At 42.9% G+C, this 144179-nt stretch overlaps 4 protein-coding genes across 4 annotated transcripts; 1 reads left to right on the forward strand and 3 right to left on the reverse strand.

The window, feature by feature from the left end:
• Positions 1-15465: 15465 nt before the first annotated feature.
• On the reverse strand, positions 15466-17386 carry LOC142203814 (E3 ubiquitin/ISG15 ligase TRIM25-like). Its single transcript, XM_075274877.1, has one exon. It carries the CDS (start codon positions 17216-17218, stop codon positions 15512-15514), a length of 1707 nt encoding a protein of 568 aa, XP_075130978.1. The 5' UTR covers positions 17219-17386; the 3' UTR covers positions 15466-15511.
• Positions 17387-30335: 12949 nt separating this feature from the next.
• Positions 30336-32132, reverse strand: LOC142204579 (E3 ubiquitin/ISG15 ligase TRIM25-like). Its single transcript, XM_075275894.1, has 2 exons — positions 31097-32132; positions 30336-30931 (listed from the first exon to the last, which is right to left on the reverse strand). The coding sequence occupies exons 1-2, from the start codon at positions 32130-32132 to the stop codon at positions 30336-30338; spliced, it is 1632 nt and encodes a 543-aa protein (XP_075131995.1).
• Positions 32133-40824: 8692 nt separating this feature from the next.
• On the reverse strand, positions 40825-42690 carry LOC142205055 (E3 ubiquitin/ISG15 ligase TRIM25-like). Its single transcript, XM_075276404.1, has one exon. The coding sequence runs from the start codon at positions 42670-42672 to the stop codon at positions 40858-40860; it is 1815 nt and encodes a 604-aa protein (XP_075132505.1). The 5' UTR covers positions 42673-42690; the 3' UTR covers positions 40825-40857.
• A 14433-nt stretch (positions 42691-57123) lies between these two features.
• LOC142204580 (uncharacterized) lies at positions 57124-81076 on the forward strand. Its single transcript, XM_075275895.1, has 9 exons — positions 57124-57179; positions 62680-62760; positions 64744-64867; positions 71910-71950; positions 74655-74755; positions 74871-74973; positions 76564-76613; positions 76905-76980; positions 80864-81076. The coding sequence occupies exons 2-9, from the start codon at positions 62701-62703 to the stop codon at positions 81074-81076; spliced, it is 768 nt and encodes a 255-aa protein (XP_075131996.1). The 5' UTR covers positions 57124-57179; positions 62680-62700.
• The last annotated feature ends 63103 nt before the right edge of the window (positions 81077-144179 follow it).

Below are 144179 nucleotides of genomic sequence, written 5' to 3' on the forward strand. Positions count from 1 at the left end.
CAATTCTGGAACTATCTGATGCATCTTGGAAGTGGTGATTCTACCCAAGAGTGCTTTCAGAATAGTGTCAATTCTGGAAATAATAAGGACCACTTACAGTGTCACGGAAATAACTTGTTATGTGCAAAACTACCAAAAAGCAGAGAAACTAGTTAAGATGTCTGTGTTAGCTTAGGTTGTTGTTCTGAGGTCTGGGGGTCTCATTTTTGGAGATTTGCAGTTACACTGGAGTCTGTATTTATTTAGGGGCTTGGTCTGGTGATTGTAGCTATTATTGATCTTTATTTGTTGATAGCAATGGTTCACAAACTTTCTGAAAGTGGGACTCCTTTTGGGGCCAGAAGCCCCCACCCCACTACCTACTTAGTGCCGTTTGATAAATTGCCTATATTCTGCTGCTTCTTCTGAGCTGTATTAGTTTAGTGGGCCTAGTCCCTGTGTTATGCTGTGTCTTGAAATCTGAGTGTATTAAACAATAAAAATTTTTGGCTGACAACTTCATGAAGAAATGAATAAAATTCTCAAACCTTCCTCCCCCTCCCAAAACATTGGGTGTGATTCATATTTATCAGAAAGGTGGCAGCTGATCCCATCAACCTGAGCCTCGGACTCCGTGTCATAGAAGAACTTCTGTGAAAATACCTTGAGGGTTATTGTGTAGAAAATTGTATGTTACGATTAGTAGACATTTTGTAACTTGTTCTACTGCAGTCTTGCTTAAAGTAATATCCAAATGTCACACGTACAGTTGTTTTTTTGCCCATTGTTTGGCTCAAACAGGTCCATAAAGGTCAATGGGTCCATAAAATTATGCATGTCTTCTGTGTATGGACCATTTTCATGGATGGTTGCTAGAAGACACCCTGAATACTGCAGCTCTGATATTTTGGGTTAGACCTCCTTCTGTTTTATGTACGGAGGTAAAGACTCTTGACATATCCATTGACAATCACGGAGAAATTGAAAGATAATAGTCATTGTTACAGACTACAATGAACACGGGTCTATGAATAATGTAGGAAAGTGTGACCCATTGGTCATTATCTCCTCAGTAAACTTCATTCAACGAAACAAAAAAAAAAGCAAACTATATTTGTACTTTTATTGACCCAACAGTCTGTAAAAATTGTCATCGCCAATGATATGATGTTTAGGGCAGGTTGGTAGGGAGAACAGCATGACAACTTTCTTGCTTTGTGGACTGAAAATTGCTCATGTACTTAGTCTTCTGTTGCCGTACAAAGCAGGTCAAGTGTCATGGAGAAGTTAACGAAATAACTGATGTGGGCCAACGTATACACTATGTGATCTAAAGTATCCAGACACCCCCAAAAACATACGTTTTTCATATTAGGTGTATTGTGCTGCCACCTACTGCCAGGTACTCCATATCAGCGACCTTAGTAGACGTTAGACATTGTGAGAGAGCAGAATGTGGCACTCCGCGGAACTCATGGACTTCGAACATGGTCAGGTGATTGGGTGCCACACATCACGCAGGTCAATGCCAAACGACGCCTCGCTTGGTGTAAGGAGCGTAAACATTGGACAATTGAACAGTGGAAAAACATTGTGTGGAGTGACGAATCATGGTACACAATGTGGCAATCCGATGGCAGGGTGTGGGTATGGCGAATGCCTGGTGATTGTCATCTGCCAGTGTGTGTAGTGTCAACAATAAAATTCGGAGGCGGTGGTGTTAAGGTGTGGTTGTGTTTTTCATGGAGGGGGCTTGCACCCTTGTTGTTTTGCATGGCAATATCACAGCACAGGCCTACATTGATGTTTTAAACACCTTCTTGCTTCCCACTGTTGAAGAGCAATTCAGGGATGGCGATTGCATCTTTCAACACGATCGAGCACCTGTTCATACTGCACGGCCTGTGGCGGACTGGTTACACGACAATAACATCTCTGTAATGGACTGGCCTGCACAGACTCCTGACTTGAATCCTATAGAACACCTTTGGGATGTTTTGGAACGCCGACTTCGTGCCAGGCCTCACCGACCTACATCGATACCTCTCCTCAGTGCAGCACTCCGTGAAGAATGGGCTGCCATTCCCCAAGAAACCTTCCAGCACCTGATTGAACGTCTGCCTGCGAGACTGGAAGCTGTCATCAAGGCTAAGGGTGGGCCAACACCATATTGACTTCCAGCATTACCGATGGAGGGCGCCACAAACTTGTAAGTCATTTTCAGCCAGGTGTCCAGATACTTTTGATCACATAGTGTATATAAGCAACAGATCAATATGCAACAATAAGTTTTTGAGACTGATGCGGCTTGTTTAGAGAGAATAGTAGAAAAGTCTCCTACATGTTTTGGCTGAATCAGAAAGTTTCACAGCCATTAAGTAGTTGGAAGTTCTTGTATTTTGAAGAATGGACCTCAGAAAACCAATGATGATTTCAGTGAACGTGATATCAAAAAGCATGCAAAGCTGTAAGACAATAACCTTTCATGTCTTGAAGTAACAACTTCAAATTGTGCCTGGAGGGTCCATAATTGGAATTACAGCATGGACAAGCCCATAGAGTGGGTTGCAAAACCTGTTTGTGATACAACCCTAGGAATAGAAAGACTGATCCTCAGGCACGCAACATAGTGGTTAGTGTCATGTAATGTTGGTTCTCTGAAAGAAGTGAGAAAATTATTAAGCATAGGGTGAATTTATTAAGACCAACGCCAGTCTGAATCCATTCCTCTGTTAGAATTAGAATAGAATTATTAAGAGGCTTCCACTCGATAGTGCAGAGGGATCTCTTATTTCTCTGATGTCTCTATGCTTTAGGAGCTCCCCTCTCTGTAGACTTCTATTGTACAGATTTGTTCAGTGGCAGGAGGCGAAAAACAAGTGAAGAAACAGCCGACAGTGTGCTGAATTGAGCACACTGTTGGTTTTCCCATTATGTTCCCTGGGGGAGAGCTATCGGTGTATTTACCTAGTCTATGGATGAGTACAGCCAGGAGGGGGCGTTACTCACCACTCAGTGTCAAGGCTGCACGGTAAGGAATGCCCCCTCACAGTACAGCTCTGTGGACAGGCTGTCAGGAGGGGCATTCCCAGTTACACTGTCAGGAATACCCTTCTGACAGTGAAGACTCCTGGTATATGCACCGATAACTAGTATTTTTCAATGCCACTATTTTGGTGCATTTAGAACTTACTGATAATTTTTTAATTAACAAAAAAAAAGAGAGAAATTTTCCACCATTCACTGTGCAGCATAAAGAACATTTTACCTTTGTTCTGTGGTTTATTATAAATACAAGCAAACCATAGTTGTTACCATTTTGGGAGTACATTTGACTATTTGATTAATCAATTTTGATTAATTTTATGGAGGCAAGGTGATCAACAAAACAGAAGTCCTGTTATCGTATTTTTCAATTTTTATTTTGTGTTCAGCATTTGGATAAAAACTGCATTAGTTTTATACTAGGGACAGGGGTGAACCTCTCTGGGCACCACAGGGTACACAACCCCCTTTTTTTGGTCCCCACACAGTATAAGACCAACTTTTTATGCCCCCCACAGTATATGACTCCTTTTTTATGGCCCCACACAGTATATTACCCCCTTTTTTGGCCTCCACACAGTAAATGACCCCATTTTATGGCCTCAAGCAATATATGGCCCACTTTTTTGGCCCCCACACAGTGTTAGTGGAATAATCTTAGTGGAATAATTTATTTTTACTTTTTTTAGTCCTACTATAGGATTTGGTAATCAGAGATGTATTGCAGTGTATAATACATAAGGAAAAGGTATGTTTCTGTACGGTGTTAGCCAGTGGATATAAGTTTTTTGTTTTTTATATTGTATAATACATGTCACTCTAACACTGGCCAGGCATTCAATAGGCGTCGTCAAAGATGGAAGACAAGGTGCTATAACAACCCATCAGTACTCTAATCTTGTTGCAAGGGTGTTAATGCGGGGTGACAGTTCTGGATGGTCTTCTCTTTTATAGCACCCTTTCTGAGCTTTCTCCTCCTCTCTCCAATATATCTACCTATGCATTCCTAGAGTAAAGCATAAGACTAAGATTATGCCAAGTCTATACTATACATGTTGATAACCACCCATACATTGGATTAAATATGGCTAGTCGAGCAGTCACATCTAATACCTTATTACAGCACATCTCTAACACATATTGTTGCATCAGTATTTGGCAGTCTGCTTTCAGGTCCTCTTCCTGTGAAACCTATAGGCCATCCTGTATGTAATGAAGGGTCAGTATGGACTATTACATAGTAACACTGAACTCTGGACAACCATTATAATTACATCAAACAGAGCAAGGAGTAACACTGGTATATCTAATATCAGTTCAGACTCCCTGTAATACCTGGGATATCCTGATTTTTATGGACTACTATGCTGTTACAGCAGGGGTATTGCTGAAGTAATGATTCTTGTTCATATTGTATCATTCATGCTTGATTGTTTGACTTTCATACAGTGTGTTTCATATCTTGTGCAATGCTGGTGCATAGACATTGATATTGTGTGCAGGGCTCTTTAAGTAGTTTTCCCCCATAATTCTCTGTTTCTGTTACTCCTCCCTTCTTGTTGCATCTTCTTCCTGGATATGTGTTATTCAGTCTGTTACCACTGAGCAACCATCTTGTATAGCTCAGAAAGGAATTGTGTTTTGACCGTATGGCATATCATCTCTCAAGGTAAAGACAAATAAACTACCTGAAGCAACTCCATTGCATCTCTCCACATGCAACCTGGGAACGCAGGGAATGAAATGTCAGCGCGTTCTGCTATCTGCCATTAGTTTACATACGGGAATTACAATCTCACATCTTCAGAGATTTCTCTAACATGCATCTGTGGCAGAATAGTCAAAACACAGCTTTCTAGTTAAAACAAGCTATATCTGCAGCTCCTGCAGGATCTACAGACAGCCTGCAAGCAAGCACAGTCAGAATACAGCATAATCTGCAGCACGCCACACAGCCTGCAGGAGAGCTCACAGCTGTCCTCCATCTTGAGCACATGTTCTCCTCACCACAGTGAAATAAGGGGCAGTGCCATCTTTATTGACATTTTCCACACAAAGACACCATGTCCACAAGGAGCTATGTGGATTCCCCTGTCACTGCATCTTGGACAGTGCATCCTGCTATCAGGGACTCAGATGTGCAGGAAACAGACTCCATGTTTCAGGATGTACAAATTGAGCGATTAAAACGTGTCAGTAAACCCACGCAAAAGATTAGAGAGAACTTTGAAATAACTAAAGAAGAGTTCTGTGATAATCTTGATGAATTATGGCGAAGAACTGAACACTATATAGCAGCGCTCTCACGCCATGACAGTGACACAGCAAAATTGGTCACTACACTAAACCGCTTATCTGCCGCCTATAAACGCTATCAGCGACTGTCCGGAAAATACGTCACATTCCTGAGTAACGCTGATTTTGATGATGCTATAGCAGAGCTAACTGAGAGGGAGAACCTATTCCAAACGAAAGATGCCGCAGTGAAAAACGCCAGAGATAAGGCAGAACTCCGCATCGCACACCTACAAGAAGTAAGGTCCCATCGGTCTACTTCATCCAAACATACGCTGTCATCCTCCAGATCCTCTCGTTCCAGAAGGTCAGCATTACACGATAAGCTTATTCAGATCCGTGCTGATGCAGAGGAGGCCAGTGTCAGACGGTCCTTTGCTGAGAAGGAAGCAGAAATGGCGCAAAGGCAAGCAGAGGCAAAAGCTGAAATGGCAAAGAAGGAATCAGAGGCAAAAGCTGAAATGGCGAAGAAGGAAGCAGAGACAGAAGCTCAACTAAAAATTCTCCAAATGGAAAGCGAGGAAGCAGCTGCCTTAGCCAAGCTAAAGGTTCTTGAACAAGCATTAGATCAAGACGCCGACCTAGACTGCTCCATCCCTGCAGAAGTGGAAGACCCAGCTGACCGCACTGCCAATTATGTGCTGAAGCAATCATCTCCTGCACCGCCTGCTAAGTTACATGCAACAGCACTACTCCAAACTGACTACATGGCTGTACCTGTGAAGCATCAGATGATGCCACCTATCCAGAGCAAGGTAATTTCCAGCATCACACATGCAGATCCTCCAGAAACTAAACCACAGCTTAACCCTTATGCTACATCATTTCACCCTGATTCATGTCGGCCCCATATGCCAGAGAATTTATACGTCCCAGGGATATCACAAGGTAATCTGGTGACACGAGGTGGGAGATCAGACATGTCGAACTTTGCCAGATATATGATACGCAGGGAGCTGATAAACAATAGTCTCTCAAAGTTCGATGACCATGCTGAGAATTATAGAGCCTGGAAATCCACCTTTGAAGCAGTGATCAGTGATCTTAACCTCACTGCCAAAGAAAAACTTGACTTGCTTGTTAACTGGTTAGGCCCAGATTCTGCAGAACGTATAAAGACATTGAGAGCAGTTCATGCGGGCCACTCAGAGGAAGGTCTTGCTGCGGCATGGGAGAGACTTGAACAGACTTATGGCAGTTCTGAAGCTATAGAAAGTGCCTTATTTAAGAGACTTCATATGTTCCCAAAAATCACCAGCAAGGACAACCGCAAGCTTCAAGATCTGAGTGATCTACTAAAGGAATTAGAGTTAGCCAAAATGGACCCACGTCTGTCAGGTCTGAGTTACCTTGACACATCTCATGGTGTTAATCCAGTGGTATCCAAACTACCATATGGCATGCAAGAAAAATGGGCCGACCTAGGTTCCAGATATAAAAGAGACCACAATGTGTCCTTCCCTCCTTTCTCTTATTTTTCCAGATTTATCAGTGACCAAGCTTGGAAAAAGAATGATCCCAGCTTTGACTTCACAGAATCCTCTCTACCAGCTTCATCATCATGTTCAAGGTATGAAACAAGTAAACGTAGAGACTTAAGGGGAACAGTATCTGTTAGGAAGACAGACGTCCCAATCGCTGCACCCTGCACCACCAAACAGGACACTCCTGTCCTTAAAGATAAAGACCCTAATAGTATGTGCCCTATCCACAAAAGGCCTCATCCCCTGAAAGAGTGTAGAGGACTTAGGGCAAAGACTTTGCAAGAACGCAGAGACATGCTCAAGGAGCTAGGAGTGTGTTACAAGTGTTGTGCTTCTTCAAAACATTTTGCTAAGGACTGTAAGGCTGTCATCAAGTGTACTGAATGCAGTAGCGACAAACATGTCGCAGCCATGCATCCTACCTCTTCATCTGACAACTCACAACCTCAAGCAGCATCTAAAGCCGTCACTGCGCATGGCGGGGAGCCATCGGCTCAAGTTTCAGCTACTACCACTGTCTCCTCCTCCTGCATGGAAGTATGTGGCAAGGACAATGGTCCCAAGTGCTGTGCCAAGGTGTGCTTGGTGAATGTCTACCCAGAAGGGCAATCTGAAAAGGCCATCAGGATGTATGCCATAATAGACGAACAAAGCAACAGGTCTCTAGCAAAGCCTAAGTTCTTCGAGATCTTCGATATAGAAGGAGAAGCAATACCATACACTCTTAACACTTGTTCTGGTCGCATAGAGACTTCTGGCAGGAGAGCCACTGGATACGTTATCTCTCCAATTAACAGGAATATTCACATATCCCTACCAACGTTAATTGAATGTGACCAGATGCCTGATGATAGGGAAGAAATTCCTACGCCGGAAGCTGCATATCATCATTCCCACTTGAGACACCTGGCTAAGGAGGTTCCTCCTATGGACGTGAATGCTGACATCCTGCTCTTGCTCGGAAGAGATATTCTCAGAGTACATAAGGTACGTCAACAATGCAATGGTCCACATGATGCCCCATATGCACAAAGACTTGACTTAGGTTGGGTAATCATTGGCAATGTATGTCAGGATAAGAGTCTCATGTCATCTCAAGTGAACTCCTTTAAAACCTTTGTGCTCAACAATGGACGCACAACCTACTTCAAGCCATGCCTTCATCACTATGAGGCAAAGGAGCATCTTCCTAACTTAAAAAGGGCACCAGACATCGTCCCTACACCTTATGACGACTTAGGAGCCACAGTGTTTCACACAACACAAGACGACAACAGAGTAGCTTTATCCATGGAAGATAAAGACTTTATCAAAATAATGGACAGTGAATGCTTCAAAGATCAATCTAACCATTGGGTTGCACCCTTACCCTTTCGGACTGGGAGGGCCAGACTTCCTGACAACCGGGAACAAGCATTATCGAGATTCATCTCCTTGCAACGTACGCTGAGAAACAAGCCTGAGATGAAAGATCACTTTGTGGCATTCATGGAAAGGATATTCTGTAACAATCACGCAGAGCCAGCTCCACCTCTGCAAGAGCATGAAGAATGCTGGTATCTTCCTTCTTTTGGAGTATATCACCCACGAAAACCCAAGCAGATCAGGGTGGTATTCGACTCAAGTGCCAAACATCATGGCGTATCTCTGAATGACGTTCTCCTCACGGGTCCAAACCTGACCAACAACCTGGTAGGGGTGCTAATGAGATTCAGAAAGGAGCCAGTTGCCATTACAGCTGACATTGAGCAAATGTTCCATTGTTTTATTGTACGAGAAGACCACCGGAATTACCTGAGGTTTTTGTGGCACAGAGACAGTGATACCAACAAGGAAATGATTGAGTACCGCATGAGAGTGCACGTGTTCGGCAACAGTCCTTCACCTGCGGTTGCAACATATGGCCTACGAAGGACTGCTTCTGATGGTGAATCAGAATTTGGAAAGGATGCTCGTCACTTTGTCGAAAAAGACTTCTACGTGGACGACGCACTCAAGTCCTTGCCCACTGCTGAGGAAGCCATAGACTTGCTGAGAAGGACTCAAGGTTTGCTGTCTAGAGCCTGTCTGAGGTTGCATAAAATAGCCTCCAACAGTATTGCTGTCATGAAAGCTTTCCAGCCCAGCGATCATGCCACAGAATTCAGAGACTTAAACCTAGGCATAGACGATCCTCCGGTGCAGAGAAGTCTGGGTTTGAGATGGGACTTGTTAAACGATTCTCTTGGCTTCCAGGTTAATTGTGCAGACAAGCCGTTCACTAAGCGTGGAGTTCTCTCAATGGTGAATAGCCTATATGATCCACTGGGATTTGTAGCACCATTGACTGTACAGGGCAAATTCCTACTTAGGCAGCTCTCAGAGACGATTCAGGACTGGGATGCTCCACTGCCACATGACAAGCAGCCAAAGTGGGAGTCCTGGAAAGAATCCCTACATGCCTTGGACAGAACTCACATACCACGTTGCTACACTCCAGCTTCTCTCACCACAAGCCAGAGAAGGGAAGTCCACATATTCTCGGATGCATCGATGGAGGCCATCACAGCTGTTGCCTACTTGAAGGTAATTGACAACCGCACTAAAGCTCACGTTGGATTTCTGTTTGGGAAAGCTAAACTAGCCCCTAAACCTGAACATACGATCCCGAGGCTTGAACTTTGTGGCGCTGTACTGGCTGTAGAGATCGCAGACTTTATACAGTATGAGCTGGACATTCATGTGGATGATGTTCAATTCTACACAGACAGCAAGGTTGTTCTGGGTTACATAAACAACCAGACAAAACGCTTCTACGTCTATGTTAGTAACCGCGTTGAAAGGATTAGGAAATCCTCTAAACCTGAGCAGTGGCACTATGTTCCATCTCATCTCAACCCGGCAGATTGTGCCACCAGACCATCATTGGTCAGTGCCTTTGCTAAATCCTCTTGGTTAACAGGTCCAGAATTCTTGCTGAACGAAGGAAAAGAAACATCTGGTCAAGACGTCTTCAATCTTCAAGATCCTGACAACGATCCCGAGATTCGTCCTGAAGTGAGTACCCTCATCACCAGGTCTGTAAGGAGGTCCGGCCTGGACTGTCACCGCTTTGAGCGCTTTTCTAGATGGCTGAAGCTTGTACGCACCATCGCAAGGTTAGTTCACATTGCACAGTGTTTTCACACCAAGAACGATAACTCTGAATGTCATGGTTGGCACATCTGTCACAAGCCCCTCTCTGCAGAAGACATTACACTAAGTGAGAAGTTAGTGATACGTAATGTACAGCAGAGGGCCTTTCACATGGAACTGAAATGTCTCCGTGACAAACTGGACATTCCTAAAAGCAGCCCTATTGTCAACTTGAAGCCAGTGATTGACAAACATGGTATGCTAAGGGTAGGTGGTCGCCTGAACAAGGCCGAGTTAGAGACATTTGAAAAGAATCCTCTCATTATTCCTGCCCACCACCATGTTACTACATTGCTCATACGGCATTATCATGAGAAAGTCAAGCAAAGAACATTTCAAGTACATTGACTCAGTTGACTCGTCCCAGGACTATCTCAGGAACAGCGATACCGTGCATTTGACGCATTCAATTTTTTGAACTGTTCCTGAATACATGTTCACAGTTATTGTTATTTTTCCTTGTTTTTGCATTTTGTCTTTCAGGGTTCCAGAATATACCAGATGGACATTTATGTTTAGTAGTGAAATCCAAGGATTTCAGACGGGGAGTATGCTGTTACAGCAGGGGTATTGCTGAAGTAATGATTCTTGTTCATATTGTATCATTCATGCTTGATTGTTTGACTTTCATACAGTGTGCTTCATATCTTGTGCAATGCTGGTTCATAGACATTGATATTGTGTGCAGGGCTCTTTAAGTAGTTTTCCCCCATAATTCTCTGTTTCTGTTACTCCTCCCTTCTTGTTGCATCTTCTTCCTGGATATGTGTTATTCAGTCTGTTACCACTGAGCAACCATCTTGTATAGCTCAGAAAGGAATTGTGTTTTGACCGTATGGCATATCATCTCTCAAGGTAAAGACAAATAAACTACCTGAAGCAACTCCATTGCATCTCTCCACATGCAACCTGGGAACGCAGGGAATGAAATGTCAGCGCGTTCTGCTATCTGCCATTAGTTTACATACGGGAATTACAATCTCACATCTTCAGAGATTTCTCTAACATGCATCTGTGGCAGAATAACTACTGTACGTATGATATTATGCCTTGGCACAGTTATCGTCTGTTACAATCGATTTTAGATAGTCCTAATTACTTAAGATGTACTTTGGCCAACTTATCCATACTCTCACTAGCAGAAACATGTCAGGTAGTCGGAGACCCCAAGAATGACTTAATAAATAATGTCATTATTTGCTAGCTGTAGCTTATTATTAGGGCGATAATAATATTATATATCTCTCCTCTCTGCTAATATACTACAGGGTGAGATTTGGTGGCCCAAATAACAGGATAACCCTTCATAGTCTCAGTTTAGTAGAACAAAACCAATATAATCTTATTGCATGTGAGAATTATTAATAGCTATTACTAGATGAAAGGCATGTCTGTTTTCAGTTTTCACAAGATATATAGAGGTTTTATTTCAGTCTGTTTACTTGGCGCTATTTATTTATATTGGTCACACCTTATATGACACATTTCAATGGAACAAAAGAAAGCAAATCAGACTGGGTACAAAGTCTAAGCCTTTGGACTCCATTTACCTTATTAAAGTAAATGGATCTGTCCAGGTGTATAGAAGCATGCTGTTTTCAGCTTACAACATAGCAACATATAACCCATACAGAAACCTTAGTTGTGGTCACTGCCTCACAGTGGTCATAGCTGCAATTGGGTCCAGGAGCCCATAGGTCACCTTCATAACTTATCTAATAACTGGCAATCTGTGCTTTGTAAATTTATTCAGGACCTGATCAATAGAGACCCGGCGTAGATCCACATTTATCAGAAAGGGTGCAGTTGTCCTTATCTATGTGGGTGTAGATACAGGCAGGCAGTGAATTTTGTTATCACCAAGTTCTATGTTTGTATTGCAATCCATGTTGAAATGTATCTTTTTCTATTTTCTTGTAGGGCCAATACAAAAATGGTAGAACCTGTAGGGGGAATTTATCAAGACTGGAGTTTCCTAAGCCAGTTAAAATTCATTCCCCTGCTGGTGCGAGAGGCGCCCAAATTCGGAATATATTTTTTAAAGGGATTCTATCATTAAAATCAAATTTTTTCTGACTAACATGTAGGAATAGCTTTAAGAAAGGTTATTCTTCTCCTACCTTTAGATGTCTTCTCCACGCCGCCGTTCCGTAGAAATTCCTGTTTTCTTTGGTATGCAAATGAGTTCTCTCGCAGCACTGGGGGCGGTCCCCAGTGCTCAAACAGCACTGGGGGTGTCCCCAATGCTGTGAGAGAACTCTCCAGCGTCGCCTCCATCTTCTTCAGGAACGGCCTCTCTGTGTGTCTTCTTCAGGAGCTGGGTTCAAACTTCTAGGCCTTGGGCAGAGCCAACTGGGCATGTCCACAGGCCACAAGAAAATGGCCGCTTACTTACTGTGTAAGCGGCCATTTTCTTGTGGCCGGTGGGCATGTGCAGTCGGCTCTGCCCAAGGCCTACATGTTTCACCGCCTGCACCGGAAGAAGATTCGTGAAGAGGACGTTCATGAAGAAGATGGAGGCGTCACTGGAGATTTCTCTCACAGCATTGGGGACGCCCCCAGTGCTGTTTGAGCACTGGGGACTGCCCCCAGTGCTGCAAGAGAACTCATTTGCATACCGACAAAAAAATGGAATTTCTATGGAACGGCGGCATGGAAAAGACATCTAAAGGTAGGAGAAGAATAGCCTTTCTTAAGGCTTATATATATATATATGATGTACTGAGGAGTCAAGAGTAATAATGTATAGGCTGTGTGCGTTGTATATGTTTCTTCTGTGATGATGTTTATTGCAGAGGGCAGATTTCTCTTATTTTCTTGTTATAGTTTTATCTAGTATATGTTTAAAAATGATCTGCAAATACATCGACAGCAGTGCTAAATCCTCACTGTTCCCTTGTGTACCCTTTTCTTGGCTTTTACTTGAGACTTCTTGTATCGCTGTTATTTACATGCAGTAAATCTGTGAACAAACTGTTTCCCATGATGCATCTCCCTGCTCTCCCCTCCAATGAAATCAAAAGTAATAAATCACTCCCACATCTGAGGTCACATGATGCTGAGATGTTTTGTTTGGATGCTCACTCCCCCCTTCCCCCTGTGAGCAGCAAACATAGAGGCGGAGAGCAGGCAGATGAATCATGTATATATAAGTGTATGCCAACAACCTGCAGATCTGTTTTATAAAGAAGCTTATTGGACACATGCCAAGGTATACTCTTATGGTACTGTAAACATTTTTTTTTTTTATTTAAACACCATATAAACATCAAGAATATCAATTTATGATCAGAGTGTATGGAAAGATAATTGAGAATGTTCTATGTGGTTATATTGACTGCTCCACTTGCCCGCACCTATGACCTGTTCACTGGTCACAAACTAACTCAGCCTGCCCTGACCTCAGTTTGTGCACTGTGAAGTTTGTGGAATTTTGAGATAAAAGGGTGTCTATGAATAGTATGCGCTGTAATACATTGAAACGGGTCTGACTACTTGGACTCTTACCAATCCAAAAAATGAGCTTATTCTATTCCTATGCTCCAATGGAAGAACAGGACGGCCATTATGGTTTTTCAGAAGAAATTCTAGGGACATACAGTATAACAATTAACATTTGCCTTTGTCACATTTTTCTGCTTCCGTTTTCACTTTGGAGCAGAATTACGTCAGATGCAGATCGCTCAGACTTCATGTATTTGTATCATTCGTATCATTTTTTAAAATTGTTTATATATAACAATAAATCAGTTATTGATCTGTAAGGATTGATATAATAATTGTTCATAACATGGCAGATTAAATATAATAATGTTGTCATACACAATTATCATATTGCCCCAGAACAACAGCATCATATATTGGTGTACATAAGCAATGCAGGTGACACATACAACATACGTTTTTAGATCTCAACCCAGTCGAAGACCTACGAAATGTGCTGAAAAATAAGTCAAGTCCCTGATGACCTTTTATCACATTTACAGGTTATGGACACAAATTTTTTAAATTTAATTTTATGTATTTTTACTTAAAATAACTTTTGCAATGGATTTTCTTAAGTATTTTAGATGATTGCATACAATACAGTATATCACAATACATAGGAGTCTGTCCTAGATCTGCCTCCAGGAGCCAGGAGGATTAGCTACACAATGTTAGGTAGTTATGGATGAAGAGTGTATATATGGATATATGTATATGCCACATGACAGTTACACAAACCATCGCTACCTAGTCTTCAGCCCCAATAAAATGACTAAATAACACCACCATCCCATGAATGGATAAAACCAACACTAGACATTAGACAACACTAACAACCCAAGACTGGATAACACAACCGTTCATTGTCTAACACTACCATCCCATGACTGGATACCACTAAAGATGACCAAACCTGTGCATAATGTGCTGGGTACATTACTAATTCTCTAAAACTCTCGGGCTCGCCTGAACTTGAGATTTTTAGGATTTGCTACCCACGAATCACTATTACACTCTTGTGTCTGAAGAGATAATAAGAAGAAGCATGGGCGAGGTGCAGTAAAAAAAATAGACACTGATACTCTCCTTCCCTCACCTCTCCTAGGTTTCCTGGGAAGCTTTGCTCCTTTTCTGGACTCTTCTGTAACTTTATGGTCCCCAGGGGGTTAGTGTTAGTGTGTCCTACACGACTGCTGAACATGTAGGTCCTAATCACAGGCCTCAGTGGTCCCCCAGAGCCTGTGATGTAACAAAAGAAGCCAGCCCGAATAGGACAGGGAACATATATTGGATATCATGATGGCGCCGACGAGAATTATTTTACAATTCCTCTGGGCCTACACTTTTTTGGTTTGGACTAGTAAAGTTCGGTCCGAAAATAAAACTGACAGGCAGATCTTGTGAAAATTCATGAAGCTCGCAAGCTTGGCGACACCACCACACCATGACTAGATAAGGCCTGTTTTACATCTACGTAATCCGTTTGGGGAGTCTGCATTGGGATTCCCCTGAACGGACTACCAAATGCATTGTCAAGCGGTGAGCTAATATAAGCACATGGACCCCGTAGACTATAATGGGCTTTCCACGTGGTGTCCTCACGAGTCATGCGGACAGAAAAGTACTTCATGAACTACTTTCATGTCCGTATGACTCATGCGGAGACCGTGCGGAAACCCTATTATAGTCTATGGGTCTGTGTGCTTTTATTAGCTCACTGCTTGTCAATGTGTTAGGTAGTCCGTTCGGGGGGAGGGGGGGGAAGGATTATTGAACGCAGATGTGAACCAGGCCTGACACTTCTACGCCTTTATTGGATCATTCCACTAAACATAAATAAATAACATCATCATGTGTATTGTGACTAAATGACAACACCAGAGACTAAATAATACCCCCATACTGTGTATAAATAATACTACACACATTAATAAGTTGTTTACACCATAAAATTGCCACAAAGATAGATGGGACTAAGACAAAGGAACTCTGTGCTTAATAACATATAAAGCCTTATCCCTGATGTCACCGATCTCAGAATATTTCTACTATGATGATGGTTTTTCCAATCCCCTGTTATCCCCTAAAATTTGTATAGAACCTTCATTTACACCTACTATGGCATGAAGGGGCTCGGTGAAGGTGGCAGAGAAGGTGTGTAAGTGTCTGATGGGGTCACACAGCTCATAAAAGGACAACTGCCCAGCCTCATAATCCAGACAGATCCTGAATCTATTACTGGAGATCTGGTGAGGTAACTGGATCACTTTACTATCATGTGACACCGACAACCGCTGTCCTCCATATAAAGCCCAGGACTTGTTGTTATACCCAATGTGTGACTGATCTCCCCTCCTGTTTATACTGGGATAACACATCCCCACCCTACACTGCACAGATCCATGGATCTCCACATCCCAGTAATGTCGCCCTGTGGTAAATCTCCTGATGCTCATCACTTGAGAATCCAGGAATCTCTCTGCTGTATTTGAATGCTTTTGAGTCATTTCTGTCCAGGTTGCAGTTTTTAGATCGTCTGATATAAGGAGATTATTAGCAGCCGTGTTTACATCCAGTAATATGTCTGCAGGACCCTGCCCATAGATCCCTCCCTCTCCTGCATCCGTTACCTTCCCCCTAACACCCCCAGTCCCAAAATCTGGTGTTTGACTGGGTAGAGATTGGGTTCTGGGGAGTAGTGACCTCTTTTCTTCTGTTTTTCCAGGTAAAATGGTATGTAGATATGTCATTATATAAGAGAAACCTGCATGTAACATCCCTGTAATGACATCTACATCTACATCATGTGTCTTATCATGTCCCCCTGTGTCCTCATCACCTTCCCCCTCCTCAGGATCACACAAGTCACCTGTGTCTGGGTCCTGTAAGACAGTCAGTGGATCAGTCAGGTTACACAGCTCCTCAATGTGCCTCATCTTCCTGGACAGCTCGTCCTTCTTTATCTCCAGCTTCTGGATCACATCAGACAGTGACAGTGCCACCTTCTCTTCTTGCCTGGAGATCTCATTGAGGACCCTCTTCTCCAGGTGGTCCATCCGTCTCTTGATGTCTGTAAAAAGCGAAGTTACTTTTTTGGCTTCTCCAGATGCTTTTTCTTGAGCTTTTCTCCACTGCTCCTCCCATCCCAAGGCTCTTTCCTCAGTCTTCTTTCTTTTTGTGATCAGTTTCTGCAGAACATTTCTCAGTTTCTTCTTCTTGTTCTCAGAGGCCTCATCCAGCATCTCCACCCAATGTTCTTTATGTTCTCCATCCAAACTACAGCACACACAGATACAAGCAGAGTCCTCAGTGCAGTAACTTTCCAGGATCTTCTTATGGATAGAACATTTTCTCTTCTCCAGGTTAGTGCTGGGATCAGTGAGGACGTGTTCTGGTCCCTTATTGTGGACTCTCAGGTGGTTTTCACACAGAGAAGCTTCACAGTGTAGGCAGGATTTAACAGCAGGTACAGGAGAGTCAATACAGTAAGTGCAGCAGATCGCGGTGACCTTTTTTGGTTTAGGCTGAGTTACCTTCCTCTGTAGTACAGGCCACTCCTGGAACTTTGTTTTGCATGTAGGACAGAAATAAAATCCAGACTTGTCCTGTGTATTCAGGACCTGATCAATACAGACCCGGCAGAAGTTGTGTCCACATCTCAGGGTTACAGGATCTGTATAAAGGTTTAGACAGATGGAACACTCCAGCTCCCTTCTTAGACCAGCAGACGCCATCACTGACAGCAGAGAAGACATAAAAGTAAAATTCTTCAACAAACACCCCGTGGGGAGATCTGCTTTAAAAGAAAAAAAAAACAAAAAAAAAAACAGCAGCTGAACTTGTCTTTCTGGTTGTATCTGCAGGGTCAATGACACTGAGTGTCCCAGCAAATGCTTTACATTGTAGGCTGTCACTTTCACCAAGTTCTATGTGCAGCACAGAAGTATTGAGTAGTCTTCTGAGAGGCTCTACCCCCTGGCTTATGTGAAAGGTTACCATATCAGGAACAACCTTTGTCAAATAAAAGATAAAACAGGAATAGGAAACTGATGGCTCAAAAATTAGCACCAAGTTAATCAATGTAGAACTGGTGTAAGGCTCCCTCCAGCCCTTAAAGAGGCTCTATCATTGTACATGTCTAGAGTACAGGATCGTGATGTCAACCAGAGAACATGTACAATCCATTTTCCAAAATAGATGTGAATTACATAATTTTTTTTTCCATGAAACCAAAAAGGCTAAACGAGGGTTTCACCATTTTCTCGTGAGCTGATGTGCATAGCAACAACAGTGACATTGTGTGATCAGATGTTTTTACTACAGTTTCGTCTAGTTACAAAGAACCAGAAAAGATGGACAAAAACAAAAATATTCTTAACCTTCTCAGACTTCTGTATTTTGGCTTCTATATTGAATTGTCTACATCGGACAATGAATATTGTAAGTTTAGAAATTCTCCGATCACCGGACTACTGTGTACTCCATTTATATTCTGATTTTGAGACTGTTTCTTTCTATCACTGTTTGTGTACAATCTTGTTCCTGGATCCTGTATACTGTAGCATGTTAATATACTTTAGCTCGTTAATACTTTTTGATATACTTTTACTATTTTATTATTTAATCCCGGTTGGATAAACTCTTTAAAATACCTTAAATCTATTGGTGTTCTAATACACATATATATATATATATATATATATATATATATATATATATATATATATATATATAATTTAACAATTAAATTATCCACAAGGAAACTTTCATATATGTTTAACTCCCGATGAATAACTTCACGGGGGTGAAAAAACTTGATGAGTATTCAGAAAACAAATATCACAAGGTCTGTCCTAGAAACTTTGCCATAGAAACTGTAACATCCCTGGGCAACCTCCTATAGCTAAGGCTGGGGGACTGGACATTGTGGTACTATGACTCCCATTTGGAAGCTGCCGTTTGTACCTGTTCTAGTTGTTATAATAAAACAGTTTACTGTTGAACTGCAACCTCTGGCTTCCTGAGTCATGCCTGCCATAACACTAGGGTTCATTGCATTGGCTCAGAGAGGAGAGGCCCCCTCTCCAACTGGTAGCACCCTAAGGAAGATTACTACTAACACCATCTGGTAGTGCTGCAGGACCCCCCTCAATGGGGTCTGGCCCAGGAGCGGGGTAGTGTTTGGTTGAGTGTGCTTGGACTAGCAGGTGGCACATCATCCACCACTACAACTCCCATCTTTCGGTTTCCTCCATCTGGGTTGCGGCATGATAACCCAGATTTTTTGTATATGGAACTGTGTGGCCACATACAGGTTAGAATATTCATGCTGACCCACCCACAAATGGGAATATTGCTGGGTGCCACAATTGTTAGTGTACTCTGTTATTCCTCCGTTGCAAAGTCAGGGACTGGGTACACCAGACCTTGACTGCCTCCTAGTGTCTGACACTGGGATTGCTGCTACATGCTGTCAAGGCCACATATTGGTTCCTGGTATTATGTAGGTATTACTATGAAATGTACCAGTTATGTAAACAATGCACAGACCAAATAACACCCTTCATGGCACCAGTGCCCATAAAAGTAGAGGCCTGTGTCAGAAAGAAAATACCCCTATCAAACTTTACAGGAATAATTAAGGAACATGACAATGGGATCAAGCATCACAATCCTCGGCATCAAAATCCTCTAGATCTCAATCTAATTGAGCATCTTTGGGATTTGCTGGGAATTATGACCCATTGCAGCAATTTATTTTTTCATTTAATGTCAAGCATTTTGGCTAAATCAAAACTTCTCTATAAATTGTCCGTAGCCTTTAGATCATTCTTAGGTCATTATAGCCTGCACCAAAATCCACATGTACACTCATGAAAAATTCACTCTATTTCATTTTGCTTTGGATGTTCCTCCAAGTACATTTTGGTGCAGAAAATGATTTTCTTCGTCCAAATGAGAAATAGAGTTTCTTGTTGACTTTAAAGCAAATCAATACGATATGGATCTTCTACACTGAAATCCGTGCAAAAAAGTTGCATGCCATCCTGATCATGTGCATGCACCCTATAGATTTCTAAAATGTGGGGCCTTGACCTTAAATTATGGAACATACAGGATTTGGCAATGGCAGACTGTGTGATGAGCTTTATAATAGTATAGACAGTATAAATATAATATGGCACCTGAATTCAGCAACCTAAATATATAACCTGCGACTGTGTTTGGACGTTCATCTTCTAGAAGGTTCACTAGCAGCGAGCACTGGCAGTACACAAGTCATAATAGTGACTGTGAGCAGATAACACTAGTGCACACGTTCGATAGTGTACAATCACGAGTAATAGCTACATTCACTGACCATTCACACCTGATTTCACATCTACTCCAGTCAAGAACTACACCAGAAAACTATTGTTCTAATAAACTTCTTGGACCCATTTGACCTTTAACAAAACTTTCGTGACTGCATTAGAGCTAGTTCCCACTGAGTTAAATGAACTCCGCGTATACACATTCCATCGTGGCTAGCCGTGATGGGATGTCGGTGCAGTGCACTGGCATCCCGACGCGGCATTCCGCAATGGATTAGGCCCGAATGAATGGGCCGGAGCCTCACACCGCGAGATAGGACAGCTCGCTACTGATTAGCGGAAAAAAGAAGAGAGCATCTCCCATTGAAGTCAGAGGGAGCCATTTTGGCAGCAGATTTTGAGGCGGATTCTGTGTCAAAATCCGCTGCCAACTTGCCCCGTGTGAACTAGCTAACTATTGAAACCTCTTGAAAGGAATACCATAAACACCATCTTCTGGAATATGTGGGATAGGCCACAGCTTAATTTACAAATAAGCAAACCAAAACTCTAAACATGTCCATGCCCATCCTCTTCAACTTCCTCTTCCTCCCGGATGCCCCGCTGTGGGACAGTGGGGCACGTAGGTGCTTTATATTATGCATATACCCTGGCATGGACTCTCGTCAAGCTGTGACAACGAATTCCTGCAAAACAGAGAAAGAAAGCCAAAACAACAAACAAAACCAATCCATGGGCATAAAAACCCAAACCAAAAGGTGGGCGGGTGTTCCTCTCACCGCCATTGGCAAAAGGTAAGACACGCCTACGTGCCCCCTATTATATGGACCCACTTATGAATATATCATACAGTAATTTCTTACATACTGAACCTACAGGAAGTGAAGTTTTGACACAACAGGAAGTCTGTGTCTAAGACTCTGTAAACAGCAAGTAGGTCGGAGTTTTTATAGTTTAAAAAAAAATAGTCAATGCATGTTTCATTATAAAGTTACAATAATCAGAACATATATATATATATATATATATATATATATATATATATATATATATTAGCATTACCTGCGACTTCGTCCGCAGCCCCCTCACCCACTGCGCGACCCACCTGCAGCGCGGCCACGGCCCCCCCCTTTGCCTTGCGGGCCCCTCCCACACCATTGCACCCATGGAACCCCAGCCCCGCTTGGTCAAAAATCTGGCACATTTTACTTATGACACCACACGTAACATGAATTTGATGAAGTTTTCATATAGAATTACATGAAATGTTGCAAACTGTTAATACTTCCTATAAATAACCACTTAGCATGTTGTGCCATAAACCGCCGCAGCGTTCAGGAAATGTGCCAATGGAAACTATAACCCATGCTTCAAAAAAAGAAGCCCTTATTCAGCTGCATCAAAGGTTAAACAATAAAGGCACTCATATGCACCAAGGCAAAGCATTATTTAAAAAAAAGTTCTGCAAAAATCATAACATAAAAAAATTATATATATTTTATATAACCCACAGAATAAGATGAACGTGTAATCTATTCTGTAGCCATAACTTTCTGGCCCCAATGAAATAGATAATATTGGAAATTTGGTTGGAGGCTGAATACATTAGGCAGCAAGTGATTAGTCCATTCTTCAAGATGAGGTGCTGAAAGCAGGAAAATGAGCAAGCAATAGTTTGTGCTCCAACCAAAGACAACTTGTCAACCAAGGATATTGGTCTTGCAGGTGGAGAGTGGAGGCTAAGCCATGTGGTCTGATCCCTCAGAAAAGGTGTCAGAACCTAAAGGGCATTGTGTATGGTAACCACATGAAGGTCACAGTGTTGATGCTGAATAGAGATGAGCGAGTACTGTTCGGATCAGCCGATCCGAACAGCACGCTCGCATAGAAATCAATGGACGTAGCCAGCACGCGGGGGGTGAAGCGGCTGGCCGCCGTCAAAGCGGAAGTACCAGGTGCATCCATTCATTTCTATGGAGCGTGCTGTTGGGATCGGCTGATCCCAACAGTACTCGCTCATCTCTAACAGGCTCAGACTGGCCCACCGGTGTACCGGGGAATCCCCCGGTGGGCCCCCGAGCCCTGACTTAAAGTTTTGATTTTTACCAATGCAGATGCATTGGTCGGGGCCCGATCGGGATGGCCAGGGGCCCCAACCGGGCACCTGGCCAATGCATCTGCCTCCACACACAGGGGCCCCCATTAGCTGATGCTGAAGAAGTACACATCGGAGGACAACGTGTCTTTCTTCAGCATCAGCTAACGGCCTCTCCCTTCCCTTACCTGCAGCTGCTTTGCTTCTCTCCTGTGAGGTCTCCCCCTGCTGCCCGCACGCACTTCCTTCCCCTCCCCCTCCTCCTCACACTGAGTCCTCTTACATCGCAGCGTGTGGGGAGGACAGGGAGCCGACTGCTGCTGGAATAGGTGAGTAAACTCTGTAAAATCTGTATGTTTAATATGTATATATGTACATTTGTGTAAAGTATGTGTCTTGTATACTGTGTGAGTACTGTATGTTTGTATACAGGTATGTGTGAGTATATACTGTATGCTATAATAATGTGTATGTATATATGTGTGTGTGTGTGTGTGTGTGTATATAGTATTCATACAAGTATATATATGACTTATATGGTATATGAATGTATATAAATGTATATGTGCTATAGTATTGTATGTGTATATTGTATTGTATATGTGTGAGTATATATGGTATATGTTTAAGGCCTGGTTCACATCTGCGTTCGGTGATCTGTTTGGGGAGTCTGCATGGGAACCCCCTCCCCCCCGAACGGATTACCAAACGCATTAGCAAGCGGTGTGCAGTGAAAGTACGCGGACCGCATAGACTATAATGGGGTCCGTGTGCTTTCCACGCGGTGTCCGCCTGAGTCATGTGGACAGGAAAGTAGATTGTAAAGTACTTTTCTGTCCGCATGTTGTATGCAGACACCGCACGGAAAGCACATGGACCCCATTATAGTCTATGTGTGCTTTCACTGCACACCGCTTGCTAATGCGTTTGGTAGTCTGTTTGGGAGGGTCCCCATGCGGACTCCCGAATGCATTACTGAACGCAGTGAGTGCAATCCCATCCACACATTGCAGAAAAACACACACGGCGGACACACTGCAATTTCCAAAACTGTTGCGGTTTTGGAAATTGCAGCATGTCGCTTATATCTACAGAAACACCTGCAGTTTCCCTATAGGTATAAGGCTAAGTTCACACGGGGTTTTTTGGTCCGGAACCTGAGGCGGAGGCCGCCTCAGGTTCCGGACCAAAAATCGGGTAGCCGCGACTGGATGCACCGGCATCCAGTCACGCACTCTGCTCCAGATTAGGCCCAATAAATGGGCCTAGATGGGAGGAGGGAGTGTCTTCAGGCTGAATCGCGAGGCGAAACGACCTGAAGAATGAGCACCTCGCTTCTTTTTCTGGGAGTTGGAACAAACCGGCTCCCGGAAAAAAAAGAACTGACCGGCTCCCATTGATTTCAATGGGAGCCATCTTTTTGGTCAGGATTTTGAGGCAGATACGGCCTCAAAATCCTGACCAAAAATCCCTGCGTGAACTTACCCTAAAGGAAACAAAGTCCTCAGAGGAAACCTCTGCGGAGTTTCTGCAATAAGCGCTGCAGGAAAAACTGATGTGTTGCCACCGGGGTTTTTCCCGCAGCGCTTTTTGCTTTGTCTTGCTACATGGGGCTTTAGGCTGACGCTAGGTTCACACTAGTGTTCGGCAGTCCGTTCTCAGCTTTCCGTCTTCTGCATGTAGAAGACAGAAAGCTGTCAGACCGGGTGCGGTGGTGAGCGTTTTATGCTCTCCGCCGCAAAACCGTTTTTTTTTTAAATCGGACACAGAGTACTGCGTGTTCGACTCTGTGTCCGATTTTAAAAAATCGGTTTAATGGCGGAGAGCATAAAACGCTCACCGACGCTCACAGCCGGACATCTTTCTCACCCATTCAAATGAAGGAGTCCTGCAGGTTTCCATCTCCTGCCTCTGTTTTGTGCAGGAAATGGAAACCTGCAGAACGGAGACTGGGCGCAGATGTGAACGAGCCCTAAGGCTGAGTTCACACGGAGTTATTTGGTCAGGAATCCACCTCAAAATCATCCTCCAAAAAAGCCTCCCAATAGAACTCTAACCCAATAGAACCAAATTCCTGACCAGAAAACTCTGTGTGAACTCAGCCTTATAGTATAATGCTCAGTCTATTGAGATAATAAGGATGAGGCCCAACAGTGAGACGCGGCTAAAAAAATAGCTGTGGAAAAAAATAGCAGCGAATCTCAATGTATTTTTTCCACAGTGTTTTTTTCCCTGCACTTTCTCCCAATTGCGCAGCTGAAAGTAACCGGCCATGTTTTTAGAAGCGCTCACATTTTAGAGTTTGTGGCTGTTCCACATCTTTTTTCCTGCAGTGTGTGGATGAGGTAAATTTGATTATATTTCATTCACTTTGCTGGTTTTTTCTGTAGTAGCCGCAGACGTTGTGTTTCTGCAATGTGAGGTTTGAGGTATTTATGGCCTATCCAGAGTATAGGCCATAAAAAAAGTTTAACCCTGGAAACCCCTTTAATATGCCCCACACGTTTTAACATCCCCCTTCCGCACAATGTTAGCCCCATCACTGCTCCCACACAGTATAATGGCCCCATCACTGTATCCCATACATTATGGGGGACCAGTGAAGTGGCCATAAAATATTTGGCCCAGACAACCCCTTAAAACAGGTTGTCTATAAACTGGAGTGATCACTGTGGTGGCCGCCAGGGAGGTGTAAAAAAAAAAATATATATTTTTTAAAAAGAGCCTTCTCACCTGTCCCCAGCACCCCGTTGTCCCCACCTGTGTTTGGTCTCATGGCCTCATTTCTGGAGTTCCTGTACCTAATTGGTCTCAGCGATCACATGAGGTGCAGGACTCCCAGCAAGTAGTGCCAGTACGAGACTGAATGGACACTGGCGGCAGACAACGGAGCGCCAAGGACAGATGAGTATTCTTTTTTTATTTATTTGTTTTTTATTTTACACCTCCCTCCCACCACATGAGTTGCTCCAATTCCTGGACAACCACTTTAAAGGATTTATCCATCTTTCTAATATTGATGGTCTGTCCTTAGGATAGGCCATCAATATTACATCTGCGATGATACAACAGCCAGGACCTCTGCAGATCAGCTTTTCCAGGACACTTCAGCTACGGGTAATGGTAACATTTCTAGGAGCCATGCTGTTCACTTGCCATACAGGCTGTAGCAGTAGGTATATGTAGTGCGCATGGTATAGTGCGTGAGTAGCATGGCTCCCAACATGTTATTACCTTTAACCGCCCTGTCTCGGTACCGCTGATCTGCAGGGTCCTGGCGGTGGGCCCCTAGAAACAATTCCACTGGTGGGCCCTAGACATCCCAGTCCGACCCTGATCTCTAATGCTGAACTCTGTCCACCAAAGTGCTTACAATGTGTCTGGGAGTATCAGAACTGGATCATGGAATAAATATGGAAGGAGGACTGTTTTGACAAATCACATTTTTTCTAATTATGTAGGTGACCAAGGGCATGTGCATTGCTTATTGGAGAAGAAGATCCACCAAGATGTACTTTGAGATCTAATAAAGACACTAGAGACAGTGTGATGCTTTGGGCAATGTTCTGCTGAGAAACCTACTGCATTCAAGTGAATGATACTGTAAAACCTACCTAAACATTGTGTAGTCTAAGTAACTCCCTTCACGGTAATAACACCTCCTAAGGGCAAGTTCACAGGGGGTTTTTGGATCGGAACCTGAGGCGGAGACTGCCTCAGTTTCCAATCCAAGAACCGGGTAGCCGTGACTTCCAGCCGCGCACTCTGCTCCAGATTAGACCCAATGAATGGAAGGGAGGGAGTTCCTTCAGGCCGAATCGTGAGGCAACTCAGTCTGAAGAATGAACATTTTGCTTCTTTCACATCAGACAATGACTGTTGCTCCTCCTGCCTGGAGTTCTCACTGAGGACCCTCTTCTCCAGGTCGTCTAACCGTCTCATGATGTCTATAAACAGGGCAGTAACTCTCTTAGCTTCTCTAGATGGTTTTTGTTGAGCTCTTCTTATATGCTCCTCCAAACTTTGGACTCGTTTCTCGATCTTCTTTCTCTTTGTGATCAGTTTCTGGAGAACATTTCTCAGTTTTTTCTTCTTCTTCTCAGAGGCTTCATCTAGTGTCTCCACCCGGTGCCCCTAATGTTCTCCAGCCAAACTACAGGTCAAACAGATACAAATAGCTTCCTTAGTACAATAGTACTTTAAAAAGTCCTTATGTACAGAACATTTCCCTTTCTCCAGGTTAGTGCTGGGATCAGTGAGGATGTGTCCTGGTCCCTTGCTATGGACTCTCAGTTGGTTATCACATAGAGAAGCTTCACAGTGTAGACAGGATTTAATAGCAGGTACAGGAGACTGAATCCAGTAAGTGCAGCAGATCCCGGTGATCTCTTTTGGCTCAGTAGACAGGATATGCTCTGCTACATTACATAGCGTTATGTTCCTCTGCAGTACAGGACGCTCTTGAAACTCTGCTCTACATTCAGGACAGGAATAATCTCTGAACCCGTCTTGCGAATTTAGGACCTGAACAATACAGTCCCAGCAGAAGTTGTGTCCACATCTCAGGGTTACAGGATCTGTATAAAGGTTTAGACAGATGGAACACTCTAGCTCCCTTCTTAGACCAGCAGACGCCATCGCTGAAAGCAGAAGGAGAAGAAGTAACAGTAAAATTCTCTAACAGACACCCTATAAGTGTTCTTAAGGCTGTCCTTCTAATTATACACCATCTACGGGCTCAGTGACATTGAACATTTTAGCAAATATGTCTATCATATGCTATCTATAAATTCTGTTTGTTGTATAGAAATATTGAGTGTTTATTGCTTGTATCTACATTATGTACACACAGCCCTACATTACAAACACACTTTGCACACACAGCCCTACAGTACACACATTATATATGCGCATACGGGTTTGAAGCATGTACAGGGTATGCACACGCTTTAATTATACTTAACCCTGCTGTACACACATAACATAAACACACAGTACACACACTTATTGAAAAAAACAAATACCGCCCCAGATAGAAATGTCGGATTGCTGCAAAACTTGTCCTGCAGTTATGTCAGATATGTAAATGATTACAGTTATGGTCTGATTAGACCGTACTGTCGGTCTTACCACAAGAAGGTGTAAAAGTGCTTCCACCACTGCCCTATTAAAAGTCTTTTAGGGGCTCCTTTTGGGTAGTGTACCTCTTGGTGAGAGATCACTGACATGCCTTTACAACTGCTACAATGCATTCAAAGATATTTTTCCCAGCTGACAGGAGTTTAGACAGGGTGAAGTATTAGACTGAGAGACCTAGGCTGTCCTGGTGTCCTAAACTTTAACAGACGTTTGGTTGCAATGGTTGAGAGCATGCACATGTGGTAAACAGTCTGTGAAGGCTCAGATAGACCATCAGTAGAGAGGATGGTTTGATCTGCCGACAAGTACCAGCAACTACCACAGTTTCCTTGAACACCATTATGGTTTTTATCATTCATTATTGTAGTTAGAAGTTCGGCTTAATGTGTTAGTTCATCTGGTTGAGTACAGCTCCTGTCTTTGTTAATTCTGTCACACAGTTTAGGATGCAGGTAATTCATTATGGCGTTTGTAGACAAACTAATTTATAGGTCAGTGTACAAAAACCAAGCCATCATGTGTGACTTGTAGACCACATGCCAGGTCAAAACTCTATAGAAGACAAAGGGGAAATGTGACAAAGTCATGGGTGTCATAATTCATGTTTCATAACAATCTGTATACCGAAATATGGTCAGGAAACCCAGCCTCCAAAAAAAGCCTCCCAATAGAACTCTATTGGGAGTCTTTTTTTGGATTCTGATTTTGAGGTGGATTCCTGACCAAATTCCTGAACAAAAAACTCCATGGAACCTCAGCCTTATACTGGGATCAGAAGTAACCTTAGAGTATAATAACAGCATTTCCAATTCTGTTGGACCTCGAAAAAGTTTGCAAAACAAATTTTGTGAGGTTCGCCCAGCACTACTGCTCAATAGAGATGAGCGAACCAGTCAATAATAAAGTGAATTTGTTATTAATTTTCAAAAAAATGTTGGGTTCACAAACCATAAATCTTCTCAGATCTCAGAGTATAATAAGTGGAGGTGCAAGGAAGATGGATATAGATAATAAACACTTCCACCTCTCATGGACTTCCTCATAGTTATTTATAGTCCTCTTCTGGCCTTTTCCAACCTCTGGGTGACATCATGGACACCGGCTAGAATACAAATGAATAGGACCCCGAAGGAACACTGGACGCTACAAGTGATCCCTAGAGAGGTGACAAGAGAACACAAGAGAGAACCGCGCGGCACCTTGTGCATTACCCTTTTAAAGCGATTCCACAAAGTATTGCTCAATATATAATCACCTTTAAGCGCTGTGAAATGATCACAGCACTCAGATATCACTTCATGGACAAAAATGGCTAGTAGCTGGCAGATCTTAACCGTGAAAGCACGTATACATGGTACTATACAGAAAAGGATGTATCCAACCAACTTCCACAGAAGTATCAAATGGATAAAAGGATCCGCGCTTACCAACTGTAGTTCTTGTTTCATTCGTTTATTAAAGCCTCACACACAACGCGTTTCGAAACTGAAAGCTGGTTTCTTCTTCAGGTGTACAAAGGACAATATAATATTTTTAATTTTAAATTAATTTTAACATTGATTTTTCAGAATTCAAAAGTTAAAAATTTTGAAAACTTTATAAATTTGAAACAATGTGCAGAATGAAATTGACATGTCATTCGTGGAACATCAACAGGAAACAAATTATGGCTCATGGAATATGTTGATGAATAAATTAAAACAAAATTATGCTTCCTTAGGCTAAGACCCCACGGGCCGTAATCGGAGCGCTAAAGCGCTGCGGAAAGAACCGCTGCGTGAACGTATTGCAGTTCTTTCCGCAGCGCTTTTAAGCGAAAGTTCACAGAGTTTTCCTCTGCGGACTTTCTCTTAACATTATATCTACAGGAAAGCCGCCAGCGTTTCCGTAGATATAATTGACATTCTGTGATTTGCAAAGCCTCAACGTGTTTTTTTCTGCAAAGTGGGCATGGGATTGACATGAATCCCATCCCCTTTGCTTGCACTGTAAAACGCTGCGATTTTTCCAGCAGCATCTCCGCTGCTGGCAAATCACAGCGTTTACGTCCCGTGGGGCCCCAGCCTTATAGGGGTTTTACCATCTCAGCAATTTATCCTCTATCCAGAGTCACAGATCGGTAGGAGTTTTCCGAAGATGGGGGTGCTTTGCTTTGCTGGTCAGACAAATATGCCCCCTCTGTTAATTTCAATAGAACCACTGGAGATGAAGTACAACGTTCGGTTATCTCATTGAAATGAATGGAATAAGCACTTGTTTGACCAACACTCCTAACAGAATGAGGAGCAAAACACCCCCATTTTCTCTGACCACTGGCGTCCTCACTGATATGCAACTTATCCTCCATCCCTTTGGATAGGGGATAAGTTGGTGAGAAGGGAAAACACCTGCGGGGTTAGGGTGTAGTGTAGTACAGTGTGAATTTATCCTTTACATTTGGAGACCTGGTGAGAACAACAAGAACTTCTATGATGATGATGATCGGGAAAGACCAAAAAATCCAAATCCGTTCACAGACCAGTAGAAGCAGGATCCACAAGAAAGGCACAGGCTCATCCTGTAACTGCAAACCAATCCACGATATATTCGTTGGAAGTCCAAACAAACCAAAAACATACACCACTTGGGAGTTTTGGGGTCATACACCCCTTTCTCTTGCGTAGTAGGTTTAGGAATGAAACTGCCTCAGACTTCATCACTTATATGTAGTGTTCCTTATTTCCACTTCCTGTCTTTCTAAAAACTTCACATCCAAAGTAAGCAATTATATCATCCTTGACGTTATATATATATATATATATATCTCATACCATTGAATGGTATTTTCGATTTATTTTCTATGCACTGTTTAATTTGGGAACCTCTGAGCATATGCGAGTCTGTACTCCCCCGCGAATGCTCAGTTTCATCCTTAAGATGCCACACGTGCTGGCGATCTCAGCAAGAGACGCGCTAACTTTGAATCATTCAATGGACAAACTTTTATGAATATGACTATTCAGCTGTACAATCTCCAAATGGATTCTCTTCATAAATGGGTACATTAATGGTTTTTAATTACTGGGTGAGCACTGCGCCTTTCTTCTGGATTCTGATTCCACTGGTTTGTGAATGGATTTGGATTGTTTGGTCTTTCCCGAATTACCTGGCATCCATTAACTTGAGATGTTCTTGGGCTGCAGCTGCTACCATTTACCTTGACTGAAGGAGACTGAATGTGCATAAGGTTGTTGTGTCTGACACACATTCTTAGAAGGTGAGCCCCATCATATTTTCTTATTGACAACACAGTATCACGCTATGCGCTGTTCAGAGCTTCTGCTTTTAAGTATGATGATGTCTTCTATGATGTCTTCTGTTATGATGAATCCTCATAAATGCAGATCCTGATATTTTTATATGACCATAGCATATATATAACGCAGCATGAAGGGGCTCGGTGAAGGTGGCAGTGAAGGTGTGTAAGTGTCTGATGGGGTCACACAGCTCATAAAAGGACAAGTGCCCGGCCTCATAATCCAGACAGATCCTGAATCTATTACTGGAGATCTGGTGAGGTAACCACAACAATTTCCTATCATGCATCACGAAACACTGATTCTTATACCCCTGCCCTCCATATAAACTCCAGGACTTGTTATTGTCTCCAATGTGTGACTGCAACCCCCTCCTGTCTATACTGGGATAACACATTCCTACCATCCATAATGCGGATCCATGGATCTCCACATCCCAGTAATGACGTCCTGAGGTAAATCTCCTGCTACTTATCACCTGACTGTCCAGGAATCTCTCCGCTGTTTCTGAACGTTTCTGCCTTATTTTTGTCCAGGTTGCAGTTTTCAGGTCACCTGAGATAACAATATTATTAGCAGCAGTGTTTACATCCAGTAATATGTCTGCAGGACCCTGCCCATAGATTCTTCCCTCTCCTACAGCCGTTACCTTCCTCCCAACACCCCCAGTCCTGACTATTACATCATCACCCCCATATTTTGTACCTGACACAGGTAAACCTTGTATGTGTCTGGACAGAGATCGGGAACTTGGCGGTTGTGCCCTCAATTCTTCTGGTTTTGTGGGTGAGATGGTCTGTAGATATGTCACTATATCAGAGAAACCTGCATGTAACATGCCCGTAATTCCATCCACATCTACATCATGTGTCTTATCATGTCCCCCTGTGTCCTCATCATCTCCCCCCACCTCAGGATCACACAAGTCACCTGTGTCTGGATCCTGCAAGACAGTCAGCGGATCAGTCATGTTGCACAACTCCTCAATGTGCCTCATCTTCTTGGACAGCTTTGCCTTCTTCATTTCCAGTTTCTGGATCACATCAGACAATGACAGTGACCGCTGCTCCTCCTGTCTGGAGATCTCACACAGGATCCTTTTCTCCAGGTCGTCCAGCTGTTTTCTGATGTCTGTAAATAGGGCAGTGACTCTCTCGGCTTCTCCAGATACCTTTTCTTGAGCTATTCTCCAGCGCTCCTCCAGACTTAGGACTCTTTTCTCAAACTCCTTTCTTTTTGTTTTCAGTTTTTGTAAAACATCTATCATGTTTTGTTTTTTTTTCCTAGATGCCTTTTCTAGTTTCTCTAATTGGTGTCCTCTGTGTCCTTCTTCTGAACAATAGACACAGATACAAGCAGCATCCTCAGTGCAGTAATATTCCAGGATCTTCTTATGGACAGAACATTTCCTCATCTCCAGGTTAGTGTTGGGATCGGTGAGGACATGTTCTGGTCCTCTACTGTGGACTCTCAGGTGGTTGTCACACAGAGACGCTTCACAGTGTAGACAGGATTTAATAGCAGGTACAGGAGAGTCAATACAGTAAGTGCAGCAGATCCCGGTGATCTCCTCCTGATGTGGACTTGTAGACAGGATACATTCTACCACGTTACATAGCGTTATGTTCCTCTGCAGTACAGGCCGCTCCTGAAACTCTGCTCTACATTCAGGACAGGAATAAACTCCAGACTCATCTTGTGTATTCAGGTGCTGATCAATACAGACACGGCAGAAGTTGTGTCCACATCTCAAGGTTACAGGACCTGTATAAAGATTTAGACAGATTGAGCAGAAAAGTTCCCTTCTTAGATCATGAGATGCCATCACTAACAGTAGAAGGAAGAAATGACAGTAAAATTCTCCAACAAACACAAGTTTATGTGATGTATATTTACAAGGAGGAGCTTGGCTGAACTTGTTCTTCTGGTTGTATCTATAGTGTTGAAGATCACTAAAGATCTTAGCAATTACTTTAATGTCACTAGCACTAATTTCTAGGTGCTGTGCAGATTTTTTCTGAAGTGTGACTTCTTCTATTTTCTCTGTTGGTGTCAAACCATAAAAATCTAGTCTTTTTGTCCTTCTGGTCATTTGCTTTTGGTTATTATTAGCAGTTCTGAGGTGTCACAAGACTTGATTGTAGGATCATCATTACTATCAGCTTCACTTTTATTTCAACTACATAAAAATATCATCTTAAAGGGAACCTATTAGGTCGATTTGGGAGACTAAACCTCCCACAGGACAGTATAGGGGTTAGTGCCCCAAATCACCCTGTTTTTTATACTTACCCAGAAATGAGTTTTGTAGAACTCATCTCTGGTGCTTCCGAAGCCTGCACAGTTCCTCAATGAGGTCGGGGACATAAACCCTGAAACCAAGGTATACTCTGCCGACTTCAATGAAGAACTGCATAGGCATTGGGAGAACAGCTACAGGGTGAACATTTATTTTATTTTTAGTGTAGCTTTACAACAGGATATTTCTGAGTGGTTTAGTCTTCCAGATTACCCTGATTGGTCCCTTTAAATGGGTTTATCTCACGAAGACTACCCATGTCCATATACATTATTTTGGTGGTTCCCCATTCAGAATACCCCTCTATGAGTCAGAACAAACCTAAAAATGATTATATCTTTAGATCTTTTGTGCTAGAAGTTTTCAGCAATAGCAATACATTATTCCATTTGTTACCAAATATTTCCAATGAATATAGTTCACTTATACTTACACAGCAATTTTTGTCAAGGTTTACTTATATAGGGTTAAACATAATTGTATAATAATTGTATACTTAAATTAGCCCTACTACCAAATTTGAAAGAAAATGAACATTCATGTTAAAAATACTAGAAAAGCCTTCTCTATGTGCCATCAGCATGTGTACAAGGATATTTATAAAATATATGCATCTTATGACTTATATTTATATAAGTCATAAGGCGCAAAGTCATATTTCAGCAATAAAGTGTACAGGAATAGTTTATATGAATGAAGGTCATAAAGTATATTCTTGGAGCTTAGTCATATTTCACCAATGAAGTCTGAGAACAGTCTATATTATCTTGCATTGGACAGTGTCTGGGGAATGAAATTGGCACAGGGCAATAGTGTCCATCACAACGTACTGTATTTGAGCCATACTTGGTTAATAATAATTATTACAAGACTTGTGATGTACATTATGAAGCCCCCGTGTGTACAGAGGTTACACAACTGTTTGTGAATTATCAGATTTATCTACCGTAGAAAGTAATAACCCGCTTCTGACCTCTTGTCACAACACTCTCTCAATGTTTTTCTTTCTATCTGTACTCATCAGAGGGGAAATTAGGATTTCAGATTGAGTGCAAACATGTCTGATGGCAACATGGCCACTGGTGGACTGCTTGTTTGTCAACCAATTGGGGCTATATTTACCAGGCCTTGTGACCAATATATGTGACATCACTAGAAGATGCCCCTTTGAACACCAGATCAGTGGGGGTGCAAGGTTTTGGACCCTTACCGATGTGACAATGCTGATCTATACTAGGGATAGTTCATTAATGCTTTGGATAGGTCATCATAAATGTTTAAATAGCTTATCTGGAAATGTAATTACATCCGGCCCAGATTCTGAATATTTGGAACCTCAAGGTTACGTAATTGGCACCTAACTTGCCCTTTCTTCTCCTTCCCCTTCCTTGTATTATGTACATCGTGAGGACTGAATGACTCGCTGATTGTTATAGCAAATGCATTTAGGTTCATAACTTGGAGGCCATCATGTAACGCTCTCATAGTTCTCTTCAGTGCCTGAGAAGATACTGCGATATTGGGGGTTTTGTACTAAAAAATCAGGATTGGGGCCAGATCTACCACTTTGTCTCCTAGATCTAGAACCCCCGTGATTTGTATCTGACTGGACATTCTGGTTATTGAGCATTGTGTAGCAACACTGTCTCTAAGGGTGCGTTCGCACGATGTAAAATGGAGCGCAAGCTGGCATGTATATGCATGTCAGCATTTTGCGCGCTCAAAAAGATCCCATTGATTTACAAGCGTATACGCCGCGTTATTTTGCGCCCATAATTTTGCGTAATTTTATATTAGGTATATGGTCCTGGCCTGATTATGAAGGGGCAGTGAACATACACACTGTGGTGGTGGTCTACATCTACCCCAAGTATACATAACCTCCATTTATAACCAATATATAGATGTGGTATATTTGGTTTGAATCGTGTTTTTATTTTAAGGTATATAAGTTTTAATAGTTTATCTTCCTGCATTTTCTCAGTGGATTGTGATGTCACGCAAGGAGGCATTTATCCACTTTAGGTTTGGTCCACATCTGTGTCAGAGTCAACTCAGCCACAGATTCCGCCGAAAATTGGTGGAGGACTTTTCTTCCTGCCAGTTTAGGTATAAAAATGGCGGCAATCCTACGGACACCAGGTGGACCCCATTATAGTCTATGGCATCTGCAGGTATCCACTGTTTTAGAGGATGGGACGGAGAGTCTAGCACAAGTGTGAACCTAGCCTTAGGTTAAAGCCCCACAGGCTCAATCCTAGGCGTTGTAGTCCCTAATGGGCCACTGATGTAGTTCAGGAAGCCGGAGTAGTCTCAAAGAGGAGAGCTGCATATGAATATTTGTTACTTTTATGTGCCTTCAGTTATTAAACTCATGTGTCTAAAGAGCCACCGGAGTGCAATACTGACATGTAGCTTGTGAACCCCCAAAATTTCAGGTTTGGCTTAATTCAAAAGTTTAGAAAAATTTGTAATGAACCCAACAAACTATTTCAAACATCATTATATGTGCTGAATTGATTTCAAGAGGAATTGAACTCCTTAACCAAATTGGAGATCAGGTGTGAACATGTCTATAGAACCTGAGTATAATAATAACATCCGATTCTGCAGGACCAGCCTTGCGAATATTCTCAAAATGAATCTTGGCGAGGTTCGTGGGAGGTTCTGATAATAGAGGATGTTAGTCAGGTCATTGAGTGAATGAAGAGCACGGGTTAGGTAGTAGACAGAGATGAGGGAGGAAATGTAGGGAGGTGCAGTATTATGGAGAGCCTTGTGGATGAGGATGATGACTTTATATTTTATTCTATAATGAATAGGCAGCCAATGTAGTAACTGGCACAGACCAGAGGCATCACTGTATTGTCTAGACTGATACATGAGCCTGGCCGCTGCAATAGATTGTAGAGAGAAGAGTTTAGTAAAGGGAAGACTGATTAAAAGGAAGATGCAGTGGTCAAGGTGAGAGTGAATCATGCTTTATAGAATTTTTTTTTTTTTTTTGCCTTCCCTGGAAAGACACAGCTTACGCTACGTTCACACATACGTCGGTGTTTCCATTCCTCTATTCTATCACAGGACCAGATTTATCACAGTGGCTGATGCTGGTTAGATTTGTAAATATTTGCCAGAGTTTTGAGGCATTGTTTATTATTTATATTTGTTATTGATACATTGTTTATCCTTAAAGAGTTTTTTTTTAGGAATAATATTGATTAAAAAGTCTTAGTTTGAACTGTCTAAAATATACCATTATGAAATACTATTTTTGTCTGCAAAAAAAAAAGAAAAAAGGATCTTCTAAACCTACATTGACAGAAAAATAAAAAAAAGTTATGGCTTTTATGACGTGTTTCTCTAATTTCTGTTCCCCTATGTCCTCAACACATCTGCCCTCCTCAGGATCACACAAGTCGTCTATGTTTGAATCCTGTAAGACAGTCAGTGGATCAGTCAGGTTACACAGCTCCTCAATGTGCCTCATCTTCCTGGACAGCTTTGCCTTCTTTATTTCCATCTTCTGGATCAGATCAGACAGTGACAATGACTGCTGCTCCTGCTAGGGAATCTCACTCAGGACCTTCTTCTCCAGGTTGTCCAGTTGTCACTTGATGTCTTTAATCAGGCAGTGACTCACTCAGCTTCTCCAAATTCTTGAGCTTTCCACCAGCAGTCCTACAGACTAGACTTTTTCCACAGTTTTCTCTTTTTGATCAGTTTCTTAAGAACATTTTTCAGATTTTTTTTTTCTTCTCAGAGGCCTCATCCAGCATCTCCATCAGGTGTCCCCGATGTCATTCAGTCACACTACAGGACACACAGATACAAGTAACGTCCTCATTGCAGTAATACTCCGGGATCAACATATGGACAAGACATTTCCTCTCCTCCAGGTTAGTGCTGAGATGTGTTCTGGCCCCTTGCTGCGGACATCACATAGAGATGCTTCACGGTGTAGATAGCAGATACAGGAGAATGAATACAGTAGATCCTCGGGACCTCCTCCTCATGTAGCTCAGTAGGCAGGATACATTCTACATTACATAATGTTATGTTCCTCTGCATTACAAGCTGCTCTTGAAACTCTACGACTAAGGTACACACGGTACCGAAACGCGTCAGTTCCAGCGCTCCTCTACGCCTTATGTGAGTCATACTATGCTGTGTGTGTCATGCGTTTTTTGAAGCACTAGAAAAAAAATAATAATTTTTGTACGTGTTTTTTTAAAAAAACAATCTGTAAAGAATAAAGCAATGCTGATTTTTATATAACTGAAGATTGCTGGTTTTCCTTGGAAGAAATTCCTTTTAAGTGGCTCTTGAAACTCTGCCCTGCATTCAGAACAGGAATAAACTCTGGACTCGTCCTGTATATTCAGAACCTGATCAATACAACCCCGGCAGAACTTGTGTGCACATATCAGGGGTACAAGATTGGAATAAATGTTCACACAGCTGGAACATTCCAATTCTTTCTCAGACCAGCAGATCCCATTGCTGACAGCAGAAGGAAGAAATTAATGTAAATGTCCAACTAAACAACCAGTTGGTTTGATCCACATTTACTGGAAAAGTCTCAAGTGAAGTTGTTTTTCTTGTTGTGTTACAAATTGTATGACTTGGAATCTTAGCAACTACCTTTTGTGTAATCTGTCTCTACCACCAAGTTCTCTATGAAAAACATTTAGTGGTTTTGCTTATTTCATTCCTGTCAATCAGCTCTGAAGTGTGCCTCAGCAAAAATCCTATCTTATCATTTGTGTTTGTGTATTATTAAGGGTGTAGTGACATTACCATTGTAGACTTTTATCAGATTTGGGCAAACCTCATGAGATTCATTTTGCTAATATTCATAAGACTCATCTGACAGCTTTATTTCACTCTGAGCTAGAACTGCTATTATTATACTCTGGGGATCTTTAAGTGGAGACTCAGAGGAGATACACAAACATGACAGTCATAGTCAATTATCCTAGGCCAGGGTTTGATTGGCCCACCGGGGAACTGGTGAATCCCTCAGTGGGCCCCGACTGTTAATTCCTCATTTAGCCACGGCAGATGCATTGTTCATGTTCATGTATATGTGTCTTGTATACTGTGTGAGTATTGTGTGTTTGTATACAGGTATGTGTGAGGATATACAGTATGCTATAATAATGTGTATGGGTGAGTGTATGTATATATGTGAGTATATATAGTATTCATATACATTCATAGAAGTATGTATATGATATATCTGGTATATCAATGTATATAAATGAATATGTGTGAGTATATATGCTATAATGTATATGTGAAAGTATATATAGTATATGTATAAGGCCTGGTTCACATCTGCGTTTGGTAATCCGTTTGGGGAGTCCGTATGAAGACCCCCCCTGAATGGATTACCAAAATCATTAGCAAACATTGTGCAGTGATAGCACACCGACCCCATAGACTATAATGGGGTCCGTGTTGTGTCCGCACTAATCATGCGGACAAGAAAGTAGATCGTGAAGTACTTTTCTGTCCGCATGTTCTCTGCAGACACCGCACAGAAAGCACACGGATCCCATTATAGTCTATGGGGTCCATGTGCTTTCACTGCACATCGTTTGCTAATGTGAACCAGGCCTGAGTGTGTAGGTATATAGTGTGTGTGCAGTCCCATCCACACATTGCAGTAAAATACACGCAGCGGACACATTGCAATTTCTAAAACTGTTGTGGTTTTGGAAATCGCAGCATGTCACTTATACCCACAGACACACCGGCAACTTCCCTATAGGCATAAAGGAAGCAGAAAATCCTCAGAGGAAACCTCTGTGGAGTTTCTGCAATAAGCGGTGTGGGAAAAACTGCTGTGTTCCCGCCAGGGTTTTTCCTGCAGCGTTTTTTTTTACTGTGGGATGCTACATGGGGCCTTAGCCTTAGTGTTCATTCACACAGAGGAAAATGGCGGTGAATTTGGTGCTGAATTTCAGCGCTGAAAAAAGCCTTCCATTAACTTCAATGCCTTTTTCTGCTAGCAGATAAAGGAACCCATTGGAATCAATGGGAGGCTTTTTTTTCCGGCGCTGAAATTCCACACCAAATTCAGCGCCATTTTCCTCCATGTGAATGCACCCTTACAGTGTAGTACACAGTATACTGAGATGATAAGGATGAGGCCCAACAGCGACACTCAGTTAAAAACCCTGTGGAAAAAAAATAGCAGTGAATCACAATGTATTTTTTTCCACAGTGTTTTTCATTGCGCTTTTGATACATTTTCCCTGTACTTTCTCCCGGACATTTAGTACTCTGTTTCCGGTTTTAAAAAAATGGTTTCGCCGCGGAGAGTATAAAACGCTCCAAGGTGCTCACGGCCGGACTCGGTAAGACAGGTTTCCGTCTTCTGCATACAGAATAAGGAAACCTGATAACAGAGACCCGAACGCTGGTGTGAACCCAGCTAAGCTGTTCCCCAGGGCATCTGACATCACTCAAGAAGACCAAAGTGGACCTGCACCAGGTGCCATAATGTGAGGTGATTGTGACTGTTAAGTTTACTCACCTCCCCTGGGCCTCCATCTTTTATACTCTGGGGTCTGTTAATCCTTTACTTATCAGTTGAAGGATGCAAAGAGGTGAAGGTGGCGGAAGAGGTAATAGGTCCCCTTTAACAGAAGCAGAAGCATACCTTCATGGCCACCATCCAACTGAGCAATCATCACTTTATGAATATTCAAATCATGCTTCAAAGTGCAATGGGGGCAGGCTTGGTTTGCTTGATTTGCATACAGACAGTTACAAGTGCTCCTGTTCTTCTGTGGAATCACTGGCTAATGTTGCCCATTTAGATGTAATTGACATGTGAAGGTTTTGTCTATTTATTGGAAAATCTGTCAAATCAGGCCCGCCCCCAGTGCACTTGCTGGATAACATCCATATCCATAAAACATGATTATCTCTGCATCACTTCATCAGTTTGTGACCACAACGGTAGGTCTCTGCTCCTATTAAACGCCCCTACACAGCGATATCATTGGTCTGGGAGGCATTTTGGACCTGACAGAATCCCTTTAATGATGCAACACGTTGACAGATTGATAAATTTACTGGAAATTCCACATGATAAATTCCTTACAAAGTTTGCCAGAAAATGGCAGAAATTCTTATTCCGCCATGATTAAGATGATTTCACATAAAAACCCCGATTCCAGATTTATGTGCTCAACCCTCCACTCATCACAACGTTCAGACGCCATGTTTTCTTGTCATTAGTTTTTATTACACATAAATGGTCTGTTGATTTGGAAATCTCTCGGAGTAACGTTATCTAGGAGGTGTGTGTAAAATATATACTATCTTTGTTGCCCATAGCGACCAATCACAGCTCAGCTTTCATTTTCCCATAGCAGAGTATGAAATTTAAGCTGTGCTGTGATTGGTCGGTATTGGCAACAATGCAACCAATAGGAAATGCGGACACACAGATAAACTCTGAAAGCTGTATGTATTTTAGATGAAAAAAAGTAAATTATATTATTGAATAAAAAATATATATTAAATATATATAAAAATCAGTCAGACAAAAATATAATAATGGGTTAATCACACAAGAATATAATACAAGAATATATTTAATATATATAATAATAGGTGAAATACAGACTTAGGGAGGGTTCACACGGAGTTACGTGCCGCGTGATGTGGCACGTAGACGCTGCGTGAGCTTTAGGCTGGGTTCACACGTTGTCTTTTGGCTCGTAATTTGGCACATAGCCAGGACCGTATACACGGCGTATACTAAATCACGGCCGCAAAATAGCATCGCGTATATGGTCCAGCTCCCATTGAAATCAATGGGAGCGTATACGGCCCGCAAAAGCTCCCACGGAGTCTACGTGCCAAATTACGAGCCAATAGACATCGTGTGAATCCAGCCTTTGCGGGCCGTTCCCGCTCCCATTGATTTCAATAGCGCCGCGTATACGATCCACGCTACCATTGAAATCAGTGGGAGTGTGAACGGCCCGCAAAAGCTCCCGTGGCGTCTACGTGCCACGTCACGCAGCACGTAACTCTGTGTGAACCCTCCCTTAGACCAAGCTGAAATGAACATGCAATTTTTTTTTCTTTATTGGAAAAACATAGCTTTATCGCAGCTTTTTTTCCACAGCAGCAAAAATGGCGGAGCCTCGGCCTATATCTGACTTCAGTGCAAGTACAATAAATAAGAAGTGTCCTGCCCTACCTAGCCATGGCTTCAATGCTAAAAGCGTCACCAGATGGGGCCAATCAGAGAGCAAACAGCCGGCAGTGCAAGGCAGCCATGATTCCTCCCAGCTACTGCTCCCCCTGATATCTTAATAGAACCTTCCCCAACCCATACCGCAGCATGAAGGGACTCGGTGAAGGTGGCAGTGAAGGTGTGTAAGTGTCTGATGTGGTCACACAGCTCATAAAAGGACAACTGCCCGGCCTCATAATCCAGACAGATCCTGAATCTATTGCTGGAGATCTTGGGAGGTAACTGGATCACTCTACTGTTATGTATCACTGAATACTGATTCATATTATTGCTCAACAACCTTCCATATAAACACCAGGACTTCCTATTATCTCCAATAAATGACTGGCGCCCCCTTCTGTCTATACTGGGATAACACATCCCCACCTTCCACCAATGGGATCCACTGATCTCCACGTCCCAGTAATGTCGTCCTGCTGTAAATCTCCTGCTACTTATCACCTGATTATACTGGAACCTCTCCGCTGTCACCGGACGATTCTGTCTTATTTTTATCCAGGTTGCAGTTTTTTGATCGTCTGATATAAGGATATTATTACCAGAGGTGTTTACATCCAGTAATATGTCTGCAGGACCCTGCCCATAGATCCCTCCCTCTCCTGCAGCCATTACCTTCCCCCCAACACTCTCAGTCCTGACTATTACATCATCACCTGTACCTGACCTGTACCTTGTACCTGACACAGGTAAATCCTCTATGTGACTGGGCAGTGATCGAGCATTGGGGGGTTGCGGCCTCAATTCCTCTGGTTTTGAGATGGTCTGTAGATATGTCATTAGATCAGCGAATCCTGCATGTAACATCCCTGTAATTCCATTTACATCATGCGTCTTATCAGATCCTCCTGTGTCCTCATCACCTTCCCCCTCCTCAGGGTCACACAAGTCACCTGTGTTTGGGTCCTGTAAGACAGTCAGTGGATCAGTCAGGTTACACAGCTCCTCAATGTGCCTCATCTTCCTGGACAGCTCGTCCTTCTTTATTTCCAGCTTCTGGATCAAATCAGACAGTGATAGTGACTGTTGCTCCTCCTGTCTGGAGATCTCACTCAGGACTTTCTTCTCCAGATCATTAAACCGTCTCCTGATGTCTGTAAACAGGGCAGTGACTCTCTCGGCTTCTCCAGATGCTTTTTCTTGAGCTTTGCTCCAGTACTCTTCCAGACTCTGGACTCTCTCCTCAGTCTTCTTTCTCTTTGTTATCAGTTTCTGGAGAACACTTCTCAGCTTCTTCTTATTCTTCTCAAAGACCTCATCCAGTATCTCTATCCGGTGTCCCCGATGTTCTGCTTCCAAACTGCAGGAAAGGCATATACAAGCAGCGTCTTCAGTGCAATAATATTCCAGGATTTTCTTATGGACAGAACATTTCCTCTTCTCCAGGTTAGTGCTGGGATCAGTGAGGACGTGTTCTGGTCCCTTGCTGTGGACTCTCAGATGGTTATCGCACAGAGAAGCTTCACACAACAGACAGGATTTAACAGCCGGTACAGGAGAGTCAATACAGTAAGTGCAGAAGATCCCAGAGACATCCTGATGTTTCTGAGTAGCGAGGTAATTCTCTACTATATTACACAGTGTTATGTTCTTCTGCAGTGCCGGTCGCCTCTGATCCTTCGCTCTACATTCAGGACAGGAATAAACTCCAGTCTCATCCTGTGTATTTAGATGCTGATCAATACAGACCCGGCAGAAGTTGTGTCCACATCGCAGGGTCACAGGATCTGTATAAACGTTCAGACAGATGGAACACTCCAGCTCCTGTCTTAGAGCAGCAGACGCCATCGCTGACAGCAGAAAGAGGAAATGGACATAAACTTCTCTGACAAACATTGAGTGGGCGTTCTCATTTATCACAAAGGGTGTGGCTGAATTATTCTTTATTTGTATCTAGAGGCTCAGTAATACAGAAAATTTCTAGAAATACAGACCTCTGCATTTATACAAGGGTCCCCAGAGTAAAATAATTTCTCTTTCAGTTCACAGGTGGTGAACCCCCAACGTTTCAAGTCGAAAACCATGTTTCGACAGGTGTAATACACTCCATGTGATGGCAAGGAATATTCAATTTGGCAATTCATTACATGCCGGACAGTAAGTGTTATATATGCAGTGCAAGGTACTTGTCCAAAAATCTTTGTAGGAAAAACAACTCAACAACTACACAGACATATCTCTCAGCATTTAAGCAGGACCTTTCACCACCTCCAGCAGTTCTAGTTCTTAGCATCTGTTAACAGGTATCGCTACACTGATTCCAGTGCACTTGAAATTTTTCCCCACCATTCCTGAGCAACAAGCACAGTTAGTTTAAAAGGCGCCTGATGTGCTATTTAACCCTAAGGCACACCAGGACGTATAGTAACGTCTTGGTGCGCTGAAAAATCATGGTGGACGCTCTGAAACAGAGTTGCCACACTAGCTGCCGGGTCTGCCATGCTTCATACAGCAGGGACCCAGCAGCATTGCCCGTGATCAGAGATGACTCTGATCACGGGCATTTAACCACTCAGATGCCGTTGTCAAATGCGACCATGGCATCTGTGTGGTTACTTTCGCTTTCTCTTTCTTCCAGTTAACAGGATGGCAACACGATCGCGGGAGGCGTCCTTTTACCATGGCAGCCTGAAGCCTTCTGAAGGCTCTTAGCACTGCAATAGTATTGCAACTACTGAAGCTTGTGTGCAGCAAGCTTCAATAGTTGCCTAGGAAATCTGCCATAGATTGCGAAACAGTGATATCGCAGTCTATGGCACAAGTGATCTAAAGATTCCATTTTCAAGCCCCCTAGGGGGACGTAAAAAAAGTTTTACATTTTTTAAAAAAACTTAAAGTTTAAATCCCCCCCATTTCCCTAAATCACATTTAATTATAAATAAATAAATGTAAACATTAACACATTTGGTATCCCCAAGTTGAAAAACACCCAAATTATTAAAATATAAAAACAATTGCCCCATATGGTAAAACAACATACATTCCCCATCATTGTACCAATAAAAATTACATATTGTCTCGCAAAAAAACAAGCCTTACACAGCCTCATACGGTTATTCAAATATTTTTTTTTCTTTAAAATTTTGAATGATTGTACAGTTATTAAAATGAAAACATAAAAAAACTATATAAGGGCTAGTTCACACGGGGCCAAAGGGGCGGATTTTGACAGCAGAATCCACCCCTTACAATTATTATTATGCTTACTTGTATAGCGCCATCATATTCCGCAGCGCTTTACAGACATTGACAGTCACTGTCCCATATAAGGCTCACAACCTAAATTCCCTATCAGTATGTCTTTTTGATGTGTGGGAGGAAACCGGAGTACCCAGAGGAAACCCATGCAAACGCGGGGAGAACATACAAACTCCTTGCAGATGCTTTCCTGGACGGGATTTGAACCCAGGACTCCAGCGCTGCAAGGCTGCAGTGCTAACCACTGAGCCACCGTGCTGCCCCTACAATGGTGGTCTGTGGAGACCACTAGCATTCTTTTTTCCTCTATCAGCAACTGCCGATAGCGGAAAAAAAGAAGCGAGCTGCCCTTTCTTCAGGCGGATTCAGCGGCTAGCTGAGCTGCGGCTTCCACCTGGCAGCCGCAACCTCCGGCGTCGGCCCATTCATTTGAGCCGTCTCCGGGGTGGGGGAAGCCACAATTGCGACATCGTGGCAGGCGGGTTTTGACCATATTTTGACTTAGCTCCCCGAGTCAAAATATGGTCAAAATCCGCCCCATCGTCCCCCGTGTGAACGAGCCCTTAATTTGGTATCCACGTGATTGTACCGACCTGAAGAATAAAGCCATGGAAGCCAGTGGAAGCCATGAAAACAAAACCCATAAGAAAACGTCAAGCACTGCATTTTTTTCTCAATTGCACCTCATTCTGAATTTTTTTCCAGCTTCCCAGTACATTGTACAAAATAATAAATGGTACCATTTTAAAGTACAACTTGTCATGCAGAAATCAGGCCCTCACCAGACTACGTAGACAGAAAAATTAAAAAAGCTATTATGCTATTATTAATTATGTTTTTTGGAAGATAAGGAGTAAAAACCAAAAACACAAAAATGTCTGCGTCTCTTAAGGATTAAAGGGGCTCTATCATTGGGAAAAGCCATTTTTAATTAAACATATACTTGCATAGCCTTCAGAAAGGCTATTCCACACCTACCTTTTGTATGTAAATCCCCTCAGTAGTTTTTGAATGATTGCGTTTTTATTCATATGCTAATTAGCTTCCAGCCAGCATAGGAAGTTCTCATCCAGCACACTCTCTTTTGTATATACAGCACAGGCTGCTGTTGCGCTGACTCCTCCTCCCTGCTCTCACACACAGCACAAAGCAGAGACAGAGGAGTGCTTGCTGAGAACTTCCTGTGCTCGCTGGAGCCTAATTAGCATATGAATAAAAACAATCTCATCCAAAAACTGCTGAGGCGATTTACATACAAAAGGTAGGTGTGGAATAGCCTTTCTAAAGACTATGCAAGTATGTGCTTGGCTAAAAATGACTTTTCCCAATGATGGAGCATTTTTAAGCTCTGTAATGTCAGAAGGGCGGTGTCAGGCAAGGGGGTTCCAATCAGAGGCAGCCAGTGTCAGAGCTCAGAATCACACCAGTTGTCCGCTCCTCCTTGACACCACAATCCAGAGTACAGAGCATAAATAGTATCAGGGACCAAAACTAATAGTACTGACTGCTAGAGAATAAATTCCAACAGTGCCAGTGACAAGTCCTCTTTAAGTATTGTAAAATAACAATGATATGTATACACCATTGTCTAGACAAGTCTGTGCTGTCCATTGTGGGAATGTTGATACCATGAATGTAAAAGAGGAAGTAACCTCTATCAAACATTGTTGCAGAAGGAGGCATAGTGGATAGAGAGGCTGGGTTGCCTCAATGTATATTTTTTCCATTGAGTATTCTCATGAGCACATGTAAATTCATCATTAATATGAAATCTAACATTATGTATATTCTACCTAGTGAATCTGAAAATCTAGGTAGGAGAAGTTGTTGATTCTCCTCTCATGTATATTACTTATATCGTGTGAGCCACTTTTATAATCTTATCCTATCCGACTAATATTATAAATGTGAAAGTTTGTGTGTTTGGATGTTTGTTCCCAAAAATGGCTGAACGGATTTGAATGAAATTTGGCATATAGATAGTTTGTAACCTCGATAAAAACATGGGCTACTTTTTATCCTGGTAAATGATATAGTTTCATGACTGTTGCGAATTTATGTTCACATACTATATTAAGCAGTAGAGATGAGCGAGTAGTGAAATACTCGATATTCGATATTTGTTTCGAGTAGCCCCTCAATATTCGACTATTCGACCGAATATCGAATCCCATTATAGGGTAAGTTCACACGGGGTTTTTTGGTCAGGATTTTGAGGCCATATCCTCCTCAAAATCCTGACCAAATAGACGGCTCCCATTAAAATCAATGGGATCCGGTCAGTTCTTTTTTTCCAGGAGCTGGAAAAAGAAGCAAACTGCTCATTCTTTCAGGCAGATTCGCCTCGCGACATCCACCTCAAGACACTGCCTCCTGACTAGGCCCATTCATTTGGGCCTAATCCGGAGCACCAGCATCCAGTCGCAGCTACCCATATTTTAGTTCCTGTCCAAAAAACCCCGTGTGAACTTACCCTAAGAGTGAGTTCACACAGAGTTTTTTGGTCAGGATTTTGAGGCCGTATTTGCCTCAAAATCCTGACCAAAAAGCTGGCTCCCATTGAAATCAATGGGATCCGCTTAGGAGCTTTTTCCGGGAGCTGGCTTGTGCCTCGCGATTCGGCCTGAAGACACTCCCTCCTCCAGACTAGGCCCATTCATTTGGGCCTGATCCGGAGCATAGAGCGTGGCTGGATACTGGTGCAGTGCACCGGCTTTCAGTCATGACTCCCCGGTTTTTGGATTGGAACCTGAGGTGGCCTCCGCCTCAGGTTCCGATCCAAAAAACCCAGTGTGAACTTACCCTCAAGGATTTATCCATCTTTCTAATATTGATGGCCTGTCCTTAGGATAGGCCTTCAATATTACATCTGTGATGATACAACAGCCAGAACCTCTGCAGATCAGCTTTTCCAGGACAGCGTGGCTACAGGTAATGGTAAGGGCTAGTTCATACGGGGGGCGGTATAGCTGGTTTTGGCACCGCGGTGAGCAGCAATCACTCTTGGGTCAAAACCCGCCTGCCACAACTGTCGCGGCTTCTCCCCCTGGAATCGGCTCAAATGAATGGGCCAACTCCGGAGGTTGCTGCCACCAGGCAGATGCCGCAGCTCACTGAACCGTGGATCCACCTGAAGAAAGGGCAGCCTGCTTCTTTTTTTAAGTGAACGGAAAAAAGAAGCCTGGCGGTCTACATAGACCACCATTGTGAGGAAGCGGATTATGACGTGGATTACGCGCCATCATCCACCCCCTCTGTGCCCGTGTGAACGGGCCCTTACATTCTAGGAGCCATGCTGCTCACATTCCATACAGTGTGTAGCAGTGGATTTAGGTACTGTGGTGGTGCACATCGTGTGGTGGGTGAGGAGCATGGCTCCCGACATGTTTTTAACTTTAGTCGCCCTGTCTCGGTAACGCTGGTCTGCAGGGATCCTGATGGTGAGCCCCTAGAAACAATTCCACTGGTGGGTCCTAGACACCCCAGTCCGACACTGTACTGCCGTATATACTACTGGTAGTATGACAGTATACAGGAATGAGTGAGTGAGTTGACAAACTGATAGATTGTATACAAATTTATGTTTTTTTGTACACAGAGGGTAGATATATTGGGCCTATATACTGCTGTGTATACTGGATAACAGTATACAGCTTTGTTATTACTTCTATGGGACAGATATATAGGGTATACCACTGGTGGAGAATTTAACCCCTTAAAAGGGCATTTGTGAAATTTTATGAGCTAACTGTATATACTAGTGGTGTATATATACTGGTAAAGTAGTTTAGCTCTTAACCCCTTCCCGCCGATGGCATTTTTTGATTTTCATTTTTCGTTTTTGACTCCCCTCCTTCTAAACCCCATAACTTTTTTATTTCTCTGCTCCCAGAGCCATATGAGGTCTTAGTCTTCGTGGGACAAATTTTTCTTCATGATGCCACCAATAATTATTTTGTATAATGTACTGGGAAGCTGGAAAAAATTCAGAATGGGGTGGATTTGAAGAAAAAAATGCATTCTTAGGGGTTTTGGTTTTACGGCGTTCACTGTGCAGACAAAATGACATGTCCCCTGTATTCTGTGTTTCGGTACGATTCTGGGGTACCAAACTTATACGGTTTTATTTACATTTTGACCCCTTTAAAAAAATCCAAAACTGTGTTGAACATTTTTTTTTTTCTAAAAGTCGCCATATTCTGACAGCCGTAACTTTTTTATATGTCTGTATACGGGGATGCATAGGGCGTCTTTTTTGGTGGGGCCGGGTGTACTTTTTAGTTCTACCATTTTTGGGAAATGTTTTTGCTTTGATCACTTTTTATTCAAATTTTTATCAGAATCAAAACAGTGAAAAAACTGTTTGGCAGTTTTGACTATTTTTCCCGCTACGGCGTTTACCAAACAGGAAAAATATTTTTATAGATTTGTAGAGCGGATGATTTCGGACACAGGGATACTTACCATGTATGTGTTTCACAGTATTTAACTACTTTTATATGTGTTCTAGGGAAAGGAGGGTGATTTGAATTTTTAATACTTAAAAAAAAAAAAAAAAAAAAAATTATTTACTTTTTTTTATTTATTTTTATTTTTTTATTTTTTTACATTTATTAGACCCCCTAGGGGTGCTGAACCCCAGGGGGTCTGATCACTAATGCAATGCATTACAATGCTAATGCATTGCAAAAAATCATAATTTCTTTTGCAGGCTGCATAGACCAGCCTGCAAAAGAAAGAGATTGCAGACTGGCTGGGAGCCCTCCCGGCTGTCATGGCAATGTGACGTCGGCCCTGGAGCTTGCTCCAGGCGCCGGCGATCACCAGCAAAATGGCGGCGGGGACCGATCGGAGACATTAGCGCCGGTTGTCTCCGAATTGCAGAAAAATTATACTGATGCTCTCGTTCCCTTACCCCTCCTGGGCTCCCTCACAGTTCTCTTTAGTCATCTTCTAGCCTTCTGTCATGGACCACAAAGAACACTGAAGTCGGTGATTAGGCCTCAGCCGCCTCGTGAGACCCATAATGTCACCAAGTAGGCTGTCCTCCATCTCTAATCTGCAAGTTATCCCACATCCCCTAATTTTAAGACTTTGGCCAACCTCTTGAATCCCTTCAATGTGCTAGACCACATGTTGTATTGACATTAACCCCTTAACTGCCCTAGGCAACCAGGGAGGTAGACAATAACTTTGAATTCAACACCATATAATATAGTTACACTGGATGGATGTGTACTGTTTGACTTATTACATTATTATGTAATTGCTGCTGTTTTGTATTGCCTGGCTGAGTGGGAACAGTGCCCAAGTCCCCAGATGACCTGTCGCTAGCTTACAGAGAATGTTGCTAGTGATTCTGCAAACTGTAACAAAGGGCGGGGGAGGGGGGGGGGAATGTGTACCAGGACACACTCCACTGTAATAGGGTACTAAGGTTTGGGTCCTATCAACATTACGACTAGCTTATACTGAGAACTCGCACACACGGGAGGAGATTGGCAGGTAAATATTGGAGTACTTAATATATTTTGCAGAGAATGAAGATCAGATACAATACATAGATTGGTGGAGCCCTACTGAGACTACATAACTGTCCGGACACACCTGCCACGGCTGTCAGTCTACATATCCACATATATATATATATATATATATATATATATATATATATATATATATATATATATATATACTGTGCAGTCCTATGGGAGCAAAACCAAGAGTTTCCAACAGTCCCAAATTTTCTGCCATAGTCCCTAATTTTTCACAACAGTCTGTCAAATTTGGGCAGTCCTGAACCTAAAACTGGGCATGGCTAGTAAGATCTCATTCCAAAGTGGGAGGCCTCATGTAGGCATGGGCCTGGGAGCATGTCCATGAGCCGTCCAGGACAGGCCGAACCCTTTATATGCATCCATACCTCCCAACCGTCCCGATTTCCGTGGGACATTCACGGATTCGGTGTCCTGTCTCGGTCGGTAGGAGGTATGTCCCGGTGTCAACTCATTTGTTTGTGTTAAACATTGAGGGGAACATAATGTAGAGGGCCCATGAAACTGGGGGCAGATGAAGGGGGGGGGGGAGAACAGCATGACATTGGGGCAGATGAAGGGGGTTAGAATGGCATGACACTGGGGCAGATTAAAGGGGGGGATGGCATGACACTGGGGCTGATGAAATGGGGAGAGAACGGCATGAAACTGGTCAGAGATGGGGGGGACATGAAAAAAATTAATGAGAATGGGCGGAGTCAACATAAAAGTGGGCGGAGCTAAATTTGCCGCGGCACACACTGCATATTTTGTCCCTCTTTTTGGCTCTTCGAAAGTTGGGAGGTATGGGCATCCTTATCTACATGACTGCCAGGAAGAATATGTCACTGGTATATGTGAGTGTATGGATCCCAAAAACATTACACAGGAAATCAAGTAGAGATGGGCAAAACACATAGGGTTAGATACATGACATAGCGGGGGGTATCACACATAATAGGATTAGATATATAGTGCAAGGTACAGTATCACATATGATAGTGTTAGATACACAGTTTAGCAGACTGTATAACACATGATAGGATTAGATACACAGCTCAGAAAACAGTAGTACATATGATAGGATTAAATAAATGGCTCAGCAGGCAGTATCAAATATGATAGGATTAGATACCCAGCTCAGCATACAGTATTGCATATTAGGGTGCATTCACAAGGAGCAATGTGCTGCGTGACCTGGCACGTATACGCCGTGTGAGATTTTGAGCGCCGTAAACGCTCCCATTGATTTCAATGGGAGCCTGGATCGTATACACCACGTTATTTTGCGGCCGTGATTTTACAAAATCACGGCCTCAAAATAACGCGGCGTATACGATCCAGGCTCCCTGAGATCCGGACGGCTGATTAAGCCGTCCGGGTCCTGACCTCGCGTGCTGGCCTCGCTTCCTCCTTCCCCCCTCCCGGCGGCTGACGCTGGCCTGGGCGGGGTTTTGGAGGAGGCGGGGCTTACACGCGCTATTTAACTTCCGGCGCTGGGCGGGGACTTCCTCTTGGATCCCCGCCAGCGTTCGGAGCGGTTGATCTTCACGTCTGAAGATCATGGACCTAGGTACCCGGCAACAGCAGCTCATGGAGCTGCTGCAGCGAAGGGTAAGTGACGAGGGGACGGCATGGCTGGAGACACTGCTCACTTTGAGCGGTGGGTTCAGGCTGCCTCCCGCTCCACCGATGCCGCAGTGGGAGACCTCTACCCGGCCTAGCAGGACGGCGAGGCCTCCCGTGCGGCTGTCTTCCGATGCGGCCCCCAGTAGCCGGAGCAGGGCTCTGGCTCGGGGGTCCGCGCGTTCAGTATCGCGTGCTGCCCGGGCTCCTGCACGTACCGGGTGGCGCGCAACTTCACAGTTGGGTGGCGCGGGCGCCGGCCCCCTTTACACGTGTCTGGGCAACATGTTGGGGGGGGTGGTCCCCCCCCCCCTCCCGCCGTTACTGATGATAGCCCAGTGGCCCCCCTGCCTGTTGAGCCCCCTCTGCCTGTTGCCCCCCCGGTGCCTGCCCAGTTGGTGCAAGGGAGTGCCCCCCCTATGGTGGCTTCCCAGCAGGCCCTAGTTGTTGGGCCTAGTGACCCCTCTTTTTCCGCTCCCCCTGTGGCACCCCCACCGCAGCCAGGTAGATTGGCGCGGTGGTTTGGGAGGGCACCTACCACCCCTGCTGGGACAGACAGTGCCACAATGAGCCAGAATGTAGCGGCCGGTGTAGCCGCTCAAGCATCTGCTCCCCTACTGGCCGCTGCTTCCCCAGTTTTGTTCAATGAAAGTGAAGAGGAGTTCTTTGATGTAGATTATGTGCCCGGAACTCCGCATGTTTTGCCACGCACTCACTCCCGTTCGTTTTCTAGTCACGCGCCGGGGTCTGGGGCCCGCTCCTACAGGAGCTTTGGGCCTGATGATGAGTCTTTGCGTTCAGGTCGTTCGCGGCGTTATCGGAGTCGCTCTAGGTCGCGGAGTCGCCGCAGGCGTCGTGGGTCTCGTTACAGTAGGCGCAGGTCTGCGTCCCGTTCGTCATCTTCATCGCGTGATTCGCGTAGGTCGCGGCGATCGCATTACAGCAGGAGTTCCAGGAGGCGGAGTGGGAGGAGAGAATATGGTTCCGCCCAGGGCGTCCCAGTCGTGCCTGCTGTTGTGGTTCCTGAACCTCCTCCTGTAGTGGCTCCGTTGCCTCCATCCCTGGTCGCTTCGTCGCAGATTCCAGTGATTCCGGCTGGTGAGTTATCATGGTCACAGGCTTGGTCCTCTCAAACGCCACCTGCTGGTGGTGATGTGTTGGATGTTTTAAAAGCTATGGTTAGTCAGTTGGAAGGTAGGGGGCAGGCATTTGCTTCCCCAGGGGCGGCTAGTGCGCAGCCTGAGCCGGTCCCCCCTCCTTCAGGTTTAAGGTTTCGTGATTCTTATTTTTGTGCCGTAGCTCCGTTGGGTACTCATGTATCAGCGGAGCTTCGTCAGAAGATCACGTCTAATGAGTATGTTGACATTTGGCTCTTGTTATCCCCCGATCAGATGACGGTAGATAAGGAGAGAGGGTTTGGTCGGGGTGATGATAAGAAGCCCAAAGTAGCTAAGACGTTTTCGAATTGGTTGCAAGCCTTTGCTATTTACTCTTGTATACTCTGTCAGTCAGTGCCTTCTATGGCGGCTGATCTTTTTGTTTATCTGGAGACTATTTTTACAGCCCACAAGCTTTATGGTGGGACGGCATGGTGGAAGTACGACGAGGAGTTTCGGCGTAGGTTGGCGCTTCAGCCGGAAGTTGGTTGGGCCTCTAAGGCTACTGACATTTGGATCCAGCTGATGCTCTCGCCAAAGCCGATTTCTTCTCCCTTTCCATCCGCGGCCGCTGGGGGAGCCGGTTCTCCCTCCGCGGCCGTTCGCAGGCCAGGCGCCTGCTGGATGTTTAATGAAGGACACTGTCGTTTCTTCACGTCATGCCGTTTCAAGCATGAATGTTCAATCTGTGGAGGAGCTCATTCCGCCTTGCGCTGTGCCAAGCGCGGTAGAGCCACTAGGTCCGGTATGGGTAAACCCGAGGACGCCAGTGAGCGCAGTAAGGATGCGCCCCTGGCTCGACAGGTACCCCAGGAGACAGGAAGCAGACCTGCTTCTTAACGGTTTTATGTTTGGTTTTTATATACCTCACGTTCACAGTTTTTCAGTTACGTTTTCGGATAACTTACGTTCTGTTCAGAAAGATTTAGTTGTTGCTCAGGCTAAGATTGATAAAGAAGTTGAGTTGGGCCGTTTGGCTGGCCCTTTTGCGCAGCCCCCTTTTCCAAATTTCAGGGTGTCCCCGCTGGGTTTGGTCCCGAAGAAAGAGGCCGGTAAATACAGATTGATCCATCATTTGTCCTTTCCTCCGGGTGAATCCGTGAATGATGGTATCCCGAAGGAAGAGACGATGGTGTCGTATGTCTCTTTTGATAGAGCGGTCTCCTTGGTGGTCAATGCCGGCAGGGGTGCCCTCATGGCGAAATCTGATATCGAATCGGCGTTTCGTCTGTTGCCGGTACATCCCGATTGCTATCACTTATTGGGTTGCCAGTTTGGGGGTTCTTTTTACTATGACATGTGTTTGCCCATGGGATGCTCCATCTCTTGCCGTTACTTTGAGTTGTTTAGCACGTTTTTAGAGTGGGTTGTTCGGCAAGAGACGGGGTCCCAGTCGGTAATTCACTACTTAGATGACTTTCTTTTTGTTGGTCCTGCTTCTTCTCGTTTGTGTGAATATTTACTTAACACTTTTCGTTTCTTTGCAGGTTACTTTGGGGTTCCCCTTGCTCGTGACAAGACGGAAGGTCCGGTTTCATCACTCTCCTTCTTGGGTATACTCATAGATTCGGACCGTATGATCCTTCAGCTCCCGCAGGACAAGTTGTCTCGCCTCAGGGCGGATGTGGATTTTTGCCTGTCGGCCCGCAAGGTCCAGCTGTCCCATTTGCAGTCATTGCTGGGTCAGCTGGCCTTTGCGTGTAGGATTTTTCCTATGGGGCGTGTTTTTTCTCGCCGCCTGTCTATGGCCACGGCTGGAGTCCGCATGCCGCATCATTATGTGCGAATAACGAGTGTTCTGCGGGAGGACTTGAAGGTTTGGAAGTCCTTTTTGTTAGATTATTCCGGTGTTTCTTGTTTCCCTGAGAAGGAGTTGTGCAATTCCGACCTCCATCTTTTCACTGACGCAGCGGGTTCGTCTGGTTATGGGGCCGTTTTCGGTTTCCGCTGGTCCGCTGCTCCATGACCCCAAAGCTGGTTGTCTGCTGGTTTTACTCGTAACCTTACTTTATTGGAATTGTTTCCAATTGTTGTTGCCTTGGAGTTGTGGGGCTCGGACATGGCGAACCAGCGTGTTTTGTTTTGGTGTGACAATGAGAGTGTGGTTTCTGTAATTAATAGTCTCTCGTCCAGCTCTTTACCTGTTTTGTCCTTGCTACGGCGTTTGGTTTTGAAATGTTTACAGTTTAATTTGGTTTTCAGGGCTCGCCATGTCCCGGGTGTTGATAACATTGTTGCTGATGCTCTTTCTCGTTTTCAGTGGGAGCGCTTCAGAGACATGCACCTGAGAGCGGATTTGGTGGGCTGCCCGTGCCCTCCTTTGCTGTGGGACCTGGTTCTGCAGTCTTGAGCCCGTTGTTGCAAGATTCCGTCACGGCGGCGACATGGTCAGCACATGGTAAGGCGTGGAATGAGTGGCTGTCCTTTGGTTCACTGGAGAGACTGTTGGATCCCGACTGTTGTAGGGATTTGACGTTTGCTTATCTTGCCCGTTTGAAGTCAGAGGGCGTGTCGGCTGCTACCGCGGCCAGGAGGTTGTCGGGTGAAGCCTTTGGGCTTAAATTGTTGGGCGTTCCGAATGTAACAAAGGATTTTGCTTTTCAGTTGATTTTGCGGGGTTGGAAGAAGTCTGCACGCCCAGTTGATAAGCGTCGCCCGGTTTCGTTTTTTCTTTTGCGTCGCTTGGTAGGGATAACTGAGTCGGTCTGTTCTTCCCCGTTTGAGGCGGAATTATTGAGTTGTGCGTTTGTTTTGGCTTTTTTCGGGGCGTTGCGCGTGGGTGAGTTAGTCGCCCCGTCTCGGCGGGCAGCGGGTGGATTGGCTGCGGACGATGTGGTGCTTTTGCAGGATTCCATCCGTGTCCGGGTTAAACGGTCTAAGACGGATCCCTACGGTCAGGGTACTTGGTTGAATATCTCGCGTTTAGAAGGCCCTTTATGCCCCGTTGATCGAGTGCGTCGTTTTGTGGCGGTTCGCCCCTTGGCTAGCCAGTTTTTAGTTCATGCTGATGGCTCTTTTTTTACTAGATTCCAGTTTGAATCGTTGTTTAAGCATTGTCTTGCCGCTTTAGGAGTCCCGTCGGATGATTTTGGTACTCACTCTTTCCGCATCGGGGCAGCTACTGCGGCCGATGCGGCAGGCCTTACTGAGGAAGAGATTAAGCGTATTGGCCGCTGGCGGTCTAGTTGTTACAGACGTTATGTCCGCCCGGGTCTCCTCACGGCTTAGTTTTTTATTTTCTTTCTTTGCGCTTTTTGTTTTTTGGTTCGTTTTCCTTTTGATAAAAAAAAAAAAATTTCATTACCATTGTTCTCTGTTTTCTAGGTCACTACCCAGTGGTTTGGATTCTAGGTCACTCGTATATTTACTGGGCAGCTCAGCGTGCCAGTATCCGGCCGGGAGGCTTGCAGCTCGGTTTCCAGGAAGCGGAGCTGAGATGGCACGGAGTCAGAGGGATGAGCTGGTCGCAGATGCTGCCACAAGTTGTTGAAATTGGAAGAACCTCCCAGGCCCCAGTGGTGCTGGTGTTTCATGCCGGTGGTAACGATTTGGGTGTGATACGCTTGTCCGAATTGATTTCCCTGATTCGATCGTATGTAGATCGCTTTCCTGCCTTTTTTCAGGATGTTGTTATTGTATGGTCTGAAATTGTCCCTCGGGCAAGGTGGCGTGATGCCCGAGATCCGGCAGCTTTGGAGCGTGCAAGGCGCCTGCTCAACTTGCGTGTGTCACGCCACGTACGCTCCCGGTCGGGAGTGGTGGTTCGGCACAGGCAGCTTGAGGGTGATAACAGGGCGCTGCTCCGGAGAGATGGTGTCCATCTGTCTGACATCGGTCTAGACATTTTCTTGTCTGGGCTTCAGGATGGTATCGAGCGTGCACTTTTTATGCTCTTGGAGGGGGGTCGGACCCCTTTGTAGGTTTACGTCGGGTTCCGGTGGCGGGACCTTGCGCCTTCCCCTTCCCATCCCCTCTGGTCATCGGTGTAGAAGATGAGGCGCGTCACCCGTTGAATATTACATCACATGCACACCGCAAGGCGGTGGCGGGGCATTCTGGTGACGCGCTTGGTCTAGAAAGGGAGGGGGATAGCAGGGTTCTGCCGATGTGTGTACATTTTAATAAAGCTGTGGCCGACCCCCACAATTTTACCATCCAAGAGTGTGTCAGTGTTTATTTATGTGGGTGTTAGCAGCCGTGGGAGGAGGTTGGACTGGGTTTTTACGCCACTTTTACGTGTGGTCATTGAAATCAGTGGGAGCGTATACGGTGCTCAAAATCTCACACGGCGTATACGTGCCAGGTCATGCGGCACATTGCTCCTTGTGAATGCACCCTACTGTAGGGTCAGATACAAGAGCTCAGCTAACATTATTGTATCATGCATGACAGGCTTAGATAAAGCAGCTCAACAGACAGTATCACACATGATAGACTTGGATACAAGAGTTCAGAAGAAGGAATCACACATGATAAGCTTAGATACAGGAGCTCTGCAGATAGTCTCACACATGATGGGATTAGATACACAGCTCAGCAGACTGTATCGCACATGATAAGCTTAGATACCGGAGCTCCGCAGACATTATCGCACATAACAGGCAATCTGTGCTTCTGCCAGTCACAGGATCCTGATTGTCTAGCAGTCTCCATTGTATTGGGGCAGGGCCCAGCGCCCATCACCATGACAACCAGCTTGTTTACATACAGAGCTGCAGCACACATCTCTACTCCAGCCCTGATAAACCAGCAAGCACAAACAGGGGAGGACAGCGGGCAGGTAAATATTGGAATTCATTAGCCATAATACATACCGTAGATTAGTGGTGTCATGTGACCGGCTGCTCCATGAGGCTTGTTTGCCATGTCGGGGTTGATGTTTGTTTTCTATGTCTTATATAACCAAGGACAAGATTGTTTTAATAGACTACAAGCTTTATAAACCACTAATCTGGGATGGCGGCATTATATGACATACTTGCCAACTTCTGAGAAGTGACATCCAGGAGATGCCGGGAAGTGATGCTGTGAAGGGGCGCGAGAAATTGTTGAGTGCATATCCCTTTATCTAGTTATAAAGTACAAGCCCTCCGTTTTATATAACTTATAAGGATCACAAGTAGCGCAGAGACCCCCAAATGGGTACAGATGCCTTAGTACATAATACCCAGAACAGATTCCATAAATTAATACTGTACTTATCCCAGATCACTTAAATAAATGTAAACACCCTTAGTAAATAGAGACCACCAATACCCAAGATGTGAAACCAAAACCAGATTACCTAAATAAATACAGACTACCTTGTAAATAGGCCCTTGAGCCCTAAATACAAAACTTAGACCCCCTATAAATACAGACCATATATACCCTAAATACAGAAAACCTAAATAAATACATACCCCTTTAGTAAATATAGGCCCTAGACCCCCTAAATAAATATAAGTGTAATGCCCTCTTATTGACACAGTATAATTCTCACACAGTATAATGCCTTCTTTATTAGCCCCCAACATAGTATAATGCCCCCTTTATTGGCCTTCACACAGTATAATGCCCAATTATTGACCCACACACAGTATAATGCCCAATTATTGGACCCCACACAGTATAATGCCCAATTATTGGCCCACACACAGTATAATGCCCCCTTACTGGCCTTCACACAGTATAATGCCCCCTTTTTTGGCCCCACACAGTATAATGCCCCTTTTATTGGCCCACACACAGTATAATGCCCCCTTATTGGAATTCACACAGTATAATGCCCAATTATTGGGCCCCACACAGTATAATGCCCAATTATTGGTCCACACACAGTAAAATGCCCCCTTACTGGCCTTCACACAGTATAATGCCCAATTATTGGCCCACACAGTATAATGCCCCCTTACTGGCCTTCACACATTATAATGCCCCCTCTATTGGCCCACACACAGTATAATGCCCAATTGTTGGGCCCCACACAGTATAATGCCAACTTCCAAAAGGCTTCCGGAAAAAGAGGTGTTTTCCTGGCCTCTCAGAAGACTGGGCAAATCTCCAAGGCCCAGTATAATGCTCCAACATCCCCCGGGCTCCCTGTTATTCTACACATGATATCGGCACTTTATGTTCGAGTCATGTCCTGAAAAAGAGGTATGGCCACCACATTGGCTTTCCCATATCACAAAATGATGGCCAGCCCAGAAAATGGAGTGTCACCCAGTAGAGTGCAGGCCCGCACCTGAAGGATTGTGACTTCATCCAAAAATTGAATGATGTGCTTGGACACACACTTGAATTTTGGCAAGTGTGGTTTATCACCAGGTGTGCTATGAGAGCCCATATATATATATATATATATATATATATATATATATATATATATATATATCACATTAAACTGCGTAATATCTGGAATATACAGTATACTGCCTCTACATCAGCGAGTCCCTAAGACTCTGTTCACAATGTGAGGTTCCTTCAGAAATCCTGTTAGAATACTGCACTATTCTTTCCATCATAATGATTGAAATCAGTACAGGAACCTGACCAACCCATCCTATCGTACTATATGTCAATGGGATCCATCAACACCACCAGTGGGGAAAAAAACAAAACAAATGAAAGCATGAACACAGTCTAAACAGAGGCTTAGATACAGGCAATCTGTCCCTGTCATTCACAAAATCCTGATAGTGTAGTAAGACAGTCTCCATTGTATCGGGGAAGGGTTCATCTCCCATCACCATCATAACTAACTTGTTTACATGCGGAGCTGCAGCACATATCTCTACTCCAGCCCTGAGAAACCTGCAAACACACACAGGGGAGGACAATGGGCAGGTAAATATTAGAAGAAATTATTTATTTGGCATAAGAATAGATACAATACACACAGCACATAACCACATATTTACATCCTGCTGCAGGAAGGGAATGAAACCAGATTTAACATCCTGAGCATATCTGTAAGTCCTGTGATCATATTAGTTCCTTTAACTTTCATGTACATAATAATAATCATTATATACTGTACATATAATACCACCATATCCCATAGTCATACAGAATGCAGTCGCTTACTATACATATAAAAAGTACCACCACAGACTGTACACATTAAGAATATAGTATACTATATACATACACTTTACACATACCACCATATAATGTACACAAGATTATACTCATACACAGTACTTATAAATAACTAGCCTCTGCCCACGACTTCGTCTGTGTATTATTGGCATTGATGATCCGCCTATATTCCGCAAATTGCTGACGTCAATGGTTTGCCTGCTCTAGCATTTAGGCAGCTTTTAAGCTGTCCTGCTGCTGAACTCATTCATCGTGCTGTGCCCGTGATTGTTCCGGCATCTCAGCAGCTCACTGGGAAGCCATATAATGAGCGTGTTGTTGGCGTTGATAATCCGCCTGCTCTGGCGTTTTGGCAGCTGTCAAACTGGCCTGCCGCTAAACTTGTTCCTTGCGCTGTGCCCGTGATTGTTCTGGGATCTCAGCAACTCGCTGGGACGCCATATAATGAGCGTGTTGTTGGTGTTGATGATCCCCGTTAGCTCCGCTTGAGGAGAGCTCTGTGACTTCTGGCTTCCTTCATAGCTGTCGTTGTTTTAGAATTTTTCAACAAATTAGAACGTTCTTTTTCCCGGCATGTTTAAAAGTAGCAATCTGCCAATTTGAATTAAAGGTGTTATCCCATCCAGTGTGTCAGCATGTTGCCTGGAGCTGATCATATAATATGCAAATGTGTGTATACAAAGGACTGAGGGTTAGCTGAGTGTTTACACAGAGAGATAACAGACCTGGCTTTATCAGAAGCTGAGATAAGCTGCATCCAAGAGCAGTGTAATATAGTATGTGAACATAAATTCACAACAGTCATGAAGCCATGTCATTTACTGGGATAAAAAGTAGCCTATGTGTTAATCGAGGTTACAAATTGTCTATGTGCCAAATTTCATTCAAATCCATTCAGCCGTTTTTGCGTGATTGACTAAAAACATCCAAACACACAAACTCACATTTATAATATTAGTAGGATACCACCATATACTGTAGAAATAAAGAAAGCAGTGTCATACTGTACATATAAATACCACATACAGAACACAAATAATGGTCACATACTGTACATATAATATCACCATATCCTGTATACATAACGTATGCAGTAACATACTGTGCATATAAATAATACCAACCAGTGGCGTAACTAGGAATGGCGGGTCCCCGTGGCGAACTTTTGATATGGCCCCCCCAACCGACGCCAAAGACCTCGACCGACCCCCCTCCTCCGCATTCCTGCACACACTATTATGTTCCTTAGTCACCCCTGCACTCAGTAGTATGCTCCACTGGACACCCATAAACAATTATTATACTCTTTGGTCTTTTCACACCCCAGAGTATAATAATCGGAGACCCGGGGGAATAAAAACATAAAAAAACCACTGCTGCTTAACTGTCCCCGGCTCTTACGCTGTCGACCTTCTTCAATGACGTCGGACGTCACATGACCCGGGACGCAGGCCGGGTTCATGTGACGTCAGAGACGTCAGACAACTAGGCCTGAGGCCTGCCCGGATCATGGAGAGGTAAGTAACAGTGTTTTTTTTAATGTTTCTTACCTCTCCCGGGCTGCCGATCATTATACTCGGGGGTCTGCAAAGATCCCCGAGTATAATGATAGTGTTTGTGGGGCCCGTGGTGTCACTTACCAATCCCCTCCCAGCTGAGGTTTGGGTGAGTTTGGCGAGGGGGTGCAAGTAGGCCCCCCAGTTAGCTTTTTTGGTGGCATAGAGTGTACACAATGAACCCCAACTGTCACTTGCTGAGCTACTCTTCTACTTGTAACTTCATGATAGAACCTGCGTGTCGACGCTTTCTTTTCAGTTCTACTTAGATTTGTGCACCTGCTTTTCAAGTTTATGCCCCATTCTTTTGCATTAGGCCACAAGCAGAGATTTTTTCCTCCACCCTACCACCCCCAGTGGGCATTCTTTCACCCCTCTTTTCACTTGTGACTTGCCAAAACAGCGTTTACAGTCTCAGACCCATTCTTTTGCATTAGGCCACAAAAAGAGATTTTTTTCTTCTGCCGCTCTGTGCCAATTCAGCCCTACCACCCCCAGTAGTAATTCTTTCTTCCCTATCTTTAAATTGTGACTTGCTCCAGCAGCGTTTACAGTGTCAGGCCCATTCTGTTGCTTCAGCCCTATATATACTGTATACCAGCGCTACGGAATTTTAGCCCTAAAAAGTGGTTTTGAGAACTTTCTGCAGGATGAGCCTATAAGCTGATGGTGTTTATAGACTCATCAAGCAGTGTTGCAGTTTTCAGACTCTTTCCTGCCTAGCAGAAGCTAAAATTTCTCTCTGACCCTCAGCACGATGTCTCTCCCTTAACCTATTTATGCTGGAGGTTAAATATTTTTGATTTCTAATAATGGAACTCAAGGCATAAACGGGTTAAGAATATTAAGCATAGATGGGCCTTTGATGGAGGACAGGATTAGTCTTTTTTATGAGGAAAAACTCAATGAAGTTCTCGCCAGTTCCACAAAAAGAAGGCAAGGCAGGAATGGCCAGAAACCAACAACTTGCTTGGAGAAAGTCTGTGTCAGGCCTAAGGTCTTTTCCCCAATGTAATTTAGGTCATGAAGTTTTCAGGATTTACAGGACAAGCAGGGTAATTTACAGTAGAGACATAGTCCTTGTGTCTGCGAGTCCTCTGAGAAGTGGTGGCGTACTCAACTCCTAAATACACCAGACTCATAAACTATGAGTCCACTGCTTAGTACATTACTTCTAAGAGTCTCTCTGATGTTCCTTCTCAAACTTTAAATGAAAAAGTGCAATTTTTTTGACTCCAGCAAAACAGTCCTCCCAATATTCTTAAGTCAAGCAGCAAGTGCTCTCTTCCTGCACAAAGACCATGCAACCCAATTGTCTAGGTTAGTCATAGTAGGAGTGGTAGCCAAAATTTTACAAAAATATTCTTCTATATGGTTAATAAGAGCGATCCCATATTACACAGCTTACGACAGCTCCCCTCACCTCCCCCTGCCCTTCTCACAGTGAGTACCAGGCTCGTATGTGTGCTGTACAGGGGCTAATGAGTCGGTACCCTCCTCCTGAATACATAGGACACATAAATTATGAGTCCAGTGTATTCTTTAATTGTTCCTTGTAGCCAAAAAGCACAATATTTTTTTCTGATGTTACTTCTCAAGCTTTTAATAAGTTTTCACTGCAGCCTCCTCTTTGTCCACTAGAGGGCAGTGGTTGATGCAGGAATGGTCCCTCCACCTGATGAATATTCTCCAGTTCTCAGAGAGACTCAAAATTTCCCAGAGGTAAGAAAATATAATAAAGCTAAAATTGTATTATCCGTAATATAATATTCTGTAAATCTGTGCTAAGTGAGCTCAATTGTGAAACACTGAGGGCATGCATGAGTCATGGAAAACTTCTGATCCTACCCTGACTCATTAATGACCCCATGGAGGACAAGCCTCAGGACTACAGACAGCTTTGCACTATTTTTTACTGCTCATTTTTTTATATAGTTGACCTCACAATGGTTTTACTGTTTCTGCTGCAGAGTATGTGTGACTCCTTCACATAGTTGGCATTCCCGATGAAGGCAGATTACATGGGCTGTAGGAAGGAAAGCACACACAAGATGGCCTGAACTGGAAGAAGTGAATAACACAGATTATGTATAGATGAGGAAAGAATACACATTGACTCTGCAGGAGGAGGGAGGGGGAAGCACACGGGTTATGTGTAAGTATATAGAGAAGGAAGATCACAGACAGACTCTATAGAGGGAGGGGGAAATCACACAGGTTATATGTAAGCACAGAAACAGTACAGACAACCTCTGCAGGGGCGAAAGGAGGGATCGCACAGATTGTGGAGAGAGGAAAGATCACCGACAACCTCTATAGGGGGAGAGAAAGTCACACATAGTTATATATAAGCGTGGAAAGAGGAAAGAATACAGATCATTTTTGCAGAAGAAGGGTACAGGTTATATATAAGTACAGGTTATATATAAGTACAGGTTATATATAAGTATGGAGAGAGGGAAGATCACAAACAGACTCTACAGCAGGAGGGAGGGAGGGGGATGTCAGCAAAGCAGAGTGAAATCAGTACAGGAATTATGGACATTAAAGCTAGTGAAGACCGCAGTATCCTGGACACACACAACCCACATCCTACATGTATTGAGAGAGACAAGTCTGAACCTAGGAGCAAGATAAAACCTGACAGAGTGAATGAAGATCACAGCCTGAAAATTAGTGCAACTTTTTTAATACAAAAAAGTGGAATGCGGTTTCCCCCAGTTTGACCACTAGATGTCAGCATTGTACCTATATTGTGGTGTAGCAGGCGCAGCCGCATCTCCCCATAGACAGCAGTAAAAACAGCAACAACTTCAGGCTGCATGATAAAGAACATAACCCACAATGTGATCACAGGATGGCGGGAATGTTCTCCTGTGTTATTATAGCACGGCGTGACCCTGAAATTGCAGGTGATGTATTACCTTGAGCACAAAGCCTCAGTGGCTCCCCCACCTGATCTGCACAGAAATCTCTGTCAGCTGGATGGGAATGGGCAAGGTAAATAAACTTCATTACCCATCTTGGTCGCATAACGCACGCAGCTCTGGGAACACGATGCTCCGCTCTAATTCCACAGCTCAGTGTAACTAGAGTAGAGCGGGCCCTTGGCAGCGCAGCAAATGGAACCGGCCATTATATCTCCAGGTGAGGTGGCAGGGACCATTTATCTCACACGAAAAACCCTAATTAGCCGAAAAAAACCCTCACGCCTCACCTCGTATGCTCCGTAACAAGTGTTTACTCGGCACAGACACCTGAAGTGTAGAAAATTGGACCATACATCAGAGTATTTTTGCTTTACATCTAGTCTTGTACTCCAATCACATCCAAAGCGGCCCTCAGAATTTGATGTTGGCAACCCCTGCTGATACAATATCGGCATAGCACGATTACTGCTGATTTTTATCCCTATAGTACGAAGTAGTACTAGCAACCAGTAGAATGTATAATGCAGCTTTGGATGTGACTGCAGTATAGATCTCGTGAATCCTTTTAGCCTTTTTTCTTTTTTAAAGGGGCCTGAATTGGAGATGGGAATGACATGGAAAAATAGTCGTCATGGCAATAATCACTAGTTGCTACAATGTAGAAACCATACTGTAACCATGACTACAAGGGGGTCTTTATAATGTGCAGGGGAGGGGCTCAGACCAGGGTTTATTCATTTTTACTTTGTTTTTATTATTATTTTTGTGATTTTAGAGTCACCGCGCCGGACACTTTCAACTTGTTGCGCATATGAACATGTTCGACAATGAGTCCTGGACATTCAGAATCCCCGTCAAGATTTCCTTGAAGTTGTCAGTCGAGGATACAGACCGTGCAGGTAAGAAGAAGAGTCTCTGGAACTTTTTGCTGGTCACAGTTTACAGCTCAAGCATCTGCAGGGTGTACTGTAGGGGATGTGGGGTGCAAGGTTGACTGTGGGTGGAGGGTAAGATGTGGGGTGCAGAGTGTACTGTGGGGGGAGAGATGTTGGATGCATGGGTGTACTGTGAGGGGGTGAAATGTGGGGTACATGGGTGTACTGTGGAGGGAGAGATGTGGGGTGCAGTGTGTACTGTGTGCAGGGGAGATGTGGGGTGCATGAGTGTACTGTAGGGTGCTTGGGTGTACTGTGAGGGGGGGGGGAGATGTGGGGTGCAGGGTGTACCCAAAGAGAAATGGATGGGAATGGGTGGAGTCAATTTAGAAGTGGGTGAAGCTAAATTTGCCACAGTCTGCCCACATTTTGTCCCTCTTTTTGTCCTTTAAAAGTTGGGAGGTATGGTGTTAGTTGTTGGAAAGCTGGGTGATCAGATGCAGTAACCCTGATTGTGTCAAATGCAGTAGAGCTGAGTGTGCTAGATGCTCCAGCTATTGCCAGAGGCAGTGGGGTTAAGTGTGTCAGATATAGCATGGCTGAGTATGTCAAATACCACAGTGCTGAGTATGTTAGATGCTCCGGCATTTAGGCCTAGGCAGTACTGCTGAGTGTGTCAGATGTAGCGAGGCTGAGTATGTCAAATGCAGCAGAGCTGAGAATGGTAGATGGTGCAGAGCTTTGGTTAGTAGCATCAGGACTGAGTGTGTTAGATGTAGCAGGGTTGGGTTTGTTAAAAATGTAGAAGGGCTGGGGGTGTCAGATGTAGCAAAGGTTAGTGTAGCAGATGCACTAGAGCTCAATGTCAGATGCAGCAGAACTGAGTGTGTCAGATGCTCCAGAGCTCTGTGTGCCATCTGCGGCACAATTGATTGTGTGAGATGCAACAAAGCTGAGTAGGTGCATCAGAACTGAGTTTGTTAGATATTTTGCTTTGTAATTCTGTTTCTACTGTCACTCAACTTTTCTATGATCCTGAATGGCCAATCTACTGACTCATGATGAAGAAGATGATGCAAAACTGAGCAGATATGCCACATTACCCTAGAACTGTATTTGCTGTGTTTTTTGGACTTTGGGTGGATTTTTAGGTTTCTGCCTTCCACTGGCTTCCTCTACCTGTGACCTGAATTCATGGGCATTCTTTAAACATCCTCTGGGGGGCGATATTTACATTTGAGACATATCAATGCCGACCCTGAGCAGAATAGTAATGTGGCATCTAACACAGATCTCGCTGCAGATTCGTACGGATGTGGAGAAGCTCAGGATGAAAAATGTTTATGTCAAGAGGCGATTAAAGGGAAAAATGATGATCCCTCAGCCGCGACAAAACGACCGCCATGAATCACCGCCAATAATCCCCAGCGCTCTCACAAGGGGGTCAACAATCAACCTGTGCTTGGAAATCTGACCACATACCCAATCAAATGGTCCAGACTGGCGGTGCTCAAGGGTCCTGGTGCTCAAGAATACCCATTTAATGTATACCGTATATGGGATGATGAAATTCTTCCTGTGTCCACTAGGAGGCACTCACTGCTTATGGATTTATTGCAGAGATCAGTAGGGGCTGTATCCCTTTGCACTGAGCTGCCCCTAGTGGCAGCTGCTAAAAGAAGCAGGTCATGGACCTGGCCAATCTGAGAACAGGGGGAGTGTCTCAGACTACTGAAGTATAGATTAGTCTGCAACATTGGCAGCCATTATAAAGGAATAGTGAGGGGATAAGGTATCATCGAACAATTTCTGATTGATTCTTTAGGAGGTGCTAATTTTACCATGTCCACAGTGCACACCGGTGCTCTTAGAAGCCCCTGACATGGTCATCCACCGTTTCTCCCTGCCACAACATGAAGACATTGTCAGCACGCAGCAGACCTCGGAACCAAGCTTTATATTATCTGCTGAGCTGAGATAAAGAGTGGTCACCTATGGGTGGATCCCTGTGTTGCTAGGCAACAAGGTCATTTTCGGAAGATGAGAGAAAATTCTTCATGAGAAGTTTTATGTGGTTATGATATGTAAGATATTTGGGAACATCAATGGACACTGTCATGGTTCCAATAAATGATGGCCAGGTAAGTGTAAGGCCATACATAAGGGAAAGGCATCAGGGAGGTACAGAACGGATATATATATATATATATAGTGTTGGCCAGTATTGGCACCCCTGCAATTCTGCCAGATAATACTCATTTTCTTCCAGAAAATGATTGCAATCACAAATCATGTGATGCTTCTCTAATTTGTGTAATTAACAGCACCTGTTACTTACCTGAGGCACCTAACAGGTGGTGGCAATAACTAAATCACACTTGCAGCTAGTTGAAATGGATTAAAGTTGACTCAACCTCTGTCCTGTGTTCTTGCGTGTACCACGTTGAGCATGGAGAAAAGAAAGAAGACCAAAGAACTGTCTGAGGACTTGAGAAGCAAAATTGTGGGAAAGCATGAGCAATCTCAAGGCTACAAGTCCATCTCCAAAGACCTGAATGTTCCTGTGTCTACCGTGTGCAGTGTCATCAAGAAGTTTAAAGCCCATGGCACTGTGGCTAACCTCCCTAGATGTGGACAGAAAAGAAAAATTGACGAGAGATTTCAACGCAAGTTTGTGTGGATGGTGGATAAAGAACCTCGACTAACATCCAAACAAGTTCAAGCTGCCCTGCAGTCCGAGGGTACAACAGTGTCAACCCGTACTATCCGTCGGCGTCTGAACGAAAAGGGACTGTATCGTAGGATACCCAGGAAGACCCCACTTCTTACCCAGAGACATAAAAAAGCCAGGCTGGAGTTTGCCAAAACTTACCTGAGAAAGCCAAAAATGTTTTGGAAGAATGTTCTCTGGTCAGATGAGACAAAAGTAGAGCTTTTTGGGAAAAGGCATCAACATAGAGTTTACAGGGAAAAAAAAGACTTCAAAGAAAAGAACACGGTCCCTAAAGTCAAACATGGCGGAGGTTCCCTGATGTTTTGGGGTTGCTTTGCTGCCTCCGGCACTGGACTGCTTGACCGTGTGCACGGCATTATGAAGTCTGAAGACTACCAACAAATTTTGCAGCATAATGTAGGGCCCAGCGTGAGAAAGCTGGGTCTCCCTCAGAGGTCATGGGTCTTCCAGCAGGACAATGACCCAAAACACACTTCAAAAAGCACTAGAAAATGGTTTGAGAGAAAGCACTGGAGACTTCTAAAGTGGCCAGCAATGAGTCCAGACCTGAATCCCATAGAACACCTGTGGAGAGATCTCTTGATGGCAGTTTGGAGAAGGCCCCCTTCACATCTCAGGGGGGACCTGGAGCAGTTTGCCAAAGAAGAATGGTCTAAAATTCCAGCAGAGCCTTGTAAGAAACTCATTGGTTACCGGAAGCGGTTGTGCGCAGTTATTTTGTCTAAAGGTTGTGCTACCAAGTATTAGGCTGAGGGGGCCAATACTTCTGTCTGACCCATTTTTGGAGTTTTGTGTAAAATGATCAATGATTTGACTTTTTTTTCATTCTCTTTTGTGTTTTTTCATTGCAAGCAAAATAAATGAAGATATTAATACCAAAGAGTTTGTGCTTGTAATCATTTTCTGGAAGAAACTGAGTATTATCTGACAGAATTGCAGGGGTGTCAATACTTTTGGCCAACACTGTATATATGTTGTATGTATGTATATATCTGTAATGTGTGTGCACAGACCCTAAACCAGTCTTCTCCTAATACACTCCCAGAACCAGGATTCCTCTTATTATAGACTTCACACTATTTCCTAGCTACAAGACTAACCTTAAAATCCAGACCATAGAACAGACTACCCCTAAATATAGACCCCAGACTAAACTACCCCTAAATATACTGACACCTGACTCTATTCCTAAGTGTAAACTACAGGCTAGAATTTTTTTAAAAAAAATACAGACCCCAGACCAAACTGTCCCGCAAATACAGACCCCAGACCAAATTGTCCCTAATATACAGACTCCAGACCAAGCTATCCCCAAAATACAAACTACAAACCAAACTATCCCAGAAATACAGACCGCCAGACCAAATTGTCTATCAATTACAGACTTCCAGATCAATTTTTCCCTAAAAAATCATAGCCCTAAACCAAACTGTCCCAAAATACAGACCCCCAGACCAAGCTACTCCTAAAATACATACCTTAAGCCAGACTATCCCCCAAAATATACACCCAAGAGCAGAGTATCCCTAAATATAACTACATATATAACTGTATCCCAAACTACAGACCGCAGACTGTCCCTAAATATAAACTACAGACTGCTCTTTTCCTAAAATACTGACCGCAGACCAGAGTATTCCCCAAAATAGAGACCCCCCCCCAAAAAAAGAAGTTTCTAACTACAAAATCAATTTCCCCTAATTAGACTCAGACCAGATTATTTCCAAAATATAGACCCCAAACCAGATCATCCCTAATATACAGATCCCAGACCAGACGATTCCTAAACCCAAGCCCCTATATAGAACCACAGATTAGACTATCCACTCCATACAAACCCAGACCACCCTAAATAAAGACCCCAGACCACAATATTTGTAAAATACATTCTTCAGAACAGACTATCCTCTTTAATAAAAACTTCAGACTATCCCTTAAATACAGACCCCAGATTACTCAGAAAGATCCTCTCCCCATCATTGCAGTCCTCCTAACTCCTTGGCACCGCCATGTACAACACCAAGGCTGGCATAGAGTAATAGCGAGGGACATGGGAGAAGTGAGTATTTTTGGAGCTCAGATATTTGCCTACTCAATATGGAGTCAGAGGAATTGTGAGCTATGTATAAGAGATGATGTAGAATATTAGAAGATCTCACACAGAAAGACAATTCCCGAACAGATATTTCTAGATGTCACTGACTTTTGCAGGAAACGCCCTTCAGTTCATTTTTTGGCATCACCTTCAGCGCCACCGATTAATCCAAGCAACTAATAGGCGACTTCACAAGCGCTTTTGACCTCAGCATGGTCGCATTGACTCATCCTGCCGTGATAATTGGGAGACAATAATAAAATTAATTTTAATGAATTAGCCACGTGATATTTTCTTCTAAAATCTTTCTCAGTTTGGAGATTGGGGTAGCAGGCGGGGGCAGCAGGGGGTGGCGGTGGTTTCTTTCACCTGACCACCTTGAGTTTGAGACTCAATTAACAGCTTTTGTATGTCTGAGACATAGGTGATGTTGTTTACCAACTGGGTGTGAAATCCATATTATTCTACTCCCAGTTATCGGAGGAACTGATGGGAAATCATTATTTTTCACCATATTGCTTTGTTTCATGGGGATGAAAACAGCACCACACTTGTCTGCGGGTTGGGTATGGTATTGCAACTCAGACTCATTTCCTTCCATGAAGATGTGATAGTAAAATTGCTGACATTCGAAAAGACCAACAAAAAAAGTCAATAAAAAGGATTAAACGTTGGAATATAAATGGTGATAGACATGGACAATTGCTTCCTATTGTTGAGGGTGAGAAGTTATTGGGTTGTCTGGTACTTGGTCTTTGCCAAAATTTGCAGGCTAGTGTGAACCCTCAAGGTGATAACCTGGGACCACAAGAATAATTGTCTAATCTTGAGGACAACTCAGTTGCCATTAGATGACATTGACCAGTCTAGTGCTGAATGTTGTGTTCCATGGTAAAGTGTTAGGGGAAAAAAAAATCTCTTCTGAAGCCACCAGTGAAGACATCTATTGTGAATTTTGGTGTGATGGGTTTTTTCAAAATTGCAACCTCCAGATTGAACATTGTTCTTGGTCTGTGAGGTTTGAAGAAGTCCTGAAAAAATAACCTCATAGGTAAAACAAGCATTTACAATGAGACATCACACAAGATGGGCATGGTGGGATCTTCGAAAACAATATAATGTGAAGACTTGTCATCGGTATCTAGATTATTCCATGTTCATCAATTTGAATATTGTGAATTTCCTATCCACTAATGGGTTATTTTTTTCAACCACTTGTATCACACTTGTTTTTTGCCAACTTACTTATGGCGACTCAATAAAAATGTCACATAAAAAATTTAGTAGAAGTACCAATGGTGGTAAAAAGCTAAAAGATCACCCAGTGTGAGCCCTCATGGTGAAAGTCTGAGCACTGTAGATAATTGACCACTATTGTTGAGGGCAATAAGTGGTCTTGGGTGGACCATTAAAAGCCAAACAATGGGAAGACTATCACCCGTTGTGTGAACCCACAAGGTGATAAGCTGAGGCCACAAGAATAATTGACCACTAATGTTGAGGACGTGAAATGTTCTTGGGTGGACCTTCGAAAGAATTACAATAGGAAGACATGACTTGTCATCAGAACGTACAATGCTTTAATTTCTTATAGATGCTTACACCATGACCAATGTGGATATTGTGAATTTTTAGTCCTTCTCCAGTGAACCCCATCATCGCCCAAGTAAATACCAGTTCCCCATGTCCTCATGGGTTGTTTTATCTTCAACTAGTTCTATCACTCTTGCTTTTCACTAACTTAATGGTGACTCAAAAATATATATTTGAGAAAGTTGAATGATTTCTACAGATGGCCAATGGTAATTACTGGTATACATAGAGGTCCAAAATTTATTTGACAAGCATGCAGATATGTAAAGAGACTCAGATCATTAAATCTGCATGTCCTTGTAGATAATGTAACCATTGGCTCGTCATTAGATGTCAGGGCTTGGAACAGAACGTACAACTTTTTATTTCTTGGGTAAGTCACATCTACAATTACGGGTGAAATTGGTTTTATAAATATCTGTAATTTAAGGCTACAATGAGAGCACATTAGCTCAGCAACGAGGTCGTGACTTAAAAGCCTTGTACCGAGTGTTTCTTCTCGGTCTTGCCAGTTACTACGTGGCCAGGATATGATTCATTAATGGGAACATGACTTAGTAAAAGCGCCTTGTTCTGTTTTTGGACTCATCTGTAATTATCGCCTTCCCTGTAGTTCAATTTTCTTTTTTCCATTTTTGATTCAGGGCTCGGAGATAAGAAAATCAATGCGTCGGATCCGGCACGGGTGAGTAATCGAAGAACAAAGTCGGTTAATTTTACTACATCGCTTTGGGTTTCTTGTGTTAGGAATTAATTAGGGGTAGAGTTAAAAGGACTCAGGATATGATGCACAAATCAATAAGTTTTTGTTCTGATGCCACAAAGGTTCTTAACAGAGAGTGTAAGAACATGATCAGGCATAGGGCAAAGTTGAGGCAACCACTGTAGAAGTGTAGCCTTCTTCAGGTTGAGCTATATCCATGGAGAATAAGACTGGGGGATTTTGAGACAACTTCCTTCGTTGCCTTTGGTATGCACACTCTTGTGCCTGTATTAGCTAACCGGAGACATCTTGCTGGCAGATCTCTTTTGGCTCATTGTACTTCTTCGGCAAGATCTAGACTAACTACGTGAGATGAAAAGGCAGGTGAGAACATAGACCATGTCAAAGGGAAACAAGGGGGGGAGGGAAAATTTAGGTTCAACTTGCAAAAAATATATAGAAGAACAATGTAACTCACGTTCTTGAAAGAGTAATGCACGGAGAGTTCTTGCGGCCCAAGAAACTTGTAATAGAAACTTCTCAAAAATGTAAAACTCCAGCATAAACGTCCTTTTTCATAAAAAATAACTTTTAATAGGAAACTTTAAGTTAAAAAATCCACAAGTGTCTCTTAAGCAACCTCTGAGAAACAGAATATGCTATACAGTGAGCTACATTGAATAACTAACAGATGTTAGTAGACACTGACTGACGCGTTTCGACACATGATGTGTCCTAGTCGTAGCTTAGGCTACGACTAAGACACACCATGTGTCGAAACGCGTCAGTCAGTGTCTACTAACATCTGTTAGTTATTCAATGTAGCTCACTGTATAGCATATTCTGTTTCTCAGAGGTTGCTTAAGAGACACTTGTGGATTTTTTAACTTAAAGTTTCCTATTAAAAGTTATGTTTTATGAAAAAGGACGTTTATGCTGGAGTTTTACATTTTTGAGAAGTTTCGAGAACATAGACCAGTTGGTTTAAAATTCCGCTGTACTCTTCCCTGGTCAGACCACACCTGGAATACAGTGTACAGTTCTGGGCGCCTCAATTCAAGAAAGACATCGATATATTGGAGCAAGTCCAGAGAAGAGCAACCAAAATGGTGGAAGGTCTGCAAACCATGTCCTATGAGGAGCGGCTAAAAGAACTGGGATTGTTTAGTTTGCAGAAGAGAAGGCTGAGGGGAGATTTAATAGCAGTCTACAAATATCTGAAAGGTAGTCACAGTGCAGAGGGATCTACCCTATTCTCATTAGCACAAGGAAGTACAAGAAGCAATGGGATGAAACTAAAGGGAAAGAGATACAGATTAGACATTAGGAAAAACTTTCTGACAGTGAGGGTAGTGAGAGAGTGGAATAGGCTGCCACGGGAGGTGGTGGGCGCTCCATCAATGGAAATCTTCAAGCGGAATCTGGATAAACATATGCTGGGATGATTTAGGAAAACCTGCACTCGCAGGGGGTTGGACCCGATGGCCCTTGAGGTCCCTTCCAACTCTACCAAAAAGTAAAAGTAAAAAGTAAAAATCATATGCAAAAATATCATGAGCAAAGCGGAGTCCCACCAGATAAGCCATCGTGATAACAGGACATACTTGTTGAAAATGAAAACCTTGCAAAAGTTGACTCCATGAAGAAGAAGGATGCAACGACTGGGAGTAACTTCCTTTGTGGGACCTTAAGTGGTCATCTTGTTTGCCTCTATAGACACTCTAGTGACAAAGGTATTAGCAATCCAGAGACAACACTTTGTCAGATGGACTTCATCAGCAAAGTTTAGACCAACTATGCAAGAAGATTAAGCAAGGGTGGACTTAGTTGAGAGTCAACCCCATAACAATATCAAAATGGGATCCCTTTGAGTAGTGGTCCATGTCAAGGAGCCATACAGCTAACAGGACGAAAATGAAGCTTTTACAGTTTGATTATATCAATGGAGAAGGAGGATGAGGCAGATTTATTTTATCCTTTCCAGATATTATCTTAAACAAAAACAAGCTCTCATGAGTAGATCTGTTTTGGTCTGTAGAAACTTATCAGTAAAGTGAGGTTTATTTTGGGAGATGTTGAAGACAGGTGAACATAGACACGATAGTACACCATAGCAGTACCAAAATTAGGTCCGTTTAGGTGGTAATTCAAGATTTTACTGTGGTGGTAACAGGACAATCTAGATGATCCTTCTACCTTCTGGAGAAAGAGCCTTGTGCAGGTTGATGATATCCATAGAGAAGAAGGATGGACCAACTTGGAAAAGTTTCCTTCATGGACCACTAAGCAGTCATCTTAGATGTCTCTGTGGTATATATGCTAGTGTATATATATAGTATATGCTGGTATATAGCCATTAACTAACAAAAGACAGGTTTTTGAGGACAGATCTGTTGTGAACTTTTCGGCTTCATCAGCAAGATTTGAGCTAAGTATGGGAGATCTTAGAATACTGCTAGGCCTTAAAGACAACCCTTTTACTTCTTCCCTGTCAAGGCTTGGTAACAGATTCCTAATTATTTATCTATAAGACATGTAGTTCATATCTACTTGTTGTTTGCACCTACCATGTGTCACAGAATTATTGTAGGTCCTCCTCATGTCATTATATTAAATGACATACTGTAGCACACAGACATAACCTGCAGTTATAGTCATTAGATATTCTTTGTTTGATTCTCCTTAGGAAAGTGACGTTTGTTCCAAACTTATAGAGCAAGTAAAACGGGATGTACATCTAAGTGATGGAGAAGAGAAAAGTAGACAAAAAAGTTCTACATCCTCCCGGTAGATAAAGTTGTTTGGCCTAATTTATCAAACCTAGAAGAAAATCTGGCCTTGTATCTGGTATCTGCATATAACCTGTGCCTCCTATTATTCCATATGTGCTGATACGTTACAGTTCCTCGACCAAAGAGAAGAGAAAGGAAAGACGAGAGGAAGACACAAACATCATGCAAGTGCAGAAAGATAAGGATGTAGAATGGGCCAAGGCCAAAGTAAAGGTTAGATACAGGGTGTCTCTATGATACTTTCAACTTTTTGAATTTGTACCCTTTTAAAGCAGGCTTCAGATCATAATAGGGAAGAACATCTTAATAGAATATGTCTGATCTTATTAATCAAGATGCCAGACCTGGTGCAACCCTTGAACTTTCTTGTTGCTCAGTGCTTCCCCCCATTAGGAATTGACTGGCATTGCTTGCTTTAGGCTTTACTATTGATGAGGGCTCCAAAGCTTTCATCTCCAAATGTGAACATATATCCTATCACGGTTCTATGACTTATGGGACAACCTCCCCTAAAGGGTTTTCCATGGTGACACGTTCAGTTACAACACTCTATCTGGAAAAACATTGATGTATTGCCCCTCTGTTCGGAGGGATACTAGAGAGCCTTCCACCAATTACTGTATACATATGACCTATTCAAGGGGCTATGAAGAAATGACTTAGTCTTTTCAACCCAACTTGACCCTCTCTAGAAGAAGTGGTACCTTTTTGGGTGACATAAAAATGTATTGCCCACGGCCCTCTTTACTACAGTGGCCTCCACCAATTACACATACATGACCTATTCTAAGGGCTCGTTCACACGGGGGGGGGGGGGGGATTTTGGCACCGAGAGGGTCAAAACCCGCCTGCCATGACCGTCGCTCCCACTCCGGAGTTGGCTCAAATGAATGGGCCGACTCCAGAGGTTGCTGCTGCCAGGCGGAAGCCGCGGCTCAGCGAGCCGCGGAATCCGCCTGAAGAAAGGGCAGCTAGAACGCTAGTGGTCTCCATAGACCACCATTGTATGGAGGTGGATTTTGAGGCGAAATCCGCTGTCGAAATCCACCTCCTTGCACCCGTGTGAACTAGCCCTAAGAGTCATGAAGGCATTTAATAGTCTTCTAAACCTAATGTGACTCTATCTAGACATGATAGGATAGGCCACATAAAACTTTATTACTCATGGTCATTGGCTACTGTATTTAGAGAAGATAATAAAGAGAGCAAGCACCTTGACCCAAAGGCCCAGCTTGCCCACAAACCCTCAGTTCCAATCAGACATCTGGGTTCAATTTTGGCTGAAAACCTAAAGCCATCCTTGATGTTGGTTACATATCACTCTATAGTGACTTTAAGTAACATCAGCAATCTAATGTGGAGATGTCACTATTCCAATGGGCACCCTGACACCAAATTTCCTACTGGTAAGTGCCTGGAAATGGTGTGGGCAGAGACAGAGGGTATAATAAAGGTGTCCCTTGTGTCTGAATAGTAGACAAGGAAACTGTCAACTGGGAAAAATGTCTTTGAGTGTTTCATAGAGGTATGTCTATCAGTCAACGATCGCTCACCAAGAAGTACACTACCCAAAAGGAGACTTTGATAGGCCTGTTATAGTGCGGCATAGAAAGCACTTGTACGCCCTCTTGTGGCAAGAACCAGTGTATAATCAGACTAAACCTGTAATCATTTATTTGTCTGCCTGATACTGTACTGCAGGGCTAGTATGGCTACAATACCTTATGTCTATCTAGAGGCGGTATTTTTTTTGTTAACGAGTGTAGATTATTTTTTAATTACTCGCTATATTACATGCTGCAGGTTGAAGAATTTTTGGATTTTCCTGGAGTCATGGCTGCTATGGCTTACAGGTAAGATTTACTAAATGTGTCCAGATTGAAGATACATATTATTAGCTATACAAGAACAATGCATAGTAAAATAGAAAGAGAAAGAGCGCCACTCTTGTTCTCAGGCTATAATCTGGTATTGCAGCTTAGTCCTACTCAATACTGGACACATAACATAAGCTTATGACATACATCCAAGTTTCATGTTAAGTTATTGGGGTCCGTATATCATTAGGGCACCTCTATAATTGTCATTTTTTTTGCATGAATATAATGTACAAAAAAAAATATTAAAATGTCTTTACAATCTAGAAATCAAGGAAAAGCCAAAGGATCTTCAAAGAACGCCTCAAATAGTGGGGGAGAATTAGCATCTCGCTGTCAGGCTGTGAGTATCATGTGTTTTGAGTCTTAAGAAATAAGTTATATCTTTATTGCATAAGTCTTAGCACCCCAGGAAAAATCTACATAACGCTTGGGGTTTGGTCATGGTAATAAAGCTTCTGTTATTCAGGACGGTGCTGTCTATAGTACAAATCTCTGACGCAGAAGATGTCACAGGGTGGCGCTATACACACGAGCAGTTCCATTATGCTCTGTGGTCAGATTTGGGAAGGTTTCCAGACTGGATCTCAGTTTGGAAGAATAAATACAGAATCAATGATATCAGCGTTTTACATTGGCGCTCATCAGCTGTCATTCCAGCATGTTTAATTGGATCATTTGTCTCACTTATTACCCTGCGCCATGATCGCACCTGCCGGGTTTAGTTTAGGCCGGGACCCATATGGTCCGAGCAGGGCATGAGAAGAGAGGGACTTCAGTCATGGGTAATGATTCCTTCAGTGGTGCAGATCTGAAAATTCTGTTTACGGCTCTGATTAAAGTTATTTATTTTTTCAGTGAAATTTTACTTCCTGCCATTAAACTCTACAGACATCGTTCAGTAACTTTACAAATACTTTATTTATTTTGTACAGATTTTGAAATATTTTTTTCTCCATTCACATCCAGAGCAGATTTCAAAGTACTGCTGGTTCAAAACAGACATCTGTTGACTATATAACCTCTGGCCATGTACCTGTTATCTGAGCGTTGCGCTGTGTTAACATGAAACTGAAAAAATTGTGAATGCTGCTTTGGTTTTGAACGGAGTAGAAAATGGATGGCTAAAATTGGTAGAAAAAGAAGTAAAAAAAAAAACCCAAAAAACATAATTTCAAATTTATGGAGATTTAAACTTTGAAATTATGTCAAATGTTTGGAAAGCAGAGTTTTTGGAAACAGCAACCCCCGTAATACAAGAATCAGGACCCACAGTAATCAGGTGAGTGCGATCTTGGTCTGGGGGTCCACAGTTTACAGGTATTTTCAGAGAGTTTTGGAGTGGTTTGCATATACAATACCTCCTTTTTGAGCCAGGTCAAGCCAAATTTGTTGTGATTGTTTCTGAAAAAGGATTGTTGGGTGTATATGGTAATTTAGGGATCTGGTCTGGGGTTTGCATTAGCTTAGGGGTCTGGTCTGAGGCATGTATTAGTTAAGCAGTATGTAATAGTTTTGAGATCTGGTCCAGGGTCTGTATTAGTTCAGGGGTCTGGTCTGGGGTCTGTATTTGTTTAGGGGTCTGATCTGGCATCTTCATTAGTTTAGGGGTCTGATCTGGCCTCTGCATAGTTTAGGGGTCTGGTCTGGGGTATGTACTAGTTTAGGGGTCTGGTTTGGGGTCTGTATTAGTTTAAGGATCTACTGTCTGCATTAGTTTAGGGGTCTGGTCTGTGGTCTGTATTAGTTTGTGAGTCTGGTCTGGGATCTGTATTAGTTTAGCAGTATGTAATAGTTAAAGGATCTGGTCTGGGGTCTGTATTAGTTTAGGGGTCTGGTCTGGGGTCGGTATTAGTTTAGGGGTCTGGTCTGGGATCTGTATTAATTTAGCAGTATGTATTAGTTAAAGGATCTGGTCTGGGGTATGTATTAGTTTATGGTCTGATCTGGCATCTTCATTAGTTTAGGGGTCTGGTCTGGGGTATGTACTAGTTTAGGGGTCTGGTCTGGGGTATGTACTAGTTTAGGGGTCTGGTCTGGGATCTGTATTTGTTTAGGGGTCTGATCTGGCCTCTGCATTAGTTTAGGGGTCTGGTCTGGGGTATGTACTAGTTTAGGGGTCTGGTCTGGGGTTTGTATTTGTTTAGGGGTCTGATCTAGCGTCCGCATTAATTTAGGGGTCTGATCTGGGGTCTGTATTTGTTTTGGGGTCTGATCTGGCCTTGGCATTAGTTTAGGGGTCTGATCTGGGGTCAGTATTAGTTTAGGTCTTTGGTCTGGGGTACGTATGAGTTTAGGGGTCTGGTTTGGGGTCTGTATTAGTTTAAGGATCTACTGTCTGCATTAGTTTAGGGGTCTGGTCTGTGGCCTGCATTAGATTAGGGGTCTGGTTTGCGGTCTGTATTAGTTTAGCAGTATGTAATAGTTTAGGGGTCTGGTTTGGGGTCTGTATTTGTTTAGCAGTATATAATAGTTTAGGGGTCTGGTTTGGGGTCTATATTTGTTTAGGGTCTGATCTGGCATCTTCATTAGTTTAGGGGTCTGATCTGGCCTCTGCATTAGTTTAGGTGTCTGGTCCGGGGTATGTACTAGTTTAGGGATCTGGTCTGGAGTCTGTATCCATGTAGGGGTCTGATCTGGCCTTTGCATTAGTTTAGGGATCTGTTCTGGGGTATGTACGAGTTTAGGGGTCTGGTCTGAGGTCTGCATTAGTTTAAGGGTCTGATTTTGGGTTTGAGTGTAGAGATCTAGTATAACACAGTGTTTCCCCCTGATGTGACTTCTGGATTGTTGACAAGTCTGTATAATCTCCACAGCCAATGTATCTGAGCTCAAGCTCCAGCCTGGTGAGGGCCGGCAGCCGGACATGGTACACTGGTCTGTTGTATCAGTGTGTGGCATTCCGCAGCTGGTGAGCGCCCCCTCCTCTGCCTTTTCAGGGCCGTCAGTACTGTCAGCAGTTGTTTCCCTCCATCAGGCTGGGATCAGGTGCCCCTGAGGTGTAAAGCAGAAGATTTAGAATCGCACTCTCAGGAGATTAGACTTTGTGTCAACCAGGGCGCTCCCTGGGGGTAGCGAATATATTCCTGGCACCTGATCACGTTGTCACATTGTAGAAATAACAAAAACTCACAGTATCATAAAAATGATAAATTTCTGCTATATCCTACTGGGTTCTGGTCACAACTTTGAGTCTAAGAAATCCTAAGATTCTCAGAGAATCGTTCCTCTAGGTGGGATGAGGTCATGGGCAAGGAAGGCTTTAACAAACCATTCAACCCTGACTTTTTTTTTTTTTTTTAAGATAAAAAGCTACTACTTGACCTTGGGCACTGGTCTGGGCTTTTGGTATGATTAGAGACCACCATCGTTTCTTATGCTAGATTTACACTTCCGCTTGGGGATCCAAAAAACGGAAACCCTATCCGCTTAAAAATTGGTTACATGTGGACCCCGTAGACTGTAATGGAGTCTGCCCAATATCAGGCGGATATTAAATATTTTAAGCGGATTGGGGGACAGAGTCATTGAACAGTGACCCAACGCTAGTGTGACCACAACCTTAGAAGCTCTATGCCAAAAGCTATGGTGGGCAGAAGATATGGCCTCATGATATTTGGGTCATAGTTCTCTACCCCAAGGTTGTAAAAACACCTATTTAACCTATTGTTCTGCAGCGTTGATCCAGAAGAAGTGATAAAACCCCCACTTTAGGTGAAAAAGAAATCCTTCCTGCTTCAAATATGAATCATAGAAACCTCAGGGGCGTAGATGTCTAATTTAGTCACACCCTATCATGCTATCACATCTGTTCTCTTTTACTCTCTATAACGTGAGATCACCTCATGCTGGATATCAGAACACTGGCTATGAAGGGAGACCTAGTAGTAATTTAAAGGGGGAGGGGCTCATGGAGAAGATCCATATTTATATGACTAACTAGGGCATATGGTAGTCACAGACCGGGGCCTCATAACAGGTGGACCCAGCCCATCAACATATTACATGGTCAGCCATTTATTCAGATGGTCAACATGTAATACTACATTTCTCCACTGGTGGCCACTGTTCTTCCACAATGTAAAAATTACTTGAGAAAATTACAGGACACTAAAAACATTAGCCCCAATGTCCTCCAAAGTTTTACTCAAGATTTTTATCCTCACAGATTATATTTTAGGATTATTTATGATATGTTTAGTATTTTATTTCTTTTTGTCTTCCAGGACCCCATCCCCAACACCAAACACAACGCTATATTCTTGAGAGACCATGAAAAGGCCGCTGAGGCCATACTCCTGAATCCTCAATATCAGAAGGTTAACCAACCTCAAGCAGTCAACATGCCACAGTCCACAAAATCACGAGTCCATGGGAAAAAGATGGCAGAGAAACCGGACAGCATAGTAGTGGAGTCCAACAACGGCACTGACAGATGACCACGTGGAGATACTTTATTGTGTTAGATGTTTATAATTCTGGATTGAGAAGTGCTCCACCTAAAAATTCTGAGCCTCCATACTCAGCACTCAGACATGAATAACATGAAATTTACCCGTTGCTATGGCTGGGCTTCCTGGCAACCCCAGTTTGCAGTTGTTAGGGGGGTATATCTTAGCAATGAGGCCAATTCAGTGAAAAATCAGATTTTTTTTAATGTTTAGATGGAGAACCCCTTTAAGTCTGATCACCTCATTATTTTATATATTAATCCATCCAGTTGGTAAATAAAATATTTTTGAACATCCCAACTTTATGCTTCAGACAGTGGGTAACACAGTACAACCTACTAATCACAGAACCTTATGGAACCATGGACCTATGTAGTGGTCAGGCATCCAAAATGTTGCCCAGGGTCATGTGAAGAAGACAATATATCATGTTGACTCATTCATTCTTTCACCTGCGTGGGGTCATTTTGCTTCCTCATGGTTGAAGTCATTCTTCTTACTCATGAGTTGAATTAATCTGCTTCCTCATGGATCAAGTAATTTTGTTTCCTCATAGGTGGAATTATTTTCCTTCCTCATGGATGGAGTCATCCTGCTTCCTCGTGGGTGGGGCCATGTTGTTTCCTTATGGGTGGAGTCATTCTGCTTGAAGTCATTCTGCTTGTCCATAAGTTACAAAACCAGACCAAGGGTTACAATAGTCTTCTCTCTTCTAAGCCATGCAGTGGCCCTTTATCTTCTCTGGTGAGGAAGGAGATTGACATCACACATTATAGTTTTCAAAAAATAGCCCAAATCCAATGTTTCAGTTAAAATGACCATACCAAGTGCAAGAGAGTAAATCCAGTCAATGGTCAATCAATTTTGGCAATGCATTTCATAACGCCTCCTAGGGGTCTCCAAATAGTGCCACACCTGTCTATGGTTATGTCAGGAATTGTAGCTCAACTCTATTAAAGTTTAATACCACATACAACCTGTGGACAGATGTGATGCTAAAAGAAGAGGAAATACCCCATCGTCAATACGTTCTGCGAACTTACTACTCCATCATATGACTGACTGAAAAAAACTTGAGGATTTACAAAACCACATTTCACAACTTGTACATCATGGAGTTCTATTCAGCTCTAATGATGGGGCTGATTTTTTAGTAATGTGTCTAATCGTATCCTAATGCCGCATTTCATGGTAGAATCGCCGAAAGTCAACGCCTGTAATCATGTCATAGACCCAAGCCTGTAATCCTGAACCCACTTGTGTGGCTGATCTGTAATTTCCTCCTTAAATCCTCTGCGCTAAGATATGGTTGCCACTACTAACATTGTTCCCGCAGAAGCCACAGCATTGATTAGATTTCTGATTAGGATGCGGTGCCACGCGCAGGACACTGCAGGATTGTGTTTCCCATAAATCTGTGAATCCAATGTCTTGCTTTTGGATAATAAAGGGACCAGAGCATGAAATTATCCTATATCTGACAGAATCTGTTCTCATCAGTCCCAATCCACCTTTTCTATGCTGATTTATTTAATGGGATACTCCACCTGCTGAAGTACAAAGGGATCTAAATGTTGTTTGTGCTCCAGTCACATCCAGAGCTATACACAAAGTTTTGTTTATGTTCAAAATTCTATTAGGCTATAGCTAGGGTAATAAACTAGATCTTTGCCCCAGGTGAAATAGGTCTTCACTTTGCGTTCTATAAATCCTTGAGTCATGCTTCACTAAGTAAGGGTCGGTTCACATTAACGTATGTATTCTGTCTGGATAGTGTCCACATGGAGACCCCCCGGACGGAATACAATCGCAATTGCAAGCGCAGTGCTGTAAAAGCACACGGACCCCATAAACTATAATGGGGTCTGTGTGCTTGCTGTGCACTGCCCATTTCCAGCAACCCTCACTCCAGTGGTGTAATGGTACATTGTGTTTGCTAACTGTGTAAGAAGGCTAATGGATGTTTAGAAAACCCTTGTGCAAGTATAGCACAGCTGAAAACAGTTTTGCTGGTTAGAGAAGCTACAACACTGACCTTCCTTTGAGCTAGTTAAGAATCTGGAGCATTGCATTTGTTGATTCGATTAAACTCTCAAAATGTCCAGAAAAAGAGAACTTTCATGTGAAACTCGACAGTCTATTCTTGTTCTTAGAAATGAAGGCTATTCCATGCAAGAAATTGCCAAGAAACTGAAGATTTCCTACAGCGGTGTGTACTACTCCCTTCAGAGGACAGCACAAACAGGCTCTAACCAGAGTAGAAAGAGAAGTGGGAGGCCCCGCTGCACAACTGAGCAACAAGACAAGTACATTACAGTCTCTAGTTTGAGAAATCGACATTGGTCCTCAACTGGCAGCTTCACTAAATAGTACCCGCAAAACAGCAGTGTTAACGTCTACAGTGAAGAGGCGACTCCAGGATGCTGGCCTTCAGGGCAGAGTGGCAAAGAAAAAGCCATATCTGAGACTGGCTAATAAAAGGAAAAGATTCATATGGGCAAAAGAACACAGACATTGGACAGAGGAAGATTGTAAAAAAGAGTTATGGACAGACAAATCGAAGTTTGAGGTGTTTGGATCACACAGAAGAACATTTGTGAGACGCAGAACAACTGAAAAGATGCTGGAAGAGCCTGACGTCATCTGTCAAGCATGGTGGGGGTAATGTGATGGTCTGGGGTTGTTTTGGTGCTGGTAAAGTGGGAGATTTGTACAAGGTAAAAGAGATTTTGAATAAGGAAGGCTAGGACTCCATTTTGCAACGCCATGCCATACCTTGTGGACAGCGCTTGATTGGAACCAATTTCATCCTACAAGAGGACAATGACCCAAAGCCACCTCCAAATTATTATTACTATTTAGGGAAGAAGCAGGCAGCTGGTATCTATCTGTAATGGAGTGGCCAGCGCCGTCACCAGATCTCAACCCCATTGAGCTATTGTGGGAGCAGCTTGACCGTATGGTACGCAAAAAGTGCCCTTCAAACCAATTCAACTTGAGGGAGGGGCTTCTGGAAGCATGGGGGGAAATTTCTCCAGATTACCTCAGCAAATTAACAGCTAGAATGTCAAAGGTCTGCAAGGCTGGGATTGCTGCAAATGGAGCATTATTTGACAAAAGCAAAGTGCGAAGGAGAAAATGATTATTTCAAGTAAAAATCATTATTTCTAACCCTGTCAATGTCTTGACTATATTTTCTATTCATTTTGCAACTCATTTGATAAATAAAAGTGTGAGTTTTCATTGAAAACGCAAAATTGTCTGGGTGACCCCAAACTTTTGAACAGTATTGTATACTGATATTCTGTATAGCCCACACATTGATCTTGAGTTACTTTATGTCTTAGACTCCAGTTACATTACAAGCAGCATTCAAAATTTTGCAATGGTTGATATAGCAAGCATCCGCCTAGAAACCTGAAGGAACACAACAGATGGAACTGATGCTTAATTTAGGGACTGAAAGGGCGGAGCTTCTCATAGGATCACCCCATGTCAAGCACCGCCCTCTGCAGCTCTAGACTGCGTATAACGCATTATATCTGTTGTGTGTGTTGAGCTGCTTTAAGAATTTTAGGGTTATGTTTGCAAGGACTATGACTACTGCTGCCAAGTAAAATTTTGAATGCTGCTTTAAGTCTAACTAGAGTATAAAAGGGTTTATTGTCAAGCATCAGAATGGTCCCACATATGCAACCTGAGACAGATGCCCCTGATGTTTGTTCTCCTTCCACATACCCGCCACCTAGTAGGAAAGTGGATCAAACCATTTGTTCAGGGGCCCCTTACTAGCCACATGATCGGCCTCTATAGCATGCATGACGTTGAATTAGCTACAGAGAACCATCATAGCAGTGTATTATAGGATGCACTTCTGACAGATTCCAGAACTTTGAAGACGGGTTTGGATGTGACTAGAGCATTAGACACGATCTAATGTATGAAAGTATTTTCAAAGTAATATAAACACATTCTTTTCCATTTTTTTTCCCTGCCAGAAGTATTTGTGAACCAAAGCAGCAAAAAAAATAATTCTGGATTCTGGGACAGTCCCCTACAATTAGCAGCGCTCGGCAACTGCTCCATATAATTATTATCATGTAGAAATTAGTACAATAGTAAATGGTAAAATAATTACAGCTGCCGCCTCCTAGTACCTGCAGATCTGCACGTACATATCATCAGAGCTCGTCTAGAAACCTGCAGATGACATTAGTGTGAGCCTGCAATGAGGGCTAGGGAGGTTGGGTGGTGCAAAGTGCCTCAAATACAGAATTGGTGCAGGGGAGGGGCATCTTCTATAGGGAAAAGTTACTTACTCCCAATGTAAAGTCTGCAACAGACTTCCTGCCACCATTTATTATATTGGGTCTTCTAATGTGGCTGACGAAGCTTTGGAGCCCCTTAGACCCCTCAGGCAAGTATGACAGCTACCTCTTCAACCCCTATAGCCATGCCTCTGCTTAAAGGGGACCTTTCTCCACCTCCGCCAACTCCATCTATTTGCATCCATCAATAGGCGCAGCTCCACTAATTCCGATGTAGTTGAAATTTGTTCTCTAGCCCTCGTCAATCCTGAGTAATCAGTGAGCTAAGTTTCAGCACCTAAAATACAATTCAGCTCTCTGTCAGGTGGGCGGTCCTGGGTTTGAGCAGGTAGTCTGAGATTGCCCACCTGATAGTAAAGAGCTGAAAGTAAAATTCATTGATTGCTAAGGAACAGTCAGGGCTAGAGAAAAAATTTCAACTGCGGCAGAATCAGGGGAGCAGTGACTATCGGAGTATTCCCAGAGCTGTAGCTGGTGAAGGTGGTGAAAGTCACTCTTCACTGTAGCTCTTGGAACCTATTAATGAAATAGGAAGCTCCGGATGAACAGTATTGCCTTGCACGGTTCTTAATAACAACATGAATCAATCTGGAGCATCTCCTTAAAGGAATACTCCATGTACTTGTTGTGACAACCAACGAACAATAGAGGTGAGAAGTGGGCTGTTTATTGGGTTATTGAGCAGGGATTATCTGGGGACGATCATCACTTTAGCAGCTTTTGTGTGTCCTAGTTTACACTGGCTTCAATTTGGTTGCCAGTGACAACCTGGAATTTTATCAGCTGCAGCACTCCGCCGTGAGTGAAAGCTTTAATTACCTCCACAAACAGGCGCTACAAGGATCAATACACGATGCGGCCATAAATCAGTCCCTTATCTAAGGGCCGTAAGGCGCAAGCGAAAAAACTTACAGCTGAAAAGAAAAACGAAGCTGAAAGAGAAAATTCTGTGCCAAATAATTTTCTTAATATATTTTATTTTAGCAATTATATTTTTATTTTATTACACAGAGATCCAAATCTATTGCATAGATATTGCTTTCCATGGTATTATTTTGCTCCTGCAGTCTCCACTGAGCTCCGCCAAGTGGTTGCTGTATAATCTGTTTGTAGTGAGCTTCCTCTAGTGGTGGTGGTATAAATATGTATTTTCTGAGCTCCCTCTAGTGATGGCTGTATAATCTGTATTTAGTGAGCTTCCTCTAGTGGTAGCTGTATAATCTGTATGCAGTAGGCTCCCTCTAGTGGTGGCTGTATAATGAGTATGTTGTGCGCAAACTCTAGTGACGACTGTATAGATAATATGTATGTAGTGACCTCCCTCTAGAGAGCTCACTACATACAGTTTATACAGCTCATCTGTATTCACTGATTTCCATCTAGTGGTGATGGTATAAATATGTATCTTCTGAACTTCCTCTAGTGATGGCTGTATAATCTGAATGCAGTGAGCTCCCTGTAGTGGTGGCTGTATAATCAGTATGCAGTAGGCAATCTCTAGTGACGACTGTATAGATATGTATGTAGTGAGCTTCCTCTAGAGAGCTCACTACATACAGTTTATACAGTTCATCTGTATTCACTGATTTCCACCTAGTAGTGGCTGTATAAATATCTATGTAGTGAGCTTCTATTAGTGATGACTGTATACTCTGTATGTAGTGAGCTTCCTCTAGTGGTGGCTGTATAATCTGTATGCAGTAAGCTTCTTGAAGTGGTGACAGTATACAATCAGCAATGGTGTCTCTAGGGTTTAAAAAGATGGGCATAAGCCCCAAGAAACTCCCTCTCTCCTAGTATATCTGACTCACAGGAGAGTTCTTCTCAGACTGTAGTTGTACATTGTCCCTTTTCTTCTCTCTTTGGCCCTGATCGCCATAATGACTTCTAGTCACAACTTGTCTCTACACACAAATGTCCTATCGGCTTTCCCCAATTGCATGCCCAAATGGCCAGGAATGTTTCTGAAAATTCGGCATAGTTAATAAGTAAGGAAATTTTCCATCTGGAGTAGGGAGCCCCACTGCTACCATGATCAGTAGCTTTTGGTGGACCCTACAGGACTGCTGTACAGCCCCTGACTGCATTACTATATTACAAGTATTACACTCAGGCACATCCTGTATAGAAATATTCCAGATAACGGAGCAGCACTTTAATACATACTAATTGGATTATAGTATTGTGGCTATTACATCTAGACTGTTGGTGGACACCAGCGACCTCACCCCGTGAATTGTGAGGTTTATGGCGTCACCCACAGGACGCTGAACTATAATGAGTGTGACATTAAACCTCTGCGGACGGAGTCCTCTGTGTTTGAAAGAAGACAGCGGAAATATCACTGACCGTTTCCTTTGACATGGAGAGCGCGGTATGTTCCGGCGCCAGAGGTCGCAGTGACGACTTGTGTCTGATTACGGTCGATAGGAAATAAAATAATAGCTCATTATCGGAGGTTCCTGATGGAGAATTTACATAGAAATGTCACCACCCGAGGGCCACGTCTAAAAATATAAACCACCCCTGTCCGCGTGGTATGTTGTTTGTCTTCCGGTCAAGACCTACGAGCTCATTAGTGGAAGATCCAAAATACACATCTAATTAGAGACAGACCAGTGAATGACCCCCACACCGGCTCTATAAAGTCTGATGCACACAGGTTTTAGCCCTGTCACATAGATATCTTCATAATTCACTAGAGGCATTGGTCTGAATGGGTCATATCAAGCTCTGTGGCATTTTGGAATTATAATTAAGATCAGAACCCTCTTTCCCCAACTATAAACCCCACTTGAGGGCACACATGACAACCAACTTGAAAACCATCTTGTCATCCAATATCTATCTATCTATCTATCTATCTATCTATCTATCTATCTATCTATCTGTCTGTCTGTCTGTCTATCTATCTATCTGTCTGTCTGTCTGTCTGTCTGTCTGTCTGTCTGTCTGTCTGTCTATCTATCTATCTGTCTATCTATCTTGCATCTAAGGGGGCGTTCACACTACCGTCGGTGTCCGACAGGTAGTGTCCGCTCCTAGTGTCCGCTCAGAATCTGGCACGGACATTAGGAGCAGACACTAGTTGTGTCCGTGACACCTGTCATTTATTTAAATGGCGATCGGGTGCGTTCTTTTGCACTCCGTGCCCTTCCTTCCTTGTCCACATGTAAAGATGTCCGACTTTTCAAGTGGACAGAAAAACCCGACATGTAGGGTTCTTCTGTCCGCTTGAGAAGTCACACATCTTTACATGCGGACAGGGAAGGAAGGGCACGGAGTGCAAAAGAACGCACCCGATTTCCATTTAAATAAATGACAAGTGTCACGGGCACAGCTAGTGTCCGATCCTGATGTCCGTGCCAGATTTTGAGTGGACACTAGGAGCGGACACTATCTGTCGGACACCGACGGTAGTGTGAACGCCCCCTAAGATGCAAAAAGAAGAGAGCACCACAAACAAAACAAAAAGTTGGGTACATGTCCCTCTTTCTTTCTTTCTTTCTTTCTTTCTTTCTTTCTTTCTTTCTTTCTTTCTTTCTTTCTTTCTTTCTTTGTTTCTCATATCTATCTACTATCTATCTATCGCATATCTATTTATCTCATATTTATCTATCAATCCATCTGTCATCTTTTTCTCTATTTCTCTCATTGTTAGGATTGGGTCCCGCAGGCTTCCCGTCCAGCACATAGCGCCACCTGCGGACCAATCCAAACCTCGCCCTCGGCGTAGTGCAGTGAGGTGTCTGGAGTCTAAGTACAGCTTCCGGCCCACTGAGCATGCTCAGACATTTTGGAGCCGCTCAGAGGCTAAGTGCCATTCTCTCCCTACTGAGCATGCTCAGACATTTTGGGTCTGCTCAGAGGCTGTCCCATTTTGGCCATACTGATCATGATTGGTGATGTCATGCCATCGCCCCTCTTGGGCGGGGTCTATCCTTTAAATAGTGTGAGCCGACACCCGCCCCGGTGCTCACACTTTGACTAGAAATACCTTGAGACAGGAGGTTAGGGCCAGGTTCCAGTCAATGGCAGGAGCTGTCTAGGGACCAAGTTAGAATTCCTTGGCTCTGCCAGTGGGAATCAGTAAGCCTATTCCTAGTCTAACTGCTATGTAGCTCCTAGCCGGTTAAGGAGCTTGTTGTGTGACTGACCAGGAGTGAAGTTAACCCCTGGCAGTCTTGCTTTTGCAGCAGAGTGAAGCATATGCTAGGGCCTGGTTCCCCTGCTGTAATTAGCAGGTGCTTCTTGCAAGGCTTCATTTGACTTCACTCAACTGCTATACATAGGCACACTCTCCCAGTGAAGTTAACTGGAGAGAGTCTGTTGCAGCCTGTTCACATTTGTGCCGCACAACATCACTGCCAGTGCAGTTTAACTGGTGGTTCACATTCAGACATACGCCTGCCCATCTGGGCTTGTGGACCTCGCTGCAGTGCTCTGCAGCTTAGCGGTTCTGGTTGTGTTCATTATTATTTTTTCTATATATACACACAGAACCGTAACACTCATTGATATTTGCTTATACAGATATCGATAATCTATTTATCTGTCTATCTATGGGTAGAAGAGAACTAAATACAGATTCCTCCAGGCAGGTAATATTATACTATGAGAATACTACTAGTGAGGTAAAGTTAGTCCTTATGTGAGATATGTGATATTAGTCTTTGAGACTCGTCTTCTTGACCTCATAGTAATCATGTGGTCTATCTCTATGCAGATACTTGGTCATATATGGGGGCAGGTAACTGGTGGGTTTGATATCATTGTTTCGACTTGGCTGCAGTTTCCGGTAGTAACTGATGAGGGCGCTCTTCACTATGGTACAATCTCTATAGCTAATTATCTTTCTTGTGACTTTTACGTCTGATCTATAAAAAATCCGTAGCGGCGGCCTAGTTCTCATGTATTTATCATGTCACGGATTCGGCTTTTGGAGTTTCATCTCAATAAAAAAAATTGCCGCTAATCTTCCCAAAAATCATTTATTTGAACTGCGTTTCCATTATGGAAATGTTTGATGAGTCGTTTTCAAAGAGATTGTGGTCACAGGAGGACAAGATCATGGACGGGTGTATAAAACAGCGAAAAAACTGTCTAAAGTAGGATAGTAAAATATAGGCCGCTCCCGCCGATGGCATTTTTTGATTTTCGTTTTTGACTCCCCTCCTTCTAAACCCCATAACTCCGCTCCCAGAGCCATATGAGGTCTTAATGTTTGCGGGACAAATTTTTCTTCATGAAGCCACCATTAATTATTCTATATAATGTACTGGGAAGCAGGAAAAAGATTCAGAATGGGGTGGATTTGAAGAAAAAATGCATTTCTGCAACTTTCTTACAGGCTTTGGTTTTTATAAATTTATATGGTTTTATTTACATTTTGACCCTTTAAAAAAAATCCAAAACTGTTAAAAAATTATTTTTCTAAAAGTCGGCATATTCCGACAGCCGTAACTTTTTTTATACGTCAGTGTACGGGGATGCATAGGGCGTCTTTTTTTGCGGGGCCGGGTGTACGTTTTAGTTCTACCATTTTCAGGAAATGCTATTTCTTTGATCACTTTTTATTCAAATTTTTGTCAGACTCAAAACAGTGAAAATACGGCGGTTTGGCACTTTTGACAATTTTTTCCGCTACGGCGTTTACCAAACAGGAAAAATATTTGTATAGATTTGTAGAGCGCCATAGTTACACACCCGGTTACGGTCGCCATAGTTACACACCCGACATGCGCCGTACTATTACGGCGGATGACGGGAAGGGGTTAAAGGAGACCTACTAAAAACATATCGAAAATTCCTTTGGTGTAAATCAATAATATAAAATTCATATCATAAAATCTTCATCTGCAGGTTAGTATTGGCGCTGAATCGCTTATATTTAGCCAATTGCTGTTGTGGATGATCCGCCTGCTCCCACTTCTCGGCTCTGCTACATGGCAGCATATGCGCAGCATACTCAGTTGTATATGCATCTCTGCATATGGAGAGCATACCCAGCTGTACTACAGCGCTGTCTAATCTCTGCTACATATGGCTATTTGGATTAGAGGGGTGTTCTTATGTCAATGTCTGAGCAGCTTCTGTGTTAGAAACGGCTGAACAGATGTTGCAGAAATTTTCCATAGTTCGATCAGCCTGCTCCTGCGTCTTGGCACTGCTACATCGCTACATATGCGTAGGATACCCAGCTGTATGTACATGTTTGCATATGGAGAGCCTATAGAGGTGTGCTACAGCGTTCCTAAACTCTGCTACATTGGGCAATTGTGATTACAGGGTTTTGTTATGTGACTGTCTGAGCAGCTTCTATGTTACAAAGGGCTGAACGGATGTTGCTGAAATGTGCCAAAGTTCTCCCCCCCCCCCCATCAGAGGCAGAACAACACATTCCCCGTCGTAGTCACTGAAACTCTATACCCGATATACTCCTCTTGCCCACACACAGCCTGCATGTTCTGTAGTCTCCTGATCTTCTATGAGACTCCATTTTCTTCAGCTTTCACACTGTCAAGCTTCATCCTATATAGTTCCGCCCCCAAAATAGTGTGTAGCTCCGCTTACTGCCTAGCATGATCCTATCTCAGAATGGCTCAAGGACCTGTGATGACGTCATCACAGGTCCTTTAGTGTTGTGTGAACCTAAATTCCTTCACTGTGGTCGTGTAGTGACGTCATTTACCGGGATAAAAAGTAGCCTATGTTTTAATCGGGGTTCCTATGTATGTGTGTGGCAAATTTCATGCAAATTCGTTCAGCCGTTTTTTGCTTGATTGAGGAACAAATATCTAAACACACAAACATCCAAAGCCGCAAACTTTCACATTTATAATATTAATTAATATTAATACTAATATAGGATACTGCAGTATTCCCTCAGGATTTATGCAGTCAGAGTTCCCTCATGTATTTACCTCACACAGATTTCTGCTGTATAATGCAGATTGTTCATGAGTCCTGGGGACTAGGGGGTTCTCCATGGTGGAGCTGGGAGGTCAGATGTAATGGAGACCCTGTGGTGAGAGAGGGAAGGCATGATATCAGATATAGAGTGTGGTGATGTTAATGGAGACTGCACTGATAATCCCTGTATATGACCTCCGTCTCTGTGCTAATACTGATCATGCTGATGAAAGGTTAAAGCTAATAATTTCTATGTAATTTCTCAGGGCTGGATACGGGTCATGCTGTGTATACTGGCCATACCGTATACAGGTTATTTTTAATTGGTGGGGTGGGGGTGGGGGTTCTTAGAGTTGGTTGAATTTTTTGGAGGTGGGGAAACATCGTGGTCAGTTTCCCCTAGGATTAATTCTGGTTTTGGTCTGGCTGGTCTTTGGGCTCCTGCTGGGTGGTGTCCCTGGGAGTGGTTTGTTATATGTGGTAAACTGCCATTCTGGGTGTTATGGTGCCTCTTGTGCTTGCGGCTGGGGGTAATTTGGTGTGGGAGGAAGGGGTTTGTATTCAGAAAAGTTGGGTGTTAGGGCTATTATTTCCCCATCCTACATATGGCATCTAATGATCTATATGTGACCTCCATATCAGATCTGTATACTGAGTCCTGTGAGATTATATGGCAGCCTTCAGTGAGAAGAGTTTCTCTAAGAGCCTCAATAGTACATATCTTAAAATGTATAATGTACTAGTATATAGGGAGGGCCCATAGCTAAATAGAATGAGCACAGAATGACTGGCTTTGCAGCACTTCAGGGGTTAATTCCTGGGGAAAGATTTGTTTACAGTTCACAGTGTGGGTCTCCAGTGGTGACCTGGCTGTGAGCTCCCTGGGGGGAGATATATACCCCCTCTCACTCTGCAGCATCCCTGCACCTTCCCTGAAAGAAGCATTTTCACCACATTAGACAAGGTTCTATCTGATCATGGCCAGCCCGTAGGATGAAGTTGTTCTGCAGGATTCCAATCGCCGGCTTGCTTTTATTCATGGCGCTGTGTGGCTCCGGGACAACTTCCTGACTGCGCTGTCCTCATTGGAAGCAGACGTCTCTGCTGACCCACAGGCTTCTCCGCCCCCAGCAGCTCCTTATGGCTCCGCAGCAGTGGATGCTGCTTGCAAGGGTGGTGCCCAGCCCTCTAGACCACCGCAGCAGCTAAGCTCTTACTGCTCTCCAAAACGCCGCCGCTGTGCTGGGAGCCCCTCTCAGGACCCTCCGGTCCCTGCTTCTCCCTCCGCTGTTGCTCCCCCGACGGTGGAGGCTGTGCAGGGCCAGTGGAATCCATCTGCACGGCGCTCCTCCAGACGGCCGCTGGATGCGACCTCTGGTCCGGCTCCTCCCACTTCCGGCGTATCGCGGCTGATGTCTTTGTGCGACCAAGATGGTGGCCGCCACTGGAGGCCTAGGCCCCATCGCTCCGACAACGTCCGGAGTGCTGTCTCCAATGTCAGGGGGCTTGTTCCTGCCCCGCCCCAGCTCTCCAGTGATGCAGCTCAGGACATTCACCACAGGAATTTCGGTCTACAGGGATCCTCCCGGCCATGGCGTTCTGCCAGAACTGCCCCTGCCTCGTGCCAGCCAGCCGCACTCCAGGAGGAAGACAACCTAGGAGTGTCTCCCAGGCCTGTCCGCGGCAGCCGTCCTGCATCTCAGCAGGCCCTGGACACCGCCATCCATCATACTGATGATTCTGCTCCAGCCCCAGCTCTGTCGTTAGCCAGTGAGGCCAACAGCTCCGGCGATGAAGATGGCGTCACGGAGGGATCTGCCACAGCGGCTGCCCCGCTGCTTTACCGGAGCCAGCCTGCTGAGTTACCTCTTTCCCTTCCTTCTGTTTGTTCTTCTGCACAGTTAGGGATTCTCCCTTCCCTGAACTCATCTGGTCACACAACTAATGTCCCCCATCCCTCCCGATTCTTTGGCTACTCTCATTACCAGTGTTCGTCAAATGTTAGACCATTTAACACCAAGGGTTGTTTCCCCCTCACCCGCTGCTGCCTGGGTTGAAACTGGGGTGGTCCCTCCACCTGCGGCGCCACTCGCTACCCCAGTATCTTTGCCGGTTCCTGTGGACAGGTCTGGTGTTTCGCCGCAGGTTCGCCTAGATGATGCAGCACGGGGTGAAGTTTACGTTTGCTTTGATGGCCCTTTAGGGGCTCATCTCAAACAGGAGGTATGCGAGAAAATTTGGAGGGATGAATATGTTGAGATATTTTCACTGTTACCATTAGAAAAGTTTAATTTGGATAGGGTTAAACTTACTGAATCTAAGAAAGAGGAGGAGGAAAGGCGCTGGTATCGGCTGATACCTCGCACCTTTGCGAATTGTCTTCAGGCCTTCAATATTGTTGGCAGGTACCATATGCGAAAAGGCGCCCCAGCATTCCACGGGTTTGTTATGTTACCTTGACTTTATCAGCGAGGCTTATAGGGTTTATAGTGGGACCGCTTGGATTCGTTATGATGAACAATGATGATGACGGTTTCGGGGGTGCCGGTGTTGGTAATGGGCAGTCCGTGGTCTGATCAGTGACCCCGGGCCTGCCCCATACCATCCACTCCACGTACCTGGTTGATCCTGCCAAAAAGGAAGCTGTCTGCCCCGTGCGTCTACACGGGCTCACAGCTTCCTATACAATGCAATACACGTGTAACACGTGTTTTGCAGCGTATATCTAGTGAAGCAGAGATCAGCAGATCAATGCTTCAATCCCCCATGGGGACAGAAAAAAAAAGTTATAAAAAAAGTAAAAATAAAAAAGTTTAAGTTTAAAATAAATTAGAAATAAAGCCCCAAAAATCCCATTTTCCCATTAAAAAAAATGTTTTCCCCATACGTCCAACACAGCAGCACAACAGATGGGGTATTCCTGCCCCTGCACGCAATTAGGACAGGTGGAACTTTTGCTCAATCAATAACCTCCCCTATAAGAGGTCACCAGACCTCCCCCTCCACGTGTTTTTTTCTGTCCTGCGGACAGGGACAGGTGGGGGGGGGAGGCCGGTGTCCTCTCCCCCTGTGATGGTAATACGGTTAGCTCTGTAAGCCTCTCTGCCTGTGTGTGTCTCTCCGTGAGCTCGCTGGATCTGTTTGGACGTCCGGCCGAGGGATTTCCTAGGCGCGCGCGCTCCGGTCATCTGGTTATCGGCAGTGGGGAGGCGCATGCGCAGTGCACTCTCCCTTGCTCCGGCCGTGTGTCCGCTCCGTCCCTGGCATTCAGGGTCGGGGAAAAGAGCGTGAGTATGTGTTGGAGGGGTTTCCCCCTCATACAAAGCAGCAGGTAAGAGGTATACTACTATGGATAAGTGGAAGTACTATTATTATGCACAGAATCCTTCCCCACCTGCTGGTGGGGCGGGGCCTGATCTCCCTCCCCTCTGGGAGGTATTTAAGACTCAGTTGCACTGTTACCTGATGCAGTGCAGACGTGGTTTGTGATTGCTGACACATTCTGAGGAAAAGTGAAAGGACCTTGCAATAAGTTTGAAGGTAGTGGTCGCCCTGTGGTTTCCAGCAAGGGGGTATGGTAAGGCGTATTGAAACAAATGTTATTTTCCCTTATAGATGTCTTCTTCATCCTCGGTATCTGAAGGACGTGGGGGAAGGTCGGCGCCTAGGCTCCGGCATTTACCATGCAGGGATTGCAAGACCCCCTTGCCGGATGACTATGATTTTTCCCGCTGTCGCCAGTGCCGGTCTTCACAGCCCGTGGAGTCGCAGATTGGTGAGGCGATGTCATGGGTGAAGGAGTTTGTGAAAGACTCAATGAGGGAGATGAAGGAGTCTATCTCCCACCTAGCTAAACGACCACGCTCCCCTCTGTCCCCTCCCCTAGGGAGGAGGAGTTCCAGGTCTTGGATGAGATCTCTTCGGATGAGGAGTCAGATGGGGCAGGTCCATCTTTCTCATTAGAAAAAATGCCGAAATTATTGAAGTTGGTACGCCCAGATAGGGGCGAGGAAGGGGATCCAAGAGCCCCAAGGGCATTTAAGGTAGAACCTTCAGTCTCAAGATGTATGGAGACAGAATGGAGGAGACCGGAGAAATCGTTTCAGATTTCTAAGAAATTTCGTACACTCTTTCCGGTGGAAGACGCGAAATTTAATCGTTGGGGGCCACCCCCGAGGGTTGACATGGCCGTGTCTAAATTGTCAAGACGTACAGTCTTGCCTTCGGATGATGGATCCAATCTCCAGGACGCAATGGATAGGCGGGCAGAGGGCTCTCTGCGCCGTATATACACAGCTGCAGCAGCGCAGGCCTCAGTAGGAATCTCAACAGGGGAGGTGGTCCAGTTTCTTTGTGGAAACATAGCATCTCTTCGCAGAGATATTGACGCAGGCGTTCCGCGTGACGACCTCCTGACATTTCTGACCTCCACATCCATGGCTGTCGATTATCTAGCAGAGGCGGCGCTCTACAATGTAAAAATTGCAGCAAAGTCCATGGCGTTGGCGACGGCCGCAAGACGCCCACTGTGGCTCAAGCCCTGGAGAGCGGACAATACGTCCAAGTACAATTTATGTGCACTTCCGTACGAACCAGGTAGGCTCTTTGGGAAGGAGCTGGATGTTATTATGGAAGGGATGGCTGACAGCAAGGGGAAGAGTCTCCCCCAAGGGGCCAGAGGTAGACCCGGTCCATCATATAGAGGGAGAGGATTCTCCAGAGGATATGGAGCCAGGGGCTCCTTTCAAAGACGCCCGGGGACCCAGGGCAGAGGAGCAGGTAAGCGCACCTTTTGTGGGGAAGAGAAAAAGAAGCCTTCCTTCTGATGCCAATCCCTACGGGCTCCCCTCCCACGGAGACACATCACCCTTACCAGTGGGAGGTCGGCTGGCCCATTTCACAGCAGCATGGGGTCGTCTCATTCAGGACCCATGGGTCCTCCAGCTCGTACAGACGGGCTACGAAATAAAGTTTGTGTCTCTTCCACCCGACAAGTTTGTGAGTACCCGTGTTTTATTTGGTCAGAAGCAGATCCTTCTAGAGAACGCCGTTCAGGAATACCTGGACAAAGGCGCTCTAGAGCCGGTTCCTTTGGCAGAGTGGTCGACCGGAGTGTATTTTCCGGTGTTTCTGGTCCCCAAGACATCAGGGGGATGGAGGATGGTGGTCGACCTAAGATCTCTAAACCAGCATGTCCTCAAGTCTCGTTTCCGGATGGAAACTATCAGGTCTGTGATACCATTTCTGCAGCAGGGAGACAGCTTTGTTAGTTTTTCTGTATCCTCCTTCATGTCGTTTTACTTTTTTCAATTAAAAGCTATGTTTTAGCAGATTATATGCGTGTGGTGCTGGACTAATTTCCGTTTTTTTTTTGCAGACAGCTTTGTCACCCTGGATCTAAGGGACGCCTATTTGCACGTCCCGATTTTTCCGCCACACAGGAGGTTCTTGAGGATCGCGGTTGTGCTGAACGGTACGCTGTGTCACCTACAGTTCACAGCTCTTCCGTTCGGGATTTCCTCGGCCCCCCACACCTTTACAAAGGTGGTGGCTCCGGTCGTTGCAGCACTCCGGCTCCAGGGGGTGTTTATTATACCTTACCTAGACGATTGGCTGTTAAAGGCCCACTCAGCAGAGGTTCTCGCTGCCCACTTAAGGACCACAGTTACCTTCCTAGAGGAATTAGGCTGGATGATCAATTGGAGCAAATCAAGAATTGTCCCCACCACCAGAATCCAGTTCCTGGGATTCATTATGGATTCTCAGAGGATGGAGATATCTCTTCCTCAGCCGCGGAAGGAGATTTGTCGGGCGGTGCAACATCTGGCGGTCACACGGAAGGTTCGAATAAGAACCGCAATGAAGGTCCTAGGTCTAATGTCAGCAACTGCGGATGCAGTGCCATGGGCGCTATGGCATATGAGGCCACTACAGAGCGAGATCCTCAAGGTCTGGAGCCGCAGCCCCGCAGGGCTGAAGAAGCCTATCCAGTTGACCATCAGTACCCGTCGATCACTACGATGGTGGTCCCAGCTGAAAGACGGGATGTCCACGGTCCAGCCCGACTGGACCCTGTTGACAACAGATGCCTCCCTGGTCGGATGGGGAGCGCATCTGGGGGAGACCCTAGCACAAGGAACATGGGGCCAATCGGAGATGATCCAGTCATCAAATTGGCGCGAGCTGCGAGCAGTGTATCAAGCCCTGCTTTACTTTGCCCAGGAGCTCCGCGGCAAGGCGGTAAAGATCAGGTCAGACAACATTACAGTTGTCCTTTATTTGAACAAACAGGGTGGGACAAGGTCCACCTCTCTTCTCAAACTGACAGATCAGATCTTTGCCTGGGCAGAGAGAAACCTAAGCCACCTCAATGCGGTGCATATAAGGGGACACCTGAATGTGCTGGCAGACCAGCTCAGCAGGGGAGAAGCGGTGTCAGGCGAGTGGTCCCTCAACCAAGAAGTGTTTTTGCAACTAACTCAGATGTGGGGTCTCCCCGAGGTGGATCTGATGGCCACCCAATACAATGCCAAGGTGAAGAGGTTCTGTTCCCTCTACCAGGAAGACAACCCCTTGGCAGTAGATGCCCTATCAATACCTTGGAGGTTCAGGCTGGCATACATCTTCCCTCCACTTCCCATGATTTCGAAGGTAATGGCCAAGATCAGACAAGACCAGGTATCGGTGATTGCCATCATCCCGTTCTGGCCGAAGAGGGCATGGTTTACCCACCTCATACAGATGAGTCGAGGGAATTACTGAAGGCTTCCACTTCTTCACAACCTGGTAACCCAAAACAAGCGGCTATGCCAGAACTTGAAGAGGTTCAACCTGACAGCCTGGAGGTTGACCGCACCCTATACGGACATGACGGATTGTCACAGGCCGTGAGAACAACTTTGGCCTGTTCGAGGGCAGAATCTACAAATCGGAGTTATTTAAGAATTGGAAGAATTTACCAGCAATGGTGCGCGGAGAAACAGCGCCCGTTAATGCCAATAGAGTCAATATTGGAGTTCATGCAGAATGGGCTGGAGAAGGGTCTCACCCCAGCAACACTAAAAGTACACATAGCTGCCCTCTCAGCCGTACTAGGGATCAGATTGTCTCAGAATCCGTTGATAAATCAATTCCTGAAAGGGGCCACTAGGCTCCGACCTTCGGTGCAGGTCCCAGTACCGCAATGGGACTTAGCCACGGTACTACAGGGGCTTTGTGGGCCCCCCTTTGAACCCCTACAAGAGGTGGGGTTAAAGTTTCTTACATACAAAGTGGCGTTTCTGCTAGCCGTCACTTCGGCTAAACGTACAGGGGAATTGCAGGCGCTGGCAGCCTCTGAACCCTATCTGTTGTTCTTCCCAGACAGGGTACAGTTAAGATACCTTCCGGGGTTTATACCAAAAGTCCCTTCAGGACAAAATATTAACCATACAATTACTTTACCTACATTCTTTGCGTCCCCTGCCTCTCTAGAGGAGGAGAGGTGGCATACCCTAGATCTGAAGAGGGCTTTGCAGATCTACCTGGAACATTCCAGGTCCTTCAGGAAGGCGGAGAACCTGCTAATAAATTTTGCAGGTAGATACAAGGGATGTAGAGCATCCAAAACAACTTTGGCACGATGGATCAAAGGAGCCATCTCTCTGGCGTTCAGTACCCAGGGACTGTCGCCACCTGGGTTTGTGAGGGCTCATTCGACCCGTGCAGTTGCCGCCTCTTGTGCAGAGAGGCATGCTGTCTCTCTGGACCAAATCTGTGCGGCGGCAACCTGGAGCTCTCACCTAACCTTTCTTAGGCATTACAGACTAGATAAGTTTAGTGAGGAGGCGACTGCCTTTGGTCGCTCAGTTTTGACGTCAGTATGTCAGGAAGTCCCACCCTAGGGTGATTTTTCTTGCTACCTCCCCATCTGTTGTGCTGCTGTGTTGGATGTATGGGGAATGGAGGATTATGTAGATAATCTGTTTTCCCATAGTCCAAACAGCAGCACAAAGCTCCCTCCCTATATATTTGTTGGTTTGACATTCTGAAGGATTTTGGAAATTTGTACTTTATAATTAACACGTGGAGGGGGAGGTCTGGTGACCTCTTATAGGGGAGGTTATTGATTGAGCAAAAGTTTCACCTGTCCTAATTGCGTGCAGGGGCAGGAATACCCCATCTGTTGTGCTGCTGTTTGGACTATGGGAAAACAGATTATCTACATAATCCTCCATTATTATGTAAAATAAAGAAAAATAGAAAAAAACATTACATATTTGGTATCACCGCGTCCGTAATAACCTGATCAATAAAATTAAAACATTATTTAACCTGAATGGCAAACGAGATTAAAAAAAACGCAGAAAACCGCACAAAATAATGATTATTCCCCACCTTTCCGTTACAAAATGTTCAATAAAAAGTAATCAAATGGTCAGATGAAAACCAAAATGGTACCAATAAAAAGCAGAGGTCATTCTGCAAAAAATAAGCCCTCAACCAGCTCTGTCTACTGAAAAATAAAAATGTTATGCCTTTCAGAAGATGGTGATGCAAAAATTGTTTTTTTTTTTCCCTAAATTGAATTTTATTCTGCACAAATAGCAACGCATTAAAAAATCATATAAATGAGGTATCGCCGTAACCGTACTGACCCGCAGAATAAAGATAAGATGTTACTTATGCTGTACGCTGCACGGGACAAAAAAGCTAAAAAGCAATGCAAGAATTGATGTTTCCTTTTACATCCCACCCAGAAAGAGTTAATAAAATGTAGTCAATAAGTTACAGGCCCCAAAATGGTGGCATTGAAAATTACATCTAATACCGCAAACACCAAGCCCTCATATGGCCACATTGCCAGAAAATAAAAATAAAAATCTAGCTTGTACAATGTGAAGACAAAAACCCTAAAAGTCACCAAATCATTAGGACATACAGTCCTATGAAAAAGTTTGGGCACCCCTATTAATCTTAATCATTTTTTGTTCTAAATATTTTGGTGTTTGCAACAGCCATTTCAGTTTGATATATCTAATAACTGATGGACACAGTAATATTTCAGGATTGAAATGAGGTTTATTGTACTAACAGAAAATGTGCAATATGCATTAAACCAAAATTTGACCAGTGCAAAAGTATGGGCACCCTTATCATTTTATTGATTTGAATTCCCCTAACTACTTTTTACTGACTTACTGAAGCACAAAATTGGTTTTGTAACCTCAGTGAGCTTTGAACTTCATAGCCAGATGTATTCAATCATAAGAAAAGGTATTTAAGGTGGCCAATTGCAAGTTGATCTCCTATTTGAATCTCCTCTGAAGAGTGGCATCATGGGCTACTCAAAACAACTCTCAAATGATCTGAAAACAAAGATTGTTCAACATAGTTGTTCAGGGGAAGGATACAAAAAGTTGTCTCAGAGATTTAACCTGTCAGTTTCCACTGTGAGGAACATAGTAAGGAAATGGAAGACCACAGGGACAGTTCTTGTTAAGCCCAGAAGTGGCAGGCCAAGAAAAATATCAGAAAGGCAGAGAAGAAGAATGGTGAGAACAGTCAAGGACAATCCACAGACCACCTCCAAAGAGCTGCAGCATCATCTTGCTGCAGATGGTGTCACTGTGCATCGGTCAACTATACAGCGCACTTTGCACAAATAGAAGCTGTATGGGAGAGTGATGAGAAAGAAGCCGTTTCTGCACGTACGCCACAAATAGAGTTGCCTGAGGTATGAAAAAGCACATTTGGACAAGGCAGCTTCATTTTGGAAACAAAAATTGAGTTGTTTGGTTATAAAAAAAGGCGTTATGCATGGCGTCCAAAAAGAAACAGCATTCCAAGAAAAACACATGCTACCCACTGTAAAATTTGGTGGAGGTTCCATCATGCTTTGGGGCTGTGTGGCCAATGCCGGCATCGGGAATCTTGTTAAAGTCGAGAGTCGCATGGATTCCACTCAGTATCAGCAGATTCTTGAGAATAATGTTCAAGAATCAGTGACGAAGTTGAAGTTACGCCGGGGATGGATATTTCAGCAAGACAATGATCCAAAACACCGCTCCAAATCCTCAGGCATTCATGCAGAGGAACAATTACAATGTCCCCAGACCTGAATATCATTGAACATCTGTGGGATGATTTGAAGCGGGCTGTCCATGCTCGGCGACCATCTAACTTAACTGAACTTGAATTGTTTGTCCAAAATACCTTTATCCAGGATCCAGGAACTGATTAAAAGCTACAGGAAGCGACTAGAGGCTGTTATCTTTGCAAAAGGAGGATCTACTAAATATTAATGTCACTTTTCTGTTGAGGTGCCCATACTTTTGCACCGGTCAAATTTTGGTTTAATGCATATTGCACATTTTCTGTTAGTACAATAAACCTCATTTCAATCCTGAAATATTACTGTGTCCATCAGTTATGAGATATATCAAACTGAAATGGCTGTTATAAACACCAAAATATTTAGAACTAAAAATGATTAAGATTAATAAGGGTGCCCAAACTTTTTCATAGGACTGTAAGTGGCTGCGACTGGAAGGTAATGTATAAGCGGTGCGAGCGTTTTCAGGGACACCCCATATTTAGAGCTTATGAGAGAGAATACACCAGCGCTGATCCCCCTGAATGCCCCTCTTCCCTGTCCGTGTCATAGGAGCTAGTGGGAAAATAGAATGGGATTTGGTGTACCCAATTTACTCCGCACAGCTTACATATTCAATTCGGGGTTACTAATGCTCACTACATCACACAATCGTGTGTGGTTTTCAAAACGGGGCCACTTCTAGAGGTTTTGACACTTCAAGGGCTTTGTAAATGTGACATGGTTCCTGAAACTGATCACAGCCAGATCTGCCCTCTAAAAGCTCTTTGGCGCGCCTTCCCTCCTGCGTCTCGCTGTGCATCCATATATTAGTTTACACCCACAAGTGGGGTACTATGGTAGTCCAGAGAACCTGCATAACAAATTGTGGGATGCGTTTTCTCCTTTAACCCCTTGTGAATGTGCAAATTCTAGGGCTAAATGAAAATATTAATAAAATCAAATCAAATGTGTAAATTTCACCTCCATTTTGTATTAATTCCTGTTAAGCACTTATAGGGTTAAAATACTAGGTATATGTTGTTTTGGCTTATTTAAGGGGTGCAGTTTTGAAAATGGGGTGATTTATGGGGGTTTAATACAAGGGTCTTTCAAAACCCCTTCATAACTGGATTAGTCCCTTAAAAAATGGGTTTTGGAAATTTCTTGAAAATCTTGAATATTGTTGTTTCACTTGTAAACCTTCTAATGTCTGTAAAAAATAAAAGGGCGCCTAAAGTTTGATGCCGACATAAAGCAGAGATCTGGGACATGAGATTTATGATATAATTTTGGCGGTCTGACTATCTGTATGCAATGCACATCATTTCAAACTTTATAAAATGCATATTTTTCAAAATTTCCACCAAATTTCCTATTTTTTCATAATTAAACACAAACTATATCAACCAAAATTTACTACTAGCATGAAGTACAATGTGTTACGAAAAAACAATCTTAAAATCACTTTGGTAAGTTAAAGCGTTCCAAAGTTATTGCCACATAAAAGTGACACATATCAGTTTTGAAAAATCGAGCTTGGTCAGGAAGTCAAAAAGTGCCATCGGCGGGAAGAGGTTAAGGAAGATTCTGGCTTACAGACTATTTTACACTATCTTGATGAATTTTTGTGTATTGGCCTGGCAGGTTCTAGGGTGTGTTCCGTACTTCTGTCTATTTTGCATGCGGGCTGCCCAGTGTTTTGGTATCCCGCTTGCTGCGGATAAGACTGAGACTGAGAGCCTGAACACAACCCTGAGGTTTTTGGGCATTGAAATAGACTTGGTGGCCATGGAGTGCCGGTTACCCATTGATAAGGTGCGGGATTTGGAGAGGGAAGTTGGTCAGTTGCTGGTCTATAGGAAAGGCCATGTTGGAGGTGCTGCGATGGACATGGAGCAGGTATTTGCAGAACTCCAGGTGGAAGGTCTCTGTTGGGCTGGAGTCCCACTTTGACTGGTCTGGGTAGGTGGCTGGGCCCCAAACCTCGCTGCCATAGAGAAGGATCGGAGCGATGACTGCGTCAAATATCTTCAGCCAGACCCTCACCGGTGGTTTGAGGTGGTACAGTTGTCTTCTGATGGCATAGAAGGTTCTGCAGGCTTTTGCTTTCAGGGTTTCTATTGCTGCTTTGAAGTTTTCTGATTGGCTGAGCTTCAGCCCCAGGTAGGTGTAGCTGTTGGTTTTCTCCAGTGTGGAGCCGTTCAGTGTGAATTGTGGGGTGGGGGCTTTGTTGTGACCTTTCTTCTGAAATACCATGACTTTGGTCTTCTTGTGGTTGATGGGTAGGGCCCATGTGGTGCTGAATTTTTCCAACACTGACAGGCTTTCTTGGAGGTCTTTCTCGGTGGGGGACAGGAGTAGGAGGTCGTCAGCGTATAGCAGGAACTTCACCTCTCGATTGTTCAGGGTGAGACCTGGGGTTGGTGAGGCCTCCAGGGCTGTAGCCAGTTCATTGATGTAGATGTTGAAGAGTGTTGGGCTCAGGCCACAGCCTTGTCTGACCCCTCGGGCCTGTTGGAAGTATGCTGTCCTTTTCCCATTCACCTTCACACTGCACTGGTTCCCGGTGTAGGAGCTCTTGATGAAGTCGTACGTTCTTCCTCCTATTCCACTCTCTAGGAGTTTCAGGAGCAGGCCTGGGTGCCATACTGAATCAAACAACTTCTTAAAGTCTACGAAGCAGGTGAATATCTTGCCTCTTCTGGTGTTGTGGACGTGCGTCTTGATGAGGCTGTGCAGGGTGTAGATATGGTGTGTGGTGCGGTGGTTTGGCATGAACCCTGCTTGGCTCTGGCTGAGGACCCCGTGTTGTGTGAGGAAGGTGAGGATTCTGTTATTGATGATGGTGTTGAACAGTTTCCCCAGCGTGCTGCTGACGCAGATCCCTCTGTAGTTGTTCAACATTTACATGCAGCACTCTGTCTGGCCACACGGAGTGCTGATGAATGAAGCCATAACTATGTCTACATGAACAGTAACCCTTTTTCACTGAAAACCTGTGGTGTAACATTCTAAAATTCCATATGGTGGTTAAAAATTTTTTTTCGGCTACTTTATATATTTTTTGCATAACACATTCACTTGTGTTTTTCCAGTATAATTTGATGCCTGATATATCCATACTCAGACCGTGTTCATACATCACAGTTAATATTAATACTTTCTTGCTCTACATTCAATTTTGCTACGTTATAATTTCACAATTTTGCTTCACCCAGCTTTCCTATATTCCTGAATGGCAAGCATTCTTCCTTACAAGACAATACTCATCACGTATCATAATATGATCGTTTGCTGTTAAGCAGTCCTAAAAACATTGCTGACAACCCCTCATATTTAGTGATGGCGACCATATTGCTGCTCACCCAGCTTTTCCAGGAACGGAAAAAAGTGAGTGATTTTTGTTATTTTGGGGGGCAATGCTCTGTATGACCTCCACTATAATTTGCTATATCCTTTGTATGACATGCGGCTCTGACTGTAACGTGCTCAAGCTGAGGAGCGTGAGAACATTGCAGCTTTCGCCGCCGCGTGCGCCCTCGTAGCCTGTACTTATCTGTGCCACATTCTCATTTCATCGCAGCTCTTGAACAAAGCTTTTCTCTTCCTCGGGTCCTGCCTGGCGCAGCTGTGTTCCCAACATATTTAATTCATGACTCAATTATCGCTTCCACATCCGAACAGCCGTCTTCGTCCCTGCCACAAGGGATCAGCCTGGGGTGGGCGTCTCCGAAGAGCGCCGTCTCTACGTTACCCGGGGTTATTTACCGAGGACATGACCCAACAGGTGGCAAACAGTAAAAATGTCTCCATATATAATATATCATAACGTCTCCATCCACTCCATTATCTCTTTTTTTTCTTCTTAAAGGAGAGGTCTGGTTTATAAAACTCTATTGGTGAGTGGAGTCTATAAACATACTTGCCAAAATTTTGATGCAGCACCCATGAAAATTTTTAGGCAAAGCCCCACCCCTCTGGGAATGGCCAATCCCTTTGGTATATCACTGAAAAGACCCCCGAGTATAATGATAGTGTTTGTGGGGCCCGCAGTGTCACTTACCAATCCCGGCCCTTCCAGGATGGGTAAGTAAATAGGGCCCATTACCGGCTGGAGTAACGGCCTATTAAGAAAAAATAAAAAACTGCAGTCATAGCGGCTGTCACCGGGCCCCTAGTGTCCCGGGCCCTGTGGCAGCTGCCTCTGCTGCTACAGCGGTAGTTACGCCACTGCATATATATCTATAATGACTGTCTCTCAATCTGGAGGACCCAACATCTCATTGATTTTAATGGATACTATGTAATACGTCATTCCACCTGTGGTGGCACTGCAAGGAATTCCAGTTGATATTTTTTTTTTTTTTTATCATAAATGGTATACATTAAAAACTATATATAGTTTTTCAGTTTCTGTGTGTAACAGGCTTCAGTGTCCCTATGTCAACACTTCCTGCCTCTTTGTACTACCAACGGTTTTCATAGGAACATTATAATTCATGCAATCAATCAGAATCCAGCTTTAATTTTCTTCGATTGGATTGTTTGCTTTGAGAGTCAAGAAAATGACAAAAGCAGGAAGTGTTGTCATGGGGATGCCATCAGGGAAGCACTGTTTCCAATAGACCTAGAATTTCAAAAGCTACAAGGGTTAATAAAGATCTTGCAATCAAAAAACAAAATCAATAAGTTGTCACAGCCCTGCCCCTTATAACTATCATTAACGACTATAGCAATATACTGTATAGGAGCTTAGTCAGTGACTAAACACAAATGGGTGCTCAAGGTCTCGACTATGCCAGGTACATAACTTTCAGCTCCATTTAAAAAATAGCTTCTTATTTCTTATCTTGCTGTGCAGTTCTTATGTCCATCTGTAGGGGGTACTAGTAACTACCATGATTTATAATTGTAAGGATGTGTTATAACTATTCTCCTGTATGGGGTGCTAGTGAACTCCACATATCTATTATGAATAATTACAACTGTTCTCCTGTAGGGGGTGCTAGAGAGCCATACTAATTCCAGAGTGCCCTGGAACAATATAGAGGCAGATGTTAGCGGCAGATATCATGTGAAATTACCAGGAACTTCTCACAGATTTCTCACGCTTTTCTCTCTTCTTATCACTGGCCGGGATTTGCTTGACATTTCAGGCCAATAAACTGTGCAGATCGCAGCGCGGCAGCTCCATCATGTTCCGGCCATTAGTATTGATGGGATAACAATTCTATTTTTTCTTTTTTTTTTTAAATGCTTTTCTTGTACGCTGTCTGAACAAATGTCTCAACTATAAAGAACCAATGAAATGACGACTCCCCTCCCGGGTGCTGCTTGACACTGCTACACTCCTAAGTGCCCACAATCGGAGGAATATATTCTGCTAGTTGCTGAGATACATCCTGTACTCCAGAGCGACGCTCACTATTCTGCTGGTACAGTCACTGTGTACATACATTACATTACTTATCCTGTACTGATCCTGAGTTACATCCTGTATTATACTCCAGAGCTGCACTCACTATTCTGCTGGTGCAGTCACTGTGTACATACATTACATTACTTATCCTGTACTGATCCTGAGTTACATCCTGTATTATACTCCAGAGCTGCGCTCACTATTCTGCTGGTTCAGTCACTGTGTACATACATTACATTACTTATCCTGTACTGATCCTGAGTTACATCCTGTATTATACTCCAGAGCTGCACTCACTATTCTGCTGGTGCAGTCACTGTGTACATACACTACATTACTTATCCTGTACTGATCCTGAGTTACATCCTGTATTATACTCCAGAGCTGCACTCACTATTTTGCTGGTGCAGTCACTGTGTACATACATTACATTACTTATCCTGTACTGATCCTGAGTTACATCCTGTATTATACTCCAGAGCTGTGCTCACTATTCTGCTGGTACAGTCACTGTGTACATACATTACATTACTTATCCTGTACTGATCCTGAGTTACATCCTGTATTATACTCCAGAGCTGCACTCACTATTCTGCTGGTACAGTCACTGTGTACATACATTACATTACTTATCCTGTACTGATCCTGAGTTACATCCTGTATTATACTCCAGAGCTGTGCTCACTATTCTGCTGGTACAGTCACTGTGTACATACATTACATTACTTATCCTGTACTGATCCTGAGTTACATCCTGTATTATACTCTAGAGCTGCACTCACTATTCTGCTGGTACAGTCACTGTGTACATACATTACATTTCTTATCCTGTACTGATCCTGAGTTACATCCAGTATAATACTACAGAGCTGCACTCACTATTCTGCTGGTGGAGAACAAGCTAGGAATCCTATGAGATTTCAGCTCTGAAGCCTGCATAAATGTGAATACAGCTCTTCACTACATTCTCCATAATGCACAATAGTAGAGTTCTTGTCATTACAGATGCTCAGTTAAACTTTTAGGCTTGCACCAAATGGCAGCCATCCCTACTTGGTGGTAGCTTTGGTTGTGACTGGAGAAGTGATGCTGTTACTCTGTATTATTCTGTTTTTAGTCGAAGACTAAATATTGTGATTGCAGATTAATTGTAATGATCGGGGATTACCATTGAGTGCTCGGCCTGTAAATGGCGCAGTTCTGGTAATGGATCCGCTCAGCCATTTTTCTGACATATTTCATTATCGTAAATCGTTTCCTCCTTGCGGCGCAGATCTCGCTGACATTCAGCCTCCAACTTCAGGCAATTCAGAGCTCTCCGGGAGGGAGCAGGCATCGATCGCGAAAAGTAAACAACCCCATGTATTGATCTGACAGAAACGCTGCATTTACCGTATGAAAGGAGCGCAGCGGCGATCGTCTTATGTGTCGTGTAAAGTTTAAGAATAATTTCTTGGGAACGTCTCGGCCTCCAGCAACATAATGATTACTAAAAGAAAGAATGGTGGAAAACCAAAATGTTTCCCTGCCAGTGACCACATGCACATGGACAGACTGATGTACTACAAGTACTATGTGAGCAGACATTTAGCACTATGTGGGTATGGCTCCATATAGCATCAAAACGGCACTTGACTCTAGGTGAGACTATTTGGCTTCATGGCAGTAAAATATGGCACCCTGGGCACTTCTTGGCATTATGTAGCTCTGTGTAGGTAAGTATGGGACTCTCTGAGGCACTGTTTCCCAAACTTTTATGACTCTGAACATCCCCGAAAAAAAACAAATCCTTGGGGATGTACATCCTATATGTCCCATCCAGCACCAGCACATGCTGTATAAATATTTACTTTTTACCATCACCAGGATCCTTAGTTGCTCCATAGAGTATAATACTCTCCAGTGACCCAACACCAAGTATAATGCTCCCCAGTAACCCACTACAATATAATGCTCCCAATGAGTTAACACAGTATAATGCTCCCCAGATAATACACATATACTGTATGGTTCCCCAGTGGCCCCAGACACCTAATAATGCTCCCAGTGGCCCCAGATAACTAATAATTCTCCCTGTAGCTCCAGACACCTAATAATGCTCCCAGCGGCCCCAGATAACTACTAATGCTCCCAGTGGCCCCAGATAACTAATAATGCTCCCAGTGGCCCCAGATAACTAATAATGCTCCCAGTGGCCCCAGATAACTACTAATGCTCCCAGTGGCCCCAGACACCTATTAATGGTCCCAGTGGCCCCAGATAACTAATAATGCTCCCAGTGGCCCCAGATAACTAATAATGCTCCCAGTGGCTCCAGATAACTAATAATGCTCCCAGTGGCTCCAGATAACTAATAATGCTCCCAGTGGCCCCAGATAACTAATAATGCTCCCAGTGGCTCCAGATAACTAATAATGCTCCCAGTGGCCCCAGATAACTAATAATGCTCCCAGTGGCCCCAGATAACTGATAATGCTCCCAGTGGCCCCAGATAACTGATAATGCTCCCAGTGGCCCAAGATAACTAATAATGCTCCCAGTGGCCCCAGATAACTAATAATGCTCCCAGTGGCTCCAGATAACTTATAATGCTCCCAGTGGCCCCAGATAACTAATAATGCTCCCAGTGGCTCCAGATAACTTATAATGCTCCCAGTGGCCCCAGATAACTAATAATGCTCCCAGTGGCCCCAGATAACTAATAATGCTCCCAGTGGCTCCAGATAACTTATAATGCTCCCAGTGGCCCCAGATAACTGATAATGCTCCCAGTGGCTCCAGATAACTTATAATGCTCCCAGTGGCCCCAGATAACTAATAATGCTCCCAGTGGCTCCAGATAACTAATAATGCTCCCAGTGGCTCCAGATAACTAATAATGCTCCCAGTGGCCCCAGATAACTAATAATGCTCCCAGTGGCCCCAGATAACTGATAATGCTCCCAGTGGCCCCAGATAACTGATAATGCTCCCAGTGGCCCCAGATAACTAATAATGCTCCCAGTGGCCCCAGATAACTGATAATGCTCCCAGTGGCCCCAGATAACTGATAATGCTCCCAGTGGCCCCAGATAACTGATAATGCTCCCAGTGGCCCAAGATAACTAATAATGCTCCCAGTGGCCCAAGATAACTAATAATGCTCCCAGTGGCCCCAGATAACTGATAATGCTCCCAGTGGCCCCAGATAACTGATAATGCTCCCAGTGGCCCCAGATAACTGATAATGCTCCCAGTGGCCCCAGATAACTAATAATGCTCCCAGTGGCCCCAGATAACTGATAATGCTCCCAGTGGCCCCAGATAACTGATAATGCTCCCAGTGGCCCCAGATAACTGATAATGCTCCCAGTGGCCCAAGATAACTGATAATGCTCCCAGTGGCCCCAGATAACTGATAATGCTCCCAGTGGCCCCAGATAACTGATAATGCTCCCAGTGGCCCAAGATAACTAATAATGCTCCCAGTGGCCCAAGATAACTAATAATGCTCCCAGTGGCTCCAGATAACTTATAATGCTCCCAGTGGCCCCAGATAACTAATAATGCTCCCAGTGGCCCCAGATAACTGATAATGCTCCCAGTGGCCCCAGATAACTGATAATGCTCCCAGTGGCCCCAGATAACTGATAATGCTCCCAGTGGCCCCAGATAACTGATAATGCTCCCAGTGGCCCCAGATAACTGATAATGCTCCCAGTGGCCCCAGATAACTGATAATGCTCCCAGTGGCCCCAGATAACTTATAATGCTCCCAGTGGCCCCAGATAACTGATAATGCTCCCAGTGGCTCCAGATAACTTATAATGCTCCCAGTGGCCCCAGATAACTAATAATGCTCCCAGTGGCTCCAGATAACTAATAATGCTCCCAGTGGCTCCAGATAACTAATAATGCTCCCAGTGGCCCCAGATAACTGATAATGCTCCCAGTGGCTCCAGATAACTTATAATGCTCCCAGTGGCCCCAGATAACTGATAATGCTCCCAGTGGCTCCAGATAACTTATAATGCTCCCAGTGGCTCCAGATAACTTATAATGCTCCCAGTGGCCCCAGATAACTGATAATGCTCCCAGTGGCTCCAGATAACTTATAATGCTCCCAGTGGCCCCAGATAACTAATAATGCTCCCAGTGGCTCCAGATAACTGATAATGCTCCCAGTGGCTCCAGATAACTGATAATGCTCCCAGTGGCCCAAGATAACTAATAATGCTCCCAGTGGCTCCAGATAACTTATAATGCTCCCAGTGCTTGCAGACAAGTACTTATGTTCCCCAGTTACTGCCAGATGACTAATAATGTGATCTAGTTACCTCCAGACACCTAATAACACTATCTAGTGGCCCACAGACCAGTAATAATGTCCCCCTGTGGCCCCCACACTGTAGTTGTGCCAAATAGATTTAAAACAATCCTTGTTCCCCCGGAGTTCCTCCTCTTGTCCACGGTGCGATGCAGCAGATCTGAGCCGCAGCCATCACTAGCAGAATCGTCCTTCTCCACAGTTGTGTTCAGCGATATGTTTGTCCTGAGTGTGCACGTCACTATATGTTCAGGACCTGTTTTACACTATGACAGTATTTTTTTATGGAAATCTGGGCATTAGTCGGGCACAGCACCATCCACTGCTCATCCGGATACAAACTATTTACAGGCAGCCCCTTACATATAATTACCAGATGAAAGCAGGTGCGAACATGGCCGTAAGTGACAATGACCTCAGATGTCGCCGCCACTTCGGCCCACTTAACTAACCTCTCTATTCTCCGGCCTTCACCATCAAAGAACTTCTCCTTCTGTGGCCAAATATTGTTTGGCGCCGGCCTGCGAGACGGATACATTCTAATTAGCAGATTAATGGATAGCGCCGGCCGCGTCTAATGCTGTCTCTTTGTCTTCTCTAATCGTCTCATCTTATTCATCAAGTTTAATGACTTTCAAGTGAATTAGGATTTTTGGTAAATTTATAAGTTGAAGTTTGTTGTGAATCACAAAAAGTTATGTTTGCCATCAACTGTATTAACCCCTGAATCCTATGCATCTAAAGGGGGTGTCTCTAATAAACAAAAAACATGGCTGCTTTTGTCTAGAAACAGCACCACACTTTTCCATAGGTTGTTATTTCCCTTACATTTCATCTCCACGTAAGGATATTGGACTGATCTGCAATACCAGACATAATCTGTGGACCAGAGTGGCGCTGTTTCTGGAAGAAAAGAGCTATCTGTATTAAGGGGGTTTTCAGGGACTTACATATTGATGAGCTATAGGTAGACAATATGTGATCGGTGCGGCCTGATGCCCGGGACCCCCACCAAGCTGTAGTGTTTGGATCAGTGCTGCAGCCATTCACTGAATACTAAGCACATTGCTGTACATATTGTAGGAGCTGTCCTTGTTATTTCAACTTTAGCTCCATTCACTTGAATGGGGCTGAACTGCTGGAGACCAGTGAACGTATTATCATTGGTACAGGAGGGGACGCTATGGCTCTTCCTTATTACAAATTGATGGCCTATTCTAAGGATAGGTCATCTATATTAAAGTCCTGAAAAATCTCTTTAAGACTCCTTTAAGTGTTCTATTATACAAAATAAATAAGTTGTAAATCCTCTGCTCTCATACATGGGTCCTGAAATTCTTCCTGCTATCCATGGCAGTAATGTTTGTAGGAGGCCGAAGCAGAGAGTAGGCCTCTACTGGTCATCAGATGAATATATTTCACATAGTATCTAAGGTAGGATATGCCTTAGCAACAAGGAAGTTTGGTGGCTCCTTAATCTCCTCTATGGAGAAGTTGTGGATCCCTTCCCACTATTGTCCCTTTACTGTGTTTACCATATGGCACGTGGAGGAAGAAATGGTGACCGGTTCCCTTTAAGCTGCCTGGCTTGTCTTTCACATTGCCATTTTCTCCTCTTCCATATTTCCCCACCTGTTTGCAGTTACTATGGCGACAAGGCAATTTTTCCTTCCAAAAGATTGTCATAAAAAGTGAACACTTCATTAAAGTAATGCTGAAAACTTTCCAGATGTTATATCCAGGGAAATGTCACCCAGCGGCACCGCTGTATAAATATATAGAGATATACTGTCATGTGTGACTTGGAGCCAAGGCGTCCCATAAAAAGCTGTGTCAGCAGCAGAACATAGGGGCATCCCTTTCAGACATAGCTGGGGTGCGTGAACTTTCCCTTTAGGCTGAGGTGGCAAATGGCCATTGTCGGCAGAGGGCTATAATGGACAGTGAAAATCCCTGGTGGTCTAGGTTAGTGAAAGGGTTTATGCAACACCCATGGGGTCAGTGGGATCTAGAACAATGAATGAGTAGGTGTCTAAATCCCTGAAAGTAGGAAGCATTGAAAAGCTAAAGACCAAAGGTGGTCTTGGGTACTATAACGGTTTGTTATAATATCATAGGTGGGTTAGGGCAGAGAAAATGTTTCTGTCATAATCCCTGATATTATGAGGTACTTATGGGGTTAATGCTAAAACGTCTGGTGGTCTAGGGTAGTTTAAGGATTTATGCTTACTTCCCTAATGGTTTGTGCTAGGACACGTTCACACGGAGGAATTTGTCATGGATTTGGTCTCTGATTCCACTCCCATATCCACAGTAGATTCTCCCTGGAATCTGCGTCCTATTGTTTTCAATGGGAGACAGGGATCCCAGCAAGATGCTAAAAAATTAAGTGTCCTGCTCACGGATTCCACAGCTCGAGGTTCCCTGCAGATTAGGCCTCGGCAGCGCAAAGCCACTATTTTATGGCCACTGCCGCAGAGCATTAGCATTCCTTTGCAGTTTTCCGTCGCTGATTAGGTTCAGATGAATGGGCCCGATCAGCCAGAAGTCTCAAGCCGCGGACTCTGCAGTTAAATCAGCCGCAATATTCTGCTGCAATTTATGAAACACCCCCAACTCAGCATCAAATTCCTCCATGTGAACACCCCCTTGGAAATGAATTTTATTTTATTTTGCAATGGCTGAAATGAGTTTACAAAGAGAATCTGTGATGGGGAACTCCCTGTGCTGCTATATAGAAAATTACTGTGCGGTGTCCATACATATAGCATGCCCTAATACATAACATGTACAATATCAGAAATAGGGGACAATTATATGGAAATCTTGCCCGGACGCTTCTTCCACACTCAGCGACACTTCTCTGGTTTATTTCACACTTATCTGGTTAATGAAGTGAATCTCCCGGGATAATTTGTGTTGAGTATTTTCCTGTCTTTCTACATAATGAGTCGTGCCGCTCTCCCCGCACGAGACGTAAGTCATTATGAATGAACCTCAGTGTTTCAACTCCACTTGACAGGAAAAAAAGAAAGTAACACATGAAAGAATGGAAGAAGTGGAGATTATTCTAATTTCACTGCAAATAAGGATTCTGGGAAATTTACAGCTCATAAGAATGTAAAAAAGATGGAAAAGGAGCAAAAACAGAATATAATAGTATTCTAGTGATCCCAATACTAAGCAAAGAACATTCTAGTGATCCCGATAGTAAGCAGAGAACATCCTAGTGATCTCGATACTAAACAGAGAACATTCTAGTGATCCCGATACTAAACAGAGAACATTCTAGTGATCCCGATACTAAACAGAGAACATTCTAGTGATCCCGATACTAAGCAGAGAACATTCTAGTGATCCCAATACTGAGCAGAGAACATTCTAATGATCCCAATACTGAGCAGAGAACATTCTAGTGATCCTGATACTAAGCAGAGAACATTCTAATGATCCCAACACTAAGCAGAGAACATTCTAGTGATCCTGATACTAAGCAGAGAACATTCTAGTGATCCCAATACTAAGCAGAGAACATTCTAGTGATCCCAGTACTAAGCAGAGAACATTCTAATGATCCCAATACTAAGCAGAGAACATTCTAGTGATCCCAATACTAAGCAGAGAACATTCTAGTGATCTCAATACTAAGCAGAGGACATTCTAGTGATCCCGATACTAAGCAGAGAACATTCTAGTGATCTCAATACTAAGCAGAGGACATTCTAGTGATCCCGATACTAAGCAGAGAACATTCTAGTGATCCCAATACTAAGCAGGGAACATTCTAGTGATCTCGATACTGAGCAGAGAACATTCTAATGATCCCAACACTAAGCAGAGAACATTCTAGTGATCCCAATACTAAGCAGAGAACATTCTAGTGATCCCAATACTAAGCAGAGAACATCCTAGTGATCTCAATACTAAGCAGAGAACATCCTAGTGATCCCAATACTAAGCAGAGAACATTCTAGTGATCTCAATACTAAACAGAGAACATTCTAGTGATCCCAACACTAAGCAGAGAACATTCTAGTGATCCCAATACTAAGCAGAGAACATTCTAGTGATCCTATTAGTAGAGAGATTTCCAGTGATCTTAGTACTAAGTCTAGTCTAGTAATCCCAGTGAAAAGCCAAGAACATTAGTGTGATCTTACTACAACATTGTGAATTCTACCATCCTAGAACATTCTAAAGAAAAATATTACAAACTAAACATTCATATAAAAAACTGTATTAATTCATTCTGTCAGTCAAAAGTAACAAGAAAATACAGTTTTTTGAGCATCACTGACTTCATTTTTAATGTGACATCTCCTTCCATGTGGCGGGATAGGTCATTTACACGTTTATCGCTGTCTGTGCTTATGAAGAGTCTCCTGGTGATCGTCCAATTGATGTTCTCTTCAATTTCCTCTTTCCTTTTGTCACTTCTCGATCCATACTGGGAGTCAAGCAGGGACTGGCAATTCGAGTGTTTGGAGCGGTTTGTTTTGTATGGCGTGGTGGATGGGCGAGTGCTGCTATTTTCGGAATGACTTCTTATTTTTTTTAAACAAACAGATTATTTAGAACTGTCTGGAGCAGGGACAGATAATCATGTTTCTTTGCGGTTTTATGTCTGGGGATGAATTTAGGAAAAATGGGACTTTAATGGCAATAACATTTTTTGAGCAAGGACATATACAGTATGGCAGGTGGGGTATGGAGGATCAGGGAAATTATAGTATAGGAGCATCAACAATGTGACACTGGCTGCACGCTTCTTCTTTAGCGGCCACTAGTGTCAATATGTGGCATTGCATGTCTATTGAAATGACTGCAATTATTATTATTATTATTATTATTATTATTGTTTATTTCTATAGCACCATTAATTCCATGGTGCTTTACATTTGTGGGTTTATATACAGTACACAAAATATACAAACAGATATAATACTAACAACGAGCAACTGGCACAATGGGATAGAGAGCCCTGCCCGCGAGGGCTTACAGTCTATGAGGGTAGATGGGTGGAAACAGAAGGAGAGGGGGAGACTGTACAGATGGTGGTGTGGTGATAGTAGTGTTATTGGAGGTTGTAGGCCTTCTTGAATAGGTGAGTCTTCAGGGCCTTCTTGAATCCTGTGATTGTGGGGATCAGTCTTATGTGTCGTGTTAAGGAGTTCCAGAGTATGGGGGATGCACGGGAGAAATCTTGGAGACGGTTGTGTGAGGAGTGGATAAGAACAGAGCAGAGTAGGAGGTCATTGGAGGATCTGAGGTTACATATGGACAGGTAGCAGGAGATTAGTTCAGAGATATATGGAGGGGACAGGTTGTGGATGGCTTTGTATGTTAGCATTAGTAACTTGAACTCAATTCGCTGGGCAATGGGTAGCCAGTGAAGGGATTGGCAGAGGGGAGCAGCCAATGAAGATCGGGGGGTGAGGTGGATTAAGCGAGCAGTGTAGTTTAAGGTAGACTGGAGGGGGGCAAGAATGTTCGCTGGGAGTCCATGGAGAAGGGTGTTGCGGTAATCTAAGCAGGAGATTATGAGGGCCTGGACGATCATCTTAGCAGTTTCTGGGGTGAGAAAGGAGCGGATTTGATGGATGTTCTTGAGTTGGAGGTGGCAGGAGGTGTTAAGGGTTTGAATGTGCGACTTGAAGGATAGGTGAGAGTCCAGGGTTATCATAAGGCAAGGGACATGTGGGAAAAGGGTAAGCATGGTTTTGTTAACTTTGATAGCTGGGTAGACGGACCGTACAAGGTGGGGCTAAGATGATGAACTCTGTTTTGTCCATGTTGAGTTTGAGAAAGCGGAAGGAGAGAAAGGAGGCTACGGCTGCTAAACAATCTGGAACTCTGGCGAACAGTGAGGTAATGTCTGGTCCAGAGAGGTATATTTAAGTGTCATCGGCATAGCAATGGTACTGGAAACCATGAGATTCTATGAGTTGGCCGAGGGTGTAGATGGAGAATAGGAGAGGTCCTAGGACGGAGCCCTGGGGGACACCTACAGAGAGAGGGCGCAGTGAGGAGGTGGTGTGCGAGTGAGAGACGCTGAATGTGCGGTTGGTGAGGCATGAGGAGATCCAGGAAAGGGCCAAGTCTAAGATACCAAAGGATGAGAGAGTTTCTAACAAGAGGTAGTGGTCAACTGTGTCAAAGACAGAGGAGAGGTACAGGAGGAGGAGGACAGAGTAATGACACTTGGCTTTGGCAGTTAGGGGGCATTCACATGGAGTAACGCCGGGCGTGTATCACAGCGGTACACGCCGGCGTTACGGCAGACTGCCGCTGTTACGAGCGCTCCCATTGAAGTGAATGGGAAGTGTTCGGCAGTCTGCCGTGACGCCGGCGTGTACGGCTATGATACACGCCCGGCGTTACTCCGTGTGAATGCCCCCTAAGAAGGTCATTAGTGACTTTGGTTAGGACAGTTTCAGTGGAGTGACGGGGTCAGAAACCTGACTGAAGTCTGTCAAAGAGCAGGTTGGACGAGATGTAGGAGGATAGTTCGGACTGGAGATGTTGCTCAAGCAGTATTGGGGTGTACGGGAGCAGTGAGATGTAATACATGGGAATGATTCATGAAAAGTGGGAACTACACGATGTTGGGGGAAAGAAGGATCGGGCTGTTGAATTTCAATAGGCCTACTCATTTTATTTTTTTTTTTTTGTCTGGTAGGTATATAAAAAACTTCAAGAGGTGTTTACTAGCAGCTAACTCCCCTATCCCACATGCAAGCTCAGCCGAGTCCTGTATACATGTGTATAGGGAGAGCTCAGCATTTGGCCAACAGCTATATAAAGCGCATGGCCACCTTTAGCGCTACTTATAAATGTACCATAAACAACCAGCACAACTGCAGAAAGTATTTAATACATGAAAATATGCAGCAATTTTGTATAATGGCGGAGCTCGCAGAGCTTCGTGATGAGTAAACCATCATTAAAAAAACATATTATGGGCGTTAAGTGTAATTTACATCTTTATATAGCACAGATAAGACAGGACGACTGGGAGAGCTAAGTATACATCATGTATACAGGGAATGATCAAGATTATTACAGATCTCATCCCAATATGGCCAGAAATAGAACAGAATATGAACGGATGTTTAGCACATGTATCAGTGCTCATAGGAATGAACGCCATGTATGGTTGTGTTCACATTGGTTTTATTTTTAGTGTATTTGACAGTATTGCCTTGCTGTGCTATTCTTACTGCCAAATTACTGGAATTATGGTGGACATCTGAAATTGTAACTCAATGGGATCCATTCATGACTCCAGGAAGACCATGAGGGAGAATATGAGAAGCCATGTATTAAGTGGTGAGCAATGCTTTATAATGTATGTGTATCATATTTATAAAGATCCCCTTAGGACATTGAATTTTTGTATGCAGCTAATTGACTGGGAGACCAAAGTTGGCTACATATAACCTACAAGATGGCTTACTATGGCTCGAATTTCCAATGGAGGAGCAGCTCTGGAGCACAAACTGCTGTGCTGACAAATAAAATACCGCACAAAGAGAAAAAAAAAATATGTACAATAAAAAATAACTATATTGTGCTTTCTGAGCTATGGCCAAATGAAAAAATCATGTTTTCCTTGTTCCATTTGGAGATGTATGAGAATTAGGAGCAGTGGTCTCCTGAATGGTGAATGGAGATACCTGTTGCCCTGACAACCAGGAAATGCTACACCGGATTGCGCCATTGGTATTCAGAGCAGCAAACACTGGCTTTTACTTATTTTAACATTTAAAATGCTCGTCAAATGGTAACATCGCCAAAACCCGAAGTTTGTCTGCCAGTGTCACCACCACCCAAACTTGTATTAGGTCTACCCCAGACTGGTCTTTCGAAAGTTGGGGCTGCAGTTCTATCCCAGTTGCCACCACTCTCTTTCTGTGTCACTGTGTCCCAGTTGGCAGGTCTTATCTGTAATTAAATCATCATTGGATTTCATATCACCTCCCTCAATTTTTTGTGGCTCATCATGGCAATGGGATTCCTCCGTGTTCTCACAATTCTTAACAGATTACCCCTTGCCCCTACCAGCACTACCACCAGGAGCACACCCCGTTTCACTTCTGCCTCCTCTACATCATAAAAGATCTGGCAGCTCTTATTCAACTCCTCAAAAAGAGGAGGTAAAAGAGGAAGTCTTGGGCTATGAAGAATTTCTCTCAGTAGATGCCACATTATTAGCAGTATTATAGTAGTTATATTCTGGTACATAGGAGCAGTATTACAGTAGTTATATTCTTGTACATAGGAGCAGTATTATAGTAGTTATATTCTGGTACATAATAGCAGTATTATAGTAGTTATATTCTTGTACATAGAAGCAGTATTATAGTAGTTGTATTCTTGTGGTAAGGGCAGTATTATGGTAGTTATATTCTTGTGCATAGGAGCAGTATTATAGTGGTTATATTCTTGTACATAGGGGGCAGTATTATAGTAGTTGTATTTGTGTAGGTAAGGGCAGTATTGTAGAAGTTATTCTTTTGAACATAAGGGAATTTGTCAAAGTAGTAATATACTGCCCACCTCTCGTCCTTGTCCTGTCTAGGTATTGTTGAGCTATAACCTGCTCTGGAATTCCCTTCATTTCAGTGTAGGTCACAGTCTGACATGTTTATATTACTGTAGAATTGAATTAGGAAAGTGTTAATTACAAAATTTAATCAAAATGGGGAAAAAAATTCTATTCAGCAAGTATTTGTTATAATTACATTTCAGTCTGTTCTATAAACACAGAAATAATATCATTAAACATCGGTTAATTGCGAAGCAATTTGCGTTGATCTGTTTTCCCCAGCTGTCAATCATCCTGAAAGAAACCCAGAAGAAATCATCTTCAGTGACACTCAGGAGTTAATTATAGGTCCGCATGGCTGGATACTCAAATGATAAGTTTTTGTTGGGGCAACTATTAATTGCATTGCAACAATTATGATCCTGCTGGTGGGCGTCCTAGAAATTGTGTATCAGGTATATTAAGGGGATTTGTAATCTGAGGGGGAGACTTAAACCATCCAGCTGAAGTTAGATGACAAGATGGCCGCCATGCTACTATGTAAAGATATATGTTAGCAACAAGTAGGATCGGATCTAGCGAATATTACTGCGGGATCTGATTACACACTGTTTGTTTGTAGTCTGTCTCCATGAAATCAAATAAATCTTACGAGGATCTACCCCATAATTTTTCCTGCCCTTTATTGGTCCCTGTTGTTGGATCACAAACCCCATAACCCATTTCTGTTGTTCACTTTCATGGATTAATCTGAAGATAAGGGTGCGTTCACACGATGTAAAATGGAGCGCCAGCTGGCACGTATACGCGTGTCAGCATTTTGCGCGTTCAAAAAGATCCCATTGATTTCAATGGGAGTTACGAGCGTATACACCACGTAATTTTGCACCCGTAATTTTGCGGCAGCAAAATAACGCAGCGTATACGCTCGTAACTCCCATTGAAATCAATGGGATCTTTTTGAGCGCACAAAATGCTGACACACGTATACGTGCCAGCTTGCGCTCCATTTTACATCGTGTGAACGCACCCTAAGTGTGCATATAGTGACACCAAGGCAGTTAGAGAAGTGAATAAGTCATAGCTATACAAGCTAGAATACATTTTAAAGAAGCAGGTCTCGATTATTAAGACAAACCTATTATATGTCCCATTGACACATACTGTCTCTTTAATTGTATTGTAAGTGTCTCTGGATCCAGCTGTGTGCACAGTATTGGCTGATATGTTCTGTTCTTAGGAGCACAAAGCACATGTCTACCCTTCAGCCGGCAATGTGTAATTATTTTTTTTTTTACCAAGTGTTATCATTAGGATTACTCATCCCCTATCTTCTTATGTGATAATAGATGAACCCACAAATACCTGGAAATGTCTGTAACTTGAACTGCACACAAATCTCACCGCTATATAGTGCCTACACAGAAATATCCTAGAAAATTTATACTGCTCCTATGTACAAGAATATAACTACTACAGTATAATACTGCCCCTATGTACAAGAATATAACTACTATAATACTACCTCCTATGTACAAGAATATAATTACTATAATACTGCTCCTATGTATAGAGTATAACTACTATAATACTGCCTCCTATGTACAAGAATATAACTACTATAATACTGCTTCTATGTACAAGAATAGAACTACTATAATACTACTCCTATATACAAGAATATAACTACTATAATAATACTGCCTCCTATGTACAAGAATAGAACTACTGTAATACTGCCCCCTATGTACAAGAATATAACTACTATAATACTGCTCCTATGTATAAGAATATAACTACTATAATACTGCTCCCATGTACAAGAATATAACTACTATAATACTGCTCCTATGTACAAGAATATAACTACTATAATACTGCTCCTATGTATAAGAATATAACTACTATAATACTGCTCCTATGTACAAGAATATAACTACTATAATACTGCTCCCATGTACAAGAATATAACTACTATAATACTGCACCTATGTACAAGAATATAACTACTATAATACTGCTCCTATGTACAAGAATATAACTACTATAATACTGCTCTTATGTACAAGAATATCAGGGCCGGCTCCAGGTTTTTATGGGCCCTTGGGTGACAGAGCCTCAGTGGGCCCCCTTGTAAAGGAGGTGGGGGAGTTAAGACACTGTGCGTCGCAGATGAAGTGAGTGACGTCACGTAGGAGTGTGACCATACCTCCCAACTTTTAAAGAATAGAAAGAGGGGAAAAATGCTCTGCGCGCTGCGGCAAATTTGGCTCCACCCACTTTTATGTTGACTCCGCCCACCCATTCATTTATCATGTGCTCCCACACAGTATATTCCTCCTACAGTCACCCGTAAATTATATGCCCCCCTCCATCTCTCCCCCAGTTTCATATACACCCTTCCTCTGCCCCAGTTTCATGTCCCCCCCTCCACCTCTGTCCCCAGTTTCATCACGTTCTCCCCTTCATCTGCCCACAGTTTCATGTCCCCCGTCTCTGCCCCAGTGTCATGCTGTTCCACCCCCCATCTGCCCCAGTGTCATGCCGTTCCCCCCATCCCCTTCATTTGCCCCCCAGTTTCATTGGGCCCCCTCCATCTCTGTCCCCAGTTTCATGCCGTTCTCTCCCCACCCCCTCCATCTCTGTCCTCAGTGTCATGCCATTCCCCCCTCCCCTTCATTTGCCCCCCCAGTTTCATTGGGCCCCCTCCATCTCTGTCCCCAGTTTCATGCCGTTCTCTCCCCACCCCCTTCATCTGCCCCAGTGTCATACCATTCCCCCCTCCCCTTCATTTGCCCCCCAGTTTCATTGGGCCCCCTCCATCTCTGTCCCCAGTTTCATGCCGTTCTCTCCCCACCCCCTCCATCTCTGTCCCCAGTGTCATGCCATTCCCCCCTCCCCTTCATTTGCCCCCCAGTTTCATGGGCCCCCTTCATTATGTTCCACCTTAATATAATACAAAACAAACACTTACACTCACCTTCCATCGTTCCCCCGACGCTCCTCTCTCCGCTCTCACTCCATTCACATAGACGATTAAAGCAGGAGCTGTGAGAGCAGCTCCTGCTTTAAAGCCGCGGCCCGGCTTGCGTTTAGGCGCGATGTGATGACGTCATCGCGCCTACACACGCAAGCCGGGCCGCGGCTTTAAAGCAGGACCTGCTCTCACAGCTCCTGCTTTAACCGCCTATGTATTCAGCTCATCAGCGTCCGTCGGACACCGATGAGCTGAAATCGGGACAGGCAAGTGCTGGGGCGGGCAAGTGCCGGGGGGCTCCCAGAGGCTCTGTGGGCCCCGGCACTTGCCCGACTATGCCGTGCACTGACGCCGGCCCTGAAGAGTATAACTACTATAATACTACCTCCTATGTACAAGAATATAATTACTATAATACTGCTCCTATATACAAGAATATAACTACTGTAATACTGCTCCTATATACAAGAATATAACTACTATAATACTACTCCTATATACAAGAATATAACTACTATAATACTGCTCCTATGTACAAGAATATAACTACTATAATACTACTCCTATATACAAGAATATAACTACTATAATACTACTCCTATATACAAGAATATAACTACTATAATACTGCTCCTATGTACAAGAATATAAAGTAACTACTATAGTACTGCCTCCTATGTACAAGAATATAACTACTATAATACTGCCTCTATGTATAAGAATATTACTACTATAATACTGCTCCTATGTACAAGAACATAACTACTATAATACTGCCTCCTATGTACAAGAATATAACTACTATAATACTGCTCCTATGTACAAGAATATAACTACTATAATACTACTCCTATGTACAAGAACATAACTACTATAGTACTGCCTCCTATGTACAAGAATATAACTACTATAATACTGCTCCTATGTACAAGAATATAACTACTATAATACTGCTCCTATGTACAAGAACATAACTACTATAGTACTGCCTCCTATGTACAAGAATATAACTACTATAATACTGCTCCTATGTACAAGAACATAACTACTATAGTACTGCCTCCTATGTACAAGAATATAACTACTATAGTACTGCCTCCTATGTACAAGAATATAACTACTATAATACTGCTCCTATGTACAAGAATATAACTACTATAATACTGCTCCTATGTACAAGAACATAACTACTATAGTACTGCCTCCTATGTACAAGAATATAACTACTATAATACTACCTCCTATGTACAAGAATATAATTACTATAATACTGCTCCTATATACAAGAATATAACTACTGTAATACTGCTCCTATATACAAGAATATAACTACTATAATACTACTCCTATATACAAGAATATAACTACTATAATACTGCTCCTATGTACAAGAATATAACTACTATAATACTACTCCTATATACAAGAATATAACTACTATAATACTACTCCTATATACAAGAATATAACTACTATAATACTGCTCCTATGTACAAGAATATAAAGTAACTACTATAGTACTGCCTCCTATGTACAAGAATATAACTACTATAATACTGCCTCTATGTATAAGAATATTACTACTATAATACTGCTCCTATGTACAAGAACATAACTACTATAATACTGCCTCCTATGTACAAGAATATAACTACTATAATACTGCTCCTATGTACAAGAATATAACTACTATAATACTACTCCTATGTACAAGAACATAACTACTATAGTACTGCCTCCTATGTACAAGAATATAACTACTATAATACTGCTCCTATGTACAAGAATATAACTACTATAATACTGCTCCTATGTACAAGAACATAACTACTATAGTACTGCCTCCTATGTACAAGAATATAACTACTATAATACTGCTCCTATGTACAAGAATATAACTACTATAATACTGCTCCTATGTACAAGAATATAACTACTATAGTACTGCCTCCTATGTACAAGAATATAACTACTATAATACTGCTCCTATGTACAAGAACATAACTACTATAGTACTGCCTCCTATGTACAAGAATATAACTACTATAGTACTGCCTCCTATGTACAAGAATATAACTACTATAATACTGCCTCCTATGTACAAGAATATAACTACTATAATACTGCTCCTATGTACAAGAACATAACTACTATAGTACTGCCTCCTATGTACAAGAATATAACTACTATAATACTGCTCCTATGTACAAGAATATAACTACTATAGTACTGCCTCCTATGTACAAGAATATTACTACTATAATACTGCTCCTATGTACAAGAATATAACTACTATAATACTGCTCCTATGTACAAGAACATAACTACTATAGTACTGCCTCCTATGTACAAGAATATTACTACTATAATACTGCTCCTATGTACAAGAATATAACTACTATAATACTGCTCCTATGTACAAGAATATAACTACTATAATACTGCTCCTATGTACAAGAACATAACTACTATAGTACTGCTCCTATGTACAAGAATATAACTACTATAGTACTGCCTCCTATGTACAAGAATATAACTACTATAATACTGCTCCTATGTACAAGAACATAACTACTATAGTACTGCCTCCTATGTACAAGAATATAACTACTATAGTACTGCCTCCTATGTACAAGAATATAACTACTATAATACTGCTCCTATGTACAAGAACATAACTACTATAGTACTGCCTCCTATGTACAAGAATATTACTACTATAATACTGCCCCTTATGTTTGTTATTATTCGTTTGGTATTATTATGGTGGTATTGCTCACTAATTTCCTCAATGTTGATGTATTTTGCCTTTCAGTGCTGTGTACAGCACATGAGGATAATGAGGGGCGGGCTTCGTGCCACTTACTTATAAACAACCTAAAATCTCTGTAATTTCCATTCTGTATCTTGTATTTTACACAGCGCAGTCACAGTGTATCGTGTTATAATGACAGAGAGCAGCGTGCGTGGTCATGGTAACCGGCTCAGCTTTTGATGAATGGGCTGTCAGGAAAATGACTCTCGGCAGTTTAAAAAACATGGAAAAGGCATTTCCCAGAATATTTCCCCAATAGATGAGCATCAAGAACTCCCTAAAATCTCCTATGTTCAGTATTTGCAGACAGAATATAGCCATATCGATCCATCTGTACATTGTCAGTGCTTTTCCCTAAGTAGTCCCTTCTGTCATTCTCTTCAGCCATTATATCTGTTCCTGGGTAAGCTTGGTGTCAAGGAATTTGACATCTGGGTGTCAAATAATAATAGTATAGAGTGAACATGTATTCCTTTTGGGATTACACAATCATACTCTCAGTATCCCCTTCTTACATGGGATATCACTATAGGCTCACCTGTATGTTAGTATCATGCCTGCCACTTGCCTCATTTTTTGCAAGGGTAATGGTGGTAAAATTGGCAGCCTACGCAGGCAAAAGGTCAATGTCAGTATAATTGGTGGCCTAGGGCAGTGAAGGGGTAATGTCAGTATAACTGATGGTCTAGGGAAGTGAAGGGGTAATGTCAGTATAACTGGTGGTCTAGGGAAGTGAAGGGGTAATGTCAGTATAACTGGTGGTCTAGGGCAGTGAAAGGGTAATGTCAGGATAATTGATGGTCTTGCCAAGTGAAGGGGTAATGTCAGTATAACTGGTGGCGTAGGTCAATGAAGGGGTAGTGTCATGATAACTGGTGGTCTAGGGAAGTGAAAGGGTAATGTCTGTATAACTGGTGGCCTACATAACTGAAGGAGTAATGTTAGTATAACTGATGGTCTAAGGAAGTGAAGGGGTAATGTCAGTATGACTGGTGGTCTAGGGAAGTAAAGGGGTAATGTTACTATAACTGATGGTCTAGGGAAGTGATGGGGTAATTTCAGTATAACTGGTAGCTTAGGGCAATGCAGGGGTAATGTCAGTATAACTGGCTGTCTAGGTTAAGGCCTGAAAACCTGCAAAAAATAGAATGAGAAACTGAGCTGGAGCCCCCTACACACCATGGACCCCTTAGCAACCTCTTGTGGAACATCTCTGCTATGGACTCATGTGATCAATATATTAATGGAGGTTTGTAATGTTACTGAATGACTCTGAGCCATAAAGCCCATAAGCCATACAGGGATAAACTACAACATTAAGCAACATCAAATAAATTTATAGACATTAGATAGATATGAGCTTGATAGATAAAGATATATGATAGATAGATAGATAGATAGATAGATAGATAGATAGATAGATAGATAGATAGATAGATAGAGGCTATGCGGCTATATTATAATGGTACTATACTGTACAGAGCCAGCGTGTATTTCCACATCTCTGTCCCTGCCCTTTAATTATAGATATTTCCGCAGTTAATGGACTTCACTCCTCTTTATTAACATGAACATATCCAGATTTGCATTTTTACGGTGGGTTCTCATACGCCCATGACCTGCACTGCAGTCTGTGTCATCGGTGGCTGCAACACCTAATTGAATTCCTGTTAATTATCCCTTTTAATTGAATTTGTTTATTTCCCAGGAGTAATAAATGTAATTTCTGCCGGAGATTAAGAAGAATTAGCAGAAATGTATATTTTCTGCTCGTATACATTACATATGCATCATTTATGGGCACCAGCTGCTTCATGGCCTCAGAGGATAAGGTATCTGCAGAAATAGGGGGTGATATTTGTTGAAGTTTTTGGGTCAGTCAAAAATTATGGGAAAAAAAATTCATGATGGGACTTATAGTCTGGATAGAAAACATTTCATGCCTTGAAGGAATGGATATATTTAAACAGTATACACCCAGAGCACTGAGTTTAGTGACAACTCTGTATTGCTTCATTTTGCCTGTGGGGGTGCTGTAGGTAAATTGCTGAGATCACTTGCTGAGTTGTCCCTTAATATTGTGCCTGCTGTGTTGCCCTGGTTCACTTCTATACCTATACTACAATACTACACCTGCTATGCTGTAGTAGGTGTTCCCAAAGAGACTAGTACATCCATAATAAAGCCATGGGTACCCCCACATGCACTTAAATTGTCTCGTGACCCCAGTTGCATCTCCACCCTTGCCACAGGTGTTGTATAATAATTTACTTGCTGTGCTGCCATATGGAAATCTTAGTACTACACCTCCTGTGCTGCCACAGATACCCCTTAGTTCTACAATTGATGAGCTGCCACAGGTGGCCCTTAGTACTGCACCTCCAGGATTGCTACAGGTAATCCTTAGCACTATACCTCCTGCATTGCCACCAGAAGGTGCCCCTTAGTAGTACACTCCAGTGCTGCCATAAGTGCCTCTTAATAGTATATCACAGGTGCCCCTCAGTAGTACACCTCCTGTGCCGCCATAAGTGCCCTTTAGTACTCCAACTCCTGGGCTTGCAAAAGTGTCCCTTAGTTCTACATTTTCTGTGTTGCCACAGATGCTCCTTAGTACTAAACCTCCTGTGCAGTCACAGGTACCCCTTAGTACTACACCTCCAGGGTTGCCACAGGTGCCCCATAGTACTACACCTCCAGTACTGCCACAGGTGCCCCATAGTGCTAAACCTCGAGTACTGCCACAGGTGCCCCATAGTTCTACACCTCCAGTGGTGCCACAGGTGCCCCATAGTACTACACCTCCAGTGGTGCCACAGGTACCCCATAGTACTACACCTCCAGTGCTACCACAGGTGCCCCATAGTACTACACCTCCAGTGCTACCACAGGTGCCCCATAGTACTACACCTCCAGTGCTGCTACAGGTGCTCCATAATACTACACTGTCAGTGCTGCCACAGGTGCCCCATAGTACTACACCTCCAGTGCTACTACAGGTGCCCCATAGTACTACACCTCCAGTGGTGCCACAGGTGCCCCATAGTACTACACCTCCAGTGCTACCACAGGTGCCCCATAGTACTACACCGCCAGTGCTGCCACAGGTGCCCCATAGTACTACACCGCCAGTGCTGCCACAGGTGCCCCATAGTACTACACCGCCAGTGCTACCACAGGTGCCCCATAGTACTACACCGCCAGTGCTACCACAGGTGCCCCATAGTACTACATCGCCAGTGCTGCCACAGGTGCCCCATAGTACTACATCGCCAGTGCTGCCACAGGTGCCCCATAGTACTACACCTAAAGTGCTGCCACAGGTGCCCTTTAATATTGTTTATTATGCCCTTTGTCTGCTTATCTCACCTTCTTTCCTGCTCTTTCCTGCTCCTCCAGGAATTAGTAAAACCCAAGAGGAGGTGATGTCAATTCCTTGTCCCTCCTGTTACCAGGCCAGTGAGAGATAATCCCCAAACCCCTTATTTTTAGTTGTACCTTTAATAAGATACATTTGACAATGTCGGGGGCACCATGGGTGATATATACTCTCAACAAGGGCCTGGCCTGATTTATTGACTCTGTGGTGCACGTCCTAGACAACTGACACCCGTCTCCTCTCCATTTCAACATTTTGTTCACTGCAGATTTCAGATGGTAACAAAATAAAGATAAATAAGATTTTACTATTGAAGACCATAAATGGATAAAGTCACAGCAGAGAGTATACAGCTCCCCTGCCTGAGGAATGGAAATGTCTGGCAGGTCACATAATTATCCGTGTGCAATGGAAATGCTAAAATTCCAGGTAAAGGGAGGAAAGGTTAAGCGGCAGATTATTACCTGGAAGGAGCATCTTGTAAGGCCAAGTAACCTACTATGTATAGTGATTGAATCCACAGGGGAGGGGAATTAGTCATAGCGGTATGGGAGGACAATAAGATGTATATGGCAGAGGGAGAAAACACATCATGATAAATAATTCACATCACCATTACACTCATCGGAGAACATGGACTATAATATCCAGAATATCTTGCTTTTTATAGAAATATGTTAAAAAGGGATATCCACATTGAATAAACCCTTTTAATTAAAAAAAAAAAAAACCTTTACAAGAATTCCCCTCCAGTATTATAGTACTTATTTTGATGTACATAGGGGGCAGTATTATAGTAGTTATATTCTTGTACATAGGAGCAGTATTATAGTAGTTATATTCTTGTACATAGGAGCAGTATTATAGTAGTTATATTCTTGTATATAGGGGCAGTATTATAGTAGTTATATTCTTGTACGTATGGGGCAGTATTATAGTAGTTATATTCTTGTACATAGGAGCAGTATTATAGTAGTTATATTCTTGTACATAGGAGCAGTATTATAGTAATTATAGTGCATGTAAAAGAGCAAAAAAGTGGCACTACTGCAGCTGAGGCAGAACTGCTTTATAAGCAGGTTAAGGCAAAAACTGCATATGGGCTCAGAAAAAAGATCCCTGGTGGTGCTCACTATTATGAATACATCAACATTTGGCACATGAAAAAAATAGAAAAGAAAAATAGGGCACTCACCAGTCAACGGATTTAAAAACAGCAAAATTTTATTTCATCTTTAAAAAACAAGGTCAGCCATTTCGACCATCAGGACAGAGAAGATGGAATGATACAAAAAAGAAAAAAGCGACGATCGTTTCGTGCGTCTAGCACTTCGTCAGGCTCATACATAGGGGGCTACATAGGGGGCAGTATTATAGTAGTTATATAATCTTATACATTTGGAGAAGTATTATAGTAGATATATTCTTGTACATAGGGGACAGTAGTATAGTAGTTATATTCTTGTACATAGAAGCAGTATTATAGTAGTTATATTCTTGTACATAGGCGCAGTATTATAGTAGTTATATTCTTTTACATAGGAGCAGTATTATAGTAGTTATATTCTTTTACATAGGAGCAGTATTATAGTAGTTATATTCTTGTACATAGGGGACAGTATTATAGTAGTTATATTCTTGTACATAGGAGCAGTATTATAGTAGTTATATTCTTGTACATAGGAGCAGTATTATAGTAGATATATTCTTGTAGATGGGGACAGTATTATAGTAGTTATATTCTTGTACATAGGAGCAGTATTATAGTAGTTATATTCTTGTACATAGGAGCAGTATTATAGTAGATATGTATATTCTTGTACATAGGAGCAGTATTATAGTAGTTATATTCTTGTACATAGGAGCAGTATTATAGTAAATATATTCTTGTACATAGGAGCAGTATTATAGTAGCTATATTCTTGTACATAGGGGGCAGTATTATAGTAATTGTATTCCTGTATATGGGGGCAGTATTATAGTAATTTCATTATGTTTAGCATATTCACAATAAAAATCTTCTCTTTCCATGCTGATCGGTCCTCTCGCTCACTTCTTTTGGCAGGCAGAAAAGACAAGTAACTTATTTTCTGCATTGATTTTCCAGCCTGCACAATCGCAGATGACACGGATGGTGAAGATAATCTATTTGTCTGGTGTCAGTGTCGGTGACTCGTGAAGATTGATGAGGAGCTGCTGCAGTTTTTTCTGTGCTGTTAGATGTGGATGATATGTAAGTAGAGGAATCTAAAAAGGTTCCTGATAAATATCTTTGACTATTTCATCTCTCATCAGGTTCTAGGAATTCATAGATATTTCATTTGACCTGACAGGGTCAAATATGCACATATAGAATTCTATGTATAGATACCTCTTTTCTATTGTCCCATAGATTGGGTATATAATTCATAATGGGCTAGGAGACCCTGTTCCTAAATTCCGCACTCCATTAGGACACTGTTATGACCAGTGGCTCCAGATGAGGTGCACCTTCTAGGAGAGTCTGTGGTACTCTGGAATTTGCCTCTTTAGAACTCAGGCTGTCACCCTGTCCTGCTGTGTAGAATATTTAGGAATTAGGACATTAATGGGGCTCACAATGTATAGACCTTCTCTTCATCTATGCAGAAAATGAAGTACAATTTTACAATGTTAAGAGAATGACATGAAGTAGATAGATGTTAACAAACATAGATAGATATGATACGATGATATGGGGTAGATAGATATATAGATTAAATAGATAGATATGAGATAGAGATGAGTGAGTACTATTCGAAACAGCAGTTTCGAATAGCACGCACCCATAGGAATGAATGGACGCAGCCGGCACGCAGGGGGTTAAGCGGCAGGACGCCGGCCGGCTCCTTTCATTGCTATGGGTGCATGCTATTCAAAACTGCCGTTTCGAATAGTACTCGATCATCTCTAATAATAAATATCTAGATATAGACATGACAAAGATTTTTTTTTTTTTTATGTAGATTGTGAGCCCCATATAGGGATCACAATGTACATTTTTTTTCTCCTATCAGTATTTCTTTGTAGTATGAGGGGAAATCCACACAAACATGGGGAGAACATACAAACTCCTTGCAGATGTTGTTCCTGGTGGGATTCGAACACAGGACTCCAGCACTGCAAGGCTGCAGTTGCTAACCACTGAGCCTCCATGTTGCCCCGACATAGATAGATTTGATATGATATTGATAGACAGACTGATAATAATCTTTATGTGTGGTACAGGTGAATAGATGCCTGTAATAGCAGAACACATAATGTTACTTGTCTAGTTGACGGTCTTCTCATCCTGTATTTGAGGACTGTCAGACATCTGATGGCAGGTATGTGATCTCCGATCTCTCTCGCAGAATGTGAATTTACCAGGATGTCACTGTGCCCTTCATCCTCAGCACCCCATTGCCTGAGCCAGCCATGTATACACAGCACAGCAGGTAAACCATATACAATGGATTAATTTTTGCTTTTTACAATTTTTTTGGTGGTTATTGAAGACCACATCCCCATCCCTACACTCCATTGAACTCGGGGGTACCAAAACCTCCAACCATTGGGCTCCATTTTTCCTTATTTAATGAGGTGGGGGTATGGTAGTTTCTATAGTCACAAGAACACAGTTCAGCAGGCGAATTTCATCGATCCTTTGGATTATTTACTACCTAATGACCACCCCACCCCCATAATGGGTCAAGTCATTATTTTTAATGTTGGTGATTTTCCAAAGATTGTAGAGGTCACCAATAATATATGAGGAGGCCTCACAAATGGACATGACTATTGACTTAGGATTTCCTTAGGGAAAAACATCCAGTATATACACTATTTTTGTGTTTGTGTTTGTATATTTGTGTTCTAAAACATCACCATTGAACAGAAGTTCAGCTCATTCTCAGAGAAAAAAAAAACTATTTCCTAAATTATAGGGTGTTTGTATTGCTAGACAGCCGGTAATGTAATGATGGAGCTCAGCGTTAAATAATGCAGAATATTTTATGGATACGGTATTGATGTCTCATTAAGGAGCCGCAAAGATGCCATTTAATGGCTGTTCTTTAATCAAAAATTTCATAAATGTTTAAGCCCGTGACAAAGAAAGGGCGAGAAATGTGAAAAGAGGTCACAAGGAAACAGAGGCTTCAGTCCTGTAGATTATAGCAGTTTTCCCAGATCGTAATGTAGGTGGCCTATCCTTAGAATTGGCCATAAGATCCCAGAGCGCCTCTGGCAATCAGGTGATTGAAGGGGTCAGCCTAAAGCAATTGAGTGACTGAAAGGGTCAACCCCCACATCTCGTGTGTTCATGCATAGTTGAGTCACTTGGTTTTCTCTCTATGTTGAGGTGTGACTTCTAAGCCACAATTCTTCTATGAAGACCACTTCTGGCAAGACATCTCAAACAGTATATAGGTGTATTTGGGAGCCACTGGTTTCTGATCGTTCTGAGCTTATGGCACTGCTGGACATCTTCTGTTATTCAGGTCTGTCAGGGGACCTGAACAACGGAGAGGTGGACCATTAGAATAACGATAGCACACAGAGCCCGGCAGACCCCATTGACTCCATGTAAACTTTTTTCTCCACCGATTTTTGTCAGACACTGCACAACACCTTAATTGACAAAAATAAACTTAACATTCTTGCTCTGACACACTTTTCCACCCCTGCCTAAAACCTTTGCACATCACTGTACATGGGAAGTTTTATAGAAGATATTAACAATTTGAAATAAATATTTCTCTTTTACATGACACCAAATGCAAGTTTCTACATTTTACTGTATATTTTCTGAGATTTAGACATTTACAGTTACCCCCTACCCTTATTTTCTCTTCACTTTACTGTCACATATTCCAAACACAATGGCCCACATTTACTATTAGACAGTGTAGAAACACCCCAGCTTTATCACAGTGACTGATGCATAATAATAAATCTGCCATACCATTAGACTGTCTAGTCTATATTCACACCACCTTTCAGTTGGCTTACACTGTACCAAAATTTCCTTTACATTATTTTGGCGCGTTGTGCCATATATAAGCCGCACTACCTTTTCATGAGATTCCATGCCCACATGTTGAGCATGTTGCAAACTTTTAGCCCAACTTAGACGTGAAAGACTGTGTCAAAGATGCGTCATGTTTATGTCAGTATCTAGTCAAAACTACAATAGTAAGGCCCCGTTCACATGGGGCATGGGATGGCGTATTTTGGTCCTGATTTTGACGCGGGAAGCCGCGGCAGAATAGGACCAAAATGCGCCTGCCATGACTGTCGCAGCTTCCAACAGTTGCAGCTTCCCGCTCCGGAGTAGGCCCAAATGAACTTGGCCTAGTCCGGAGGGTGCTGCTGCGAGGCAGACACTGCGGCTGGATCAGCCGTGGAATCTGCCTGATGAAAGGGCAGCTCGCTTTTTTTTTCCGTGAGTGGGAACAAACCGCTCATGGAAAAAAGGATGCTAACAGTCTACATAGACCTCTATTGTGAGAGGGCGGATTTTGAGGAGGATTCTGTGCCAAAATCCGCCCCCATTTGCCCCATGTGAACGGGGCCTAAAGGAGGGCCTTTTATTGTGTTTCACCACAATTCTGGCAAAGACTGGCGACATGTGTTGGTGCATCAATAACGGACTGTGTCACATCTCTACTCTACTTCCCACTCACTAATTTTTTTAGACTGTGGGTGGAGTGGGGTGTGAATCTGGGTGGTCCGGGGAGGAAACACCCTGGTTCACTAGAATTACTATAACATGGGAGAAAACTGGCATGAGTTATACCACAAATTTATAGCAGCCTCTGACTGGCATAGATCTGTGACCAGTCACATCTACATGGTGGACAAACCATTAAGACTAGCGTAAGAATCGCCAATTTTAATGAATTCTCCCCAATGAGAAAATAAGCAGGGGCAGATCTAAATAAAGAAGCAAGGGGAAGAGTGAAACAATTAAGGATTTCACAGAAAGGAGCCAAAATTTGTTAATAAAATATATTACAAAGTTTATTAATGGCACAAATACTGACAGAAAAATCATTTGTTTAAAAAAAAAAAAAAAAAGTTACAAAATTTGAAGATCCATATCTTTTTTATTGTTGTAACTGTTGGGGGCTTGTTTTTGCAGAATGAGTTGAATTTTAGCGGTACCATTTTTTTTTATTTAATTTTTTTGCTGTTTACCGGTTGGCATAAATAAGGTATCCTCTTTATTTTATGGTTCGGTACAATTATGGTGTACTAAACATGTCTAGTCTTATTACAGACTAAAAACGCTTTCTTTAAAAATTTTCTTTTTCTGTCAGTGTAGCCTTATGTTGGCTTATTTTTTGTTTCAAGTTTTTGTTTTTTTGTAGTACCATTTTGGGTCCATAAAAAAAAATGAATATTTAATGCCTTATTCACATATTGAGACTCGTGCGTATAATGAATCCTTACAATATTGTTCTGTATAAATTTTTTTTTATTTTTTTCATGGATCCCTGGTGCCACTCGGTTATATGAGTAGGCTGTAATTTTTTACCATTTTGGGAAGGGAATAGAAAGATAAAACATAGTGATTACATTGCTCCTGTTCCCCTGACTTTATTAGCCTCTGGTCCAGATGCTGAAATGGGGTATCGATAAGGGCACCTAGGCCTGAAGCTGTTACAGCCATCACTGCTCATTTCCCCATGATCCTCAGGAGAAAGGAGAACATAAATATACAGCAGCTTGTAAACTTGCACTTTTATAGCAGCCATATATTTATGTGATGTGGGGAAGGGTTCAAGGATGTTTTTTGTCCATGGTTCATCCATTAAAATTGCTATATAACACATTGCTATTCAATGTTTGGCTCCATGAAATCAATGACATCCATAGGCTGTGTGTGATTTTAATGGACCAATGGACCCATAGACATCCAAGCTATGGTCGGCTCAGAAAATGCTACCATAACACAGATATATTATTGGGGCCATACAAAACAGTCTGAATAAGCCTAACCAGCAACCACCAACCCCCCTGTTTCCATCATGTACCTTGGGATCATGTTCTGTTGATGTAGGGGGTAGAAGAGAGAAAAAAGAATTCTTCAAAACAAATCTTAACAGTTCATATTGGGACACCAAATGGGTACTGAAAACAAAAAAAATCTACGTTCTACGTCCAATTCTGTGGGAGGGCAAATTTTTTATTTTTAAAATGGAACCCAAACGAAAAAATTCAAAAACAAATGCAAACAGGAAAAAAATTTAAACAAATAGTTGCCACTAAATCTTGAATTTAGAATATCTTTATTCTTTATTTAAAATACATATGAAACAGATCAAAATTATATTGAAATTTGTTTTTAATGTTTTTTTTGCTTTTTTTTTTTTAGAAAAATTATCACAAACTGTACACTCCATGACAAATAAATTTGAGGTTTTGCTGTTACAGTACTCATCTGTAATGACAAACATTTTGCACACTTTCCAGAGCAGACAATTTTGAAAAATACTGAAATGCAATACATCTTTGTCCAGGCCAGTGCAAATAAATCAAATAAAAACAGATAGTAGAATCATACAATAAATAGAATTTTATATATATATCTATGTATATACTCTCTGTAGCTCAAATTTCACAAACATTAGTGTCAGCGCATACAAAAAGCCAGATACACAATTTTTCAAAATGTTTTTTGTTTTTCATCTTAAATAGTACAGAAGCTGGAGATATTGACTTCAACAATAGGCAAGTATCAAATCACAAACCCCATTAAAAATTCACATTATGCTGGACACAAGGAATAGTATACAAAACGCTCAAGTATTTTTAAGTCAGCCAACAACATTTAGCACAATTAATTGACATCCTGCATGGTATTTTTAGCCTTTTTTGACCAATATATCTTTCCATAGAGCCAATTTATTAAATTCCTAAAAATGTAACTGTCCGTAGAGCCTTATAAATATACAAAAAATTTTCACTATTTCCTAAAGTGCAGCAGTGTAACCTGGCAATGTCTATATACTGTATAATATATATCTTTTTTTTTTCTTTTAGGAAAAAGCAAAAAAATAAATTAACAAAGTTTAAGAAAAGGCCTTTTGGGCTGAAATTAATGAACAATTTTTTTTATTGGAATGCATTAAAAAAAATTTTTTTTGCATAATTATATGACTAAAATGTTTTGCATAATTATTATTTTTGTCCAAAATCTCTTAGAATTGCATATAGTTTTTGATATTATTGATATAATATAACCCATACAACCAAGAAAATTAAACTATTACTTAACTTTAACTATTCTGTGGTACCTGGTGAAAAAACGGAGTTGAACGTATTATATGTATACTGCACTGTATTGTTCACATTACTTTCTTTTTATTTTTATACAGTAAGATATCTGAAATGCAACAATAATGGCAACAAAACATTTGAAAAAATTTTAGAATTCTGAATTTTTTTAGCATTCCAATTTTTTTTTTTAATTCAACCATATCTTCTAATGTTCCTCAATATATTTTAATGTCATTTATTAATTTAATCCATGTGAGGTTTTTTTTTTAAGTTTATGGAAAACACAAAAAAGTTATTATAAACAAAATTAGTAAGTAATAAAATTAATATAAAAAAATCCTCAGTTGCATAACTTCATTTAGATTGTTCTGAAAATTAACTTTATAAAATATAAAATAATAATGGTTTTGACATTTTTTAATTTATAACAATAGCATATTAATGAAAATTTCTAAATTCTAGATTTTTTTATTTTTTTTTACCCGTGCATCCAGTGTTTAACTGGCCAGATTACATGACTGCACAATATTTCTTCCGCCGATGATCTCTGCACTTTTCATCTCAATATAATACTATATGAAATCTAGACCTTACCATTCATTTCTATCTACATAATCAAATATATACAATTCTAACACAACAAACACCTCAGGGAATAAAAATAATAAAATAAAAAATTATATATGTATAGAATGCTACATTTGAACAGAAAGCATTTATGTAACAAAATACCCATTTCCCATATGTCAAATAAATTTTACTGGAAAGTTGTCACTTTCCCAAAAACTGGTCATCCCTTTGAAAGGGATATTGAGGCACAGTTAAAGATGGGCAGCCATATTGGAAACATTTGCAAAATTATCTAGAAGTTTCTAGTCCCTAATGCAAAATCTATAACGGAGCCCTGCATGTGCCGTTTATAATACTGGTATCTTATTATGTGACAGAGGGGCCTTTGAGCCCCTTCAAGAAGTAATCTTTTTTTTAAATGAAAATACTTTTATTTTTTTAAAAAATTAAAGTTTATTTTTATTTTTGGCAGTTTGTTATACTTTATCAGTCCCTTCTAGCCTTTGTCAGATAGAATTTTTTCCTAATACAATTGGTATTTTTTAAAAATTCAAACTACAATGAAGAAAACAATTACATATATTTTGGCAATCCCCAAAACAAAAAAAAACAAAAAAGCCAGTGAAATCTACAAATACAATTAAAACACTTAGAATGTAAGTAAAAATTATAGCTAGTTTAGAAAACTTTGGTTTTCCGTGGTCATTTGAGGTCAGTTTTTTTGAACATCTATAAATTGAGACAAAGCCTAATGCTTCATAATGCCAGGAATGTAACAGGCGGTCACCTGAGTGCCATCAGTATGCTGTACACAGTATGCAGTAGTATAAAGTTATGGAGGGGTTAATATTTAAATCCCTAGTGGCCTACGGGAATTACGGGTGGTCCAGGGTAATGGAGGGATTAACATGTGTTCTCATTAAGGTCTAGGGCAGGGGTAGGGAACCTTTGGCTCTCCAGCTGCTGTGAAACTACAACTCCCAGCATGCTCCATTCACTTCCATGGGAGTTCCCAGAACAGCAGAGCCAGTATGCATGCTGGGAGTTGTAGTTTTGCAACAGCTGGAGAGCCGTACGTTCCCTACCCCTGGTCTAGGGTAATGGAGTGATTAATATTTGCTTCCCTGGTGGTCTACGGTAATGGATGGAGATGAGTGAACCAATTGGTAATGGGCCTAATTCATTACAAACTCTCAAAAAATTTCTACCAAACCCCAAATATTTGGAGTTCATCACCCACAAACCATTATTATGCTCTGAAGTCCATGTGACCACTGAATTCCAATTACAGGCTTCAGCAGTATCCCCGAGGCGTATCTTGTGGGAGAAGATGTCAAAAGTAGCTACAAGAGCAGTGGGTGAAGACCGGACGCCAGGAAAGTAGACTAGATACCAAAGAGAGGTGAAGAATGGTGAACATCTGTGTTTTTGGTTTTGTTCTCCACTCCCCAGAATAAAATAATAGCACTTCTGGTTTGGATCCAGACAAAACCTGAGGGCAAAACCCGCAAAACGAATCTTGCAAGGTTTGCATATCAGTAGTCATGGAGTGGTTAATTCCATTTTTCTCAGTGGTACAAAGTTGAAGACTGAGCTAAGTGGGGTTAAAAAAAAAATTAAAAAAAATTGTCTCCTTTCTACTAAAGACAACACTACACCTGTCCACACGCCTGACATTTCAGGATTACTCGGATTAAGCTGTAACACTAACGTGACCTCTGGCTAGTTCTGGTACAGTTTGTGGAAGATGGCAGCCATGTTATTTTATAAACCTTCCTTAAAAGAAGACAGAGGGACATGGTGGTGGAGAGGGGTTGGCCTTAGAACCTTTTTTATTCTAATCACAAATCTGCCCAACTTCAAATTTGACTATCAAGTACTAATAAGATATTTCAATTATTTCCTAGGTTGTTCTCTTGCAGATTTGTAGGACAGATCATGTTGCATATCAATTGTGATAATCTCATTAGGCCCCCAATCCCTCCAATTACCCTCTGGACGTAGAGAGTTAATGAAATACTGTTGACATTCACGTCAAAGTGCCCATGAAGTATTATTGCATTCTTCAACATTTTATTGGGACTTGCACCAAAAATATTCAAAAAATTTTTAAAAAAGTTTTTCAAATTTTTCAAATTCCTTACTGGAAAGATGTGGCTGTTTAGCCCTTGAGTAAACAGACTAAGCCACACTGACAACTATTAGAAGCTCCAGATGAAGAATAATTTATGGAAATTTTAGATAATAATATTAAAGGCATCTCAATTATCAGATATTGAATAAGCATGTCACTTTCCGGAATCTAACACTTCAATTAAAAAAATAAATAAAATTAAAATTCATTACCTAATAATCAAATCATTTATATTTTTGCTTCCGTCTGGGAGAGGAATAACATGCGCTTACTTTTAGTATCTTGATTTTTCCCATTTTGTCTCAGAACTTCTGAATCCATCTGACAGGTATCAATTTAGTTTGAAAACACATCATCTCAGAACATGCAACGCCCACGGTTTCCCATTTACTACAACGGCCTCTCTTCATTTCACTCTCTTTCTACATTAATATGCATCATATTGTAAAAAAAAAAGTGAATTTGCCTTGCTAGAGTGTATTATACAATGGATATACAAAAAATATCTAAAAACTTTTTTGGAATTAACATGACCTAAAATGTGCCAAAGAACAGACTAAAATTAGAGATGAGCGAACAGTAAAATGTTCAAGATTCGATATTCGTTTCGAGTAGCCCCTCAATATTCAACTACTCGAATCAAATATCGAATCCTATTATAGTCTATGGGGAGAAAATGCTCGTTTCAGGGGTAGGCAACGTTCGATCAAATTACACTTACCAAGTCCACGAGTGAGGGTTGGGCTGGATCCTCCGAGAAGTCTTCTCCGTGCAGCGTCCCCGCGACGTCTTCCGGCTCTGAATTCACTCTGCCAGGCATCGGGCCTGGGCAGAGCCGACTGCGCATATCCGCACTACAAGCGGGCATGCGCAGTTGGCTCTGCCCAGGCCCGATGCCTGGCAGAGTGAATTCAGAGCCGGAAGACGCCGCGGAGAAGCTTCACGGAGAAGACTTCTAAAGGTAGGAGAAGAACCAGCGTTGATTGGCTGACTATAGCATTCGGCCAATCAATGCTGGTTCTGCATCGAACTTTTACATTCGATTAGCGAGTGGTACTCGATTGAGTACGAGTATTTCGAATACTGTAGTATTTGATCGAATACCTACTCAATCGAATACTACTCACTCATCTTTAACTAAAATAAGCCAAAGTCTTGGCCATCAACATGATGGACCTAAACACTATTTTGATGGTTCTCAAATTGCCATACTTTGTCAGACATGCTCTTTTGATATCCAACAATGTTGACATTTTTTGGCCAATGTGATGTTATAAGACTATTGACAAGCCGTGAACCCAAATTTACCAAGCAGGTGAGGCCTTCCATACACTCTATACCAATCCAAACTGTGTACAGCATTTCTGTTACTTAAGGGACTGCCATCTTGTCCCTAGTTTTAACGTGACCTGAACTTTTTGAGACCAGTTTCATCATTAAACCATTAAATATATTTATTGAAACCTGCGATGATTAAAAAAAAAAAAAAAAAAGAAAATATAAAATGTTATGGTTTTGTAACCTAAATAATGTAAAATACAAAATAAAAATAAAATAAAAATGTTAGCACACTGGACTATTTCTTATATATTATATGTAAAATAATTTACTGACAAGTTAATCTATACCATAAAATCACATTCTGCTATTTTTGAGAAGTTAAATTGTAAAATTTTAGAATTTTATATCAGCTGAATAATGTGTTCACGACCCATAAATACAGAAAAATTAAAAAATATAATAAAAATTGTGCTTTTTTTAAATCCATAAAATTCCCTTTTAGCCAAAATGGTGGCTTTGAAGCGTAAATGTCTATTTATATTTGAAATTAATACTTGTATTGGTAGATATCAAACCAAACTACCTGGAATTGATTTATAACAGTCTTGAAATATTGCTGCTACAGTGTATTGTGATGTTCAAAAAACACACAAGTCTACACGCACTACATAAAAGTACATTCAAATAAAGTGTCACAGGCAGGAATCAAGTGAAAGAAAACTGATGTTAGTTACTACCTCCTCCATTCATGACTTTAGGTATTTAAAAAAAAATTAAAATGTTTTTCATTTTTTGCATCGCTGGATTACATTAATCTCCCCAATATGACGTAACTCAAGCCAATGGAATTTACTTTAAAATTTTTGCCACAAGCAGGTGGAGGTACAGGTAACGTGAAGTCAATTTACCTCTGAAAGATGTAGTCTACTTTGTCAAAATTGCTACAATGTTGCCAGGCTGTCATGACAGAAACTGTGCAAAAATTAAATGCCTAACTACAAAAAATCATTGGTGGGGGTCCCTACATTTTGGATTTGAAAGGAGAGCACTGAAGAGTCTTTTTTTTCCCATCCTAAAGACCCAATTAAAAAATTAAACATTAGCCTGGACAAACCCTTTAAGAATCGGAAGCTCACAGACTAGACTAGGTGAGGTCCATAGTTTGGGGATCGCAACCAAATTCTAACACAACGTGGCCATTTTGGTCAAATAGTTCAAAAAATATAGTGAACAACTGTTTATGACACCAGACTGTCTGTAACAGATCAGCCATGTTGGAAATTTTCAGTCAGTAGTCAGTTGAAAATTAATGTTTGGCACAATGGGCCACTTTCGGCTGATTATCCACCAATTTGTGCCAGGTAGCAACTGAAAGCCGGTTCACTGCACCAGCATCCAGCCGTGCACTCCGCTCTGGATTAGGCCCAATGAATGGACCTAGTGCGGAGGAGGGAGTGTCTTCAGGCCGAAGAATAACTCGGCCTGAAGAATGAGCACTTTGTTTCCTTTTCTGGGAGCCAGAAGAGACGACTCCCAGAAAAAACTCCTCAGCGGCTCCCATTGATTTTAATGGGAGCCATCTTTTTGGTCAGGATTTTGTGGCGATACGGCCTCAAAATCCTGACCAAAAAACTACATGTGAACACCCTCAATGTTGATGGTAGGACTATCTGTACACACAATACCACCATCAATTGAATGGTAAAATCACTGCTGTCGCATATGTTGACCATAGGTATTAGAAGGTTTGCCAGATTAAGGGGGTTGTCCATGCAAAATTGGACAACCCCATTAACTTTTAAATCAGCCGGAGGTATTGAAAACATTTTTTAAAAAATCATACTCACCTGTCCTCGATGCTCCGCTGTCCCCTGTTTCTTCTGTTGAATGGGTCTCTTCCGGAGTTCTGCTGAAGCTGCTGATTGGCCTCAGTGGTCATGTGGTCAGTGGCTTCAGTGCAACTCTGGAAGAGACCCCTTCAGCAGAAGGACCGGACTGCGCTCGGAGGACACCAGAGCATCGGGAACAGGTGATTTTGAATTTTATTTTATTTTTTTACTGTCC

This window comes from Leptodactylus fuscus, chromosome 5 (genome assembly GCF_031893055.1).
Source record: "Leptodactylus fuscus isolate aLepFus1 chromosome 5, aLepFus1.hap2, whole genome shotgun sequence".
NCBI classification, from domain to species: Eukaryota; Metazoa; Chordata; class Amphibia; order Anura; family Leptodactylidae; genus Leptodactylus; species Leptodactylus fuscus.

Bases quoted from the DNA above. Each gene is read 5' to 3' on its own strand.
- LOC142203814 (XM_075274877.1), bottom strand. From the start codon at position 17,218: ATGTCTTCTCTGCTGTCAGTGATGGCGTCTGCTGGTCTAAGAAGGGAG.
- LOC142204579 (XM_075275894.1), bottom strand. From the start codon at position 32,132: ATGGCATCTCATGATCTAAGAAGGGAACTTTTCTGCTCAATCTGTCTA. The intron at 30,932-31,096 runs CACCCACAAAAC...GAGAGGGAAGAA, and splicing joins GACATATCTACAGACCATCT to TCTATGGGCAGGGTCCTGCA.
- LOC142204580 (XM_075275895.1), top strand. From the start codon at position 62,701: ATGGTCCCTCCACCTGATGAATATTCTCCAGTTCTCAGAGAGACTCAA. The intron at 74,974-76,563 runs GTTAGATACAGG...TACATGCTGCAG, and splicing joins GGGCCAAGGCCAAAGTAAAG to GTTGAAGAATTTTTGGATTT. The intron at 76,614-76,904 runs GTAAGATTTACT...TTTACAATCTAG, and splicing joins ATGGCTGCTATGGCTTACAG to AAATCAAGGAAAAGCCAAAG.
- LOC142205055 (XM_075276404.1), bottom strand. From the start codon at position 42,672: ATGGCGTCTGCTGCTCTAAGACAGGAGCTGGAGTGTTCCATCTGTCTG.